The 144,179-nt window shown below is 36.6% G+C and overlaps 14 protein-coding genes across 16 annotated transcripts in view; 8 read left to right on the top strand and 6 right to left on the bottom strand.

Moving 5' to 3' along the window:
- LOC141595989 (cysteine-rich receptor-like protein kinase 10) overlaps positions 1–2,848 on the top strand; it is a 5,398-nt gene extending 2,550 nt beyond the window's left edge. Inside the window, exons 2-7 of the mRNA XM_074415979.1 lie at positions 641–768; positions 883–995; positions 1,085–1,295; positions 1,698–1,935; positions 2,012–2,162; positions 2,425–2,848. Of these exons, the coding sequence (XP_074272080.1) occupies positions 641–768; positions 883–995; positions 1,085–1,295; positions 1,698–1,935; positions 2,012–2,162; positions 2,425–2,754 (1,171 nt within the window). The 3' untranslated portion in view covers positions 2,755–2,848. The remainder of the gene's footprint in view (positions 1–640; positions 769–882; positions 996–1,084; positions 1,296–1,697; positions 1,936–2,011; positions 2,163–2,424) is intronic.
- Positions 2,849–3,502: 654 nt separating this feature from the next.
- On the bottom strand, positions 3,503–3,931 carry LOC141597500 (cysteine protease XCP1-like). The gene has a single exon (XM_074417967.1). It carries the CDS (start codon positions 3,929–3,931, stop codon positions 3,503–3,505), a length of 429 nt encoding a protein of 142 aa, XP_074274068.1.
- A 1,001-nt stretch (positions 3,932–4,932) lies between these two features.
- LOC141597498 (uncharacterized) lies at positions 4,933–5,499 on the top strand. The gene has a single exon (XM_074417966.1). The coding sequence runs from the start codon at positions 4,933–4,935 to the stop codon at positions 5,497–5,499; it is 567 nt and encodes a 188-aa protein (XP_074274067.1).
- Positions 5,500–14,966: 9,467 nt separating this feature from the next.
- On the bottom strand, positions 14,967–16,860 carry LOC141597497 (fruit bromelain-like). The gene is made up of 2 exons (XM_074417965.1): positions 16,524–16,860; positions 14,967–15,520 (listed from the first exon to the last, which is right to left on the bottom strand). The coding sequence occupies exons 1-2, from the start codon at positions 16,858–16,860 to the stop codon at positions 14,967–14,969; spliced, it is 891 nt and encodes a 296-aa protein (XP_074274066.1).
- A 3,559-nt stretch (positions 16,861–20,419) lies between these two features.
- LOC141597496 (KDEL-tailed cysteine endopeptidase CEP2-like) lies at positions 20,420–20,998 on the bottom strand. Its single transcript, XM_074417964.1, has one exon. The coding sequence runs from the start codon at positions 20,996–20,998 to the stop codon at positions 20,420–20,422; it is 579 nt and encodes a 192-aa protein (XP_074274065.1).
- A 2,938-nt stretch (positions 20,999–23,936) lies between these two features.
- On the top strand, positions 23,937–25,202 carry LOC141597495 (F-box/kelch-repeat protein At3g23880-like). Its single transcript, XM_074417963.1, has one exon. It carries the CDS (start codon positions 23,937–23,939, stop codon positions 25,200–25,202), a length of 1,266 nt encoding a protein of 421 aa, XP_074274064.1.
- A 3,829-nt stretch (positions 25,203–29,031) lies between these two features.
- LOC141595990 (fruit bromelain-like) lies at positions 29,032–30,981 on the bottom strand. Its single transcript, XM_074415980.1, has 2 exons — positions 30,519–30,981; positions 29,032–29,754 (listed from the first exon to the last, which is right to left on the bottom strand). Exons 1-2 carry the CDS (start codon positions 30,961–30,963, stop codon positions 29,195–29,197), a joined length of 1,005 nt encoding a protein of 334 aa, XP_074272081.1. The 5' UTR covers positions 30,964–30,981; the 3' UTR covers positions 29,032–29,194.
- A 1,067-nt stretch (positions 30,982–32,048) lies between these two features.
- On the bottom strand, positions 32,049–33,873 carry LOC141597494 (fruit bromelain-like). The gene is made up of 2 exons (XM_074417962.1): positions 33,534–33,873; positions 32,049–32,608 (listed from the first exon to the last, which is right to left on the bottom strand). The coding sequence occupies exons 1-2, from the start codon at positions 33,871–33,873 to the stop codon at positions 32,049–32,051; spliced, it is 900 nt and encodes a 299-aa protein (XP_074274063.1).
- A 2,829-nt stretch (positions 33,874–36,702) lies between these two features.
- On the top strand, positions 36,703–43,176 carry LOC141595988 (cysteine-rich receptor-like protein kinase 19). Of its 3 annotated transcripts, XM_074415978.1 has the most exons (8): positions 36,703–38,179; positions 38,405–38,605; positions 38,704–38,819; positions 39,267–39,477; positions 40,067–40,304; positions 41,325–41,472; positions 42,215–42,364; positions 42,718–43,176. In XM_074415978.1, exons 1-8 carry the CDS (start codon positions 37,345–37,347, stop codon positions 42,781–42,783), a joined length of 1,965 nt encoding a protein of 654 aa, XP_074272079.1. In that variant the 5' UTR covers positions 36,703–37,344; the 3' UTR covers positions 42,784–43,176. The 3 variants fall into 3 exon arrangements, with proteins under 3 accessions (XP_074272079.1, XP_074272078.1, XP_074272077.1); XM_074415977.1 differs by having other exon boundaries at positions 41,325–41,448; positions 42,215–43,176; XM_074415976.1 differs by having other exon boundaries at positions 42,215–43,176.
- Positions 43,177–48,592: 5,416 nt separating this feature from the next.
- LOC141595987 (cysteine-rich receptor-like protein kinase 25) lies at positions 48,593–55,223 on the top strand. The gene is made up of 7 exons (XM_074415975.1): positions 48,593–49,623; positions 50,877–51,077; positions 51,290–51,405; positions 51,577–51,787; positions 53,537–53,774; positions 54,175–54,322; positions 54,599–55,223. Exons 1-7 carry the CDS (start codon positions 48,729–48,731, stop codon positions 54,953–54,955), a joined length of 2,166 nt encoding a protein of 721 aa, XP_074272076.1. The 5' UTR covers positions 48,593–48,728; the 3' UTR covers positions 54,956–55,223.
- A 23,285-nt stretch (positions 55,224–78,508) lies between these two features.
- LOC141595986 (cysteine-rich receptor-like protein kinase 25) lies at positions 78,509–86,345 on the top strand. Its single transcript, XM_074415973.1, has 7 exons — positions 78,509–79,548; positions 82,715–82,915; positions 83,111–83,226; positions 83,425–83,635; positions 84,664–84,901; positions 85,300–85,447; positions 85,729–86,345. Exons 1-7 carry the CDS (start codon positions 78,660–78,662, stop codon positions 86,089–86,091), a joined length of 2,166 nt encoding a protein of 721 aa, XP_074272074.1. The 5' UTR covers positions 78,509–78,659; the 3' UTR covers positions 86,092–86,345.
- A 4,348-nt stretch (positions 86,346–90,693) lies between these two features.
- Positions 90,694–96,511, top strand: LOC141595985 (cysteine-rich receptor-like protein kinase 25). The gene is made up of 7 exons (XM_074415972.1): positions 90,694–91,698; positions 92,948–93,148; positions 93,361–93,476; positions 93,651–93,861; positions 94,859–95,096; positions 95,687–95,834; positions 95,951–96,511. Exons 1-7 carry the CDS (start codon positions 90,804–90,806, stop codon positions 96,308–96,310), a joined length of 2,169 nt encoding a protein of 722 aa, XP_074272073.1. The 5' UTR covers positions 90,694–90,803; the 3' UTR covers positions 96,311–96,511.
- A 651-nt stretch (positions 96,512–97,162) lies between these two features.
- LOC141593986 (NDR1/HIN1-like protein 2) lies at positions 97,163–98,845 on the bottom strand. The gene is made up of 2 exons (XM_074414202.1): positions 98,439–98,845; positions 97,163–97,615 (listed from the first exon to the last, which is right to left on the bottom strand). The coding sequence occupies exons 1-2, from the start codon at positions 98,763–98,765 to the stop codon at positions 97,259–97,261; spliced, it is 684 nt and encodes a 227-aa protein (XP_074270303.1). The 5' UTR covers positions 98,766–98,845; the 3' UTR covers positions 97,163–97,258.
- Positions 98,846–109,006: 10,161 nt separating this feature from the next.
- On the top strand, positions 109,007–109,780 carry LOC141597493 (uncharacterized). The gene is made up of 2 exons (XM_074417961.1): positions 109,007–109,245; positions 109,363–109,780. Exons 1-2 carry the CDS (start codon positions 109,007–109,009, stop codon positions 109,778–109,780), a joined length of 657 nt encoding a protein of 218 aa, XP_074274062.1.
- The last annotated feature ends 34,399 nt before the right edge of the window (positions 109,781–144,179 follow it).

Genomic DNA, 144,179 nt, shown 5'->3' with positions numbered 1-144,179 from the left:
CTGTTTTAAAGTTAGACGGATATATACGTTTTAAGAACGACTGAAGAGTGATATGACGAGTTAGTTAATCTCCCGTTGAAGTTAGACTGAGTTAATAAAGAATGCATCGAAAAGTTTGACAAGCAAAGATGAGCTAGAATGTTGACTGGATAAGCTTCAAGAGTTCAAGAAAGCTAAAAACAATAAACCATATTAAGTTAAGGTTAATCACTATTTAAGAGTCGGGTAGGACCATTAGGGCGATAAATTTCTTCGACATGAGTTTTAATACCGCTGCATTCCCGAGGCTCAAACACGTGACTTTTGGCTAAGTTAGAAGCTTAGAACATGATCTTTGCATGATATTGACTAAACATGATAAATTGTTGGCATCATATAATAAGGAGTGTCCTCAGCGCACACATTAGAAAAACCGTATTCTTATTATTTGGTTGCTAATTTTTAAAATAACGGAAAATTTCTTATTAAAGTGCAATAGTGTAGAATGTGTACTATATCAACGTACTTCCGTCGATACCGTGTACATATATAAGGTGTCACACCCGATGCACTAAAGAATTTCTTGAAATTACGATATTTCAGATTTTAAGCACTCGAAAATCAAATTTTTATTTTATTTGTGAACAGGGCATAAGAAAAGACGTACCGGTTCGATAATTGCCATCGTTGTACCAATAACAACAGCTTTCGTCGCATTCCTTGCAATATTTTGGATGTGCTTCAATAACAACGTGAAGAAGCGAGACGTAGTTGCTTTAGAGACTAATGGTAAAAACTAAAAATCTAGCTCATATAAGATCAGTAATTTAATTAATTAATTACCATTTCGATTAATTTTGATAATTTTCTGTTGTGGATTTTATGGTGGTGTCATAGGCGAAGATTTTTCAGACGTCGAGTCGTTGCAATACAGTTTCACAATCCTTCAACACGCTACAAACGATTTTTCAGACGAGCATAAATTGGGTGAAGGCGGATTTGGTAGTATTTACAAGGTAATCTTCGAAGATGTTATATGACATTCCTAAATGATTGTTATTAATAAATAAAATTAGCGAATTAATTGAGTGTTTTTTTTTCTTAGGGTACATTATTAGACGGAAAAGAAATCGCGGTTAAAAGGCTATCAAGAAGCTCAACACATGGACTCCAAGAATTCAAAAACGAGGTTTTATTGGTTGCGAAGCTTCAACACAAGAATTTAGCAAGGCTTTTGGGATTTTGCGTCGAAGGCGATGAAAAGCTACTAGTTTATGAATATGTTCCAAACAAAAGCTTGGATAATTTCCTTTTCGGTACATTTCTTTTTCGTCCCAAATTAAATCGATTATATCAACATATCTTAGACGTATTTCCTTCATTCAACTTATATGGCAACGAATTGAGAGGTCCCGGGTTCGACTCCCTACACGGGAGTGCTGCGGTATCCGCCTGCCATCAAGGGCAACCTTGATGACTTACCTGGTCCCCGGGGTTTGCAGGGTATCCGGGTGTTCCCTTGGGTAACCAAAAAAAACTTATATACCCATTATATTAACTATGTGACCGATGTTTTTACATAATATAGACTATACGTGACAAATGATAATATTCACATTTTGTTATACTTATCGATCATTATTCCGCTTGTGAGTGGGTTGATGGACAGGACGACCCGTGAAACAACTCTGACATGAATGTATGATTATGGTTTGTAGATTCGGAAAAGAAAGGGAAGTTGGATTGGATAAAGCGATATAAAATAATACAAGGGATTGCGCGAGGAATGCTTTACCTTCACCAAGATTCTCGTCTTACAATTGTGCATCGAGACCTCAAGGCTAGCAACATATTGTTGGATGCAGATATGAACCCTAAAATTTCAGACTTCGGCATGGCAAGAATCTTTGGTGACGATCAAACAGAAGGCAACACAAGCAGAGTTGTCGGAACATAGTAAGCATAATTCATTAATTCGTGTAGTACGAGTAAATTTTCAGTCACTTATATATGCATGTTTTCGTTTGTGTAGTGGCTACATGTCTCCGGAATATGCAATGCACGGACAATTCTCGATAAAATCAGATGTATACAGCTTCGGTGTGCTAATGTTAGAGATCATTAGTGGCAAGAGAAACAATACGTCCTATGAATCGGGCCATGATGACGACCTTCTAAGCCAAGTACGTATCACTTTGTCTTATAATCAGTTGCGGAGCCAGTATTTAAAGGCAGCGGGGGCGAAAATTTTCAACGGGGACGCAGTGGTTATAATGTAAAGCAACCTTGAAAAAATTTCAAAATTTTGGAATGCCAGCGGGGGCGACCGCCTCTGCTAGCCCCCCTCGCTCCACCACTGCTTATAATCACGACTTAACGTGTAAACATAATTCTAGGTCCGCGACTGTTTAATATCATGAATAATTGACATTATTGATATTCCAGGCTTGGCAAAATTGGAGAGAAGGTATACCCTTAGAGTTCATCGATGAAACTATAAAAGAATCGATCTCGAGTCATGAAGTTGTAAGATGCATACACCTTGGATTACTATGCGTCCATGAATCCGTGGATAAGAGGCCGACAATGGCAACGATTGTCCTTACCTTGGATAGTAACTCGGTCACTCTTCCTATGCCTGAAGAGCCAGCATTCTTTACTAAGACCGTGTTTGAGTCGAAACTACCTAAGGAGATGGGCTCAGATCAATCAGTAAGCAAGTCGGTACATTGGTCCGTTAATAGTGCCTCATTTTCGGAAATTGAACCCAGGTAATATGAAAATGGGACAGAGGATACGGACTCGGACGAGGTCGTTGGAATTTAATAGCTCTATATTTTTGTGATTTGTGAAACTTAGAAATCTCTATTTGAAGGTCATTGGTCTAATGAATTGTTACTTAATGGCCGTCTTCAGTTTGTGACGGATAGTGACCGTCTTCAATAAGATAAGCTGATTTTTCAGTTTGGCTGTTCTAATACAATCTATATACATGTGAAAATGCTTCATAAATAAAATCCAATTTTATGTAATTCATGTAGGTAATAATTTTTATTGAATGTAAAATAAATTCCACACAAATTTTGTAGATTCATAATAAACGTTTTAATATGTCAATATATTGTGTAAATGAATATAAAATGACTTTTTTTTATTGTGATTTTTGTAATTTTGGTTGAAAAATAAGAAAATTAGGTTGAATTTCACTTTCGTTTTAACTTAGGGTTACATTGATAGATTAACCATCTAAACCAAAACCTTATGTTTAGTATAAACTCGTGGCTCCGAATCTCCGATATTTAGTATAAAATTTTCAAATATTTACATTCAAATCTATTTTGGAGAAATTATAGTTTCCGTGCATGAATTCGTGTGCTTTTTTAACGAGTAACCAAACAACCGCGCTTAATTAGCATCTTAGACGAGTCTTTTAATTCTCAATTCGTTCGAGCAAATGTCGCAAATGTCGCCATGCCATACAATTTGATGTAAATTTCTCCCTGCATTATCTTATCATAAATCATTACATTATAGGAAAAGAAGCATCAACAGTAATTGGACAAACACTCTCGTCTCTAAGAAGCCTCATAAATCCATTTTCGCCCCATGTTTCGCCCCACGAATTTTTAATAATCCAATAATCCTTCCCAGACGAGTCATCAGTGCCATACCCAATAACCGCTACAGAATGATCAAAATCGCTTCCACACCCTCCGTCATAAATTCCACCAACATAGTTGAGGAATCCCGCCGAGTGGGAATCAATAGCCACCGATACGGGTTGCAAATTCAAAAGTTGTATTAGCGGATCGACGCCTTGTGCAACGGATGAAAAGCCCTGGATTTTAACTAAGTTTTCACGGTATTTGCATAGGCCTGTCTTGCCTACGTAAGGGTACTCTTGTTCAGGGTACATGCCAGTACCTTTCATATAACTAAATGCTTCTCTCATTGTTCCAGGCTGGCAACCGTCGATTTGAACGCAGTCGACAAGCTGTTGTTCGGAGAACGAGACCAGGTTCCCGGTCGTGAGTTTGTATATCCCTTCTAGTGTCGCGACTGATGAGAATGCCCAACATGCACCTAGAATTAACGTAAGCAAAGATAATCAATTGATCGGGACAAAGTCAGAACATTAGAACCGCATATAAAATAAACTTTATAAGATGAATAAAAGATATTGTGTCAGACCTTCTTATAAAGATTGAATTTGTAATTAACATTTTTTAGGAGACATAATTACGATATTGATTTAAAGCTATTATTTGTTGGAAATAGGGGCTTGTTTTGCCTTTGTAGTTTTTCCAATTTGTCCCACATTGGTAGAATGAAGTTGTTGTCATGTGTTTATATATGACCACACTTCTTACCATATCACTAGTGGGTCATGGGAGGCTTTTGTGGAAGCTTTGCGAGGTGCTTAATTCAGCTCGCGCGCGTGCCCGAGCCCGGATCCGGATTCGTGATTCGGGATTTGGCAATCGCCTGCGGCGGGCTGTGCGAGGTGCGAAATGTCCAGGTTCATAGTCAAACACAATTAATGGTGATTAATGCGCTGATTAATTCTCCTTAATTGTGATCTTTGACTGCTGCGTTTTTGGCTCCTCAGCTGACTATTTTCGTGTATAAATAGTCCAGCTATTCTCATTCCAAAATACACATCTCACAGTTCTATCTTCTTCTCTTCTCTTTCTCTTCATATTTTCTGGGTAAAGAAAAATTCCGTCGTTCCAATGCTCTTAGTCTCGAGTGGGCGCGCCTAAGTGCAGTAGTGTAAATCCTTGGGGAACTACCGGTCATTTGCTGATCGCCACCACGGTCGTACCGGAAATATAGTTTTCAAGGCAGTGGCTCTCTTACCACGTCACTACAAAACTGGTTATCTCTTCTCTTTTACATTGTTACTGCAATTTTATTCCAACAATTTGAAAACTATATTTTGTTGCTGTAACAATGTCGATCATGTCTAAGAATGCTCCTGATTTGTCAAAAGTCGAACCCTTAGATGGTCAGAACTATAAACGTTGGTCTCAAAAGTTACTGATGTTTTTTGAGCAATATGAAATTGATTATGTTTTATTTTTCGACCCGCCTACCCCCAGAATCGAAATTGCTGCATCATCTGTTGAAACCACACCTCCTGCAATTTCTGTAGTCAAGTCAAATGAAGAGACTATTAAAAAATATGATAAGGATAATAAAACAGTTAGGTTTCACCTCCTTAGTCTTATGACTAATACCCTATTTGACTTGTTTATGGTTCACAAATCTGCTAAAACCATATGGGAATTACTTGAGAAAAAATATGGGGCTGATGATGCGGGTAAAAAGAAGTATGTCGTTGGGAAATGGCTGGGGTTCCAAATGGTAGATGACAAACCTATAATGGAACAAGTACATGTCTATGAGAATTTCTGTGCTGATGTAGTTAATGAAGGGATGAAACTAGATGAGATTTTTCTAGCAAATGTGTTACTGGAAAAATTCCCCCTTCCTGGTCTGACTATAGGAACCATCTGAAACATAAGAAAAAGGACCTTTCCCTCCAAGAATTAGTGAGTCACATGAGGACCGAGGAGGCAAATCGTCTCAAAGACAAAACCGTTAGTGTGTCTGTAAATGCTTCTAATGCTTCTGTCAAGGCTAATCTGGTTGAGTCGAGTGGTCCGTCCAATCTTTGAAAAATTCAAGGGTAAGGGTAAGGCCAAGGTTGGTCGGGGAAGAGCTGGGTCCTGCTAAGAAAAATGGTCCAGGGAAGCATACCAAACCGGTGGCGAAAATTCGAAACCAAAGGGCCAAATTGTTTGCTATGCCGTGGAAAAGTGGTCACAAAGCCTACCAATGCTCCGAAAAGAAATCTGCTGAAGCCAATGTCAGAATCGATGACATCATTCTTCTTTGTGGTTGTGGAGGCTAATGTGGTGGGTAATGTTCTTTGAATGGGTCTTGGACACCGGCGCTTCTAGACACCTATGTCCGATAAGGGGTTATTTCTTTGAGTTCGAGGAGGTAGCGATGGGGAATGCGTTTTCATGGGTAACTCTTCATCCGCACCGATCAAAGGCAAAGGCAAGATCTTTCTCAAACTCACCTCGGGAAAAACACTTGCTCTAAATAATGTTTTGTATGTACCCTCGTTACGTCGAAACCTTGTGTCCAGTGCCTTATTAAACAAAGCTGGGTTGAAACTTGTTTTTGAGGCTGACAAGGTGGTAATGTCGCGTAATGGGGAATTTGTGGGCAAGGGTTATCTTTCAGGGGGTCTTTTTGTCTTGAACACTGATTCAGTTTCTAATAATATTGCTTCTACTTCTGCTTATATCGCTGAGTCTATTGATGTTTGGCATGGTAGATTAGGTCATGTGAATGTTGACTATATTAAAAAACTTAGAACTATGAGTTTAATTCCAAGTTTGACGAGTCAAGAATTCTCTAAATGTGCTAGCTGTGTTGAGGCTAAATTCACAAAGAAACCTAGTAAACCAGTTACCACTAGGAAAACGAGTCTTCTTGAGTTAATTCACACCGACCTAGCTGACTTCAAAAATGTTGCAAGTAGAGGTGGCAAAAATTATTATGTCACTTTTATAGACGATTGTTCAAGGTACACCCGTGTTTATTTGCTTAAGATAAAAGATGAAGCAGAACATTCGTTTATAAGTTTTAAGAATGAGGTCGAAAACCAACTTGATAGAAAAATCAAAAGGGTAAGGTCTGACAGAGGAGGCGAGTATAAATCAAACTATTTAGCCGAGTTTTGTGAGAAAAACGGTCTAATACATGAGACTAGTCCACCGTACTTACCTCAATCCAATGGAGTAGCTGAACGAAAAAATAGAACTTTGAAAGAAATGATGAATGCTATGCTTTTAAGTTCTGGCCTTTCTGAGGATATGTGGGGGGAAGCAATTCTATCGGCTTGTCACATTCTTAACCGTGTACCTCATAAGAAGTTAGACAAGACACCCTACGAGATATGGAAAGGCTATCCTCCTAACCTGAGCTTCCTAAGGGTATGGGGGTGTTTAGCTAAAGTGGGTTTACCTGACTTTAGAAGACCTACAGTTGGACCTAAAACCTATGATTGTGTTTTTATAGGTTATGCTCAAAATAGTTCTGCATATAGATTCATGTCTTTGAGTGATCGTTCTATATCCGAAGCTAGAGATCTTTGTGTTTTTTGAGCATGTTTTTCCATTACAGAAGAATGTTGATTCATCTCCTAGTTTACCTGTTACATCTATTGATATCTCTTCACATGCTAGTAGTAGCACTTCTATTGATCATGTTGCTGAACCTAGAAGGACTAAGAGACCTAGATGTCCTAAAAACTTTGGACCTGATTTTATTTCAACATTGTTGTCTGAACATGGTTACACTGTTTGTGCTAGTGATGAGTTTGTTTCAGCATTTTTAATAGAAGATGATCCGAAAACATACAATGAGGCTATGAAATCCATTGATGCTAATTTTTGGAAAGATGCTATTAAAAGTGAGCTTGATTCTATTGTGTCTAATCAGACGTGGGAGTTGACTGATTTACCTAAAGGTAGTAAACCCATTACGAGTAAATGGATTTTCAAAAAGAAAATGAGACCTGACGGTACAATAGAAAGATTTAAAGCTAGACTTGTGGTTAGAGGTTTTACACAAAAGAAAGATATTGATTACTTTGATACTTATTCACCCGTGACCAAAATATCGACCATTAGAACTCTTGTCACCTTAGCTGCTATTCATAACCTTTTTATACATCAGATGGATGTCAAAACTGCTTTTTTGAATGGTGAGCTAAGGGAAGAGATTTATATGTCGCAACCTGAAGGGTTTGTGGTAGAGGGTCAAGAGAATAAGGTGTGTAAACTGAATAAATCACTATATGGTCTGAAACAAGCACCTAAACAGTGGTATGAGAAATTTAACAACACTTTGGTAAGTAATGGCTTTATGGTAAACAATTCTGATTCATGTGTTTATTCAAAAGTAATAGAATCTGATTGTGTGCTTATATGCCTTTATGTTGATGACATGTTAATACTTGGTAATAATTTAGAGGTAATAATTAAAACCAAAGATTTTTTGTCATCACAATTTGAGATGAAGGACTTAGGAGAAGCGGATGTGATCCTAGGATTTAAGGTCATTCGAAACTCTAAAGGAATTTCTTTAAGTCAATCTCATTATGTGGAAAAAGTGTTGAAAAAGTTTAACTGCTTTGATGATGTGCCTGCTAGGACACCCTACGATGCTAGTATACACTTATGTAAGAACTTGGGTAAGAGTGTATCCCAAGAAGAGTATGCTAAAATCCTAGGTAGTGTGATGTTTCTTATGAACTGTACTCGACCAGATATTGCCTATGCAGTTAGTAGACTGAGTCGTTACACACATAACCCTAGTAGTGAACATTGGAATGCTCTTCGTCGTTTACTAAAATACCTAAAAGGAACCGTTGACCTTTGCTTGCATTATAGTAATTTTCCTGCTGTGTTAGAAGGATATTGTGATGCAAATTGGGTTTCAGGTAACGATGAGATCTGTTCTACTAGTGGTTATGTCTTCACCATGGGTGGAGGTGCTATATCGTGGAAGTCTTCTAAACAGACTTGTATTGCACGCTCTACCATGGAGTCGGAGTTCATAGCTCTTGAGTTGGCAGGACAAGAGGCTGATTGGTTGAAAAACCTATTGGCGGATGTACCAATGTGGGGGGGACAAAATATTCCGGTCTCCTTACATTGTGATTCAAGCGACTATTGGTCTTTGCTAAGAATAGTGTCTATAATGCTAAGAAACGACACATTCGAATCGGGCATCTTTGCAGTTAGACAACTCCTTGATAATGGAGTTATCGCTTTGGACTATGTGAAGTCCGAAAGCAATCTGGCTGATCCTTTTACTAAAGGATTGACTAGGAGACTAGTCGTTGAAACGTCGAGGGGGATGGGACTTAAGTCCTTAAGTCAAGAGTGACTAGGCCTAAAGTTTCTATTCCTATGGCGTTATATGATTCATAGCCTTAACTGGTGGTGCTTTTGAGACGCACTTGATGAATCATACATAAGGTTGGACTTATGTCCTTAATGGCTCATGCGAGAAGTGCTATTGAGAAGCACTTGAGCCACCTACGTAGGTGTGATGATTATAAAGACTATGAGAAGTCTTCTGAACACATCTATTAGTACCGAGGTAAACGCAATGCTCTAAAAAGAGCACGTTGCACTTTGAAATCGCGGAACGATCATAATTCTGAAGGTATGATATGTGTTGTGGGGGGTATCGACCGAAGCTCAGCTAGGAATTCAAATCGCAAGATATTCTCTCGCTGTAAGTAATTTGTTTCCTCATCTCACTAAAGTGTCAATTCAAATCGAAAGATATTGATACCTAAGTATCCAATCCTTCCTTTACCCAGGAATTTCTTTCTCTTTCTCTGTCGCCCCTAGTGGGGGATTGTTGGAAATAGGGGCTTGTTTTGCCTTTGTAGTTTTTCCAATTTGTCCCACATTGGTAGAATGAAGTTGTTGTCATGTGTTTATATATGACCACACTTCTTACCATATCACTAGTGGGTCATGGGAGGCTTTTGTGGAAGCTTTGCGAGGTGCTTAATTCAGCTCGCACACGCGCGCGCGCGCGTGCCTGGCCCCGGCCCGGCCCGGATTCGTGATTCGGGATTCGGGATTCGGGATTTGGCAATCGCCTGCGGCGGGCTGTGCCTATCTTTTTGGGCCAGAGCTATGCGAGGTGCGAAATGTCCAGGTTCATAGTCAAACACAATTAATGGTGATTAATGCGCTGATTAATTCTCCTTAATTGTGATCTTTGACTGCTGCGTTTTTGGCTCCTCAGCTGACTATTTTCGTGTATAAATAGTCCAGCTATTCTCATTCCAAAATACACATCTCACAGTTCTATCTTCTTCTCTTCTCTTTCTCTTCATATTTTCTGGGTAAAGAAAAATTCCGTCGTTCCAATGCTCTTAGTCTCGAGTGGGCGCGCCTAAGTGCAGTAGTGTAAATCCTTGGGGAACTACCGGTCATTTGCTGATCGCCACCACGGTCGTACCGGAAATATAGTTTTCAAGGCAGTGGCTCTCTTACCACGTCACTACAAAACTGGTTATCTCTTCTCTTTTACATTGTTACTGCAATTTTATTCCAACATTATTCTATTTCGAAACTTTATAAAAAAATTGTTTTTAAAATGAAATAAAAATATTTACATTTCTTTTTTTTTTAGAGAAATGAACAATTCATTAATAGAACGTCATACGACACTTACAAAGAATAATTATAATCGAAAACAAATCTAATGGAACCAAAGAAAAATATTTTTCTTATAAACTAAGGATCTCAAAACATCATCTGACAATTCGGCTCGTCCTATTATCGCTATCCAATGTTGTCGGGATCGAGATTCTACTTTGGATCGATGAGGAGGGTAGGATCGAATCGGTAGAATCGGATCGTAGAATCGCAAGATTCTACAAACTCGCTAAATATAATTTTTTACTTGGTAAAAACATATAATTGAAAATCAAAACACTTATTTATTAATATTTATTCATAAAATATTGGTAATTAATGATTTTAGTATCATTGTATGAACAACTTGCACGAAATTTGGGTTTTACGGTGCCATTATATAAAAATATATATTAATTTTTTTATTATGGAATCGGATCGTAGGATCGTAAAATCGTAGGATCGTATTATGATCCCATCTCTAGAAATTTTCAAATTAATAGGATCGTAAGATTCTACAACTATGATAGAATCGTAGGCTGCAGGATCGGTCAAGCATTTTTGGATCGTAAAATCGTAGAATCGTTGGATCGAATCGCGATTCTGACAACAATGTCGCTATCTTCATATAGCTTTTGAGGAGATCCTTCGTTTGATTTATGAGATAAAATTTACCTCTGACTGTTTCCAAATATCGTTGACCAATTACTTTTACCCTTTGAAAGAACATGTTGGAAACCATCAACGAACTACTCTTGACTATATTACTGATGAAACTAACCCCACGAATAAATGGAAAAACCCCGAAATAAGGGACGGAAAAACGATTCTCACCAAAAGGGAGACTTTTATTGAATAGAAGATAGATATGCATACTATTGATTAAAATTTGAAACAATTTTGGGGCTTACCATCGATCGATTGATAATCGATGGGAGCCCCTGTATAATATGATGGAGGCTAGGGTTTTTTTAGAGAGTTTTTTTTTTGAGAGAGAGAGAACTAAAAAAAAATATTTACATTTCTAAATAGTTGTAATTTATAATCGAACATTATCTGACATAAATATTTGAAAATATGGATATTTTATTGTGACAAAAGACAACTTTAATCGAATAATTATCCGTAAGCATCACATCAAAATAAACTTAACAATCACTTTAGTCCTTATAGACGAGTCCATTTTTGAAATAATGGTCAAAAATAAAATATTTGTCGTTTTGGGTCGGTTTTGAAAATATTTGTCAAAATGGTGTCCACGTAGGCTCGGGATTTCTAGACCTGAAACACGCCACTACTAATGGCGTGTTTTGTGAAGGAAACACGCCATTAGTAGTGGCGTGTCTTTACAACAATTTTTTCCTCAACTGACTGAACTTAAAAAAAAAAAAAAAAAAAAAAAAAAAAAAAAAAAAAAAAAAAAAAAAATTACATAAGACACGCCATTAGGGGTGGCGTGTTTCCCCTCCGAAACCCGCCATTCCCAATGGCGTGTTTGTTTTAGTCCATTTTTAAATGAAGTTTCTTTTCGTACTCATTATAAACACGCCATTGGTAGTGGCGTGTTTTAGGTCTAGAAATCCCGAGCCTACGTGGACACCATTTTGACAAATATTTCCAAAACCGACCCAAAACGACAAATATTTTATTTTTGACCATTATTTCAAAAATGGATTCCTTATAGACTCAACCTATGTTATAAGACATGTCTATATAAAACTCGTTGTAAATTCACTTGTAATAACCGAATATGTGCTTCGAAATGTAAATAAAACAAACAAATAACTTCACAATAAAGACCTAGACGAACGTAAATTTTACTCTATTATTTAGAAAAAAATATGCATGTAATTAGATTTTCGCACGACGAAAAAGCAATCAAAACTATATGGTTCGTGGTTATTTTTTGATGACATATGAATAAAAAACATGTCCTATTAATGATATTAAGTTAAGACCTCAAAACCTCTTTCTATTTAAACATTATTTAAATCAATTTTGAGAACGTCTTAACTTAAGAAAAAACAAGAAGTCGCGTTTTTTTTTTTTTTTTTTTTTTTTTTTTTTTTTTTTTTTTTGGTGACGAGGGGTTGAATCCCCGGGCCCATGCATTCCCGCACCACCACATGGACCATGTAAGCCACCCCTTCGTGGGTGCGGTGGCAAGTGATCATCGCCTTGGTGGTAGTCGAACCCGGGACCTCTCAACTCCTGTATTTCTGCAAGCTTTAAGGTTTAACCCGGCTACCACTGGACTAACACCACTTGGTTGAAGTCGTGATTTCCTTACCGCAATCCCCTTGTCTTTTTACGGGTGTTACTGCGCCCTCTAGTCTCCAATCAACTGATTTTTGCACCGGCACGTCGTTAATATGGACCAAATTAGACGTATTATTTGTGTTAGATAATTTTTTGTAACCCGTATACCTTGCTTGAAACTCTTGAATGGTCAAGTCAGTAAACTCATTTGGTCCTAATTTATAGGATTTATTAGCACCATCACTATTAAATTCCTCTATACGTCTCATATTTTCTTCGAATATGCGAAAACGCATTTCTTTCTCGGTCACACTCTTATACTCGCGCTCATGCTGAGTAATCCATGCTTCGTACTTGTCCCTCATGGTCATGGACGAGGCGGTATTTGAATCAAGGGTACGAGAAATGACATGAGAAAAAAGGAACGAGACGAGGAAAATGATGTGGAAAATTTGGTACGTGGAAACCATGATATCTATATATTTTTAAGAAGCTTGTGTTATATTAGAATTAGAATTGGAATTGAGTTTCACATGCATGTTTTTTATAGGACTAGTTTTACTCCCTTGCAAAAATATAATATTTCTTGTGTTAAAAAATATTTGTGATTTAAGAACTTAATTGTGAGTTTTAATATTTGACCAAGCAATAATTCAAATAGTTTAAATGAGTTATTTACTATATTTATTTTGACGAGTTACAAAGAATAATTTTAAACTTGGTCTATGCTATTTATTTTGGTAGATAAATGCAATTCATTTTAATGGTTTAAAAGGTCGTTTCTATCGTTATTTACATTTAGTATATGGGCAAATGTTTAGCCATTTTATGTTGATTTGCAATGTTTAGCCATTTTGAGCCGTTCGGGAGACTGTACTGGATCATGTTTCTTTTTCTCATAATTTTCCTACCACGTGTCCAGGTTTATTTTAGGAGTTACTCTATTTAATTTCAGCACCAAATAATAAGTATTCGGAAAATTTCAACGATTATCCGAATTTCGTCCCAGATTGGTTACCGCACCCTGACAGCCAAAAATGTCATCCGTGGCTCAGCGAAATTTGTTAGGTTGCTTTGTCTGATGTTAGAAACACTCCGTGTGATTTACGGACATTTTTGTTCCGGGATCCTAAAATCCCGAAAACCGTGTATTATACACTCCATTTTGAGCCATTCGGGAGGCTGTACCGGTCGTGTTTCTATTTCTCCTGATTTTTATACCACGTGTCCATGGTCGATTCTGGAGTTACCCTATTCATTTTCAGCACCAAATAACAAGTATTCAACAAATTTCAACGAGTATCCGATTTTGTCGAGACCCTGAAATCCCGAAAACCGTGTATTATCCACTCCATTTAGAGCCGTTCAGGAGGCTGTACCGGTCGTGTTTCTATTTCTCCTGATTTTATACCACGTGTCAATGGTCGATTCAGGAGCTAGTAACCCTATTCATTTTCAGCACCAAATAACAAGTATTCAACAAATTTTAACGAGTATCTGATTTTTGTCCTAGATTGGTTTATCGCTCACCGACAGTCTTAAATGCCATCCATTGCTCCGCAAAACATGTGAAGTTGCTTTGTCGGATGTTAGAAACCGTCCGTGTGATTTAAGGATAAATTTTTTCCGGGTCCTTGAAATCTCGGAAACGTGTATTATACACTCCATTTTGCGCCGTTCTGGAAGCTGTACCGGGCCATGTTTTTATTTCTCCTAATTTTCCTACCACGTGTCCAGGTTCAATTCAGGAGTTACCCTATTTATTAATTTCAGCATCAAATAACAAGTACGGAGTATTAAACAAATTTCAATTTTCGTCCAAGACTGGTTTATCGCACATCGATAGCCTCAAATATCATCTGTTGCTCTGTAAAATTTGTGAGGTTGCTTTGTCTGAGAATCCTCCATGTGATTACGGACATTTTCATATTCAATGTCTAAATAATGCATATTTTCATTATTTGCGAGGTTGCCTTAATTTGCATGTTCAATGTGCTTGATTAATTAGATCTTGAAACTAAGAAGCTAGTTCATTCACATCTCTAAATAATCCATATTTTCATATTTTTGATTTTTACTACTCTTCATCATCCCGGCCAATTATTGACCTTTGATTTTGGCACAAAGACCAAGGAAAGAAGAATGAGTCAATTACCAAATAACAAGTGGAACAAATTGAGTGTAAATGATCAAATTGTTCATCAAATTCATTCTTAAAATAAAAAGGATGACAACTCACTAAGACACCCGAATATGAAAAAGGACAAAAATGACCGGGACAGAGAAAATATATAAGTTAAGATAGACGAAACATGGTGACATTTATCATTCTTCTATATTATCTATCAAATTTTATTCAATCATATCACATGCAAATATGGTTTGTCACAATACTATCTCATACCACAAGGCTTACAAACTCACTACATATAACAAGATGTGTGTTATGTGCATGAACCTTGGCATGCGGCCCGGGGTGAGTTACATGACAGGATAAACAGAATTGAAAGTAATCGGACAAACACTTTCGTCTCTAAGAATCCTCATATATCCTTTTTCGCCCCATGATCCACCCCACGAATTCTTAATCAACCAATAATTTTTCCCAGACGCGTTATCAGTGCCATACCCAATAGCTGTAACCGCATGATTTATTTTGTAGCCACACCTTCCGGTATAAACTCCACCAGAGTAGTGTTTGAATTCATTCGAACCAGCATCGAGACCCACCGCTATAGGTTGTTGGTTCAAGGCTTGTAATAGATTAATCGAGCCATGTGGTACGACTTTATAGCCCGATATTTTAACTAAATTGGAACCAATACTGCATCTGCCTGGCCTGCCAACGTAAGGGTACGCTTGTTCTGTTTTTATACCGTGGTCTCTAATGTAGTCATATGCGGCTCGCATGTCCCCACCACGACAACCGTGAATGCAGTCAACGAGTTCTTGTTCCGAGAAAGAGACTAATTTTCCGGTTTTGATTTTGTACATCCCTTCTAGTGCACCGATTGCTGCGAACGCCCAACAAACCCCTAGTTCAAGGTTTAAAGAATTCACGTTAGAAATCAATCTTAAATCGACTATATATGTATACCTTACTATTTTGTGTCCTTCGAGAGAACCGTTCTCCTAAAGCAATTCATGGATTATACAACCAGTTGTATATGTTGTACGGTGTAGAATCTGAGTTTTGTGATAAAATATCCGAGCTTTATGTTAAATAATACGAGCTTTATTAAAAAGTACTGAACGAATCAATTTACACATTAAAAACATTAACTTTGAATTAGCTCAGAGCAAATACATATAAGCTCGGATTCTTATACCTTGGTTGTAAAAGTTTATGTTACAACTAGATGTATAATCCTATTTGTGCTCTTAAAGGCTTAAGTGTAAGGGATACGGTGTTTCCGGAGGACATAAGAATTTTGCACCTTACTACATCCATTTCACGCCAACCGTGTCTTTTTGAGTTTTTGACATTCGTTATCAAATACGAGTATTAATTATTTTTATAAATCTTATATAAAAATAGGTAGCTCCTAATTGTTCACATTTCTTTTCATTATATTTCGTTTTGAAAAAAAAAAGTTAGAACTGAAATTAATCAAGAGAATTGAGTACTGAATCGAAGTGTATTTTAATAAAATATTTTTATACCACATAATAAATGATTTTTTTTTTCTCACGGAATAATAATGACGACAGTTTTAGGTCAAGTCATTTTCGAATAATACCATCAATAAAAGATTAGTAATTTATAGTTTTATTTCACTTTTAATTGTTAATTAAAATATTACAGTTTACTTATTTAGTAAATGCACGTAATTAAAATTTAACGAAAATAATATAATTTGATGAAAAGATAAAAAATAAATGAAATGTGCATTTTGGCAAGAATTTTTTTGAGATCATCTATTTTTTTTAGTAGATAAGAGACTTACAAAATCATATATTTTCAATAAACAATAGCATTTACTACTACAAAAAATACGAATATATATGTCTTAAGATAGACTGGTTGTATTTTCTTACCACAACCGCCTTGCGTTTTTACGGGTGTGACCGCGCCTTGTTGTCTCCAATCAACTGATTGTTTCACCAAAATGTTCTTATTTCCCAAAGTTGACGATATTAGTCTAGATGAATTTGTGTATGCGTCGTAACCCATATAAGTAGCTTCAAACTCTTTGGTGGTTAAATCGGTAAATTCATTTGATCCTATTGTGTAGGAATTACTAGCATTATTACTATTAAATTCCTCTATAAGTCTCATATTTTCTTCGAATATGTGAAAACGCTTCTCTTTCTCGGTTACACTTTTATACTCGCGACCATATTGAGCAATCCATGCCTCAAACTTGTCCATCATGGTCATGGACGAGGCGGTATTAGGTTCGAGAGCATGAGAAATGACACAAGAAAAAAGGAATAAAGTAAAGAAAAAGAAGTGCAAGGATTGATGTATGTAAACCATGTTATCTATCTTTGGAATTACACAAGACACTAGGCTTGCCATGAGACTGGGTTTATATAGGGCAAGTCTTATTGTTAGTCATAAGATATTTAATTCTTCTTACAAAAATATTTAATATGAATTAATTTTCTTCTAAATATATGTAAAATCGTAGGGATTTAAAAAGAATCTAATACTATATATATAATTATCCGAAAATCAAGGGATTTCAATGTAATTACATAAATCTATACAAATCCATTATACTATATAATTTATTAGATGTACAAAAATGTTAATTGATTCACATAAACAAATATAATATAAGTAGCTCATGTTTTGAAAACTAGGTGAAAGTAATAAATCAAGATTTGCAAAATATACAATATTTCGTAATTTTTTCGATTTGTACTTTAATTATATTATAATAATGAACGCTTTTAAATAACTAACTAGTTTAAAATTTTAATATTTATTTAAATATATAAGTCAATGGAAGTAATGAAATTAACTGTATTAATGCGACAATTGTGAAAATCACAATAATGACATCGGGAGCAATGATAGTAACAACAATGACGGCGAGAGTAGTGAAAGTAATAGTAGTAAAAGCGAATGTGGTGAAAGTAACAATATTAACAATAGGAGAAAGTATATATTAGCAATTAGTTAACCAATCACTTTACGAAAAATATTTTATTTATAAGTATTGAATTTTGATGAAATTAATTGGAATAATGAATTTAGCCGTAAAATATCTCGACTCTGGAGTAGTTAAAGAAACAAAAGTGAACCTAATAGTATTAACATAGTGATGTCGTGAAAATAATAATATTAACAGCAGCAGCAGTGTGTCTCATAGTTTGTTAATAAATTTATTTCATCATAATTTTAAGATATGTAATAGAAAAGAGTATTAAATGGTAAGAGTACGAGTTAGACAAGTCTATGGTAGATTTATTTCATAGAAAATAAAATACAAATGATAAATAGAGGTAGTCTGGAGGGGTTGGACACCAATATTAGTATTATCACATTTCCAAAAACAAAATAGCAAAAATTACTTATGGATAATCTGTATCCTAAATTTTCTTTTAAAATAGTCCGGAATGATATATGGAAAAATGGGCCTCACTTTTATTATCCTAATTCTATACCTTTCTTGGGCCTAGCATTTAGCCTAACAATAGGGGTGTAAGAAATTCATGGATAATAAAAATGGAAATAATCTCTATAGGATTTTATAGACAAATAAGGAGTATGTTCTAAAATAAATTTCAAAATGCAAGATCCTATACAGATTTCGGCCTACAAATCCACCTTATTTATTTGGATTTATTTGGGTTATTTCATGGAATTAATTCATCCTATGGGTGCCCTGTAAATAACACTCTATCACATCAGTAATTCCAATTAAATCATCCTATACACCATTCTTCTCACATAAAATGATGACCGGTTACTTTAGGTTAATTATAATTATAATTAACAAAATCAAACCATCCTTGAGTTGATCTTCCTTTTATACACCCTCACTCCACCACCCTCTTCTAATTCCCCTTTACTGCCATCACCACTCACCACCCCTAATAAGACCACCACCATAACACGGCTAGAGAGATGTCAGCACCGCCTATCCTACACATATCTTCTCATCATCATCATCATTATGTCAAACCTTAACTTTCCTGAAATCAATTACAAACCAATAACACCTTCAATGACATACCAACTTTGAACAATCTCAAACCTTTCAAAATCCCAACCAAACAAAACCCAGAAAAATCAAATCCCAAACCCTAAAAATTCTTCTGAAATCCCCAATTCTTTCTGTTAGTAATTGAGCACTAAGTACTGAATTATGAGCTTGGTTTGTTACTGTAGACATTTTGCTGACCATCACGATTGAAATTTTGCAACTTACTGCACTTTTATACGAGCCAATATTCATTCGATAATCAGGGATTATGTCAAGGCATAATTGGGAATTTTGATTTCAAGGATTTTTCAAGGTGTTTGGGTATTGATTTCTATGTATGTAATTCAAATCAGATAGTCTTTAAACTTGGAGTATTTTTTTGTGTGTCGTCGGAAAGAGGAGAATTGTGGTGGTCAAAGTGGCTTATTTGGTCGGTCTAGCTGATGAAAGGGTTGCTTGTTGTAATCGGGTGGTGCTGGCTGATTTTTAAGTGGCGGTAGTGAGTGTTGGTGGTGAACTCACAGTGGAAAAGGTGTTGTCGGTGTAGTGCGGTGGTGCAGGTGCTCGTATTGGTGAAGGGTAGAACAATTATGGAGGAAGTTGGAGTTAATGGAGAATGAGGAATGACGAAGTGCTTTTTACCTAAAAATAACAAGGGTGACCTGTTCTTCACGTTGTCCATCTTCTAAGAGTGTTACGGGAAAAATGGTGCATAAGATGGATTTATTTGGAATTACTGATAGGATGAAGTGTTATTTGTAGAGCACCCATAAGATGGATTATTCCCATGAAATAATCCTATTTATTTTATTTTACTACTAAGAGAATAAAAATTTCTCACAAGTTTTCAATCTAAACTCATTTACTTATACTCCATAAGGAAAGAAATGAGATTTTCCTATTAAACTAATATTTTTTTCTTAAAGCATAATTTTTTCATTAATTTTAAATTATAATTATAAAGTTTGATCAAAATAAAATAAAGAAGGTATAAAATTATAAAATACAAAACTGGTAATTATTCTTAAAAAAATGACTTGATCCATACTACACTGTATAAAACAATCAAATAAAATAATATTATTAGTTTCGTTAAAAATATTCATTAGATAATTTTAGAAAGGGTTTTTCTATTGTGTGCCCAAAGACACACATTAATAACCCATATATGGTAAGTTTAACAATATATTCTCATTAAATATGGTAAAAATGAGAATATACTTGAGTATCTTATATGAATTTGTTGTTAAACTTACCATATATGGGTTATTAATGTGTGCCCTTAGAGCACACGTTAGAAAAACCCTTTTAGAAAAGCTATAATATAATATCATTTACTTTGTAAAAAAACGATTTCATGACATACTCAATTTTTTTTATTAGTTTTGCAGTTTAATTTTTTTCTCATATCAAAATCCATGAGGTAAATATAATAATATTAAGGTATAAATTTGGAATTGATAAGTAATAAACTAAAAAGTAAAAACTCTATAAATACTGCGCATTTATTGCGCGGGATATATACTAGTTAATGTAGATTGATTAATGATAAATATACGGACATGATCTGAAAGATACGATAAATATAGTTCTTTAAAGTGCGATTTTGAAGGATATGATTTTAATGAAGCAAAATAAGAAATATGAAAATAATATTTCTACAAAATCAAATTGATTGATGCATGTATATCGTACCAAAGATACACTCCCTAGTCCCTATTTGGATTTTAGAATGATATAATCTTTTCTATCATTTTCCTTGATATGCGAGGTGAGTTACATGACAGGATACGTACAATCGAGAGTAATCGGACAAACACTCTCGTCTCTAAGAAGCCTCATGTATCCTTTTTCGCCCCATTGTTCACCCCACGAATTCTTAATCAACCAATAACCCTTCCCAGACGCGTTATCAGTACCATACCCAATAACCGTAACAGCATGATTTAAATTGGTGCTACACCTTCCATTATAAATTCCACCAGAGTAATAAGTAAATCCTGTCGATTCAGCATCGAGACCCACCGATACAGGTTGATGGTTCAAGGCTTGTATTAAATTGCCCGCGCCTTGTGGTATGGATGCATAGCCCGATATTTTAACTAAGTTGGGACCAATATTGCATTTGCTTGGCGCACCACTATAAGGGTACTGTTGTTCTGTTTTTATACCGTGATCTCTAATGTAGTCATACGCGGGTCGCATGTTTGAGGCCCTACAACCATTGACACAGTCTACGAGCTCTTGTTCCGAGAAAGAGACCAATTTTCCGGTTTTGATTTTGTATATCCCTTCCACTGCTCCGATTGATGCGAACGCCCAACAAGCCCCTAGTTCAAGGTTTAAAGAATCCATGTTAGACGGAATCGAAACTTCATTGGACTATATATAGTAGTATAGTATACCTTACTAATTCAGCCATTTCACGTAAATTATTCGTCTTAAAACTTAAAACGGGTCAAATACCATAGATAAGACAAAAACTAGACCTGTACTAGGGCCGGGCTAGCGGGGGCGAGCCAGGCTCTTATGGTCAGACCCGAGCCAGGTTAGGGGGAGGTGCGGGCTTTGCAGGGCCTGGCCGGGCTGAGACATGCTTGATCTGGGCCTGGGCCCGAGACAGGTTGGGGCCAGACTGGCGAGCCTGGCCTAAATTGTTTTTTTCCTAAAATAGACGGGTCAGGAAGGGGCGGGGCGGGCTGCCTCGTGCTATTGGTCAGCTCTAACAAAAAAACAGAATATCTATGCAAGTGGGATGCTATTTAACATATTTTAATTTTAAGACGGATATATCTATCTGAAAAGAGACTTAATTGTATTTTCTTACCGCAACTGCCTTGTACTTTTACGGGTGTGACTGCGCCTTGTTGTCTCCAATCAACTGATTGTTTCGCCAAAATGTTCTTATTACCCAAACTTGATGATATCGGTCTAGATGAATTCGTGTACGTGTTGTAGCCCATATAAGTTGCTTTAAACTCATCGGTGGTTAAATCGGTAAAATTATTCGGTCCTATGGTGTAGGAATTATTAGCATTATTACTATTAAATTCCGCTATGCGTCTCATATTTTCTTCGAATATGTGAAAACGCTTCTCTTTCTCGGTTACACTTTTATACTCTCGACCATATTGAGCAATCCATTTCTCAAATTCATCGATGATGGTTGTTGTCGAGGTAGTAGTAGGATCGAGAGCACGAGAAATGACCCGAGAAATGAGGAATAAGGCAAAGAAAAAGAAGCGGAAGGATTGTTGTAGGGAAACCATGTTATCAGTCTTTGGAATTACGAGACACTAACTTTGCCATGAGATGAGTTTTATAGGCCAAGTCTTATTGTTTGTCCAAAGATATTCAATTCTTCTTTTACAAATATTTAATTTTAGGAATTAATTTTCTACTAAATTTACTTAAAATCGTATGGATTTAAAAATAATATTATCACATTTCCTAAAATAAAAATAGCGAAAATTCTTTTTCGAAAATCAAAATCCTAAACTTCCTTTTTAATTCGTCCGAAAAGCTATATGGAAAAAAATTGTTCATGTGATTTTCGTAAAACTTGAAATACTCCGTATATTCTTAGTATCGATTGATTAATGATGATTATACGGACATGATCTGAAAGATACGATTAATAGTTCGTTAATGTGCGATTTTGAAGGATATGATTTTATCAAAACAAATTAATTAAGAAATATGAAAAATAATATTTCTACAAAATCAAATTGATTACCAAAGTTGGCTGGTGTGAGTGATAAAGGCTCTCGTTTCTTAAACAAGTGGCCAGAGGTTCGATTCCTGACTCTTACGAATGAAAAGTTAAACTTCGATTCCTGACTCTTGCGAATCTGTCAACAATTTACACCTAGATACAACAATCTATTAACCTTTACCCGCTAATTGTCAAACAATTCAAATTGAAATATACTAGTCAAATCTGTCAGTCTAATCTGTCATTTATAATCTGCTTGACCAATTTGCTTCTACTAATAATAATCTGCTGAGTATCAAATATGGCCCAACTCTGTGTTTTTGTACGTTTTTCTCATGTGTGTCCTAAAAGCACACATTAATAATCCATATATGCTAAAATTAACAACATATTCACATGAGATACTCAAGTATGTACTCATTTTTATCATATTACTTTACTATTTAGCCATACAATTTTAAGAGATTATATATTTATATAAATATATTTTATATATGCATTAAATCAAATCGAAATAATTAAAGTATTATATCTTTTGAAAATCTAGCTTGATTTATTTAGCTTTTAATAGTTTACAAAATAATACGTACTTATATTATATTTGTGTATGTTAAATAATTGTATAATAATATGATGATACTAATAAATAACATAAGCGAGGCATGTTTATTTTAAGAAAAATCACCATATTACGATATTCTCTAAATTTATATTTCAACCTTATGTTGAATATATGTGATGAGTATTTTATTCAAATGGTATGAATTGAAAGAATGGGAGGGAATAATATTTACATTTAAGTCCTTAAGTCGGGTCCATTGCACAGTGCTCTCGCTTAAAAACTATATAGTATAATTAATTATATAGATTTATTGATTGATATATACGGGAGAAAATTTGATTAAGGAAATTTAAATTATTTTTTTTTTGGAGGGTTGATTGAAAATGGAGAAATCTAAGCAACTAATTAAAGAAGAGAAAAAAAAGAAGATCTTGTCTTGGAAAATTAATGTGGGAAAGAGGGTTTCCTACTTATTTACGTAAACTTGTTAATTGTTAAATCCCGTATACAAATTTACTATATCCCACCTTTTATCCCCAAATTCCATAACCATCTCAGAACCTAACTAATTCGTTAATAGTTCGACAATTACTAATCGTAGTAATTTGTAAAGAGACTTTGGAAAGAAGGGAATAACAGAGAGGGGGGAAGAAAGTGTAAATAGTGACGCCATTGATTGAAGGATGAGTCCTGTTAGTATCCTAATATTCTTTTTCAACTACAATGTTGGTTCAATTCCTAATTTGATTAGTTTGGGTTAATCCCGCTTCTTTTCTATTAAAAAAAAATATTATAAATAGAGATATACATACAATGTTGGTTCAATTCCTAATTTGATTAGTTTGGGTTAATCCCGCTTCTTTTCTACTAAAAAAAATATTATAAATAGATATATACATACAATGTTGGTTCAATTCCTAATTTGATTAGTTTGGGTTAATCCCGCTTCTTTTCTATTAAAAAAATATTATAAATAGAGATATACATACATCTTCTCTCTTACAAACTGTAAAACAATGCACCACCTACCTCGAGATATAAAATTTGACATCTTGGCGAGACTCCCGGTCAAGTTACTCCTCCGTTCAAAATCCGTCAGCAAAGAATGGTACGTCCTTATCTCTAACCCTGAGTTTGCCAAACTCCATCTACAATACCAAAACACTAGAAGGGATCTACAACTATTCATCTCTACTGACAACAAACTAGCCACGTTGGAATTCCAACGTGGCGACGTCGATATTATCAACAAGAATTGGTTGTCGTTGTCGGGTTCAAAACTGGAGAAAACACTGGATATATGGGATAGCAAGTTGGACGTTGAAAGTTGCCCAATAGCAGGCTCGTCGAATGGATTGATCTGCTACATTATCGGGACGCAGCTAAAAGACTTGTGTTTGTGTAACCCTGCAACACGACAACAACACTTAATTGCATGCCCCCTCGACCATACGAGTTACAGCACCTTACGATGGGGGTTCGGGTTTGACTCCTCGTCCAACGACTATAAAACAGTACTCATCAGTAAAGTTGGCTATGAGAGTCGGAAAGTTGTAGCACATGTTTTTTCCCTCCAGACCAATCGCTGGAGGGAATTGGATTTGAAAATAAACTTGCCCCTATGCCAAAATGATTATGATGATGACAACGACGATATCAACCCGTGTAAAGATACAAAGAGGTACCCAGTTCCAGTTCATGTGGGTAACACCTTGAACTGGCTGGTGGACCCCAAGGGTCGAATCCCGGGCATATTAGCATTTGACTTGACCGGCGAGCAATTCAACATAATACCACCTATACCCCCTCCTAAGGACCTTGGTACAGGGGCAGATGCTGAAAAACCAACCTATTATTTTCTTTCTGAATACAAACAATGCTTGTGTGTTTGTTTGTATTATGAGGGAGATTTCGCCTTCTCTATTAAAGGTTGGATGCTAGAGAAAGTTGACGATCAAAAAACTTGGAAACCTTTCTTAAACCTTAGAGGTATGAGGAGGTACTTCTCCCGTGGTGCTGACCGTGTGTATCCAAAACTGTTCACGTTGAATGATGGTAGCAACGAGGTGTTTATCTTCGAAACGGCGCTCAATTCAGTCTTAGTCTGCGACCCACAAGGAGGAATCTATTTCCCACCGAGTAATGTTAATCTGCGCATCCGGAACTCATATTTCACAAACTATCTCGTTAGCTATACTGAAAGCCTTGTCTGGCCTTCATTGTGGAGTAGAACAAAAAGAAAGCCAGTTGCATCTAGAAGGAAAAAGGAAAAAATATTATAACAAAATATACTCCCTCTGTCTGTCCTGGTTATTTGTTGTCCTTTGGTTTTGGCAAAGACCAAGAGAAGAAGAGTGGGCAATTACCAAATGACAAGTGGAATAAATTGAATGTGAATGATGAAATTACTCATCAAATTCATTCTTAAAATAAAAAGGACAACAAATTATTGAGACACCCAAAAATGAAAAAAGACAATAAATAATGGGAACATAGGTAGTATTTATATTAAAGAAAGAAAATGTGAAATTTATTCTTGCTCCTTAATGTACTCTTGGTTCCTCATCTATTCATTATTTATTTATTATAGAAATTTATGCTATAGCTTTTGCAGTGAAATTATACAAACGAAATGACATTTTCTAGTAGATTGTAAAAAGTGAATCTGTCAACCATTTACACCTAGGTATAACAATTTATTAACTTTAACCCACTAATTATCAAACATTTCTAACTAAAATATAGTAGTCAAAATGTCAAATATGTCAGTCTAATCTGTCGTTTATAATATGTTTGACCAATTTGCTTCTACTAATAATAATCTGCTGAGTATCAAACATGACTAGGGATGGCAATGGGTAGGGTCTGGGTAGGGTCCACCCAGACCCGGACCCGAGATTTTCCCTTTGGACCCGTACCCGACCCAAACCCGCAAGGGTCTACAATTTGAGAACCCATACCTGCACCCTATGGGTAAGGGTCGGGTCTGGGTCTACCCGCGGGTACGAGTTTCAGCCACTTTAATAATAAGATTAACAACTATGGGGTCTATAATATTAAAAAAAAATTCATACTACTTTAACATTATGAGTTTATTAATCTCTATTGTACACTACCAAATCCAATATACATACCAAAGAGATTAAGAAAGACAAAGAAGACCTAAATTAATTTTACCTCCAAATACACGTGAAAGAATCAAACTCGGAACCCTAAAATCAATACCGTATTTGATAGCCGTCTCCATCTGAGCGTCGCTGGCTGCCGTTAATGGTGGTTCTCGGTCGCCGCCTATTAGAGAGGTGGTTGTCAATCGCGTATCAGTGTTGTGGTGGTGGTTTCCTTGTGTAAATGGTGGAGTGGTGGTATTGTCAAAAGAGTTTGGTCGGGTTTTATCACTTTATGGGATGAGGGAAGAGAAAGAGCCTTTAGTTACTTTGTTTCTACGGTCTGCCAGTATGAATTCTGATTTTGATTTTTTTTTTCTTAATAAAGGGTCGGGTATGGGTCTCATAACTTAGACCCGAACCCGGACCCGAAATATTTTCTTAAGACCCATACCCACCACATACCCATTGGGTCTGAAAAAATGAGACTCATACCCGACCCATTAGGGTCCGACCCTCAGGGTCTGGGTCGGGTCCCCGACCCACTGCCATCCCTAAACATAACCCTAACTCTTTTTTTTTTTTTAAAAACGTTTTTCTCACACGTCTCCCCTAAAAATACACATTCCATATATGCTAAAATTAACAACATATTCACATGAGATATTCAAGTATATTCTCATTTTAATCATATTTAATGAGAATATGACTCCGTATCTATTTTGGATGAATTAGAATTTATCGAAGGTTTAGTTTCATCCCCTTATACTAAGGGGGCGTTTGGTTCAAACATTAGGTATGAAATGAAATGGATTCTAACTCCAAGGGGGTATGGAGTTAGAACCCCATACATGTTTCAAGTTGTTTGGTTCAATCCGGATAAGGGAATAATAATGTGTTGGGTGGAATGGAGTTGGAAACTTGGGGAGATAGATGGGTATGGGATTTCAAGGGGTTGGAATGGAGTTAGAATCCATCAGGTATCTAACTCCATTCCAAACTGCTCCAACCAAACATTGGAATGGCCTGAATCCATTCCAATCCATTCCAAAAGCTCCAACCAAACACCCCCTAAAAGAATAAGAGATCTCCAAATTTTCTCGCCTAAATGAAAATTACTTATAATTGGGCTTCATTATGTAATTATCTATAATTGGGCCATGCTGTTTAATTTCATTTACTCCCCCTCATTCAAAGTTCCAAACCAAAGCTTACATCGTCTTTTCGGAGTCCAACTTCACAAATTTTGACTGTGAATACTATCAAAAGTATAAAAAAATTTTAGCGGAAATTTAAGTATATATAGATTTGTTATGAAAAAATTACATAAAATGTTATTTTTTTTTTGATAAAAAGCGACAAGTATTAAAAGTGTTGAACCTTCTTTTTTCTACCTCTTAAAACTAAACATTATTAATAGTAAATTTTACAATCCCCCCTACTACTAAGAGAATAAAAATTCTCTTAATTTTCCCTCCAAAAGGCATCTAGCTAAATAAGGTAACAAGTAAAAAAAATTCACTACATTATTATCTTTTCAATTAATATATTCTTATAATTAAATTCTAATTTTTTTAATTAAAATTCATATTTATGATTTTTTTCACTGAAATCCATAATTTATTATGCAATCATTTCCATTTACATAAATATTATTTTTCATCAATTACACTCTAAAATTACGCAAACCTGCTTCTTATGCAGTTTAACATAATTATTGTCATTACTTACACCCTAAAATTACGTAAATCTGTTTCTTATATTATCCTTCATCGGTTACACACTAAATATGGTGTATATTTTAAAAGACGTAACAATTTTTATGTTTTTTTAAATTAAAAATAAAAAAATATTAGTCTAATTATTCGTAAATCGTCTTTTTAAGTGCGTGGTATACTGTTTTTAGCTCTTATTGTTATAAGATTTATACGCATTTTAATTAGATTTTACATTTTTACATCATTTAGTTGTAATTTAATGTCATAAATTAGTTTCATGCAATGAAATAGCATTATAGAGTTAAATTTTTATAGTAAAGTAAAAATGGTTTAAGACAAAATTAACTTAACTTAAAGTGTCTTTTGATGGTAATAAACTTTCATTTTCTACCTCTTACTAAGATTATATTAGTACATTATAACATTAAAGGTACAATTAATTTATGCAATTAATATAATGAGAATGTCTTTTTATAAAACAAAACTAAAAAATACCGTGTTGTAGCACAGGAATCTACACTAGTTAAATTTTAATTGAAGTTAATAATATTACTAATTGTTAGTTTCTCTAATATATCTAACTAAAAAACCGCGCATTTGCGCGGGATCTATACTAGTATAATTTATGTCAACAAAGCAAGACACCTCTTTCTTTCTTTCGACCGATTATTAGATTATTTTATTGATGAATTCTCATGCAAAATTTATTGAATATATATGTCGAAATTCACCTGCTGTAAATCAATTAAAATCAAATCAAATAAAATAAATTTTCATTAAAACAAATTAAATAACTCTAGACTTGATTTGCTCCGCTTCTGCTCATCTTCTACTTAAATTCCCATAGATTACGAATCACGTACTTGTAAGCAGCCAATTGAGCCAAACAACTTAATGGGCATTTTGAACGAATCTTTTAATCGTCAATTAAAACAAACGTTGATATGACCTTGAATTCTACAAGTTACAAACTTATAAAAAAACAAATTAATACAATTTATCAAGAACTGAACATGTTTAATTTGTTGTTAGCTAATACTTCCTCCGGTCTACTCTGATCTATAGTTATCTTTTGATTTTCATTTCGCATAAAGATAAAGAAGAAATTGAATTATTTTAAACCACACAAAACAGAATGAATTCACTTGTTCATGGGAAGCGGCCCAAAAAAATCTACCAAAAATAATACTGTTATAAATAACATAATTGTTAAATAGTTTACACTTCCTTTATTTTATGAGGATAAATAAAGCAACGGTAAATTAATTGACTCAAACAGAGGGAGTAGTACGTCTCAAAACGGAAATCAACTACTCGGATTTCTTTAGAGGGATTATAACTTCATTTAAATAAATTTTATACAAATATCTCATAATCTTATCTTATACAACAAGTTTTCTTTTTACGTCAACCTTGCCATGCATTGCCATGCAACCTACGTAAAATCATTTACATGATAGGATAATTAACATCTAGAGTAACTGGACAAATATTCTCGTCTCTAAGAAGCCTCATAAATCCATTTTCACCCCATGTTTCGCCCCAAGAATTCTTAATAATCCAATAACCCTTCCCAGACGCGTCATCAGTGCCATACCCAATAACCGCTACATTATGATGTAAATAAGTTCCACATCCACCGTCATAAATTCCACCAGCATAGTTGCGGAATCCAGGCGAGGTGACATCGATAGCCAACGATACAGGTTGCTGGTTCAAGATTTGTATAAGCGAATCCGGTCCTTGTGGAACGGTTGAATAGCCTTTGATTTTAACCAAGTTTTGACGTTGTTTGCATTGGCCTTTTTGGCCAACGTAAGGGTAATCTTGTTCAGTAAATATACCATGATTTGTGATATACCTATATGCATTTATCATTCTTCCGCCTTTACAACCGTCGATTTCAACACAGTCGACAAGCTCTTGTTCCGAGAATGAGACCAGGTTCCCGGTCTTGAGTTTGTATATCCCTTCTAATGCCGCGATTGATGAGAATGCCCAACACGACCCTAGAGAGTGATCGTAAGCAAAGATAATCAATTGATCGGGACACTACAAAGTCAGAACGATAGCTATAAAAAATACTCGTCATACATACTACTCCCTCCGTTCCAGTCATATGTTTACACTTCCTTTATTTCCCCCTCACAAAATAAAGGAAGTGTAAACATCCCACTGGAACGGAGGGAGTATATGTATAAGACGCGTGTAATATAAAAGGAATCGGGTGAAGAAGATCCAATTCTTAAACATTGGGTTAGACCGTCTCATACAAGACATAATTGACGGTATGTTAATGTTATGCAAAGGGAGTTACAATGGTATATTTTTTTTTATTACATCGTATGTAACTCAATACACTATAAAATAATTTTGTTTTCAAATTGAAGTAAGAATATTTACATTTTATGAAAAAAACAAAATTTGGATAATTAATTCAATTTTGAATATATCTGTTGGCATTAATAGGAATAAATATAATAGTTGGATGTCAACCATAACCTTAGGGTTTTGGTTGAGATGGTTCATTTATCATGGTATCAGAGTCAGTGTTACCAAGAGGTCACGGACTCACGGGTTCAAACAATGTCGTCCCTGTAGACTCGACCTATGTTATAAAATATTTCAATATAAATCATATTGTAATAAGTAAATACGAAGAACTCCGTATAAAACAAATAAAACACACTCGCTTAATTAATTAGTCTAAATATATATGAATGTAAATATAAATTCACCTAGGAAAAACTTGTCACAATTTTTATTTTCTTACCGCAAATCCCTTGGGTTTTTACGGGTGTTACTGCACCCTCTAATCTCCAATCAACTGATTTTTGCACGGGCACGTCGTTAATATGGACGAAATTAGACGTATTATTTGTGCTAGATGATTTTTTGTAACCGGTATAGGTTGCTAGGAACTCTTGTAAGGTCATGTCCGTAAACTCATTTGGTCCTTGTTTGTAGGAATAATTGTTAGCATTATTACTATTAAATTCCTCTATGCTTCTCATATTTTCTTCGAATATGTGAAAACGCTTCTCTTTCTCTATTACACTTTTATACTCGCGACCATGTTGAGCAATCCATTTCTCAAATTGGTCTATCATGGTTGTCGTCGAGGCAGTAGTAGGATCGAGAGTACGAGAAATGACCCGAGAAATAAGGAATAAGGCGAAGAAGAAGAAGAAGCGGAAGGATTGTTGTAGGGAAACCATGTTGTCTATTTTTGGAATTACAAGACACTAAGCTTGCTATGAGATGAGTTTTATAGGCCAAGTCTTATTTATTGTTCGTCATATGATATTTAATTCTTTTTACAAAAATATTTAATAGGAATTAATTTTCTTCATACGTAAAATCGCATGGATTTAAAAAGAATATTATCACATTTATAAAAACAAAAATAGCGAAAATTACTTAATGGACAATCCAAATCCTGAATATTCTTTTAAATTCGTCTGGAAAGATATTTGGAATAAATTTGTTCGTGTGATTTTTGTAAGACTTTAACATTTATCTTTATTATCGATTGATTAATGATGATTATACGGACATGATCTAAAAGATACGATAAATAATAGCTCCTTAGAGCGTGATTTTGAAGGATATGATTTTAATGAAGCAAATTAAGAAATATGAAAAATAATATTTTTACAAAATCAAATTGATTAATGCATATCGTACCTGATATACCCCGTATTTAATTTGTATTTTGGAATGATATTCAAATATTTTAGTACTTCGTATCTCTAACTCTTTTTTATCCATTTTGGAGGAATTAGAATTTATCGGAGGTTTCATTTAATATAATCTTTGTCAACAAAGTAAGGCACCACTTTTTTTTTTCCAGCAAATAGATCACATTTCATTAATAAAAAGTCATACGATATCTACTGAATATGATAATAATCAAATCAAATACATTTTCATTAAAACAAAGATTTCTAAACTTGATTTGTTTTTTTTTTTTTTTTTTTGCACATCATCTGCTTAAATTATTTGGAAGCGGCCAAACAACCACTTAATAGGCGTTTTTAAACTAGTCTTTAATCGTCAAATCAAAAAAAAAATGTTAACCTAGAATTCTACAAATTAAACCTTTATCAAAATTCATACCATATACTACCATTTATTAAGAACTGAACACATGAAGATGGCTCACAAAAGAATACATCTCAAAACGGAAATAGAAGATGATTATTTCTCAATGTTATGGACTATGGAGGGAGTATAAATCACCTAATAAGTTTTTTTAACGTCAACCTTGCCATGCATTGCCATGCAAGGTACGTAACATCAATTACATGATAGGATAACTAACATCGATAGTAATTGGACAAACATTCTCGTCTCTAAGAAGCCTCATAAATCCATTTTCACCCCATGTTTCGCCCCAAGAATTCTTAATAATCCAATAATCCTTCCCAGACGCGTCATCAGTGCCATACCCAATAACCGTAACAGCATGATTTAATTTGGTTCCACACCCACCGTCATAAATTCCGCCAGCATAGTTGAGGAATCCTACCGAGTTATCATCAATAGCCACCGATACAGGTTGTTGGTTCAAGATTTGTATAAGCGGACCCACTCCTCCTGAAACGGATGCATAGCCCTTGATTTTAACTAAGTTTTTACCAGTTTTGCATTGGCCTAGCTTGCCAACGTAAGGGTACTCTTGTTCAGTGAAAATTCCGTTATCTTTGATATAACTATATGCATCTCTCATTCTTCCGGGGTTACAACCATAATTTGGAACGCAATCGACAAGCTCTTGTTCCGAGAAAGAGACCAGTTTTCCGGTTGTGAGTTTGTATATCCCTTCTAGTGCCGCGATTGATGAGAATGCCCAACATGACTCTAGAGTAATTAAAAGCAAAGATAATCAATTGACTGGGACAAAGTCAGAATGACATATATAAAAATACTCGTCATACATAGTTTTATGTATAAGACGTGTAATGTTAAAAGAACTCGATGAAGAAGAATTAATTCTTAGACATTGGGTTAGACCGTCTTATAAATGAATTTGTTATTACCATATTTAAAGACATAATTGACGGTATTGGTTTATTGTATGAGATTCAATCAATCGATTAGGGCTGAGAATCGGTCCAAGATCGGAACAAACCGGATCAGACCGAAGACCGCAAATAAAAATTTAGTGAATCGAAGACCGGACCTAAACCTTTCAGTCTTGGACCGGACCAAACCCGAATATTTGGTCCGGTCCACTCTTGGACCAAAATGGACTTAAAATTAGCTTTTCACCGTTTCATGAAAATCATTAATAACAATACTAATTTATAATGTCTTTTGAAAATAAATTTTTAATTTGATTCATAATATTTTAATATTGCGTCATTAAAAACATGAAATTCGGTTTATTCGGTCAAGACCAAAATTAACCGGGCTTGGACCAGACTGGACCGAAGACCAAACCTTGAAAAAATGAGGGCCGGGGACCGGACCAAAATAACTCCGTCCGGTCCATTTTTCCGGTCCGGATCTAAATTTGCTCACCCTACGATCGATAACTAAATTTGTAATGCAAAAAGAGTTACAATGGTAATTTGAAACTGTAGAAAAATAATTTTGTTTTCAAATAAAAGTATGAATATTTACATTTCGAAATATTTTTTTTTTGGGGATAAATAATTGCAATTTTTATCGAACACTATATATAAAGTACGACAAATGCAAATTTTACTCGCTTATTTAGAAAAAATATGCATGTAATTATAAAATTACCTAGAAAAAACTTGTCACGATTTTTTTTTCTTACCGCAAATCGATTGCCTTTTAACGGGTGTTACTGCGCCCTCTAGTCTCCAATCAACTGATTTTTGCACCGGCCCGTCGTTAATATGGACCAGATTAGACGTATTATTTATGCTAGACGATGATTTTTTGTAACCCGTATAACTTGCTTGGAACTCTTGAATGGTCAAGTCAGTAAACTCATTTGGTCCTTGTTTGTAGGAATAATTGTTAGCATTATTGTTATTAAATTCCTCCATACGCTTCATATTCTCTTCGAATATGTGAAAACGCTTCTCTTTCTCGGTCACACTTTTATACTCGCGACCATGCAGAGCAATCCATGCCTCAAACTTGTCCATCATGGTCGTCGATGAGATGGTATTAGGTTCGAGAGGACGAGAAACGACTCGAGAATTAAAAAACAAGGCAAAGAAAAAGAAAAAGAAGTGAAAGAATTGGTTCGTGGAAACCATGATATCTATATTTTTAATAAGTTTGTGCTATATTAGAATTAGAATTAGAATTAGAATTAGAATTAGAATTAGAATTAGAATTGCATGTCATTATGCTTCACATGCATGACTTTTATAAGACAAGTTTTATTACCATGTAAGAATATTCAGTTTTGTTGTTCAAGGAAATAAATCTTTTTATTTTGTTTAACCCAAATTTGAAATATAATATTGGTAAGAAATCAATCAAATTAATTACAAAGAAATGTTTTAAGACATTTCTTAAGTTGGCTAGATCGGTTATAAGAAATGATATTGCTTCATTTTAAAGGGTTTTTCTATCATGTGCCCAATGGGCACATGTTAATGAGCCATTTTAGGAAAGAATTACAACAATATCTCATGAGATTTTGAATTATGATGAGATTTTAGAGGATTAATGGTGTAATTCTTTCCTTAAATGACTCCTTAACATGTGTCCATTGGGTAAGGTCTCTTTTAAGGGTCTGTTATTTTGGACTTAATTTCAGCTCATTTTATCTTAATTTAACTTAATTCAATTCAACTCATATCTTCACAAATTAACTCTTAAACCCCGTTCTTTTCGACTTAATTTCAACTTTTATTCAGCTCACTTTAGTTTAGTTCTTATTTCAGCTCTATTTATATCAGCAAATTTCTCGTACTTCAGTTTAGTTCAGTTCAACTACATACTACATTAACTTCAATTCAGCTCCGTTAAATTCAGTTCAGTTATTTTCAGCTCCATTAAGTTGGTTTTACAATAAGCCTATTGTAAAATCGTATTTTATTTACCTAACTAATCACGTAAAGGTAATTAATTGATAACCACCATTACATGGTTAATTAGCTAAAATAACAACTGATTTTACTATTAAACTTGTGTAAAACGATTTTACATAAGTATTTGTGATCCTTCTCAAGGTTTTTGTTTATCTTTTGATTGTGTCAATTTAATTACTCCCTACAATAAGAAAGATGTTGAAAATAAGGTCGAATGGATTGGATATTCAAACTTCAAAAAAGTGCTCAATAGCAGGCTAGTCGTATGGGCCGATCTGCTATTCAATTGGGGGCCCAACTATATGTCGATGCACATCCAAGAGCCCACCAACTAAATACTTGTCATATTTTTCTTGTGTTGATCAGGAATATCGACTACAGATAGTTGGGGGTAATCATCCCGAATAAGTAAGACAACTTAATGACTAAATTTCCCAAACCTTGATTCTTTTCATTCGCTAATCCCAATATTATATCTAAAAAGAGCTACCCTCATTAAAAGAAATATCTGAAGATATTACCGAGAGTGTTAACTTAATTTACAAGGAGTATAAAGATTAGACTTAATTCTAAGTTATAGTTCTTTTTTTTTGGCGGAAAAAATTATCAACTCGCTTAATATAGGACATTAATAATTTTAAAAAAAGATAAGAAGTTGGTGGGCTTTACGATACGGCGTAGGTTAGTCTTTTGCTAAAAATGCTCCTATTGAACAATTTGTGTTAATTTATAGTCTCTGCATTTCCTTCCATTTTCTTTTAGACTTTTAGTAATCTACGTTTTATTTTAGAACATCTAACAGTCTAAATATTTCGGCTACTTTTACCAAATAGAAGCTATGCTTATCCTTAAAAAATCTTTTGACAAAAAAATAATTAAACGGAGAAATTATGCGACGACAGACGACGCAGTCCAAACAGGTCCAAATCTCCAATGAATTGTCAAAAGTAGAGTTTAGTGTTAGTCTGCATCCTTGTTTGTGAGTGCGTGACTGAATTCGAGTCAACCATATGCCCTCTACTTGGCTATAAATTAATGAACACTTTTATTATTGAATTGCTAATAATATGTGATTATCAGTAATTATATAAAGAAATAAAAAATGATCACTTTATTACGTGTAATTGTCAGAAGAATAAAAAATGATCACTTTATGATAAATAATGACCATTTTATATGAAGAAATATTCATTTTTAAAAATAGTCATCTTATAATAATATATAGTGATTACTTTTTATCATAAAATTATGGATTTTTTAATAATTGTACTATACGACAATTTTATAGTATAAATTGTTATTTTTCAAACCAATCTTATTGACGACCCTATGTGAGAATGTTCAAAGTTCTAATATGTCATCGACTCATCGTACATTTGGACAAATCTGCATCATATGTCATCGATCTATCGTAATATCCACTACGTCAAGTCGTCAATATGAAATTATTATGAGATATGGCTTGTAATTTTTTCAATAATGTAGTATTATGAGATGCAATTTATGATAGGCCATGTTTAATACTTTAATACTTATCATATTATTATTAGTAAAAGCATATTAGTGCATCAGATTGCAAAAGACATATTAAATTGACAAATTTGACTAGTATATTTCAACTAGCAGATTTAGTAGATGTGTTTGGTAATCAAGAAGTTTAGGTTAACAGATTGATTGTTGTATCTATATATAAATGTGACAAATTTAAACAACATATTATAAAATAGTAGATCGTATCTCAATCTGCTACCATTTCAATAAGCTATTTACCAAACACCTCAAAAGTATATTATTAGATATATTGAAATCATGGTTGTTAGTAATTGGTTAGAGTTAGTTACATACCTAACTAAGTTTGTTAGAACTAACTAAACCATAGTTAAGTCAGGGAAGGTCGGTGTAACAGTTGCTATAAATACAAGAGCAACTGATGTATTGATGTTCAGATGATTATAATATAAAATTCTGTTCTCATATACAAGTTAATTCTCTCTACAAATCTTTACAATAATAATTCATAGTTATACAATCATAAACTCTAATCTTCTTCGTCTTCTTCATATATTCATCATCATCTTCATATCTGAAGTATATCAAGCTTCAATATATATTGACAAGTCAAACAGGCTAAATGTCATTATTATGCTAAAAATTCATCAATCCTTTGTTTACCAAACATCTCATAGTCTTTTACAAGATAACCTGAATAAAATTAAATAATCGAGTCTTATTTTTTGCATATGTTACTCTCATTTTCTCATTGGTTAGAGTATATGTTGACGTGATATAGCTGGTGCCCGTGATTTTGGAGTTTCTCTCCTTTTAAGATAATAGTCTACTCGCTCCGTTCTGGTCATTTGTTGTCCTATTCCATTTTGAGGTGTCTCAGTCAATTGTTGTCTTTTCTATTTTAGGATTGCATTTGATGAACAATTTAATCGATCTTTCACATTCAATTTGGTCCACTTGTCAACTTATAATTGGCCCCTCCTCTTTTCTTAGTCTTTGTACCAAAATCAAAGGACAATAATACCAAACACTCAAATTATTACATGGTGCATTCATTTTGAACTAATCATGATAAAGATTGTCCCTTCAATATTGCTCCTCCTTGCACTTTCTTCACTAATTCTCAACGTTAGTCATGACATTTTCCCGGATGCTAAAGTTGTTAGGCATCTTTGCTCAAATACAAGTTTTGATCACAAATCCTCATATGAAGACAATCTTATCACCCTTCTTTCGACCCTATCGTCGAATTCTAAGCAAAGCACGAGTAATGGTTACTACGCTACTAACACTTCTTCCTTAGGCGGGAGCCCAATCAATCCCGAGATCATCTATGGTGCTTATATATGTAGAGGAGACGTTCTTTCTAAGGAATGCAGTGATTGTGTTTCGCTTGCCACCAAAAACCTGCCTCCCAGTCAGTGCCCGACTGATAAGGGAGCAGTTATTTGGTATAACAAATGTATGGTTCGATATTCAAACATCTCTTTTCTTGGAATTGTAGATGAAACTTTTCAGTTGCCTTTTAAAAACCCAGAGAATGTCACGAGTGATGCACATGCATACATGGTCCAAGCAGGTGACGACTTACAAAGCTTAGCGAAACAGATGAGTAACCCAAATTCAACCATGACCGGAGATAAGAGATACTTTGGAACTCAAGTCCATCAACTTAAGGAGGATAGTATCGTCTCTCTGTACACTATGGTGCAATGCACCCCTGATCTTGCTCCAGGTGATTGTGTAAGGTGTCTCCAAATAATTATCAATGAAATTCAAACTTCGTGTGGCATAAGTAAGGGTTGTCGGATGTTGAATCCTAGTTGTTATGCAAGGTATGAGGGGTATAGTTTCTCCGAGCTACCTCCGACCTCCTTTGGCAATTCCAGCACTCTCTCAACAGGTAAATGCCAACTTATATTGCGTTCGATGTTTTCTTATTTCATGTTTAATTTAGACGTTTGGATAATGTTATTGTGTTGAGATTTTACTAGTGACAAAATTTGAAGCCAATAGCTCATGTCTATTAAAAACTTGACACTATATACGATTATCATCTCAACCAGAAGCCTAAACTGATGGTTGATGCTTTAACTAATAGTTTTATAGCGTAATTAATTATGTGTAGGTAACAGAGGCACAAGCCATGAATCACTTATGTTAAAGATAGCTCTTGGAGGCGTAGTGCTAGTTCTAGTGATTTTGGTGGTTGTCTTCATTGTTCGACACATAATGAAAGAACGAAGGAGCAGCAGGAGCAATGATGCTGGGAGAGGAAACATCGATGTGCTTGGCATGAACGCAAGCCAACATCCCAATTTTGACAACGGTATAATGCCAAAATAGAAAATACAGTATGATCTATGCTCAGCATTTTTAACTTACAACTTTTTTATTGTAAATTTGAGTCATTTATCCTTGCTTTAGGTTATGTTACCTCTATTCAATCTTTGCAATATGACTTGGCGACACTCGAAGTTGCAACTAATAGTTTCTCAGACGACAACAAGATCGGTGAAGGTGGATTCGGTGGTGTTTATAAGGTACCAACAATACTGCGACAAGTCGTTGTGCAATGTAAACTATTTTGACCGGTAAAGTCATTAGTTGATTATACTTAGAGCTGACCATCAGCACGAGCCAGGACCCGCCTTGGCCCGTTATTTCATGTAACTTGGCTCGACCTGGCCCGACCTTGACCCATTGTTGGCCCGGGCCCTTAAATTCCAGTCGTCCCGCCATTTTAGCAAAAAAAAAGAATAAAAAAAGGTAAGTCCCGCCTCAGGTCCTGGCCTTGCCCGGGTCTAACCAGAAGAGCACGGCCCGGCCCCCGGCCAGCCCGGCCCGAGTATAGGTCGAATTATACTCATGACTTGAATTTGAAACCTGACAATATATCATATCGTTTTGTTTTCTTCTTTTTAAGTAAAAATAATATGCGTACATGATTATGAAATTGTAAATTCGTAATTAAGTATCTTATGTTTCAGGGTACGCTGCAAAATGGTGTAGAAATAGCGGTCAAAAGATTGTCTAAGGGATCTAATCAAGGTTTAGAGCAATTCAAGAACGAGGTTTTGTTAGTTGCTAAGCATCAACACCGAAATCTAGTCAAGTTACTCGGCTTTTGCTTAACATCAAATGAGATGTTACTTGTTTATGAATTCGCTTGTAACAAGAGCCTTGATTTGATTTTATTTGGTAAGTGACTCGATCAACATTTACGTGCCTCTAATATGTCGCCAAATAGGGCTGGCCACCGGTCCAAAACCGGACCGGAACCGAAATCGTCAAAAATCTCTGACCGGATTAAAAAAAATTCGGACCGGGACCGGACCTGAAAAATTCCGGTCCAAGACCGGACCGGACCGGTTGGACCGGAATTAATTTTACATAGCCACTTTTTCAAATTCCGGTCCATAAATCCGGACCGGTTGGACCAGATTAAGTAGACTGTATACCTTTAATTTATTTTTAATTAATATTTTAAAGGAAAAAAAATAAAATAAAAATAATTTCGGTTTTTCTGGTCCGGACCGGAAAATTTTGGTCCAAGACCGGACGGAACCGGAAACCGGAATCTTAAAAAAGTGTGGACCGGGGACCGGACCGGACTTTTTAGTTCCGGTCCCAGACCGGTCCATTTTTCTGGTCCGGACCGGATGTTGCCCACCCCTATCGCCAAATGTTACTATGGTGGTACAGAGTTCGATAGCTAGAGAGGGCACAAACATAGAATCTCTAATTCATTTTTTCATAGCTAATTTTTCATCATACAAAAAATGCACAGATAGTAATAGAAGGCGGCGTCTTGACTGGCCTGCTCGTTACAAGATTATAAACGGCATTGCTCGAGGATTGTCTTACCTCCACGAAGATTCTAGGCGTAGGATCATACATTGTGATCTTAAAGCTAGCAATATATTGTTGGATGCTAATATGGATCCTAAAATCTCGGACTTTGGTCTTGCAAGGAACTTTAGTGAGAACCAAGACCAGGCACACACAGCAAGACTTGCTGGGACTATGTAAGTACTGGCGTATTACCTTCGTACCAATCTTTTGTTTATCTTTTATTTTGAGAAGTATTTTAAATTTTTAATCATATGTATGTACACGGATAAAAGGAGTATTAAATTACAACCAACAACGTTATCCTAGTTTTGTAAAGAGGGTCCAGTAAATTATGTGATGGGGGAATCAGATGTACGTAAAACGATGATTGCGTAGAAACCTGCAATATAGTAGATTTTGATTTTTACAATGGAGAAAACCGACTATTTAATGACGGCCGGCTTGGCTCGTGATCGTGTCAGGTGCGTGGTAGGGCTACTTTTTTGCTCCGGGTCCAAACTATTTCCTCGGATTCTAACTGTTGGGATTCTAGTCGTTGATAGTATTACACAATAATATTGAGTCTTAATTTCCGATTTTATTACCATTTATTACTGGTTTTATGGCCATTAATATGCCGATCTTTGGTATCTCTATGTGATGTTGGAACCTATGTTTTACCTATAAAATCCTCCAAAATGGATCCTCTCCATTTCTTTCTCTCCATTTCCTCTCTTAAACTCATTTAATAATATTTTTCCCACCAAATCCCATTATCCCTTTATTTTTGCCCATTAATTTTGAGCCGTTCGATTATGCTAGAATACGATCTGGACCACCGAAAGAAAATGGCCTCTCCATTTCTTTTTAGGAAATGGAGTGAAACCCTCCTCAAAATCCTCTAATCTCCCACATACAGTTTGTATTATTAGAAAATCACATAAACATACACCTTTTCCTTCTATATATTCTATTCTATTGATAAGAACGGTTCCCAGTTCCGTCTTTGGAGTCTGATAAAGTGCGGAAAGAGGCCTTGACCTTGGAGTTGGTGACCAAGGAACCCCATGAGCACCTATGTAGGGGTCTAAATGACTAGGGCAGTTTTCTTACAAAACGTCTCAATTTGGTTATTATCAGACAGATAAGTTCACATTTTCTACAAAACTATTTTTTATGTCTAATGAAATTGGTATTCTTGTGTTGTTCTGCAGAGGTTACATGGCACCGGAGTACATTGATTATGGTGAGATCTCGACCAAATCAGATGTGTATAGTTTTGGTGTTTTGGTTTTAGAGATTATAAGCGGAAAGAAGATTGGCAATCGTCACGCAGGGGTAATAAAAAACCTTTTAACATATGTGAGTACCAATATTAAGTTTTTTTCCAATGCTTACTACCATGTTTCAAATGTTGTCACTACAGATACTCAGCTCTATTATCTCACCTTTCCAAGCGTAATACTTGGATTATAAAATTTTTACGTTATAGGTCTTACGTAGAACTCTTTCTTTTCAACTGTAAAAAAAAATGTTGTCTGAGATAGTCTCGTTTTTCCAATAAAATAGTCTAATATATGAAACACGGTGTGGATACTTTACGAGTAAAATATGATTTATTGATTTTAGGGAACATGCACGCGCTGCCCTTGAAGTTTCGATTTTTGCCCGAAATACCTAATTTTTTGTTTCGGAAAATTTTAAGAGGCTATAAGTCGTGTCTACGAGTTCAGAAAGTGATAATTTTTTTTCAAATCGATTATATTTCTGAGAACTACGATTTGAAAAAAAAAAATTGTCGTATTTGGATCCCGTGGCTGTGAGTTTTTGTACGTCAAAGGTTTTTTTACAGAACAAACTTTGAGTGACCATATCTCTTGGTCACGAATTCCAAACTTGACAAAAAAAAAATTTCAAGTCGTAGTTCTCGAAAGGATAAACAATTTGAAAAATAAATCGTCACTTTCTGAGCTCATAAACACGAATTATAGCCTCTTAAATTTTTCCGGATCAAAAAATTGGATATTTCGAGCAAAACATCAAAGTTGAAGGGCACCGCCTACATTTTCAGCTGATTTTATTCATTTGGGTCATAAATTATCAGGCATGGAAGCATTGGAATGAAGACACAATAGAAAGATTTGTAGATGAATACATGGAAGATGCTTATAATAGTGAAGAAGTTAAGAGATGCATTTATTTGGGATTGTTATGTGTACAAAGTGAAACAGAGCAAAGGCCTTCCATGATAAAGGTAGTATCTTACCTCAATAGTAATGTGGATCTTCCAGCTCCTCAACAACCTACGTTTGTCTCGTCTATTGTCGGATTTAGCCCGGGAGCAAGTGAGCTCCAGTCGGACTGGTCGCATAAATCTAAAGCTAGCACAAGAAGTATGTCGCAAACTAACCTATGCACGGAAAGATCGTCTCAATCTTTTCCGGGTTTAGAAGAAACCTAATGTGTTTATATTTATGGCGCAAGTGTCTTTATTACTGTAGCATACAGGTCGATCACAGAGAGATCGAAGACTGAGTACTGTTCAAAATATGAGTCGAGTTATATACATGCATGTATTAATTTTTTTTTTTTTTTGGTGTTGACCAGGAGTATCCCCCTACCGACAGCTGGGGCAATCTCCTTCGGGGTACTGAAGGCAATTTAATGGGTTGACCCCTCCCAAGTTTGGCTTTTTCATTCGCAAGAGTTAGGAATCGAACCCCTGACCACTTGTTTAAGAGATGAGAGCCATTACCACTCACACCAGCCAACTTTGGTTGCATGTATTAATTAGTACCGAGGAATGACAATTAAAATACAAAAATAATGGACCTTTATATAGAGAATATTTCAGCCTTCCTAATTAACTTCACATATCTTTGTAATATATGTCGTAGATATTGTTTTACTTCCTTGTATTATTTCCGCATCTTAGCATATTCTTTGTATATTGTAGTCTTGATAAATAAGTCATTAGCTAACCCTAGATCACGTCTCTTGTACACAACTATATATATTGTACTCATCCTTCATGAATATGATCATGCAATTATTAACTTGATAAAACGTCTTCCGTAATTCTATAAACTCTATCATGGTATCAGAGTCTCGTGTTCTTGATAGAGGTTAACCCCTCGAATTAGATCCTATTTCTGCACCCAAAACCCGACCCACTTCCGCTGCTTTCACTCGTGAATTGCATCGAGTCTTCCCTGCATCACACGACAATCGGCGCCTTGTTTACGCCACCACGAGTTTTCCCTGCATCACACGCATAAACGGAATCGAAACAAACCCTAGCAACTTCACCTAGGCTCCCAACAACAAACCACGACCACCATAGCTCGATATAAATCCAATTCAGAGCCCGCCTGCTGCTCCTACACTCCCTTCTGTTCCGGAATCGACACACACCATACTTCGCACATCCACTGAACTCTCGACCTCGTCATCAATCGTCGCCATTCACAACCACCATGGTACCATCATTCGACCATCGTGCTACAACCCACATCGACTTTTTTTTTTTTTTGGCACATCTTCTACTTAAATTCCCAAATCACGTATTTGTAAGCTACCAAATTAAACAACCACTTAATAGGCGTTTTAAACTAGTCTTTAATCGTCAATGTTAACCTAGAATTTTACAAGTTAAACCTTTATAAAAAAGTTATACCATATAATTTATTAAGAACTGAACATGTTTGTTCCTAGCTAATACTTCCTCTATTCCGATCAATAGTTATCTATTGATTTTTTTTTTTTTGATTAAAATGGGATTAACCCGTGACCTACAGCGAGTAGGGCCACAAAACGAAGTTCACAACAAAAGAAAACGAAAGCAAAGAAAGCAGTAGTAAACTATCTAATCATCATCCGCTTCCCTTTCCAAGCACGAATTGCATTCCAATTGCTCACCCATTCTTCCAAGCAATACGGTAAGTTTTCTTTCCACGCTTTAGACCACACAGCCACTAATAAGATCACTTTATCGCGTATACCAGACCAGTTGGGCACCTTACCCTCAAACACCATACCATTTCTTAACTCCCAGATAACAGCCACCACAGCCATGAAACACGCATGCCAAAGACTCCTTTCAAAGCCCACGAAATGGGCACCCGTCCAAGCCAAGAAGGCTTCGTCTACTTCATTCGGGCAGACCCAGGCCACCCCCCACAAATCACACAGTTCGCACCAAATGCGCCATGAAAATCTACAATGCAGAACAAGATGGTTCACCGTCTCCCGCTCGACACCACAAAAAACACAATTCATCTCATCTCCAACCATCGGTTTCCATCTCATTACCCTATCCTTAGTGTTCACCCGTTTTCATAGGATTGCCCACAAGATAAGTTCATACCTCGGGGGCGCTAAGCCTTGCCAAACCAACCTGAACCAAGGTTTTTGCTCAACATCACCATATTTCAGATTGTAAAAAGCCTCCATGAAAGACCTTAAATTAAAAACGCCCTCCAAACCAAAAGACCATATGTGTCGATCCTCTACTTTAGCATAAACACAAAGAAGAAATTGAATGATTTTAAACTACACAAAAAACGGTATTAACTTGCACATAGAAAATGGCCCAAAACGTCTACCAAGTTTACCTCCATTAAATTCAATTTAGTTGTTTTCAGCTCCACAAAGTGGATTTTACAATAAGCCTAAGGAACCACATTTTATTTACCTAAATAATCGCACAAAGGTCATTAATTGATAACAACCTTTGATCCTGATCAAGGTTAAAAATTAATTTTAAAAAGGTTTTTGTTTATCGTTAAATTGTGTCAATTTAATTTCCAGTCCGTCTTGCTTCAGACCGTAAGTTCCGTCTGAAACAATAAGACTTCTCACAAGTGTGAAGCACATGGGTGGTGGGACATCCCCATGTGCTTTTCCACTCACTCTCCAAATGGGTTTTTTGTAAGAGAAAATGGTATCCGTCTTACATTTTAGACGGATCTTGCGGTCTGAAATAAGAATTTGTGTTTAATTTCTCCTACTATAAGAAAGATGTTGAACATTAAGGTCGAATTGGATTGGTTGTTCAAACTTCAAAAGTGTTCAATAGCAGGCTAGTCTAATGGGCTGATCTGCTATTCTATTGGCAGCCCAACAACACGTCTACGCACATCCTAGAGCCCACCAACATTGACTCGATTAACAGTTAGTCGATTACTCCCTCCGTTGTAATCATTGGTTTACATCTGATCAAAAATTCCTTATAAAATAAATAAATAATTATATGATTGAGATGTAAGGAATACCATTTAATAAGACAATTTTGAAATACAAAACCAAGTATAAAACATAAATAAATGTTTCTTATTCAATTGTTATCTATTTGTATTTTTGTTAATTTATAGAATTGAGCAAGTGTACATGTGATATTGGCAAGTGGCGTGTGAGAGAGGTTTTCAATTTATCATTATTTTTCTATTCTTTTTGTCATTTCTTGTTTCTTTGTTTAAAAAAGAATATATAACAAATGATCATGATATAGGGAGTATGAATAAGGTCATGCTCTTTTAGATTTAATTTCAGCTCATTTCAGTTAATTTCAGCTTTATTCACTTCAGTTCAGTTTCATTTATTTTAGGTTAGTTCAGTTCAGCTCATCTCTTCACAAATTTACTCTTAAGCTTTGTTTTTCTAATCTTAATTTCAACTCATTTCAGCTCCATTCAATTCAGTTCAACTCTTTTCAGCCAAAAAAAACAACATCTTACATCTGTTTAGTTCATCTCAACTTTATTCAATTTAATTCGGTTTAATTTAATTCCATTAATTTAGTTCAATACAATTTAATCAACTCTTTTCAGATGATAAAAAAAAAAAAAAAAAAAAAAAAATAGCGAAGTTGACGTGAAGTTTGGTTTCAGAAACACAAGTCTTTTAGCTAGGGCCCATAGTATAGTAAATCAGCCATTTTATGAACCTGCTATCGAATTCCTTTGAACGTCCAACTCCTTATCTATCCTTTCTAAAAAAAGTAATTAACCCGTATTTTAAATGGAGTCTTTTAATAATTACTTTTACTCACTAATTTTTTATATTCATTTTATGATTATATTTAGTTAAAACTGTCTTATACACGACTAACTTTCTTTTTAATATATGTCACCTACTATTTCTAGGTAAAGAAAACCACAAAAAAACAAATTTATTGTTGATGAAATAAGAACTCCTTGTAAGTCGTAATTTATCAACTAATTGAGTTAGTTAACATCGACATTATTAATAAGAGATTAAAAGTTTCCAACTTCCGAAAAGTTTAATCTAGCATGCAATTCATTCATTAGCTATACACTTAAAGTATTGAGAATGAGTAGATTTAACTTCCGAAAAGTTACCTCAATCCTTATTTAATTTGTAAATATTTTGTTTTTATCTTATTTTTTCGATCTAACTTGTTTTAAGTAAACAAGTTTTACTTGTTTTAAGTAAACAAGTTTTACTTAAAACGAGATAAAAAAATCTGTGGGGAAAAACAGCTAATAATGACGTGAAATACGTCTGAGTGAAATTTCAAGCTGTCAAAAATGACACGATCAGCAGCAGTTCAAAAGAGGTCCAATTCTCCAATCAATAATACAATTGCTAAAAGTAAAGTAAACTCAAGTCAAGTCAAGTCAAGTATAGTGTAGTCGAGTCTTCGTCCTTGTACGTTATTGACTTTGAGTCAACGATATGCCTTTTACATGGCAAGAAATTTACCAACATTTTGGTATTTATTGCATGGCTAGTAATTTATAAAAAAAATTGAATAGGATTATTAAACTATTAGGCTATGATTAAAGATAAAAGGACGAAAAACATATACAGAGTATAAAATAAGGTATCGGAATTTATGTTTATTATAACTAAACATATTTACTAAATATACTAAAAAGTATATTTCACATTAGCATTAGCAATTAGGATCGTCCTCTTTACTGCCTGGGAGAAATGGAGAGTTCTAGTATTTTTTAACGACTCAAAATTTGTATTATGCTAGAGGGTCATGTTCTTTTGGACCAAATGTAGCAGAACTGCGCTGAATTAAAAGGAAATGAGCCGAGCTAGTTGAAAAGAGTTTAACTAAATTGAATAGAGCTGAAATATAAAGAAACGTTGAGTAAAGATGAGATATAGTGAATTAAAATAAATTTAATAGAGCTAAACTAAATTGAATATAAACTGAAAAGAACCATACGAACCTCGACAGCATTACTTTCAAGCTAAAAAGTAAAGAAGATGAAGAATGAAAAATACTCAGAAATAATCTAGTTAGAGAAATTAAATAAGTAAATAAATCAAAATTTCCCAAATATACAATATTTCATAATCCTTTCAATTTGTACTTTAATTAAATTATAATAATAAAAGGGATTTTCTATCATTGTGCCCTATTTTCTATCACTGATCTTAGAGTTTGTTAAGAATATATCATGATAAATTAGAGTTAAAACCCATATTTATCATAATTAGTGAAATAATGTTGAAAATATTTTCCTACTTCTTATCATGTAACCTTGGGGCACATGTTAACCCCTGATAAAAGTTTGTAATTGACATTCGAATTTAATATTTACTATTTAGATATATAAGTCTAATGCAATTAGATAACTAATTGATGCAAAAATTAAATTTGATAAAAATAAATAACATAATGATCTAATGCATATATGTAATATATTTACATAAATATATAAGCCTAACAAAATTTTATAATAATTTCACGATATGTGTCATAAATAAATACGGAGTATATAATTTGTAAATATATGACTTAGCAAGTCTAAGGTATATATTACTCGTATATTTCATAGAAAATAAAATTTAAATGATAATTAGATGCAGCTCGAGAAAAAAGATTACGCATTTGAGGTAGTGCCTCAGACTTTGTAATTTATGAGCATATACACATTTTTTTTCTGAGCATATTACCATTTATAAATATAGTTTTTGAGTAATATTATATTTTTTTAGTGTAATGTTTTAGTAAATGTGCTCAAAAACTTTATACTAAAGCAGAACTCAAAAACTTTAAAATAAAACTCAGAAAATAAACAATAAAAGATATTATCTCAGATGTATAGTCTATGAACTGAGGCAGCTCAGGCAGCGCAATTCATGGACTATACAACCAGTTGTATATGTTATACGGTGTAGAATCTGAGCTTGGTGATAAAGTATCCGAGCTTTATGTTAAAGAATATGAGCTTTAGTAGAAAATATTGAGCTCATCCATTTACCCATTAAAAACACTAACTTTGAATTAACTCAGAAAGAATACACATAAGCTCGGATTCTTATACTTGGTTGTACAATGCTTATGATACAACTGGATGTATAATCCTATTTGTGCAGGCAGCGCCGGACGCTAATAATAGTTTTTGTTTTAAAGTTGAAACCATCCATACAAAAAACTAGAAAAGTCAAGCGAAAAGTTTACTCCAGGATAATAGTCTAACAGAAGTAGAGTCGTATATTATGACATTGAATTCTTAAGACTACCAAACTCTCAAATTATTATTACATACATTTACATAGTGCAATTCTTAAGACTACCAAACTCTCAAATTATTATTACATACATTTACATAGTGCATTCCCTTTGTACTAAAACCATGATCAAGATTGTCCCTTCAATATTGTTTCTCCTTTCTCTTACTTCACTAATTCTCAACGTAAGTCTTGTTATTTGCACTTTGGATACAGTTGTTGTCATGCAACTTTGCTCAGAGACGGTTTTTCATCTTAACTCGTCATATGAGGACAATCTTAATACCCTTCTTTCAACCCTTTCTTTGAATTCTAACCAAAGCAACAATAATGGGTACTACGCCACTAACACATCTTCCTTAGGCGGTCGCTCAATCAATCCCGAGATAATCTATGGTCTTTACATATGTAGAGGAGACATTCCTTCTAAAGAATGCAATGAATGTGTTTCGGTTGCCACCCAAAACATATCTAAGGTCGACTGCCCGTCTGACAAGAGTGCGGTAGTTTGGTATAACAAATGCATGGTTCGATATTCAAACAACTCTTTCCTTGGAACCGTAGATGAATCTGTTTCTGTGCCTTCCAGAAACAAGGAGGATGTCTCGACTGACGCACAAGCTTACATGGATAAAGCAGGTGAAGTCTTACAGAGTTTGGCGGATCAGATGAGTAACCCAACGTCAGCCATGACCGGAGACAAGAGATACTTTGGGACTCAAGTCGCTCGACTTGACGATAGTATCATCTCCGTGTACACAATGGTGCAATGCACCCCGGATCTTGCTCCGCTTGATTGTCAAAGGTGTCTCCAAATAATCACTAATGATAGTCCAACAAAGTGTGGCAGAAGCAAGGGTTGTCGGATATTGAATCCTAGTTGTAATCTAAGGTATGAGCAATATAGTTTCTCTGAACTACCTATGGCTCCGCCACCTTCAGTGTCACCATCGTCATTGGCTCCTCTCAAAGCACCTGCTATTCCGAGTTCGATTGGCAATTTTAGCACTCTCCCAACAGGTAAATGCCAGTTTAGGTGTGGTGTTAGTTTATCACTCTTAACTTTAGCTTATTGTTCTAACTTAATCAGAAGTCTTATAGGTTTGTATTCAAGTCCTGAGAATATAACTGTGTCAAAATTTATGAAGGAGAATTTTACCGCCCTAGTAATCTTACCCAACTCGAATTTGATTTGGATCAAACCAGATGGTATACACACATACACATGTTAAATTGTTAATGATTGGGGGGAGTAGATCCTTTTTTTTTTATAAAGTAGACAATACCCTCCTTATTTTGTCACAAACCACATAATAGGAGTTCGTAACAAAAACATTTCAAAAAAGTCTTAACGTAATGATTAACAATTAATGCGGCCCTTCCTGGCCAGAAAAGGTCTTTGAAACTTAAGAGAAGATAATGTAAAAATCCATTTATACATAGAGTTAAATTTCACTTGTGAAAAGAGGACCAATATTTGATGTTGAGAGTTCAAGATCATTAAAGCTCAGTGATAGATGAACCATCTCAACCAAAATTTTAAAGTGATGGTTGATGCCCAACTATTATAATTATTCCTATTACGCTCCCTCACTCAAATGCCCGTTTGGCTTGAAGAGTGGTTAGTTGTGCACCGGCTCCCCCGTACCGTGTGCTGGGTTTCCACTTCGAGTTTTTTGAGGAGTTTCGAGGTTGCCAGGATTTGAACACGTGACCTTCGGTCACACTGGCTCTGATACCATGATAGATGAACCATCTCAACCAAAACCTTAAGGTGATGGTTGAGGCCCAACTAGAGGTGGACAACATAGCGGGCCAGCCCGGCCCGACACGGCCTAGCACTGTCACACGGGCCAGAATATAGAAGCCCGATCAGCACATAGCCCAGCCCGGTCAGCACTACGGGCCATGCTAGTGTTGGGTTTTTTCAGACCAGCCGGTTTTTCAGCCCGTTTTTTTATAAAAAAAAAATTGTAACCAGCCCGCCCCTATAGTGCCGTGCCCGGGCCTGACCAAAACCAGCCCAGCCCGGCCCGCCACAGCCCGGTCCTATGTTAGTGTCGTGCCTGTGCCACTCTACCCCAGCCCAGCCCGCCCTTGGCCCGCACCAGCCCAGCCCAATGTACATCTCTAGGCCCAACTATTATAATTATTCCTATTACTCAGTCACTCACACAGTCACACACAATTTATAAGTATCATTTTAACCAAAAGATTAAGTTAATGGTCGCAATCTACTCAATAGTTTTATATCCTAATTATATTTTATATAGGTAAAAGAGGCACGGGCACGAGTCGCGAATCACTTGTGCTAAAGATAGCCCTTGGATGCCTAGTGCTAGTTTTGGTGATTTTGGTGGTTGTCTTCATTGTTCTACTCATTATGAAAGGAAGGAGAAGCACTAATGCCGCAAGCAGTGGAAACATCACTATGCTTGGCATGAACGCAAGTCAACGTCCCAATTTTGACAACGGTATAACACTAAATTGAAATACAAAAAAACAAAAAAAAAATTAATATTCACTCTGTTTCAATTATTTATTTAATTTTAATTAAAATACCCGTTACAATGAATATAAAAGGTAAACAAACAGAAATAGTATATATGCAGATATGCTCAACATTTTTTAATTTACAATTTTTATTTTTATTTTTGTAAAATTGAGTCATTTCTCCTTGTATTAGGTTATGTTACGTCTGTTGACTCGTTGGAATATGACTTGGCTACACTCGAAGTCGCAACTAACAGTTTTTCGGACGACAACAAGATCGGTGAAGGCGGATTTGGTGGTGTTTATAAGGTACATACCAAAAATACTCCAATAAGTTATACAATGTAAAAAGTCAATAGCTCATGATACTCATGACTTGAGTTTAAAACCTATCAAAACCGCTTTTTTGCCTTCCTTTATGTCAAAAAAAAAATATGCGTATATGATTAGAATTTCATAATTAAGTATCTTATGTTTCAGGGTACCCTGCAAAATGGTGTAGAAATAGCGGTCAAAAGATTGTCTAAGGGATCTAATCAAGGTTTAGAGCAATTCAAGAACGAGGTGTTGTTAGTTGCTAAGCATCAACACCGAAATCTAGTCAAGTTACTCGGCTTTTGCTTAACATCAAATGAGATGTTACTTGTTTATGAATTCGCTTGTAACAAGAGCCTTGATTTGATTTTGTTTGGTAAGTGATTCAACATTTACTTTCATACTTCCTGCGTTGCCGGTAAATTGTTATCTATTTTTATTTTAAGGTATATTATTTATAATTCCTTTGTTGTCATATTTTATTTTACGCAAGGGGGAAAGTAGCAAATTGCCCCCAAACGTTTGGGGCTATGTGCAAATTAACCCCAAACGTTTTTAAGTGTGCAATTTACCCCCAAACGTTTGGGACTATGTGCAAATCAACCCAATTTTATATTTCCGACAACTTTTCATCTACTACCACCCATCCCACCACCATCAAACACAATCTCCCACCCTATGTCCCATCCTAACCCTCCTCTTCCATTCAAAAACCCGTACCATAACCCACCTATGACTTGATTCGAAAATGCAAAAGACTTGATTCGAAACTCAAATGTGACTGATGAATATAAGTATAGCTGCAATACAATACACCAATATATTTTTTCTCGGATTGAATCAAACTGAGATGCACGTCCAGAAAGAACTCAGCTCAATATTATTTGTGTCAGTATTTCTGTAGTGTTAAGCATTATGTTCTTGAGTAGAAGTCAAAAGCTGATCAAAACAAAAACTAGACTTCATTTTTTCACTCAATACCTGCTACTTTTTGTTTTAATGTACCTTTTAGAATATATTGTCATTAGTTGATTACAAATACCATTTACCTTTGACGAAATGCTAGAGTATGTAAGGTTATAGTAGGGGTTTGAATGGGAGAGGAGAATTAGATTGGGATATAGGGTGGGAGATTTTGTTTGATGGTGGTGGGATGGGTGGTAGTAGATGAAAAGTTGTCGGAAATATAAAATTGGGTTGATTTGCACATAGTTCCAAACGTTTGGAGGTAAATTGCACACTTAAAAACGTTTGGGGGCAATTTGCACATAGTCCCAAACGTTTGGGGGTAATTTGCTACTTTCCCCTTTAGGCAAGGGGGAAAGTAGCAAATTGCCCCCAAACGTTTGGGGCTATGTGCAAATTAACCCCAAACGTTTTTAAGTGTGCAATTTACCCCCAAACGTTTGGGACTATGTGCAAATCAACCCAATTTTATATTTCCGACAACTTTTCATCTACTACCACCCATCCCACCACCATCAAACACAATCTCCCACCCTATGTCCCATCCTAACCCTCCTCTTCCATTCAAAAACCCGTACCATAACCCACCTATGACTTGATTCGAAAATGCAAGTGAGTCATAGTAATTTTTTTTAGTCTTTGTTTAAAATGAAATAGATAATAATTCATCCGGATGGAGGGACTGAGGGAGGGAGTATAGTGTTAGAAACTTTTTGCTCAAATGGCACAACCATTATTTTTTTATTTTTATTTTTTTTTTGCGGTCGTAAATAAATGTATACTTAACTAGTCATAGTCTCAGCTTTAGGAAAAAAGTGATATAGCATAACTGAATGGTACCATATTTCAGTATTATCATTCTCACATACTCCCTCTTGTTTACCAAATTCTTTACATTTGCTTTTGATGTAGATGTTTAGGACCTTACATTCATTTGACTTTTGAAGAGCACTTTTGTTGTTTTAACCATTCATTTAAACCAAAAAAGGAAATGTAAAGAAACTTGGTGAATATGAGGGAGTAGGATACTAAGCTAAAGTCATAACCAAATATTACGTATTATGGTGGGTACTGAGTTCGATTCCTAGAGAGGGGTGCAAGCTCGGAAATCTCTAGTTCATTTGCATAGCTAATCTTTCATAATACTAAAAATGCACAGATAGTAATAGAAGACGACGTCTTGGCTGGCCTGCTCGTTACAAGATTATAAATGGCATTGCTCGAGGATTATCTTACCTCCACGAAGATTCTAGGCGTAGAATCATACATCGTGATCTTAAAGCTAGCAATATACTGTTGGATGCGAATATGAATCCCAAAATCTCAGACTTTGGTCTTGCAAGGTTCTTTAGCGAGAACCAAGACCAGGAACACACGGCAAGGCTTGCTGGGACTATGTAAGTGCCAGCATACTGTCTTTGTTCCAATCATTTATTTACCTTTTTTTTGTGAGAAATATTTTAATCACAGGTATGTACACAACAAAAGGAGAATTAAGTTACCATCAACAACGTTATCTCAGTTTTTTAAAGAGGGTCAGTAAATTATGTGATGGGAATTAGATGTACGTAAAATGATGATTGCGTAGAAAACTGCAATGGTAGATTTTGATTTTCATAATAGAGAAAACCGACTATTTTAATGCCGACTCAGTTTATTTAGTCTTTTATTTTATCATAATCAAACGCAAAGAATCGAGAGTCTTGTGTATGTATGAAATTCATTTACTGAATGCATACTAAAACTATTTTACATGTATAATGAAATTGGTAGTTCTTGTGTTGATTTAATTTGCAGAGGTTACATGGCCCCGGAATACATTGATTACGGTGAAATCTCGACCAAATCAGATGTGTATAGCTTCGGTGTTTTGGTTTTAGAGATTATAAGCGGAAAGAAGATTGGCAATCGTCAAGCCGGGGTAGTAAAAAACCTTTTGACATATGTAAGTACCAATAGTAAGTTGTTTTCAAATGTTGTCATTGCTGATACTCAGCACTATTATCTCACTTTTCCAAGCATAATACTTGGATTATAAAAATTTTATATTATACATTTTACATAGAACTCTTTCTATCCAATTGAAAAAAAAAAAAAAAAAAAAAAAGTTGTCTCAGATATTCCCGTTTTTCCAATAAGATAGTCTAATACTCATATGAAACACGGTCCGTACTTTTCGAGTTATTAAAGATTTTATTAATTTGTTGTCCTAAATTATTAGGCATGGAAGCATTGGAATGAAGACACAATTGGAAGATTTGTAGATGAATGCATGGAAGATGCTTATAATAGTGAAGAAGTTAAGAGATGCATTCATTTGGGATTGTTATGTGTACAAAGTGAAACGGAGCAAAGGCCTTCCATGATAAAGGTAGTGACTTATCTCAATAGTAATGTGGATCTTCCAGCCCCTCAACAGCCTACGCTCATCTCGTCTGTTATTGTTGGATCTAGCTCGGGAACAAGTGACCGCCAATCGGGTCAGTCGCATAAATCTAGATCCAGCACCAGAAGTATCTCGCAAAGTAATCTATCCGCGGGGAGATCGTCTCAATCTTTTACCGGTGAAGAATCCTGATGAATTTAAATTTATACTGTGAGTGTTGGATTATTTTAGCATATGGGTCGATCACAGGGAGATCGAAGACTAAGTATTGTTCAAACTTTTATTACAAGTTATCTACATGGATTAATAATTTGGTTTGTCTAACAAATCGTCACAATTATTTGTTACCCTTTTTTTATTTTGGGTGTCTCAGTCAATTATTGTCCTTTCTATTTTAGGATTGCATTTGATGAACAATTTGGTCATTCACATGTAATTTAATCCACATGTCATTTAGTAATTGGTCATCTCTTCTTTCCTTGGTCTTTGTGCCAAAACCAAAATACAACAAATGACCGGGCCGGAGAAGTACATACTTGGATATAAGATTTGAACTTAAGTCATAAATATTAATTCTCTTGATTTTACCATTGAGCTTAAAGCTGACCATCAGCACGGGCTGACCCGGTCCAGCCTGGACCCGACTTGCTTTGACCCGTTATTTTATGCAACTTGGCCTGACTCGGCCCGACCCGACCTTAGTTTGTCGTTAACCGGGTCCTGAAATTTCAGCACGGTCCGGGCTTGACCCGCCATTTTAGCAAAAATAAAAAATAAAAAAATAAAATGATAAGGCCCGCTAGCCCGACCCGCCATTGGCCCGCGGCCTGCGTCGGATCCTAGCTCGGGTCAAGCATATCCCAGCCCAGCCCAACCAAGCCCGCGTCCTTCCCATTGGCCTGGCATGGGTCTGACACTCTGACTTGGAGAGCCCGGCCCGGCCCGAGTACAGGTCTAGGCAATTCAAGAACGATGTGGCGTTAGTTGCTAAGCATCAACACCGAAATCTAGTCAAGTTAATGGGATTTTGCTTAACATCAAATGAGATGTTACTTGTGTATGAATTTGCTTGTAACAAAGCCTTGATTTCATTTTATTTGGTAACTATCTCCTCTTTTCTTTTTCACACAAGTTTGATTATCTTCTCTCTTTCCTTTTTTAGTAAGTTTCATTCATTTTTATTAATTTCTCTCTCCTAAAAAATCAACAATTCTCATTACTTTATCTATTCTTTATTCATTATTCATTATTCATTATTCATTCTTTATTATTTCTCTCCCCTATAAACTTCACAACTTACAATACTTTATTTTACTTTATTCTTTCTTTCTTCCTCTTTCTTAAATTTTGTGTTCAAAAAAAAGGGGAAGATAATAGGAAAGGAAATTGGAGGGAGTATTTGTTTTCCTAATGTTATACTCCGTATTTTTTAATACTTGAAACTTGGAAGGGGTCTCCCAGAAAAGGTGAGCGACTTTAATACGAACCTAGACTCGAAGCTTAAGTGATCCTATTTTTGATAATAAATTTTATCATAACCTTATTTTGATTAAAAAAAAAAAAATTAGACGTTATTTTAGAAAAAAAAAGTTCGTTTTAGCCTCTCTTAACTTTAAATGATACCCAAGATGTGTGAGTCTAGTGGAATTCCAGGGTAACCTCAAAGCCTCCTAAGGAGGAATTGCGAGGTCCTGGGTTCGATTCCCTAGATGAACACTTTCCTGGGGACCTGACGCCCGGAGAGGGAATAATAATCATGGGAAAGAACTCACACAGACAGTGCGCGCAGCAGGGTGGGGTCTCAGATGGGGGAGGATCCAACCTCCTCGTCATCAAAAAAAAAAAAAAAAAAAAAAAAAAAAAAAAAAAACTTTAAATGATATGTTAACCAAGTACTTTAGTTACCATTAGATCTCCAATCAGGTTAATCGAGTGTCGTGTTAGCTTTTTATGATGCTCAGATTTTCTCGAGTCAAGTTGACCTTGCGGCCGACTTTAGAATTTTTTGTGTTTCTCGAGTTTTCCTTCTGTATTATACTTATATTGTTAGTAAACCTTGCAAACGGATTAATTGGGTTGGGTTAATTTTGAGTTTGTAGATTTTGGGTTGGGTTCGGGTCTTTTATTTTCCTTTTGAGTTTGAACAACTATTATCAATTTATTTATAAATAATAATCAGTGTGGCAATAAACAGCCGGTGGGATTATATTGGGTCAAGTCAATTCGAGTTTGAGTCAAGCTCGAGTCTTAAGTTCTTGTGTTTTGTTTGCATCGTTTGTAGCGCATTTTTTTGTATCTTGATTAATTTTATGTAGGTAAAAGAGGCCGTAGTCAAGAATCACTTGTGTTAAAGATGGGTCTTGGATGCCTAGTGCTTGTTCTAGTGATTTTAGTGGTTGTCTTCATTGTTTTACTCCTTCTGAAAAAAAGGAGCAATAATGCCGGGGGAGGAAACGCCGCTATACTTGGCATAAGCGCAAATCAACGTCTCAATTTTGACAACGGTATAATGCCAAAATACAAAATAGAGCAATACGGAGTATATATTTTCTGTCTCAATTATTTGTTTACTTTTTTTTTTTTTAAATATATCTCTCAAAATGAATATAAAAAGTAAATAAAACACCGAGACAGAAAGACTATATATGCTCCAACATACATTTTAAATTTACTACTTGTTTTTTATTTTAAAACTGAGTCATTTATCCTTGCATTCGGTTATGTTACCTCTATTCAATCTTTGCAATATGACTTGACGACACTTGAAGTCGCAACTAATAGTTTCTCGGACAACAACAAGATCGGTGAAGGTGGATTCGGTGGTGTTTATAAGGTACCAACAATACTGCGACAAGTCGTTGTGCAATGTAAACTATTTTGACCGGTAAAGTCATTAGTTGATTATTATACTTAGAGCTAACCATCAGCACGGGTTATATATGCAACTTGGCTCGACCCGCTCTGGCCCGACTTTTACCCACTATTGGGCCGGGTCCTTAAAATTCTAGCCCGGCTAGCCATTTTAGCAAAAATAAAAAATAAAAAAAGGTAAGGCCCGCTCTTGGCCTGCCTCGGGTCCTGGCATGGCCCGGATCTAACCAAAAGAGCACGGCCCGGCCCGAGTACAGGTCTAATTATACTCATGACTTGAGTTTGAAACCTGTCAATATATCATATCTCTTTGTTGTCTTCTTTTTAAGTAATAAATTGTAAATTCGTAATTAAGTATCTTATGTTTCAGGGTACCCTGCAAAATGGTGTAGAAATAGCAGTCAAAAGATTGTCTAAGGGATCTAATCAAGGTTTAGAGCAATTCAAGAACGAGGTGTGGTTAGTTGCTAAGCATCAACAGCGAAATCTAGTCAAGTTACTCGGCTTTTGCTTAACATCAAATGAGATGTTACTTGTTTATGAATTCGCTTGTAACAAGAGCCTTGATTTGATTTTATTTGGTAAGTGACTCAATCAACATTTACGTGCCTCTAAGGCTCTAATATGTCGCCAAATAAGGCTGGCCACCGGTCCAAAACCGGACCGGAACCGAAATCGTCAAAAATCTCGGACCGGATTAAAAAAATTTCGGATCGGGACTGGACCTGAAAAATTCCGGTCCAAGACCGGACCGGACCGGTTGGACCGGAATTAATTTTACATACCCACTTTTTCAAATTCCGGTCCATAAATCCGGACCGGTTGGACCGGATTAAGTAGACTATAGACCTTTAATTTATTTTTAATTAATATTTTAAAGGAAAAAATAAATAAATAAAATAATTTCGGTTTTTCTGGTCCGGACCGGAAAATTCTGGTCGAAAATCGGACGGAACCGGAAACCGGAATCTTAAAAAAGTGTGGACCGAGGACCGGACCGGACTTTTTAAATCCGGTCCTAGACCGGTCCATTTTTCTGGTCCGGACCGGATATTGCCCACCCCTATCGCCAAATGTTACTATGGTGGTACAGAGTTCGATAGCTAGAGAGGGCACAAACATAGAATCTCTAAGGTCTTGTTCTTTTGGATTGAAACTTCAGATCCTATAAGTTCAGTTCAGTTCAGTTCAGATCCTATAAGTTCAGTTCAGTTCAGATCAGATAAGTTTCAATCTAAAAGAACAGGGCCTAATTCATTTTTTCATAGCTAATTTTTCATCATACAAAAAATGCACAGATAGTAATAGAAGGCGGCGTCTTGACTGGCCTGCTCGTTACAAGATTATAAACGGCATTGCTCGAGGATTGTCTTACCTCCACGGAGATTCTAGGCGTAGGATCATACATTGTGATCTTAAAGCTAGCAATATATTGTTGGATGCTAATATGGATCCTAAAATCTCGGACTTTGGTCTTGCAAGGAACTTTAGTGAGAACCAAGACCAGGCACACACAGCAAGGCTTGCTGGGACTATGTAAGTACCGGCGTACTACCTTCGTCCTAATCTTTTGTTTATCTTTTATTTTTTTGTGAGAAGTATTTTAATAACATGTATGTACACGGATAAAAGGAGTATTAAATTACAACCAACAACATTATCCCAGTTTTGTAAAGAGGGCCCAGTAAATTATGTGATGGGGGAATCAGATGTACGTAAAACGATGATTGCGTAGAAACCTGCAATATGGTAGATTTTGATTTTTACAATGGAGAAAACCGACTATTTAGTGACGGCCGGCTTGGCTTGTGATCGTGTCAGGTGAGTGATAGGGCTACTTTTTTGCTCCGAGTTCAAACTATTTCCTCGGATTCTAACTGTTGGAATTCTAGTCATTGATAGTATTACACAATAATATAGTCTTAATTTCCGATTTTATTACCATTTATTATTGGTTTTATGGTCATTAATCTGCAGATCTTTGGTATCTCTATGTGACTGTTGGAACCTTTCTTTTACCTATATAATCCTCTAATCTCCCAGAGTTTGTATTATCATAAAATCACATAAACGTACACCTTTTGCTTCTATATTCGATTCTATTGATGAGAACAGTTCCCAGTTCCGTCTTTAGAGTCCGATAAAGTGCGGAAAGAGGCCTTGACCTTGGAGTTGGTGACCAAGGAACCTGAGGATCACCTATGTAGGGGTCTAAATGACTAGGGGCAGTTTTCTTACACAACGTCTCAATTTGGTTATTATCAGACAGATAAGTTCACATTTCCTACAAAACTGTTTTACATGTCTAATGAAATTGGTATTCTTGTGTTGTTCTGCAGAGGTTACATGGCACCGGAGTACATTGATTATGGTGAGATCTCGACCAAATCAGATGTGTATAGTTTCGGTGTTTTGGTTTTAGAGATTATAAGCGGAAAGAAGATTGGCAATCGCCATGCCGGAGTAATAAAAAACCTTTTGACATATGTGAGTACCAATATTAAGTTGTTTTCCAATGCTTACTACCATGTTTCAAATGTTGTCATTTCTGGTACTCAGCACTATTATCTCACCTTTCCAAGCGTAATACTAAAATTATATAATTTTTATGTTTTATGTTGTAATTTGTATATATGGTTTAGAAAACCATGCATGGCATTATTATGTAGCTTAGGACTTTTCGAGTTATTAATGATTTTGTTCATGTCGTGTCGTAATTATTAGGCATGGAAGCATTGGAACGAAGACACAATAGAAAGATTTGTAGATGAATACATGGAAGATGCTTATAATAGTGAAGAAGTTAAGAGATGCATTTATTTGGGATTGTTGTGTGTACAAAGTGAAACAGAGCAAAGGCCTTCCATGATAAAGGTAGTATCTTACCTCAACAGTAATGTGGATCTTCCAGCTCCTCAACAACCTACGTTTGACTCGTCTATTGTCGGATTTAGCCCGGGAGCAAGTGAGCTCCAGTCGGACTGGTCGCATAAATCTAAAGCTAGCACAAGAAGTATGTCGCAAACTAATCTATCCACGGGAATATCGTCTCAATCTTTTCCGGGTTTAGAAGAAACCTAATGTTGTGTTTATATTTATAGCGCGTCTTGATTACTGTAGCATACAGGTCGATCACAGGGAGATAGAAGACTACGTACTGATCAAAATTTGAGTACGAGTCTTTAATCGTCAATGTTAACCTACAATTTTACAAGTTAAATCTTTATAAAATTTATACCATATAATTTATTAAGAACTGAACATGTTTGTTCCTAGCTAATACTTCCTCCATTCCGATCAATAGTTATCTGAGTAAATTAAAAATTACTACCTTTTAAAATCCTGTTTTCTAAAATTACTCCCATATATAATTTTTTCCTAAAATTACTCCCTTAATATGTACTTTTATCAAAAATTGCTTCAAAACTCCAATTTAGACGACTTATTACCTCTGTTTTTGAATTTATTCTCCATTGTTATACGTTTCAAAGCATAAATTGGCTAAGACACAAACGAAATAAGTTCATAAAATGACGGAATAAGTAACTTAAATTTGTATTTTTAAGCAATTTTTGATAAAAGTGCATTTTAAGGGAGTAATTTTTAATTTACTCTAGTTATCTATTGATTTTCACTTTAGCATAAACACAAAGAAGAAATTGAATGATTTTAAACTACACAAAAGACGGTATTAACTTGCACATAAAAAATAGCCCAAAAACGTCTACCAAGTTTAGCTCCATTAAATTCAATTCACTTGTTTTTAGCTCCACAAAGTTGATTTTACAATAAGCCTAAGGAACCCCATTTTATTTACCTAAATAATCGCACAAAGGTCATTAATTGATAACAACCTTTGATCCTGATCAAGTTAAAAAATTAACAGTTAGTCTTGCTGAAGACGGGTCGGAGCAAGTGACGGATAATGCCACTCACAAAACGGATAGGGGGGACAAGGTGGGGGCACCCCCATGTGCTTCCCACTCTCCTCTATTTGGGTCATTTGTGAGAGGAAATGGTATCCGTCACTCTGGAGTGACGAATATGTGCCGTCTTCAATAAGATTTTGTGAAAAATTAATTTTAAAAAGGTTTTTGTTTATCTTTAAATTGCGTCAATTTAATTTCTCCTACTATAAGAAAGATGTTGAACATTAAGGTCGAATTGGATTGGTTGTTCAAACTTCAAAAGTGTTCAATAGCAGGCTAGTCTAATGGGCTGATCTGCTATTATTGAGAGCCCAACAATACGTCTACGCACATCCTAGAGCCCACCAACATTGACTCGATTAACAGTTAGTCGATTACTCTCTCCGTTGTAATCATTGGTTTACATCTGATCAAAAATTCCATATAAAATAAATAAATAATTATATGATTGAGATGTAAGGAATACGATTTAATAAGACAATTTTGAAATACAAAACAAAGTATAAAACATAAATAAATGTTGCTTATTCAATTGTTGTCTATTTGTATTTTTCTTAATTTATACAATTGGGCAAGTGTACATGTGATAATGGCAAGTGGCGTGTGAGAGAGTTATTCAATTTATCATTATTTTTCTATTCTTTTTGTCATTTCTTGTTTCTCTGTGTAAAAAAGAATATATAACAAATGATCGGGATATAGAGAGTATGAATAATGTCATACTCTTTTAGATTCAATTTCAGCTCATTTCAGTTAATTTCAGCTTTATTCACTTCAGTTCAGTTTCATTTATTTTAGGTTAGTTCAGTTTAGCTCATTTCTTCACAAATTTACTCTTAAGCTTTGTTTTTCTAATCTTAATTTCAGCTCATTTCAGCTCCATTCAATTCAGTTCAACTCTTTTCAGCCAAAAAAAACATCTTACATCTGTTTAGTTCATCTCAACTTTATTCAATTTAATTCGGTTCAATTTAATTCCATTAATTTAGTTCAATACTGTAACACCCCCATACTCCAAGTGCCTTACCAGGACCACTTAAGGCATGGAAATGCTACCATCTCGGTTACCCGAGGCAATGGTTATCATAAGACAATAAAGAAACAAATTTAAATAATAATTAACGTTTAAAGTGATTACATGCCAAAAACCAAAACTGATAAAAGGAAATACAAGTTCTCAAAACTATCTGCTATCGAAATACTATCAAGCGTCGACACGGCGGAAGACTTCTAAACCGCAACGTGGTGACTCATCCCAGCTATCCCATACGCATCGTCTCATACCGCTCAATAATCGCTCACCACCCCGAATGGATCACCACGATTTTTAAAACATTTAACGGGTCAAGATACTAATCACACAATTCAATATATCAACAATAAGATAAACAGACAATTTGAATCGTCACACACACACACACACACACACCCATCATCTCAATATCGATCGTCCACCGGACTGGACCGCCAGCGATGGGGGACGCGCCTGTTCCCACCTAAGCCCCGCTCATCGTACGAGCGATAACCCCGTCCCATTAATGTGCACATCCCCTTCCGTGGCGGGTTCCACGAAGGGCGAAACTAGGGCGTGAAGCCACTCCCGCAAGTGACTCCACTCAGCCGAGAACGCATCTCGAGAACCAGAGACAACAATCACAATCACAACCGTCACAACACAATTACGATATTAATCAATAATCACAATCAACCACCGTCACAACACAATTACGATATTAAACAATCAATCTCAACACATCAACAATCATCCCATTATGGGACTAATACTGAGTAGGAAATCCTACCTGGAAAGCACAACACGCAGACGGTATCTACAGCTGTCTCAAAACGCCTCTTCTATGAACTCTCCTCCTACCATACAACACATAGATACTACTATTCAATTACTATTCATAAAAACCCCCAACTCCTAAATTAGGGTTTCACTATTCTTAACAAAACAAGATATAAATTATATTAGAAGCTTACCCTCGACGCAAGGAATCCAACGACACGAATTACGATACGATCCGACCGTCCGAACTCCGGAATTGTCAAGAACGCGATTAGGAAGAAGACAAGTTGCTTTCTCTCTTAAACGGGTTTTAGGTTTTGTAAAAAGTGATTTAGAACAAAGACGAATTGGTTTAAATACCTTAATCGCGTAATTAACAAAACCCGAGAAAACTCCCCGTAAAAATAGGACACTCGATCGAGTACCCAAGGTACTCGATCGAGTTACCCTACTCGATCGAGTGCCCCAGACTACTCGATCGAGTGCCCAACAGTCGAAACTATTTATCTTCGCAACTTGCCCTTACTCGACAGAGTAAGGGCCTGTTCTTTTGATTTGAAATTGTCTGAATCGAATGAATCGAATCGAATCGAACTTAATAGAGTGAATCGAATCGAATCAACGAACAACTTAATTGAATGAATCGAATCGAATCGAATCGAATCAATCAATCAATCGATCAATCAATCGAATCAATCGAAATGAAATAATAATAAAAATATTATATTAATAATAATAATACTAATAATAAATATTATAATAAAAACAATAGCAATAATAATAATAATAAATATTATTATAATATTATTCATTAATAATAATAATAATAATATATTAATATAATCTAATAATAATAATATAATAAGATATATAAAAAATAAAATAGTAATATAATAATAAATATAATAATAATAATAGTAATAGTAATATAAATGATAAAATTATTAATAATAATATAATATATTAATAATAATAACTAAAAAATAAATAATAATAATATAATAATAATAATAGGTCTAATATAATAACTTATTAATATAATTATAATAAATATAATAATAATAGTAAATATGTGATTAATAATATTAATAATAATGAGTATATTAATAAAATAATAAATATAATATAATAAATATTAATATAATAATATTAAATATAATAATAATAATAATAAATATTTTATGAATAATATTAATAATAATTAATATATTAATAAAATAAAAAATATAATATAATTATAATAATAATAATAATAATAATAATAATAATAATAATAAATATAACAAATATAATAATATAAACAATACGAATTATTTATTAATAAATATAATAGTAATATAATAAATAAAAAAATAATATAATAATAACTATAGTAAATACATTAATATAAAAATAATAATAATGATATCAATAAGAATAATAATAGTAATGTTGAAATAAACTAATATGAATGAATTTGAATCGAATCGAATCGATTCAATCGAATCGAATCGAAATGAATGGAGTGAATCGAATCGAATCGAATCGAATGGAGCTGAATGAATCGAATGAACTTATTAGAACTGAAATTAAGTCCAAAAGAACAGAGCCTAAGGGCTACTCGATAGAGTACCCCCAAGACATATAAATACGGAGTATTACAGTCTTCCCTCCTTAAAAAGAACTTCGTCCCCGAAGTTCAACCCATACATAAAAACAAACATGCTAACTCGATCAAGACACAACAACGTAACTAAGAACTCGAAACAAAACTCCAACCCAAACATGAACTCGTAACACCAACTCCACTAACTATTCCTACCTCCACAGCATGGCTCACGATATCGTATCAACTCCATTATATCTCTCTCAACACTAACTCCATACGCTACCAACTACCATCCTTTAACGCTGCTAGCTCCGTAATATATCATCCCCTACCAAATCCCATATCAAGACACTCATAGACATCAAACGGAATGTTACATTCTACCACCCTTAAAAGGAACTTCGTCCTCGAAGTTTACTCAGGCTCATAACATCATCCTCCAACTGTCAACACTATATAAAATATCCTCACACTCTGAAGCATCGCACTTACTACAAGCACGGCCATGGCCTTTTATCACTATCAACCACAACATATACAAATCCATATCTTATGCTACACCAACACTCTACTTTCAAATATACTACCATATGCACACCCATCAAAATCTCTTTTATCACATCCTACTCCTCTTAAGATAAATGTTACGTCCTCGTAACTCACTAATACTAAATACTAAATACATCTCATTACTCTCTTTACCACCACATGTGTAAGATAACCGCTTATAATCTAAACACTCGCCATGCATATATCCAAGGCTCTCTTACTTAAACATTCCTCATACCTCAACTCATTCGTCACACCATCTAACCTATACCTCAAAACTCGTAGTAAAATCACCATACTAACTCTCCATTATTTCTGCAAAACAACATACCTCTCTATGTAAGGCACTTATCTCCTAGAAGCATAACTCACGATCCACACTCGTTATGTACACGCACACTAGATCATCAAGTTCTTTCTTCCATTACCGCAAAACTCATACACAACTTAACATGACACTAATTCCCAATACCCTACACTCACTTTCTCAACAAAAGATTATGAACCACCTGCATCTTTCGGGTCATTACCACACATGTTCTACGACTCACTTGCCATTACCATGTCTCTCTGAAACCTTAACTAGAACAAGATCATAATTATTGTAACGACCTCTCCCCACCATATCCCATCAATAGAACATCACTATACCATGACAACAACGAAAACATATTCAACTCTATTTCCTATCATACTCTACCTCATTCTTAACTTAACCTGGTAAAGAGAACATCAATAAGCAAGACAACTGTCTCTACATGCGTAAACCGAAACTCGCAGGAACAATATCAACCAAAACAACAATCTATGTATAATGGTATGTACTTTCGAAACTCGAATCATAATCATCCCGCCTAATCCACCACAACCGGTGACGGCATCACAACACCGCCACCAACAACCACACCGTAGTGCGAAAATACCCGCATCACAACACTAAATATCGTGCCCGGATCACCACCCGAGGCACCACACCCACATCGATAGACATCACAATCGCATACAACTCCCATAAACACCGACTCGGGATAACTTTTTAGTCACGAAAAACTTACTCAAATCCACTTTACTAAATCATAGCACAACATATTTTATGAATTAAACAGATACTAACCTCGTGAATATCATCCCCTTACCATATCACATATTGACATGTATCATGAATACAGACAAGCATAACTAGTCATGCCAAATCAGTCAAATTATTACCTTTTTGGATATCATTCCAACGTTCTCGTATCCAACATGTATTACAGAAAATTCAGATAACAACTTATAATTATCACACCATACCATTTCTTGTGAGGTCACAACCTCACACGAACATTTATATATATGACATAGACCCATAATCACATCCAACCAGTCAATCCTGATCACGTAAGTTACCCCTCGATAAAGGTTACCTGTCGCCCGAGTTTAACTCATATGCCCCTCATAACATATTCCCCATTCGCACAACCATCACTTCCTGCCAAATATAACCATACCTTTACTATTCAACTATTAGCATCCGCCTCATCTAACCACATCTTATACCCTCTTACAATCATACACAACAATCAGGTCCCTACCAAATCAACCTTTTTAGAATTGCTACCTTTCTAATATACCATCACTCTTAACCACTAGTGACAACACCACAAACGATAACACTACCCTTTGTCCGAACATCAAACCTCTTACACTTATCTCTAAACATCACGATTTCTTTCCTATCTTTGGTTGACATCCCAAATAATGGACATCGAATCCATCAACAAAATTACCTCAATATTCTTCCCAATACTATCCTTAATTGTATCATCATCTAACTCTCCGCCAAGAATCTCGTATCGTGCAAATATTCTACCAACTTCTTACTTTCCTTAATTCCTCGAAACTCATTACTAATCATGTTGTCCCAAAACTCCTCTATAACCATTAACTAACATCCTCGTGACATTATCACACATTTCAATGATTCCTTACCTTTTTATCACATGACTCCGGTGAATGTTTTCCTCAACTTACTTTTATCCTTCTTTTCTCTTTACACTCAATAATACCAATTAATAGTTCAACTCCTTATTCCTTCTAGCTAACTCTTTTGAAATCCGATTCGTTCTCACCGCTCCAAAACTCACATCTAATTATTTCATATCGATATCATCTCACTCTTTCTTACCACAAATATTCTCTTATTATGTCATCAATCACCCTTGCCACTAATCCATCCATAAAATTAACGTTCTTGTTCAACAATTGCATCTCCTTCTTACATCTCTAGAAATCAAAATTCCTTTCATACCGCTAATTGCCCAAGGAGAACCCACAATAGTTTCATCTCTTAAAAAGCCAAATCTCCACCCCGTGACATGTCTCCACAAAGTTCACTATATACCACTCTTCTCAACCCCTTTAAAACGAACTTTCTTTATGTATATTCTTAACCCACACGGCTCTTAACGACCTCCTTCCATAATTCTTTACACATCTCAGGTTGTCACTATCCATATCCTTACTCCCAATCCTTTCATTCTCACGTTCCTTAGACTCACATCATCCTTTGCCCACATTCACCTACTTTTACGTTACTCAACATACAAACATATCACTCATCTCATCTCACAAAACATGCTCTATGTCTCTATACACCATACCAATCTTCCTTTTCTTTTTCCACAATCTATCACAACACATATAACTCATGTCCTCCCACCGAACTCATACTCACCACAGTGCCACTCACTACACCACAAGATTGGGTAACTTACGCGTCAAGACCAATATACATGTAAAACAATGCATAAAAGAGCCAAATAATAACTTTGAATTAAACATAATATGCAACGAATTCAAAAGATAAGCATATGACCCAAAATAGGGGTCACTAGATCGAGTCTAGCCACTCGATCGAGTAAGGGACTTACTCGATCGAGTAGGTCAAGATCAGAAGCACGTAAAACAAATCACCAGGGCTACTCGATCGAGTAATCGAGGTACTCGATCGAGTGCCCCTTACTCGATCGAGTACCAAGGATACTCGATCGAGTACCCTAATTCTCAACACTGTCCAGTTTTCGTAAAACAGTCATAACTCACTCATTACTTGGTCAATTTGGGCGTGTGACCTATCGTTAGAATCGTAAAAGGACAAGCTATCATCTCCAATTGGAATCACATCAAAATCATTTATGCATCTCAAGTTATAACAGTTTAAAGACAACCTCTTTATAAACGAAAAACACAACTATTGATTTTTACTTCCCAAACGACTTAAACAACAACCAAGCAAACAAAACCAGTCCAAAGCTCATAAAACCAGTATTCGTAATCATACGTTACTATTTTCAAAAATCAAGCAACAACATTCATCATGCACATAGGTTATTTAACTTGTCAATCACGATTTACCCACATAAACATGCTCCACCCATGAATTTCATATTCTTATGCAATTACTTACTTAATCTCTTCCAACTAATCCATCAATTACAGCTACACACTTCTTACAACATATACCCATGAACAATCGTGGACAAGTACATAAACTTATCATACAACTCTATGCAGACAAAATATACGTATACCACACAACATTTCTATTCGCATGTTATTATTATGTCACATCATGAATCATCCATCATGTTTCTCATTCCAACCACAGTTCTATATATCTCATCAACAAGTTTCCTCATATCACCATTTTCTTTCACATGCTCAACTTTCTACTTCAACATCCAACAATTAACACATTCCATCACATTCATAAACCAGTTAACCAAACACATATACGACTCGACAAACACTTTCCCACGTGACCGGTTCAAAGTTGTAGGGCGACCCCTTGCGGCTTTAGGACGTCTCCCAAGCCTTTGCACTAGCTCCTACAACTTTTACCCCGGGTTCATTTTAATTGACTCCCTATGTTCATTAAGTTCATTGGTTACAGGTTTCAGGATCGTCTCTCTGATACCATTTGTAACACCCCCATACTCCAAGTGCCTTACCAGGACCACTTAAGGCATGGAAATGCTACCATCTCGGTTACCCGAGGCAATGGTTATCATAAGACAATAAAGAAACAAATTTAAATAATAATTAACGTTTAAAGTGATTACATGCCAAAAACCAAAACTGATAAAAGGAAATACAAGTTCTCAAAACTATCTGCTATCGAAATACTATCAAGCGTCAGACACAGCGGAAGACTTCTAAAGCGCAACGTGGTGACTCATCCCACTATCCCATACGCATCGTCTCATACCGCTCAATAATCGCTCACCACCCCGAATGGATCACCACGTTTTTAAAACATTTAACGGGGTCGAGACTAATCACACAATTCAATATATCAACAATAAGATAAACAGACAATTTGAATCACACACACACACACACACACACACACACCCATCATCTCAATACCGATCGTCCACTTTGGACAGCCCGCCGATGGGGGACCGCGGCCGTTCCCACCTAAGCCCCGCTCATCGTACGAGCGATAACCCTGTCCCATTAATGTGCACATCCCCTTCCGTGGCGGGTTCCACGAAGGGCGAAACTAGGGCGTGAAGCCACTCCCGCAAGTGACTCCACTCAGCCGAGAACGCATCTCGAGAACCAGAGACAACAATCACAATCACAACCGTCACAACACAATTACGATATTAATCAATAATCACAATCAACCACCGTCACAACACAATTACGATATTAAACAATCAATCTCAACACATCAACAATCATCCCATTATGGGACTAATACTGAGTAGGAAATCCTACCTGGAAAGCACAACACGCAGACGGTATCTACAAATTTGTCTCAAAACGCCTCTTCTATGAACTTTCCTCCTACCATACAACACATAGATACTACTATTCAATTACTATTCATAAAAACCCCCAACTCCTAAATTAGGGTTTCACTATTCTTAACAAAACAGTATATAAATTATATTAGAAGCTTACCCTCGACGCAAGGAATCCAACGACACGAATTACGATACGATCCGACCGTCTGAACTCCGGGAATTGTCAAGAACGCGATTAGGAAGAAGACAAGTTGCTTTCTCTCTTAAACAGGTTTTAGGTTTTGTAAAAAGTGATTTAGAACAAAGACGAATTGGTTTAAATACCTTAATCGCGTAATTAACAAAACCCGAGAAAACTCCCCAAAACCTAGGACACTCGATCGAGTACCCAAGGTACTCGATCGAGTACCCTACTCGATCGAGTGCCCTGACTACTCGATCGAGTGCCCAACAGGTCAGAAACTATTTATCTTCGCAACTTGCCCTTACTCGACAGAGTAAGGGCTACTCGATAGAGTACCCCCAAGACATATAAATACGGAGTATTACAAATACAATTTAATTAACTCTTTTCAGATGATAAAAAAAAAAAAAAAAAAAAAAAAATAGCGAAGTTGACGTGAAGTTTGGTTTCAGAAACACAAGTCTTTTAGCTAGGGCCCATAGTATAGTAAATCAGCCCATTTGATGAACTGCTATCGAATTCCTTTGAACGTCCAACTCCTTATCTATCATTTCCAAGAATAATCCCACCTTTCAATAATCCGAAAATACTCCCATCTTTTGACCTCATCTTCTCTAAACAATTCCTCCATAAAAATGACTTGTTATAGTAGGTAATGTGATGTTAACAATAATATTCCGAAGATTACGTGATCTTCGTGATCTCCGTAATATTCGTAAATAGCATGATATTATTGTATATTCTTCTTTTTATCTTCTTCTTATTTAGGATTATTGTGTAAATTATTCTTAGCATCTTTTTTGTATCGTTTAGCTAATTTACCTAGTTTAGAATATCCTCTTGTAATTGCTATATAAACCATGTATGTCGTTCTGCATAATCATCAATACATAATCATATTTCTCCTAAACTTTACATGGTATCAGGTTTTTTAACGATCCTCACCTTCTTGTTTCTTGTTACCACCCTCCTCGGCTCACCCATGGCTTCATCCAACATCCTCATCCCCAACTCTGATGAACCAACCAAACCCCTCGTCTCATAAGCTTTCCCAACTGCATCAAACTAATCCCAACCAATTACCAAACTTGGCAATTCCAGATCACTCGTCTCCTCCTTGGCTTCGGCCTATTCTCGTTCCTCGATGGAACCAACACACCACCACCCCAAACAATAACCACCACCACATCTGCTTCCGATGCCAAAGACACCACCAAAACTGCCACCCTTCCCAACCCCGCCTATAACTCTTGGTACCGTCAAGACCAACTCATCCTTGGTGCCCTAGCCGGCACCCTGGACCCTTCCATCTCACCCATTCTCTTAGGCACCACCACATCTCATGATGCGTGGACGAAACTGGCCACCACATATGCCAAACCCTCCCGTGGCCATATACTACAACTCAAATCCCGACTCAAGAGTATCACCCTAGGTGACAAACCTGTTTCCGAGTACATGCTTGCTATCAAAGCATGTACCGATCAACTAGCCCACTTAGGAAAACCGATGGACCATGAGGATATCACCTCTCAAATCATTCATGGCCTTCCACAAACCCTTTACAAACCCGTCATTGATGCCGTTCGCGCACGTGACACCCCAATCACCTTTGACGACCTCCATGAAAAACTAATCCAACAAGAATTAATTGCCAAAACCGAACCTCCTTCCGACCCCACCCCTCCTGCCTTTACCCCGTCTGCCCACGCTGCCACGTCTCGCCCATACTATCCCCACAACAACAACAACAACAACAACTCCAACCGCCAATACCAAAACCAATATTCCAAACAACCCCAACAAACTCGTCCTTACACTCCCTCGAATGACAGCCGTGGCATTCTCCCTACACCCAATCAAGCCAACCCTTTCAAAGGCAAATGTCAATTTTGCCGTGAACAAGGGCATGTCATTCGTGATTGCCCCGACTTCAAACGCCAATATCCTACTGTCTACTTCCCTCCACCACGCTACACCTCTCCTCGTCCCTCTGCCCACACCGCTACCACCCAACACCACCACCCTAACTCCTATCTTATTGACAGTGGAGCATCGCACCATATCGTCAATGACCTCTCCACCCTCTCGCTGCATGAACCATACACCGGGCCTGATGACTTGGTCATTGGGGATGGCACATCGTTACCCATCACTCACATAGGTTCCTTCTCTATTTCTACTCCTTCTCATACTCTTCTTTTTTCCAATGTTTTAGTTGTACCCACAATTTCACGCAAACTTTTATCCGTCTCTCAATTTTGTAGAGATAATAATGCAACTGCTAATTTTTCATCTTCTTATTTCTGTTTTAAGGACACCACGACGGGCAAACCCCTTCTCCACGGGTCCTTCCTTGATGGCGTTTATGAATGGCGCCCTCCACCACCACCGCAAGCCTACGCATCCACCCTATCTCCCGACGTTTGGCACCACTGCCTTGGCCACCCGTCAACCGCAACTCTTCAACATATTAATCGTACCCTTAATCTTAATATTCCTAAATTATCCCATTGTACGGCTTGCCTAATGAATAAAAGTCATAAGTTACCTTTTTCCGTCTCGTCTCTTAAATCTCAAACTTCTCTTGATATTATTTTTTCTGATGTCTGGCAATCTCCAATTTTATCTGTTGATGCCTTTAGGTATTATGTGATATTTGTTGATCATTACTCTCACTATGTATGGCTATATCCACTTAAAAATAAATCTGACACCTTCTCTACATTCACTCGATTTAAAAATATCGTCGAAAAATATTTTCAAAAACCTATTCGTCAATTCTATTCTGACAACGGTGGCGAATACACTAAATTAACTCCATTCCTTCTTGACAATGGCATCTCTCATCTCACCTCTCCACCACACACACCCGAACATAACGGGTTCGCGGAACGTCGTCATCGTCATCTTGTAGAAACCGGTCTCTCCCTTCTCACCCACGCTCAAATGCCCCAAAGTTACTGGCCCTATGCCTTCTCCACTGCGGCCCACCTCATCAATCGACTTCCCACCTCCACCCTTGCCAACGACACCCCTTATCAACGCCTCCATCATCAATCTCCGAACTACAATAAACTACATCCTTTCGGATGCCTTTGCTTCCCTTGGCTCCGACCGTACTCCGCCAACAAACTCGACCCACGATCCAAACCTTGCATCTTTGTTGGATATTCCACTACTCAAAGTGCCTACCTTTGCCTCGACCCAAGCACTAACCGAGTTTACACTTTCCGACATGTTCGTTTTGTAGACTCCGAGTTTCCTTACCGATCACTTGCCTCCTCCCCGCCCACTGACCCTCTCCCTCTTGAGACATGGTGCACTCTCTCCCTTCCCATTCTTTCCCAACCACCCAACCCAGTCGTTGCTCCCACCCATTCCACTCCTACCTCCCCACGTTCTCCATCACCATCCCCCACTGCCTCCTCTCCCTTGTCCAACTCAACCACGACAACCACCACTCCTCTTTCCACCACCTCCCCTCTATCCTCGGCAACACCCACGACAAATACACCTCCACTGTCCACGCCTCCTTCACCACCCCCACCACCACCTCCTCGTCCTCTCCACAATACCCGCCTATCAAACAACATTATTAAACCCAACCCTCGTTATGCCAAAACTGCCCAGACCGCCACCCTCCCTACCTCTTATCTTACTCCCACCACCACCAAACAAGCCCTCGTCGATCCTCGCTGGCGCAATGCGATGCTCGATGAACACATTGCCCTCCTCACTAACCAAACCTGGAAACTCGTTCCCCGCTCCCTTGCTCAAAACGTGATTGGATGCAAGTGGGTGTTTCGAGTCAAATATAATCTTGATGGTAGCATCAAACAACACAAGGCCCGTCTCATTGCCAAAGGCTTTCATCAACGTCCGGGCATCGACTATTCCGAAACTTTCAGTCCGGTTATAAAACCAACAACCATCCGTCTTGTCCTTACTTTAGCCGTGACCAATACCTGGCATCTCCATCAAATTGACATAAATAATGCTTTTCTTCAAGGCTCCTTAACCGATACTGTTTTTATGGATCAACCACCCGGGTTTGTTGACCCGGAAAAACCCGACTACGTTTGTCAACTCAACAAGGCCATTTACGGTCTCAAACAAGCACCGCGTGCTTGGTATACTGAGCTTCGAAATTTTCTCCTCTCTTATGGTTTTCGAAACTCAGTCTCGGATCCGTCCCTTTTTATTCTTCACAATTCCACCACCCAACTATATGTCTTAGTCTACGTCGATGATATCATCGTTACTGGTCCGAACTCTCTTACCATCACACGGTTCATTTCTGACATTTCAACCAAAGTCTCTCTTAAAGACCTTGGCTCCTTATCCTACTTCTTGGGTATCGAAGTCACCCCGACCAAAAATGGCCTCCACCTCAATCAAACGAAATATCTCTCTGATCTCCTCCATAAATACAACCTTCACGATAGCAACCCGACCCCTACTCCAATGCTTCCTTATCCACCTCTCACTAAACTTCCCGATCAACCCATTCTCAATGAAACTGACTACCGTGCAATACTTGGTAGTCTCCAATATTTATCGCTTACACGACCTGACATCTCCTTCCCCGTAAATCGTCTTGCTCAATTTCTTAATCATCCTACTGCCGAGCACTGGTCAGCTCTCAAACGACTTCTTCGCTACTTAAACGGCACGTTACATTACGGCATTCACAACAAACACTCTCCTCTCCGTCTGCATGCATTTTGTGATGCCGATTGGGGCGGTGATCATGACAACTATGTTTCTACGAGCGGCTATTTGGTTTATCTTGGTAACAATCTTATTTCATGGCGGTCTCGAAAACAACGTGCCCTTTCTCAATCCTCCACTGAGGCGGAATTCCGGGCAATAGCTGAAACTACAACTGAACTCCTATGGCTCAAATCTCTTCTCACTGAACTCGGTATCACTCCCCCCTTGTCCCCCACCATTTACTGTGACAACCTCAGTGCCACGCATTATTCCGCCAACCCCGTCTTCCATTCTCGCATGAAGCACCTAGCATTGTCTTTCTACTTTGTCAAGGAACAGGTGCAACTCGGAACCATTCGTGTTCAACATATAAATGGCTCGGACCAGCTCGCTGACACTCTTACGAAGCCTCTTCATAAGCCCCGGTTTGTCGAACTTACATCCAAGATTGGACTTCGTCACCGACCGTCCATCTTGCGCGGGAATGTTAACAATAATATTCCGAAGATTACGTGATCTTCGTGATCTTCGTGATCTCCGTAATATTCGTAAATAGCATGATATTATTGTATATTCTTCTTTTTATCTTCTTCTTATTTAGGATTATTGTGTAAATTATTCTTAGCATCTTTTTTGTATCGTTTAGCTAATTTACCTAGTTTAGAATATCCTCTTGTAATTGCTATATAAACCATGTATGTCGTTCTGCATAATCATCAATACATAATCATATTTCTCCTAAACTTTACATGTGAGTGTCTTCAAATTGTTATTTAGTTATTTTATTTCAAATATTCATGATAAACAAATATTATAAGATAAAATATCTACAACTTAACATGTTCATTGTCTAATGTACCGAAGCAAGTAATTTATGAACAATGAATATACGGTAGTGATGATAAAATCTAAACATATGCAAAATTGAATGTAATTGCTGCACGTAGGTAGCATAGTATTGACCGAATACACCCAATTTAGATAAGAAATGGAGTGAACAAAGGACGCAATAACTAGTTTCTATGGTTAGCAAAATTTCCCCCCGCTTTTGCATTAATTCAAGTGTGAGATCAACACTTTTTGAGTACTTTTTCCTGTGAATGAAGGAGTATGGTGAAATAGGATTTTAATGGCAACATGTACAACTTATTTAACAATGAAGGAGTATGGTGAAATAAGATTTTAATTGATCGGAAGTTTTTGCTTATGTTAACAATTGAAGAGTATGGTGATTTAATTCACCTATGTACTGCTTTTGATTGAAATTTTTTTATTACTTGATTTTGGCCGATGAAATGAGTTCTTTTATCGTTCATCTTTTCTGAAGTTTGTTTAGATTAATTTATGTGGGTTTAGAGTGTGGGAGATGAAGGGATGAAATAATTATAAAAATAAGTAAGAGACTTGAAACCTTTTAATCAGGTAATAGGTAAAAGAGAGTGTTTAGAGAAGACGCGGTTAAAAGGTGAGATTATTTTCGGATTATTGAAAGGTCGGATTGTTCTTGGAAGATGACACAAAGCTCGGATTATTCCCAGCAATTCTTCCTATTTTAAATGGAGCCTTTTAATAATTACTTTTACTCGCTAATTTTTTTTATTCATTTTACGATTATATTTAGTTAAAACTGTCTAATACACGACTTACTTTCTTTTTAATATATGTCACCTACTAATTTTCAAGATCTACCTTTGTTAGTTACCGTATTTCTCAAGGTCTACTTAATTAATAGGACTATTTCTAGGTAAAGAAAACCACAAAAACAAATTTATTGTTGATGAAATAGGAACTCTTCATAAGTTAGTTAACATCGACATTATTAATAAGAGATTAATAGAATCCAACTTCCGAAAAGTTTAATCTAGCATGCTGAGTTAATTCATTAGCTATACATCCAAAGTATTGAGAATGAGTAGATTAAACTTCCGAAAAGTTAGCTCTACACTTATTTAGTTTGTCGATATTTTGTTTTTACGTATCTTATTTATCGATCTAACTTGCTTTAAGTTTAAAACGAGACCAAAACATTTGTGGAGAAAAACAGCTAATAATGACGTGAAAAAAAAAAAAAAAAAAATTTCAAGCTGTCAAAAATGACACGATCAGCAGCAGTCCAAAAGAGGTCCAATTCTCCAATCAATAATACAATTGCTAAAAGTCAAGTATAGTGTAGTCTAGTCTTCGTCCTTGTACGTTATTGACTTTGAGTCAACGATATGCCTTTTGCATGGCTAGAAATTTATCAACATTTTGGTATTTATTGCATGGCTAGTAATTTATAAAAAAAATTGAATAGGATTTATCAAACTATTAGGCTATGATTAAAGATAAAAGGACGAAAAACATATACAGAGTATAAAATAAGGTATTGGAATTTGTGTCTATTATAACTAAACATATTTACTAAATATACTAAAAAATAACGACTCAAAATTTGAATTATGCTAGAGGGTCATGTTCTTTTGGACCAAATGTAGCAGAACTGAATTAAAAGGAAATGAGCTGAGCTGATTGAAAAGAGTTTAACTAAATTGAATAGAGCTGAAATATAAAGAAAAGTTGAGTAGAGATGAGATATAGTGAATTAAAATAAATTTAATAGAGCTAAACTAAATTGAATATATAAGCTGAAAAAAACCATAGGAACCTTGACAGCATTACTTTCAAGCTAAAAAGTAAAGAAGATGGAGAATGAAAAATACTCAGAAATAATCGCGTTAGAGAAATTAAATAAGTAAATAAATCAAGATTTTCCAAATATACAATATTTCATAATCCCTTCGATTTGTACTTTAATTAGATTATAATAATAAAAGGGATTTTCTCTCATTGTGCCCTATTTTCTATCATTGCTCTTAGAGTTTGTTGAGAATAAATTATGATAAATTAGAGTTGAAACTCATATTTAGCATAATTAGTGAAACAATGTTGAAAATCTTTTCCCACTTAACTTCTTATCATGCGCGCTTAGGGCACATGTTAGAAAAACCCTGATAAAAGTTTTTAATTGACATTCGAATTTAATATTTACTATTTAGATATACAAGTCTGATGCAATTAGATAACTAATTGATATTAAAATTAAATTTGATAAAATTAAATAACATGATTATATTTATATAAATATATAAGCCTAATAAAATTTTATAATAATTTCAAGATATGTGTCATAAATAAATATATAATTTGTAAATATATGACTTAGCAAGTCTAAAGTATTATATTTTATAGAAAATAAAATTTAAATGATAATTAAATGTAGCCCAGGCAGCATGGACACTAATAATAGTTTTTGTTTTAAAGTTGAAACCATCCATAAAGAAAACTAGAAAAGTCAAGCGAAAAGTTTGCTCAGGATATAAGTCTAACAGAAGTAGAGTCATACATTATGACATTGAATTCTTAAGACTACCAAACTCTCAAATTATTATTACATACATTTACATAGAACATTCCCTTTGTACTAAAACCATGATCAAGATTGTCCCTTCAATATTGTTTCTCCTTTCTCTTACTTCACTAATTCTCAACGTAAGTCTTGTTACTTCGGATACAGTTGATATCATGCAACTTTGCTCAGCGAAGTTTTTTGATCTTAACTCGTCATATAAGGACAATCTTAATACCCTTCTTTCAACCCTTTCTTTGAATTCTAACCAAAGCAACAATAATGGGTACTACGCCACTAACACATCTTCCTTGGGCAGTCGCTCAATCAATTCCGAGATAATCTATGGTCTTTACATATGTGAAGGAGACATTTCTTCTAAAGAATGCAATGAATGTGTTTCGGTTGCCACCCAAAACATATCTAAGGTCGACTGCCCGTTTGACAAGAGTGCAGTAATTTGGTATAACAAATGCATGGTTCGATATTCAAACGTCTCTTTCCTTGGAATTGTAGATGAATCTGTTTCTTTGCCTTATAGAAACCTAGAGGATGTTTCGACTGATGCACAAGCTTACATGGAGAAAGCAGGTGAAGTCTTACAGAGTTTGGCGGCTCAGGTGAGTAACCCAACGTCAGCCATGACCGGAGATAAGAGATACTTTGGGACTCAAGTCGCTCAAGTTAAGGATAGTATCATCTCTGTGTACACAATGGTGCAATGCACCCCAGATCTTGCTCCACTTGATTGTCAAAAGTGTCTCCAAATAATCACTAATGATAGTCCAACAAAGTGTGGCAGAAGCAAGGGTTGTCGGATGTTGAATCCTAGTTGTAATCTAAGGTATGAGCAATATGGTTTCTCTGAGCTACCTATGGCTCCGCCACCTTCCGCGTCACCATCGTCATTGGCTCCTCTCAAAGCACCTGCTATTCCGAGTTCCATTGGCAATTTCAGCACTCTTCCAACAGGCAAGTGCCAGTTTTAGAGCTGATCAAATGGCCCAAGCCCATCGGCCTTACCCGGCCCGGCCCGCTTTTTAGAAGGGCTTAGGCCTTTTGTTTTGGCCCATAAAAGCCCATGTGCTAGCCCAAAAGGCCCGAAATATTTTTGGGCCGGGCTTGGGCCAAGCATTCGGCCCAAATTTTGGCCTGGCCCGGCCCATATTTAATAATAAATGAATATTTTTTTATAAAACCTATTAAACTAGTGTTAAAGTTATAAACAACTTTTTAAAAACTCAAGTATATTTTTTTAGATTTATAAAACAATGTGTATAAAACATAAATTATATCACGAATGCATGATTAAGCATTTTAAAGTGGGGGTGTTTGTCTTTATTTTATTTTGGAGAGCAACTCATAAGCATTTCATCATATTTTGTACAATTTTATAAACTACGTATGATTTTAAAGTAGTAATTGAAGGTATTGTGTTAATTATTTTTTAATGTAAGTCGTAAATTTTAGGGCCCAAAAACCCGAATTAGCCTATAAGGGCCAGGTTTGGGCTTGCCAAATAAGCCCATACATTTGGCCCGGCCCAGCCCGACCCACACAAATGGACCATTTTTGTTAGAAAGGCTCGGCCCAAGCCCCGCACTGGCCCGGCCCATGATCACCTGTAGCCAGTTTATCATGCTTTTGATTTTTTCTTTTTCGAGTTTAGTGTGTTGCTAGTTTACGACTCTTAACTTTAACTCATTGTTCTAACTTAATTAGAGGATTTGTAGATCTTGTTAAGACTTTAAACGGACGAAACGGTTAAAACCGTAAAAGTATAGGTAACTTTACCTAGCTCATGGGTAGAGATGGGAGTGGGCCGGGTTGGGAAGCCCACCATGTCTTAAGAGGATAGTTGGCACTAGGGCTGAGCAAAAAATCCGATTATCCAAACTGATCCAATATCCGATCCAAATCCGATCCGAATTTTTGGATATTTGATCCGAAAGTTAAGTTTGGTTTGGATATCAGATATCTGATCTGAAATCTTTGGTTTTGGTTTGGATATGGATATTAGAATTAAAACATTGGTATATCCGATCTGATCCGAAACTATATTTTTCTAGTATAATTTCGAGAAAATAAAATTTTATTTGATACAACAACTTAATTAATGTTTAAAATATTAGAGAAATAACTAAGTGATACTTAAATTTTATGTCGAGAACATTGAAGTAAGAATACTAAAGAAAATCATCATGTAAGACTATGATAAAATCGTGTTTCAAACTTAATTTTAAAGTAAATTCAAAACTATGGATATTCGGTGGATATCCGCATTCGATCCGATTATTTTAGATACCCGAACATTGGATATCCGAAACATTTAGTTTGGATATTGGATATCTAATTTCAGGAATTTTAATATAAATATTCGATCCGAACTAACACTTTGGATCGGAAATCTGATCCGTACTCTGTCATAATTGGCACGGCACTAGAACTAGTATAGTAGTTTGGTGTATGGGTTGTGTTGTGAGTTGTGACGTGCTTTATGGGTGAATACGTGGCCATTTCATAAACTTAAGAAGATTTCATTTTAAAACATGTTAATAGTTGGAGGGGAGTAGATTGCTTTTTTATAAAGTAGAAAATTCCCTCCTTATTTTGTCACAAACCACATAATAGAAGCTCCTAACAGAAACATTTCAAAAAAAGTCGAACATAATGATATAAATCATAACTAGTGTAGATCCCCGTGTTATAACACAGTATTTTTTAATTTTGTTTTATAAAGAGCAATGTTGTCAGGATCGAGATCCTACTTTGGATCGAAGAGGGGTGGTAGGATCGGATCGCAGGATCGAATCGTAGGATCGTAAGATCCTACAAATAGCTTGGATAAACAAGTTTATGTAAACTATTTGGTATAATTTGTGATGTATAATGTTAAAAAGTTTATTTAATGACATGAAAGTCTTAATAATCATATCAATATTTTACAAATATCTTTAATTTAGAGTTGTAAGTATAGAAGAACAACCAACTCACAAATTTGTTGCACAAATAAGCATTTTACGATCCTGAACGATCCTACCATCGATCCTACACGATCCTGTACGATCCTATCCGATCCTACCCGATCCTGACCGATCCTATACCGATCCTACCACCAAAACGATCCTACGACGATTTGAATCGTTTTCCACTTTTTGGATCGTAGGATCGTACGATCCTACGATCCGGGTCGCGATTTTTGTCTTAAACCATATTTAGAGTGTAACTCACAAATCTGTTTCTTGTTAAATTAATTGCATAAATTAACTGTACCTTTAATGTTATAATGTACTAATATAATTTTAGTAAGAGGTAGAAAATGAAAGTTTATTACCATCAAAGACACTCTAAGTTAAGTTATTTTTGTCTTAAACCATTATTACTTTACTATAAAAACTAACTTTATAGTGCTATATCATTGCATGAAACTAATTTATGACATTAAATTATAATTAAGTGATGTACAAATGTAAAATCTAATTAAAACGCATATAAACCTTATAACAAAAACAGGTAAAAACAGTATTACCACGCACTTAAAAAGACGATTTATGAATTATTAAAGTAGTATTTTTTTTATTTTTTAATAAAAATATGCATAAAATTGTTACGTCTTTTAAACTATACACCATATTTAGAGTGTAACTGCGAAAGATAATATAAGAAACTGATTTACGTAATTTTAGGGTGTTAGTGATGACAATAATTATGTTAAAGACTGTATAAGAAGTAGGTTTGTGTAATTTTAAAGTGTAATGATGAAAAATAATATTTATGGAAATGGAAATGACTGCATAATAAATCATGAATTTTAATGAAAAAGTCATAAATATGAATTTTAATTGAAAGATTAGAGTTTCATTATAAGAATATATTCATTGAAAAGATAATAATGTAATGAATTTTTTTTACTTGTTACCTTATTTAGCTAGATGTCTTCTAGAGGAAAAAATAAGAGATTTTTTATTCTCTTAGTAGTAAGAGGGATTTTACTTGTATGCTATAATGTGCCCTTCATGGCCAGAAAAAGTCTTTAAAACTTAAGAGATGAATGACAATAATGTAAAAGTGAACCAAAAAATTAAGTTGATGGTCGCCATTACTCAATAGTTTTATATCCTAATTATATTTTATATAGGTAAACGAGGCACGGGCACGAGTCGCGAATCACTTGTGCTAAAGATAGCCCTTGGACACCTAGTGCTCGTTTTGGTGATTTTGGTGGTTGTCTTCATTGTTCTACTCATTATGAAAGGAAGGAGAAGCACTAATGCCGCAAGCAGTGGAAACATCATTATGCTTGGCATGAACGCAAGTCAACGTCCCAATTTTGACAACGGTATAACACTAAATTCAAATATTCAATCCGTTTCAATTATTTGTTTACCTTTGATTAAAATATCCATTACAATCAATACAAAAGGTAAACAAATCACCGAGACAGAAATAGTATATATGCTCAACATTTTTTTAATTTACAATTTTTTTATTTTTTTATTTTGTAAAATTGAGTCGTTTCTCCTTGTATTATTAGGTTATGTTACGTCTGTTGACTCATTGGAGTATGACTTGGCTACACTCGAAGTCGCAACTAACAATTTTTCGGACGACAACAAGATCGGTGAAGGCGGATTTGGTAGTGTTTATAAGGTACATCATACATGCCTAAAACACTCCATTAAGTTGTGCAATGTAAACTATTATGACCGTTGACCCGTGAAATCAGTAGCTGATGATACTCATAACTTGAGTTTAAAACCTATCAAAACCGCTTTTTTGCCTTCCTTAACGTCAAAAAAAATATGCGTATATGATTAGAATGTCGTAATTAAGTATCGTATGTTTCAGGGCACCCTGCAAAATGGTGTAGAAATAGCAGTCAAAAGGTTGTCCAAGGGATCTAAACAAGGTTTAGAGCAATTCAAGAACGAGGTGTTGTTAGTTGCTAAGCATCAACACCGAAATCTAGTCAAGTTAATGGGATTTTGCTTAACATCAAATGAGATGTTACTTGTTTATGAATTCGCTTGTAACAAGAGCCTTGATTTGATTTTGTTTGGTAAGTGATTCAACATTTACTTTCATATAGTTCCTGCTGCGTTCCAGTATATTTTAATCTATTTCATTTTAAGGTATATTATTCATAATTCATTTGTTGTCATATTTTATTTTAGGCAAGTATTGAGCAAGCTAGTGTCTAGCAGTTAGAGCTGGCCATTAGCACGGGTCGACTCGACCTGACCCGAACCCGATCCGTCTTGGCCCGTTATTTAATGCAACTTGGCATAGTTCGGCCCGACCCGCCTTGGCTCGCCGTTTGCCCGGCTTGGCCCGGGTCCTAAAATTTCAGCCCGGCCCGCCATTTTAGCAAAAATAAAAAATAAAATAAATAAATTGGTAACTCGGTTCCTAGCACGGATCAAGCATATCTCAGCCCGCCCAAGCCCGCCCATCTCCCTAGCCTAGCCCGAGTATAACCAGGAGAGCCCGGCCCGACTTGTGGCCAACCCGGCCCGGCACTAGCTTGGCCCGAGTACAGGTCTACTAGCAGTGCAAGTGAGCCATAGTAATTTCTTTAGTCTTTGTCTAAAATGAAATTGATAATAATTCATCGGGACGGAGGGAGAGAGTATATTGTTAGAAACGTTTTGCTCAAGAATGGCGCAACCATTATTTTTTGTATGTCGGCTTTAGGAAAAAAGTGATATAGCATAACTGAATGGTATCGTATTTCAGTACTATCATTCTCACATACTCCCTCTTATTTATCAAATTCTTTACATTTACTTTCGATGCAGATTTTTACGACCTTACATTCATTTGACTTTTGAAGAGCACTTTTGTTGTTTTAACCATTCATTTAAACCAAAAAAGGAAATGTAAAGAAACTATTGAACATGCCAAAAAAAAAAAATAAAGAACTTGGTGAATATGAGGGAGTAGGATACTAAGCTAAAGTCATAACCAAATATTACGGAGTACTATGGTGGTACTGAGTTCGATTCCTAGAGAGGGGTGCAAGCTCGGAAATCTCTAGTTCAATTTATATTTGCATAGCTAATCTTTCATAATACTAAAAATGCACAGATAGTAATAGAAGACGACGTCTTGGCTGGCCTGCTCGAAACAAGATTATAAACGGCATTGCTCGAGGATTATCTTACCTCCACGAAGATTCTAGGCGTAGAATCATACATCGTGATCTTAAAGCTAGCAATACATTGTTGGATGCGAATATGAATCCCAAAATCTCAGACTTTGGTCTTGCAAGGTTCTTTAGCGAGAACCAAGACCAGGAACACACGGAAAGGCTTGCTGGGACTATGTAAGTGCCAACATACTGTCTTTGTTCCAATCATTTATTTACTTTTTTTTTGTGAGAAGCATTTTAATTACAGGTATGTACACAACAAAAGGAGAATTAAGTTACCATCAACAACGTTATCTCAGTTTTTTAAAGAGGGCCAGTAATTATGTGATGGGAATTAGATGTACGTAAAATGATGATTGCGTAGAAAACTGCAATGGTAGATTTTGATTTTCATAATAGAAAAAACCGACTATTTTAATGCCGACTCATTTTATTTAGTCTTTTATTTTATCATAATCAAACGCAAAGATTCGAGAGTCTTGTGTATGTATGAAAATCATTTACTGAATGCAGACTAAAACTATTTTACATGTATACTGAATTGGTAGTTCTTGTGTTGATTTAATTTGCAGAGGTTACATGGCCCCGGAATACATTGATTACGGTGAAATCTCGACCAAATCAGATGTGTATAGCTTCAGTATTTTGGTTTTAGAGATTATAAGCGGAAAGAAGATTGGCAATCGTCATGCCGGGGTTGTAAAAAACCTTTTGACATTTGTAAGTACCAATAGTAAGTTGTTTTCAAATGTTGTCATTGCTGATACTCAGCACTATTATCTCACCTTTTCAAGCGTAATACTTGAATTATAAAAATTTTATATTATACATTTTACATAGAACTCTTTCTATCCAATTGTAAAAAAAAAAAAAAAAAAAAAAAAAAAAAAAAATTGTCTCAATAGTCCCGTTTTTCCAATAAGATAGTCTAATATATGAAACACGGTCCGTACTTTTCGAGTTATTAATGATTTTATTAATTTGTTGTCCTAAATTATTAGGCATGGAAGCATTGGAATGAAGACACAATTGGAAGATTTGTAGATGAATGCATGGAAGATGCTTATAATAGTGAAGAAGTTAAGAGATGCATTCATTTGGGATTGTTATGTGTACAAAGTGAAACGGAGAAAAGGCCTTCCATGATAAAGGTAGTGACTTATCTCAATAGTAATGTGGATCTTCCAGCTCCTCAACAACCTACGTTTGTCTCGTCTATTGTCGGATTTAGCCCGGGAGCAAGTGAGCTCCAGTCGGATCCGGACTGGTCGCATAAATCTAAAGCTAGCACAAGAAGTATGTCGCAAACTAATCTATCCACGGGAATATCGTCTCAATCTTTTCCGGGTTTAGAAGAAACCTAATGTGTTTATATTTATAGCGCAAGTGTCTTGATTACTGTAGCATACAGGTCGATCACAGGGAGATCGAAGACTACGTACTGATCAAAATTTGAGTACGAGTTATATACATGCATGTATTAATTAGTACCGAGGAATGACAATTAAAATACGAAGATAATGGACCTTTATATTGAGAATGTTTCAGTGTTCCTAATTAACTTCACATATCTTTGTAATATACTGTATGTCGTAGATATTGTTTTCCTTGTATTATTTACGTATCTTAGCATATTTTTTGTATATCATAGTCTTGATAAATAAGTCATTAGCTAAACCTAGATCACGTCTCTTGTACACAACTATATATATTGTACTCATCCTTCATGAATATGATCATGCAATTCTTAACTTGACAAAACGTCTTCCGTAATTCTATAAACTCTATCATGGTATCAGAGTCTCGTGCTCTTGATAGAGGTTAACCCCTCGAATTAGATCCTATTTCTGCACCTAAAACTCGACCCACTTCCGCTGCCTTCACTCGCGAATTGCATCAAACATACATCGTCGCTTTCAAAACTCAGTGAATACCTTCCAGGACATCACAACAATAATTCACCACCGTGACCACCAAAATCGACCATCTCACCACCACCATCGACACTCGAATACTCGACCTCAGACACGCATAAACGGAATCTAAACAAACCCCATGCTGTTTTTTTTTTGCACATCTTCTACTTAAATTCCCAAATCACGTATTTGTAAGCTGCCAAATTAAACAACCACTTAATAGGCGTTTTAAACTAGTCTTTAATATCCATTTACAATAGGTGAGTAGCAATGTGGCATTACAATTTACAACTCAAAAGCATTTGATCATGACTTTCTTAAACTAGTCTTTAATCGTCAATGTTAAACTACAATTTTACAAGTTAAACCTTTATAAAATTTATACCATATAATTTATTAAGAACTGAACATGTTTGTTCCTAGCTAATACTTCCTCCATTCCGATCAATAGTTATCTATTGATTTTCACTTAAGCATAAACACAAAGAAGAAATTGAATGATTTTAAACTACACAAAAGACGGTATTTACTTGCACATAGAAAATAGCCCAAAAACGTCTACCAAGTTTAGCTCCATTATATTCAATTCAGTTGTTTTCAGCTCCACAAAGTTGATTTTACAATAAGCCTAAGGAACCACATTTTATTTACCTAAATAATCGCACAAAGTTCATTAATTGATAACAACCTTTGATCCTGATCAAGGTAAAAAATTAACTTTAAAAAGGTTTTTGTTTATCTTTAAATTGTGTCAATTTAATTTCTCCTACTATAAGAAAGATGTTGAACATTAAGGTCGAATTGGATTGGTTGTTCAAACTTCAAAAGTGTTCAATAGCAGGCTAGTCTAATGGGCTGATCTGCTATTATTGGGAGCCCAACACTACGTCTACGCCCACCAACATTGACTCGATTAATAGTTAGTCGATTACTCCCTCCGTTGTAATCATTGGTTTACATCTGATCAAAAATTCCATATAAAATAAATAAATAAATAATTATATGATTGAGATGTAAGGAATACCATTTAATAAGACAATTTTGAAATACGAAACAAAGTACTCACTCCACTTTTTTATATATGACGTTTTGCATTTACGAGGTAAGCCTTTGACTTTAATATTTACAAAAATATATTTGTTCAAAAAATATAAAAATGGTACCATTAAATTCCTTACGAAAAACTTTTTCATATAAGTATACATATCATAATATTTAGTCTTATATTTTAAGAGATATTGAAGAGAGAAGGTAGTGTCTCAAAATGTGAGAAAGTCATATATAAAAAAATAGAGGGAGTATAAAACATAAATAAATGTTGCTTATTCAATTGTTGTCTATTTGTATTTTTGTTAATTTATACAATTGAGCAAGTGTACATGTGATATTGGCAAGTGGCGTGTGAGAGAGGTTTTCAATTTATCATTATTTTTCTATTCTTTTTGTCATTTCTTGTTTCTTTGTGTAAAAAAGAATATATAACAAATGATCAGGATATTGGGAGTATAAATAAGGTCATGCTCTTTTAGATTCAATTTTAGCTCATTTCAGTTAATTTCAGCTTTATTCACTTCAGTTCAGTTTCATTTATTTTAGATCAGTTTAGTTCAGCTCATCTTTTCACAAATTTACTCTTAAGCTTTGTTTTTCTAATCTTAATTTCAACTCATTTCAGCTCCATTTAATTCAGTTCAACTCTTTTCAGCCAAAAAAAGCAAAATCTTACATCTGTTTAGTTCGTCTCAACTTTATTCAATTTAATTCGGTTCAATTTAATTCCATTAATTTAGTTCAATACAATTTAATTAACTCTTTTCAGTTGAAAAAAAATAAAACATGGCGAAGTTGACGTGAAGTTTGGTTTCAGAAACACAAGTCTTTTAGCTAGGGCCCATAGTATAGTAAATCAGCCATTTTATGAACCTGCTATCGAATTCCTTTGAACGTCCAACTCCTTATCTATCCTTTCTAAAAAAAGTAATTAACCCGTATTTTAAATGGAGCCTTTTAATAATTACTTTTACTCACTAATTTTTTATATTCATTTTATGATTATATTTAGTTAAAACTGTCTTATACACGACTAACTTTCTTTTTAATATATGTCACCTACTATTTCTAGGTAAAGAAAACCACAAAAAAACAAATTTATTGTTGATGAAATAAGAACTCCTTGTAAGTCGTAATTTATCAACTAATTGAGTTAGTTAACATCGACATTATTAATAAGAGATTAAAAGTTTCCAACTTCCGAAAAGTTTAATCTAGCATGCAATTCATTCATTAGCTATACACTTAAAGTATTGAGAATGAGTAGATTTAACTTCCGAAAAGTTACCTCAATCCTTATTTAATTTGTAGATATTTTGTTTTTATCTTATTTTTTCGATCTAACTTGTTTTAAGTAAACAAGTTTTACTTGTTTTAAGTAAACAAGTTTTACTTAAAACGAGACAAAAAAATCTGTGGGGAAAAACAGCTAATATACGTCTGAGTGAAATTTCAAGCTGTCAAAAATGACACGATCAGCAGCAGTTCAAAAGAGGTCCAATTCTCCAATCAATAATACAATTGCTAAAAGTAAAGTTAAGTCAAGTCAAGTATAGTGTAGTCGAGTCTTCGTCCTTGTACGTTATTGACTTTGAGTCAACGATATGCCTTTTACATGGCAAGAAATTTACCAACATTTTGGTATTTATTGCATGGCTAGTAATTTATAAAAAAAATTGAATAGGATTATTAAACTATTAGGCTATGATTAAAGATAAAAGGACGAAAAACATATACAGAGTATAAAATAAGGTATCGGAATTTGTACTGCCTGGGAGAAATGGAGAGTTCTAGTATTTTTTAACGACTCAAAATTTGTATTATGCTAGAGGGTCATGTTCTTTTGGACCAAATGTAGCAGAATTGCGCTGAATTAAAAGGAAATGAGCCGAGCTAGTTGAAAAGAGTTTAACTAAATTGAATAGAGCTGAAATATAAAGAAACGTTGAGTAGAGATGAGATATAGTGAATTAAAATAAATTTAATAGAGTTAAACTAAATTGAATACAAGCTGAAAAGAACCATACGAACCTTGACAGCATTACTTTCAAGCTAAAAAGTAAAGAAGATGGAGAATGAAAAATACTCAGGAATAATCTAGTTAGAGAAATTAAATAAGTAAATAAATCAAAATTTCCCAAATATACAATATTTCATAATCCTTCAATTTGTACTTTAATTAGATTATAATAATAAAAGGGATTTTCTATCATTGGGCCCTATTTTCTATCACTGATCTTAGAGTTTGTTGAGAATATATCATGATAAATTAGAGTTAAAACTCATATTTATCATAATTAGTGAAATAATGTTGAAAATATTTCCCTACTCCTTATCATGTAACCTTGGGGCACATGTTAACCCCTGATAAAAGTTTGTAATTGACATTCGAATTTAATATTTACTATTTAGATATATAAGTCTAATGCAATTAGATAACTAATTGATGTAAAAATTAAATTTGATAAAAATAAATAACATAATGATCTAATGCATATATGTAATATATTTACATAAATATATAAGCCTAATAAAATTTTATAATAAGTTCACGATATGTGTCATAAATAAATATATAATTTGTAAATATATGACTTAGCAAGTTTAAGGTATATATTATTTCATAGAAAATAAAATTTAAATGATAATTAGATGCAGCTCGAGAAAAAAGGATTATGCATTTGAGGTAGTGCCTCACACTTTGAAATTTATGAGCATATACAAATTTTTTTTTTATAAATATAGTTTTTGAGTAATATTATATTTTTTTAGTGTAATATTTTAGTAAATGTGCTCAAAAACTTTATACTAAATTAGAACTCAAAAACTTTAAAATAAAATTCAGTAAATAAATAATAAAAGGTATTATCTCAGATGTATAGTCTATGAACTGAGGCAGCTCAGGCAGCACCTGACGCTAATAATAGTTTTTGTTTTAAAGTTGAAACCATGCATACAACAAACTAGAAAAGTCAAGCGAAAAGTTTACTCCAGGATAATAGTCTAACAGAAGTAGAGTCATATATTATGACATTGAATTCTTAAGACTACCAAACTCTCAAATTATTATTACATACATTTACATAGTGCATTCACTTTGTACTAAAACCATGATCAAGATTGTCCCTTCAATATTGTTTCTCCTTTCTCTTACTTCACTAATTCTCAACGTAAGTCTTGTTATTTGTACTATGGATACAGTTGTTGTCATGCAACTTTGCTCAGAGACGGTTTTTCATCTTAACTCGTCATATGAGGACAATCTTAATACCCTTCTTTCAACCCTTTCTTTGAATTCTAACCAAAGCAACAATAATGGGTACTACGCCACTAACACATCTTCCTTAGGCGGTCGCTCAATCAATCCCGAGATAATCTATGGTCTTTACATATGTAGAGGAGACATTCCTTCTAAAGAATGCAATGAATGTGTTTCGGTTGCCACCCAAAACATATCTAAGGTCGACTGCCCGTCTGACAAGAGTGCGGTAGTTTGGTATAACAAATGCATGGTTCGATATTCAAACGTCTCTTTCCTTGGAACTGTAGATGAATCTGTTTCTTTGCCTTATAGAAACCAAGAGGATGTGTCGACTGATGCACAAGCTTACATGGATAAAGCAGGTGAAGTCTTACAGAGTTTGGCGGATCAGATGAGTAACCCAACGTCAGCCATGACCGGAGACAAGAGATACTTTGGGACTCAAGTCGCTCGACTTGAGGATAGTATCATCTCCGTGTACACAATGGTGCAATGCACCCCGGATCTTGCTCCGCTTGATTGTCAAAGGTGTCTCCAAATAATCACTAATGATAGTCCAACAAAGTGTGGCAGAAGCAAGGGTTGTCGGATATTGAATCCTAGTTGTAATCTAAGGTATGAGCAATATAGTTTCTCTGAACTACCTATGGCTCCGCCACCTTCAGTGTCACCATCGTCATTGGCTCCTCTCAAAGCACCTGCTATTCCGAGTTCCATTGGCAATTTTAGCACTCTCCCAACAGGTAAATGCCAGTTTATCATGTGTTGTTAGTTTATCACTCTTAACTTTAGCTTATTGTTCTAACTTAATCAGAAGTCTTATAGGTTTGTATCCAAGTCCTGAGAATGTAACTGTGTCAAAACTCATGAGGGAGAATTTTACCGCCCTAGTAATCTTACCCAACTCGAATTTGATTTGGATCAAACCAGATGGTGTACACAGACATGTTAAATTGTTAATGATTGGGGGGAGTAGATCCTTTTTTTTATAAAGTAGACAATACCCTCCTTATTTTGTCACAAACCACATAATAGGAGTTCGTAACAAAAACATTTCAAAAAAGTCTTAAAGTAATGATGAACAATTAATGCGCCCCTTCCTGGCTGAAAAAGGTCTTTGAAACTTAAGAGAAGATAATGCAAAAATCCATCTCTACATAGAGTTAAATTTCACTTGTGAAAAGAGGACCAATATTTGATGTTGAGAGTTCAAGATCATTAAAGCTTAGTGATAGATGAACCATCTCAACCAAAATCTTAAGGTGATGGTTGATGCCCAACTATTATAATTATTCCTATTACGCTCCCTCACTTAAATGCCCGTTGGGCTTGAAGAGTGGTTAGTTGTGCACCGGCTCCCCCGTACCATGTGCTGGGTTTCCACTTCGAGTTTTTTGAGGAGTTTCGAGGTTGTCAGGATTTGAACACGTGACCTTCGGTCACACTGGCTCTGATACCATGATAGATGAACCATCTCAACCAAAACCTTAAGGTGATGGTTGAGGCCCAACTAGAGGTGGACAACATAGCGGGCCAGCCCGGCCCGACACGGCCTAGCACTGTCACACGGGCCAGAATATAGAAGCCCGGTCAGCACATAGCCCAGCCCGGTCAGCACTACGGGCCATGCTAGTGTTGGGTTTTTTCAGCCCAGCCCGATTTTCAGCCCGTTTTTTTTATAAAAAAAAAATTGTAACCAGCCCGCCCCTATAGTGCCGTGCCCGGGCCTGACCAAAACCAGCCCAGCCCGGCCCGCCACAGCCCGGTCCTATGTTAGTGTCGTGCCAGTGCCACTCTACCCCAGCCCAGCCCGCCCTTGGCCCGCACCAGCCCAGCCCAATGTACATCTCTAGGCCCAACTATTATAATTATTCCTATTACTCAGTCACTCACACAGTCACACACAATTTATAAGTATCATTTTAACCAAAAGATTAAGTTAATGGTCGCAATCTACTCAATAGTTTTATATCCTAATTATATTTTATATAGGTAAAAGAGGCACGGGCACGAGTCGCGAATCACTTGTGCTAAAGATAGCCCTTGGATGCCTAGTGCTAGTTTTGGTGATTTTGGTGGTTGTCTTCATTGTTCTACTCATTATGAAAGGAAGGAGAAGCACTAATGGCGCAAGCAGTGGAAACATCACTATGCTTGGCATGAACGCAAGTCAACGTCCCAATTTTGACAACGGTATAACACTAAATTGAAATACAAAAAAACAAAAAAAAAATTAATATTCACTCTGTTTCAATTATTTGTTTAATTTTAATTAAAATACCCGTTACAATGAATATAAAAGGTAAACAAACAGAAATAGTATATATGCAGATATGCTCAACATTTTTTAATTTACATTTTTTATTTTTATTTTTGTAAAATTGAGTCATTTCTACTTGTATTAGGTTATGTTACGTCTGTTGACTCGTTGGAATATGACTTGGCTACACTCGAAGTCGCAACTAACAGTTTTTCGGACGACAACAAAATCGGTGAAGGCGGATTTGGTGGTGTTTATAAGGTACATACCAAAAATACTCCAATAAGTTATACAATGTAAAAAGTCAATAGCTCATGATACTCATGACTTGAGTTTAAAACCTATCAAAACCGCTTTTTTGCCTTCCTTTATGTCAAAAAAAAAAAAATATGCGTATATGATTAGAATTTCATAATTAAGTATCTTATGTTTCAGGGTACCCTGCAAAATGGTGTAGAAATAGCGGTCAAAAGATTGTCCAAGGGATCTAATCAAGGTTTAGAGCAATTCAAGAACGAGGTGTTGTTAGTTGCTAAGCATCAACACAGAAATCTAGTCAAGTTAATGGGATTTTGCTTAACATCAAATGAGATGTTACTTGTTTATGAATTCGCTTGTAACAAGAGCCTTGATTTGATTTTGTTTGGTAAGTGATTCAACATTTACTTTCATACTTCCTAGTAAATTGTTATCTATTTTCATTTTAAGGTATATTATTTATAATTCATTTGTTGTCATATTTTATTTTAGGCAAGTATTGAGCAAATGTTTAGCAGTGCAAGTGAGACTTAGGGGTGGTTAACAGTGCGGGTCGGCCGGGGCGGGGGCGGGCCGGGTCAGGTTTTGGGAGACCCGGAACCGGCCCGGGTAAGGGGTGGGACGGGCCGGGTCGGAAGTGACTCGTGAGGCGGGTCAAGGGCGGGTCCGGGGCGGGTCTGGGTTTGGGCGGGCCGGATTTGACATTTGGGGACCCATAACCGGCCCGGATATAGGGCGGGTTCGGTCCGGGGTTGGGTCATGCGGGCCGGGTTCATCAGCGGGTCACAGGCGGGCCGGGTTAGGATTAGCAAGGCCGACCCGCACTGTTGACCACTAGTGAGTCATAGTAATTTTTTTTAGTCTTTGTTTAAAATGAAATAGATAATAATTCATCCGGATAGAGGGACTAGGGAGGGAGTATAGTGTTAGAAACTTTTTGCTCAAGAATGGCGCAACCATTATTTTATTTTTTTTTAATTTTTTTTGCGGTCGTAAATAAATGTCTACTTAACTAGTCATAGCCTCAGCTTTAGGAAAAAAGTGATATAGCATAACTGAATGGTACCATATTTCAGTACTATCATTCTCACATACTCCCTCTTGTTTACCAAATTCTTTACATTTGCTTTCGATGTAGATGTTTAGGACCTTACATTCATTTGACTTTTGAAGAGCACTTTTGTTGTTTTAACCATTCATTTAAACCAAAAAAGGAAATGTAAAGAAACTTGGTGAATATGAGGGAGTAGGATACTAAGCTAAAGTCATAACCAAATATTACGTACTATGGTGGGTACTGAGTTCGATTCCTAGAGAGGGGTGCAAGCTCGGAAATCTCTAGTTCATTTGCATAGCTAATCTTTCATAATACTAAAAATGCACAGATAGTAATAGAAGACGACGTCTTGGCTGGCCTGCTCGTTACAAGATTATAAACGGCATTGCTCGAGGATTATCTTACCTCCACGAAGATTCTAGGCGTAGAATCATACATCGTGATCTTAAAGCTAGCAATATACTGTTGGATGCGAATATGAATCCCAAAATCTCAGACTTTGGTCTTGCAAGGTTCTTTAGCGAGAACCAATACCAGGAACACACGGCAAGGCTTGCTGGGACTATGTAAGTGCCAGCATACTGTCTTTGTTCAGTGAGGATCCTCTGTCCCACTTTGGTGTCCCATTCTGTGTGCCACACCACTTACATTTCGACACGTCACTTGTGACAAAATAAAATATTACAATATATATATTAATTTGTTGAGGTGTTGGAAGCTAAGTGGTGTGGCACACAGAATGGGACACCAAATGGGACAGAGGATCCTCACTGTTCTTTGTTCCAATCATTTATTTACCTTTTTTTTGTGAGAAGTATTTTAATCACATGTATGTACGCAACAAAAGGAGAATTAAGTTACCATCAACAACGTTATCTCAGTTTTTTAAAGAGGGCCAGTAAATTATGTGATGGGAATTAGATGTACGTAAAATGATGATTGCGTAGAAAACTGCAATGGTAGATTTTGATTTTCATAATAGAGAAATCCGACTATTTTAATGCGGACTCATTTTATTTAGTCTTTTATTTTATCATAATCAAACGCAAAGAATCGAGAGTCTTGTGTATGTATGAAATTCATTTACTGAATGCATACTAAAACTATTTTACATGTATAATGAAATTGGTAGTTCTTGTGTTGATTTAATTTGCAGAGGTTACATGGCCCCGGAATACATTGATTACGGTGAAATCTCGACCAAATCAGATGTGTATAGCTTCGGTGTTTTGGTTTTAGAGATTATAAGCGGAAAGAAGATTGGCAATCGTCATGCCGGGGTTGTAAAAAACCTTTTGACATATGTAAGTACCAATAGTCCCGTTTTTCCAATAAGATAGTCTAATATATGAAACACAGTCTGGATACGTACTTTTCGAGTTATTAATGATTTTATTAATTTGTTGTCCTAAATTATTAGGCATGGAAGCATTGGAATGAAGACACAATTGGAAGATTTGTAGATGAATGCATGGAAGATGCTTATAATAGTGAAGAAGTTAAGAGATGCATTCATTTGGGATTGTTATGTGTACAAAATGAAACGGAGCAAAGGCCTTCCATGATAAAGGTAGTGACTTATCTCAATAGTAATGTGGATCTTCCAGCCCCTCAACAGCCTACGCTCATCTCGTCTGTTATTGTTGGATCTGGCTCGGGAACAAGTGACCGCCAATCGGGTCAGTCGCATAAATCTAGATCCAGCACCAGAAGTATCTCGCAAAGTAATCTATCCGCGGGGAGATCGTCTCGATCTTTTCCCGGTGAAGAATCCTGCTGAATTTAAATTTATACCGCGAGTGTTGGATTATTTTAGCATATGGGTCGATCACAGGGAGATAGAAGACTAAGTACTGTTCAAACTTTTATTACAAGTTATCTACATGGATTAATAATTTGGTTTGTCTAACAAATCGTCACGATTATTTGTTGCCCTTTTTCATTTTGGGTGTCTTAGTTAATTGTTGTCCTTTCTATTTTAGGATTGCATTTGATGAACAATTTTGTCATTCACATGTAATTTAATCCACATGTCATTTAGTAATTGGTCATCTCTTCTTTCCTTGATCTTTGTGCCAAAATCAAAAGACAACAAATGACCGGGACGGAGGGAGTACATACTTGGATATAAGATTTGAACTTAGGTCATAAATATTAATTCTCTTGATTTTACCATTGAGCTTAGAGCTGACCATCAGCACGGGTTGACCCGGTCCAGCCCGGACCCGACTTGCTTTGACCCGTTATTTTATGCAACCTGGCATGAGTCGGCCCGACCCGACCTTAGCCCGCCGTTAACCGGGTCCTGAAATTCCAGCACGGTCCGGGCATGACCCGTCATTTTAGCAAAAATAAAAAATAAAAAAATAAAATGATAAGGCCCGCTAGCCCGACCCGCCATTGGCCCGCGGCCAACGTTGGGTCCTAGCTCGGGTCAATCATATCCCAGCCCAGTCCAACCAAGCCCGCGTCCTTCCCATTGGCCTGGCGTGGGTCTGACACTCTGACTTGGAGAGCCCGGTCCGGTCCGAGTACAGGTCTAGGCCCGATAAGTACTCTCTAATTGACATCTGCTATAAGCAATCAATGCGAAATTCATTTTCTTCTCGATCCCAATCATATTCCTTAGAGATTTACAAATTAAAATGTATAACATCTTCAACAAATATACAAAATAACAAAAGAATTAAATCCCCAAAATTACAATTACCACCCGAAAAACGAAATTTCACGTAAAATAAACCGGACACTTCTTGTCCCTATAATTATCCAATAATACACCATTAGGGCCTAATATAACATTACAATTAGCATGCAATTTATGTCTTTTTGTGTCCCATTTTGAAAAAATCTCAAATTTAAGCACTGAATTTAATTGAAGTCGTAAAGTTACGGTGCCAATCGTACGATCTTGTTGCATACTGGTCCAAAGTTGATTACTAATTGTAAAACCAACAAAATCTTTAAGAATAATAGTTGAGTTCTTGAATCCTTGATCAAATGCTTCGGTTTGTATGGGTGCACCTCCAATTTGTTGGTTTTTGTAGTAAAGACTGCATGAAATTGAATCATAGTGTACCTCAACCTGCGAAAAAAATTTAATCAATAAAAAAACCGTCTCACAAGTGACACCGAAAGACTTTCTTGTTGTATAATTGGTGAGGAAGTTAGTCTTATGTAGGGGCGTAGCCGAGACAATATGAGCTTGAGGTTGAGTGGGGCTCGTAATCAGCTCGTATCTCTCCGAGCTTAAAAAGTTAAAGCTCATAATAGGCTCAAGCTCGATTAAATTATTGATTATTTCCTTTATTTTTTTCGTTTTTAAAATTAAATTAAAAATAAATATATTTTAAGATAAGTAGCAATTATAAGTTACTTAACAAATATAAGAAAAATATAATCATAAATACTAAAATAATGGATTAGGAACAATATAGTTGCAAAATACTAAAATTGAATAATATAAAGAATAAAATGAGCCTAAACAAGCTTTTGATCCGAGCTTTGCGAAGCTCGGAATCGACTTAGATTTGGCCAAGCAAGGCTCCAGATCAGCTCGGAATCAGTTTTAACCGATTTTGAGTTGAACTTTGACTGAACTGATTCTAGCTTTACGAAGCTTGGAATCGACTTAGATTTGGCCAAGCAAGGCTCCAAATCAGCTCGGAATCAGTTTTAATCGATTTCGAGTTGAACTTTGACCTAACTGATTTCGAGGGATCTACGAGCCGACTCTGGTCATTCACAACCGTGGTCTTATATAAGACGGTTTACACTAATATAGTTTTAAACAGATGCAAATCAAAACCCTACTAATAATAGGAAAAAGTTATTACCAAAAAATATCAATTTACGATAAATTTACATAAAACTACCTTACACAAGTATTTAAAATGTTGTCAAAATACCTTTTGATTAGGATTACGGATGGTGACATTAAAATGAACTTGAGCATTTTGAGGCGAAACATTGGGCTGGGCCAACGTCAACATCGTAAAATCTTCAATAAAAAACCTGGGCTTATGTGGGCGAAGGCTAAGCCATAAAATAAAAGCAATCAAGCCCACAAGACAAAAGATGAACAAAAAAATTGTGCATATGAACTTTGATATTCTTGTGCTTAGGCTCTCCCTAACCCGGTGCGCGTAGTAACGCGCCGTGTGTGGCCGACTTAAGTACGGTTTCAGGTTATTTTCGGGCCCATGTATCGGAAGACCATGGCTTTGGTGGTGCATTTTTTGAGTTTTTTTTTTTTGGTGTTTTTTGTGTTTTTGTACATGTAAATTAAACAGTGTTGAGACAAGGTTTTATGTAGTGAAATTTGCATGTGATAAAGTTTGATGAAGTATAGATTGTATGGTTGTATATTGCATGGAGAAAGAAAAGAATATATGAATGAGTGTGGAAACTAAAAGCTAAAGGTAAAAGGTGAGGTTTCCTAAGGTATGTGTGCAAGCATATTATTAATATTTTCTCTGTTTCGGTCATTTGTTTACGTTTGATTTTGACACGAAAACCAACAAAGGAGAAGGGGTCTGTTATTGAATGATAAATGGACCAAATTGAATATGTAGGATTAAATTGTTCATCAAAAGCATTCCCAAAATAGAAAGGTAAACAATTGACTGAAACCCCTAAAATGGAATAGGTAAACAAATAATCGTGACGGAAGGAATAATGTTTTAAGCATGTATGTGCCACAATACGATACTTGCGAGTATGAGTATCGAAGAAGATTTAGCCTAGTAATTCAGATGGAAGATTGTCACGGGTTTAAATATCTCTCTCCCATATTAGCATATATATTGTACCGAGTACTGACCTTGTGCTTCATTTGTCGAAAGAAAAAAAAATTACGAGTATGATTCCGAGTCTAATTACTAAAGTTATTATCAAATTATTAATAATAATACTCGACTTAAATGTCTAGATTGGAACGGTCGTTTAATGTCTAAGGTTCGAGTCATTATCACTTCAACTTGTTATAATAACACTTGTACGAAATATGTAGATGTAATAAGAAAAAATATACGGAGTAATAAAATAGATATCTAAAAGATTATTTGCATAATAAAGCGAATGAAAATCGCATTATAATTCAATAATAATAACTACGATGAATAACAACAACGACAATTTTTAGCACCGGGAGGGTGAAGCGCCGGAGGCTCGCAATAATAAGTGGATGTATCAGGAAATCCCCTTTCTTCACACATTGCTCGGCATGATTCTATATCGTTGCATCGAGACACATACAAACATCCCCATTCTTTAACATGACCAAAGAAAAAGAAATTCAGTTTTAGTATTTTATAACACGGGTTTAAACAAAAGTTTATGTAAAACGAATTTATTCATCATGATCTAGATAAAAATGTAGAAGTAGTCCTTAACAAAACCCGTTTTACAGTTTTTTATATAAGCCCGCCTAACACAAATATTTATGAAATAAATTCATTTAATTCATTAAATCCACAAAACAAAAATTGTTGTATGTGTATTGAAATTAAATATCATGTATTCATACAGAAACACATAAATCGTCGGTTTGGACAATTTCGAGATAATTCCTATCGTAATTCGTAAATTGTGATAAAACATGATGAACTCGTACAAATTTTGAGTAAACTTTTTAACTTTCGCCGGACCTTACGATAAATAGAGAATTTTTTTTGCTAATCGGAAATATACTCAATCGATAGTTAGGGCAATCTCCTTTGTAGTACTGAAAAACTTTGTTAGACTTAAAAGGGTATAATTGGTCCAAGTAATAATCTTGATATCTTAGATTATGTACTTAATTAAAATACTATTCATATGAAATAAAAAAAATCAAAATAAATGAATGAGACAAACGGAGTAATGAAATATGTACCTTTGCATTGAGCAATGAGGAAAAGAGAGACAAAAAGAATGTACAAGAGTTGAAGCCTTGAAGATGCCATTATTGTGCACTTATGCGTTGTTTGGTGAATGCTTTGTGTTTACACTTTCTACATTTTTAATTTGGATATAATCAATTTATATTAATAAGATGAATATTTGAGGATCAAGGGGATTATTTTTTTATTATTATTACCGTTACGTAATCCTCTACGAGTTATAGAAAATTAATGTAGACAGGAAGGATAATTTTTATAATATGAAGGGATATTTACTACTACATTAATGCAATAAAGCTCAAAATGGGATAATATTACAAGGTGATATTGTCTGATTTTTCGGTTTATTTGGAAATCGTAGTAGTCTTTTTGTGGATATTTTTCTGATCGTGAATGTGGCTTGAGTTTACGATAATTAAAAACGACATTTGATCTTGTTATCCTAAACATTGAAAAATTATAATTTATTAGCTAATAATATTTCGGTTTTTCTAATGTGTACCCATAGGGCAAACGGGTATATATCTCTCTTTAGAGTCTTCTTATCACAAAGTTTATTGATTGCCTCAGCGAGTACTATTCAGGCTCGTATGTCAAAAATTGGCTCGTATGTCAAAAATTAGCATTCTGCTGTATACCTCTGAATCATCGAAAATTAGCATTATGCTATACCTTTTAATCCGTTGGTTCAAACGCGTTATTTCTACAAAATTAACAAGTTTAACTTGATCACATACAGTATTTGTAGCTAACCGGAATAAAATAGCACAAAAGCATAATCATACATACGCACTTCTTTACATAGATTTTAGCGAAAATTTCAAATCAATTCATCTGCTGAATCAACTACTACAAATTCACGATGAATACATAATGACATACACGTTCCCGGCAGATAAAATAAAAGATCAAAACAGAAACAATAAGCATACAAAAACCATGACCCAAAACATTCTGAACAAATAGGAATGACAAACAGGAAATACAGTTTTGCGGCTGATCGAATATGAAAGTTTATTAGGAGGCTTATGTTACGGAAATATAATATTGTATGTAATATTATGGTAGTCGTGTTTTAGGTAATTGTGTTTCGGTAAATATTCGGTTTCCTAAAACCGGTGTTAGGGTTGTAACGTTTGTACTAATATATATATGTATTGTCTTCCATCGTAATAACATATCAGAAAATTCCCAAACTTTGTCTTGTCAATTACGTTTAACTTGGTAATCAGAGCAAGGTTGTATTTCTTAAAAATCGTCGCCCGTCAGTATGTCAGGCGACAATTCAGGCAGTGACACCAAGGAGGGAAGAGTTGCCCTCAGTCCATATTTCCTCTCTACTTCCGACAAGCCCGGGGACAAAATCATTCATGTTATGTTAAACGGTGAAAACTACGATGAGTGGTCAGTTAAGCTTGATCATGGTGCTCTCCGTTCTAGAAAGAAGACGGGATTTGTTGATGGCTCGATTAAGAAGCCAGATGAAAAGTCGGACGATATTGAAGATTGGTACATGGTAAACGCAATGGTGGTTGCGTGGATTTTTAATGTCATTGAACCCAAGTTGGGTTCAACAATTACATATCTGTAAGAAGCCAAGATCCTGTGGGACGATATTGAGCAAAGGTTCAGCGATGGAAACAGGCCAAAGCTTCATCGAGTCAAAGGCGCAATTGATGCGTGCAAGCAAGGAGAAACAGAGTCTGTGTCCGAGTATTATGGTCGATTGAAGAAATTGTGGGATGAACTCGATAAATATGCTCGAAATCCCACCTGTGAATGTCGTGGATGTAAGTGTCGTATCAACCAGAAGTTAGATAAGAAACGTGACGAAGGAAAGTTGCACGATTTTATTTTGGGACTCGACAAACACTATGCTACGATATGTTCTAGTTTGTTGTTACAAGAACCATTACCTTCGCTTAATAGGGCTTATGCCACCATAATTCAAAAAAAAGGAGTGCGAGGGAATGGTGAAGTCAGTGTACCTAGTGGTCGTGGTGAAGGTCAGATCCATTGGATTTGCATCAAAAACAGCCCATAATGCCAATGATATACCTCGGATAGAAGGAGGAATTCATCTTGCGGGAGACATGGATAGAGAGTAGTCATGGCCAAAGTGCTCAAAGTGTAACCGTTGGGATCATGTTAGAGAAAAGTGTTTTGACATTATTGGGTATCGTAAAGGCTGGAGAGAAAGGGGTAAGCAGGACAACAACTACTACAACAGTGGGGGCCGTGGTGGAGGTCGTGGGCGAGGTGGAAGCTATGGGCGAGGAGCGAATTAAGCTCGTTCCAGTGAAGAGACGTCAGAGACCAAAGAACAACATGTGAGTGTACCAAAAGAACAGTGGGATGCGTATGTCAACGATGCTAGAGGGCCGTGTTCTTCAGGTGCCAGTAATCGCATGTCTGGTAAGATAAATAAAGCAAATCTCTGGTCATTAGATTCGGGTGCTACGCGTCATATGACAGGTAGTTGTGAATTGTTGACCGATGTGCATGAAATTGCGCTATGTATGGTGACATTACCAAATGCAAAAACATCCAAGGCAACCAAGGAAGGCAGAGTTGTATTAGGAGGAAGTCTTGTTTTGAATAAAGTTTTGTTCGTGCCCGAATTTCATTGTAACCGGGTGTCCGTGTTTCAGTTAAGAATCGATCTTGATTGTACAATTCAGTTCAATAATTCATCTTGTGTTTTACAGGACCGCGTGTCGAAGACGACGATTGGTACGAATGAACAACATGGTCGGCTATATCTTCTTAAGGGACAGACGAGCAATAAAGGGTGTGAGGCGCAGAAGAAGGACGATGAGGCTAGTATGTGGCATCGGAGGTTGGGTCATCCTTCAAGAAGAATAGCAAAGTATTTACCGTTTATTAGTAGTAATAAGAGCATTAATCATAATTCTGAACTTTGTGATATTTGTTTTTGTGCTAAACAAACAAGAGAAAAATTCATTATTAGCGATAATAAAGCAGTCAAGATTTTTGAATTAATACACTGCGATTTGTGGGGTGATTATCGTACGCCTTCATTCTGTGGTAGCCGTTATTTTTTGACAATTGTTGATGATTACTCTCGCGCTGTTTTGTTGTATTTAGTTAAAACTAAAGATGAAGTGTCACAACTACTAAAAAATTTTGTTGCAATGGTGAAGCGACAATTTGATGTCGATGTCAAAATTATCCGTACTCGATAATTGAACGGAATTCACATGTCTAAAGTCTTATTTTGCTGAGAATAGTATTATCCATCAAACAACTTGTGTGGGTACTTTTCAACAAAATGGTAGAGTGGAGAGAAAACACCGGCATAACTCAATGTCGCGAGAGCCCTTCGTTTTCAGTCAGGTTTGCCTATTAAATTTTGGGGTGAATGTGTCTGAACTGCCGGTTATTTAATTAATAGGACACTTTCCGTTTTATTACAAGGTAAAGCCCCATTTGAGATGTTGTTCGGCAAAGGTCTTGTTTATGATAATATTCGGGTATTTGGTCGTCTTTGTTTTGTAAAGCATCCTCGTCGTGATGGGGATAAATTTGCCTCTCGAAGTCGTTGATGTGTCTTTGTTGGTTATCCATACGGAAATAAAGGTTAGGAGGTTTATGATGTCGAGTCAAACGAATTTTTGATATCGAGGGGCGTAAGCTTTGATGAGAATGCGTTTCCATTCCAACGTAATGCCGAAGTGGTGCTGGTCAGCCTAGTCGAATAGATGGATTGGGCAGTAGTAATGACGATGTGGTGTTAGGTGATGTTCTTTATATGATGGTAAATGATACGGTGAAAGAGGAGCAGCGTGTCTCGAGGGGTGAGTCAGAGCACCGAGAGAAGCATGGCGAGTTTCAAGGTGGTGTAGATGGTGTAGATGCTGGCAATGGTATCGACGCTGGCTCTGAGAACGCTGAGGTCAATGAATTTGGTCGAGGGAAGCGACCTCACGTCCCTTGGTCTCGCTATGATAAAAATGAATATGTTACAAGTACAGTGATGATTGTCCTTTTTAGCGAAGATAATAGGCGTCCGTCTATTTCGTCTGTTCCATTGTCGTCAGGTACACCTTATCCTTTAGCACATTATGTTAATTATGAACAATTTACAGTCAAACATCGTTGTTTTTTTAGCACTCTAGAAACTAATGTCGAGCCCAAGACTTTCCGTGAGGCCGTGCAGGATACAAGGTGGCGAGAGGCTATGCAAACCGAGGTTGATGCTCTTGTCCGCAATGGCACTTGGGAAATAGTTGATTTTCCGAGTGATAAAAAGGTCATTGGTAACAAGTGGGTGTATAAGGTGAAATTGAAAGTTGATAGTTCTGTCGAGCGATACAAGGCTATGCTCGTAGTGCTTGGCAATAAACAAGAAGCAGGTATTGATTATTATGAAACTTTTGCTCCCACGGCTAAGAATCTAAGATGGTAACAGTTCGTGTTTTTCTAGCTCTAGCCGCTGCTCGTAAATGGGAATTACACCAGATGGATGTGCATAATGTCTTCTTACATGGAGATTTGGGGGCGGAGGTATATATGCGTCTTCCACTTAGTTATTCAGTTGACACTCCGAGTAAGGTTTGTAAATTGATGAAGTCGTTGTACGGGCTTCGTCAGGCGTCTCGTTTTTGGTTTGCGAAATTATCCGCTGCTCTTACTGCTTATGGTTTTGTTCAATGTCTTAATGATTACTCTTTATTTCGGTATTCCAAGGGTGTGTTGAAGTCTATATTTTGGTCTATGTTGATGATCTCGTTCTTGGCGGCAATAATAGTGCGGTTATTGATCATGTTATGTCCTATTTGAGTACCTGTTTTCATATGAAAGATCTCGGGTCACTAAAATATTTTCTGGGTATAGAAGTTGCTCGGAACTCTTCTGGTATATTCATTTATCAATGGATGTATACTTTAGATATATTGTCTGAGAAAGGTATTAGTGGTGGCAAATCAACGAATGTGCCGATAGAACAAAATCATCGTTTAGCCTTGTCTAAAGACGAGTTGTTGACTGATCCAGTGAAGTATTGTCGGTTGATTGGCCGTCTTATTTATCTTACCATCACCAGGCCAGATTTATCTTATACTTTTCACATTTTGTCTAAGTTTCTGCAGCAACCGCGCTTGGCTCATTGGCATGCGGCTTTACGCGTGCTTCGTTATTTAAAGAATAATCTTGGTCAAGGTTTATTATTTTCTGCCAAAAGCATTTTGGAGGGTTCCATTTATTGTGATGCCGATTATGCAAGTTATCCTCTGACTCGTCGTTCGTTGACAGCTTATTTTGCTTTCTTGGGGGTTGTCCGATATCCTACAAAACAAAAAAACATCCAACAGTGTCGCGCTCATCTACTGAAGCTAAATATCGTGATATGGCCGCCGCGACATGTGAAGTTAAGTGGTTATGCTTATTACATTTTATTCATGTTTTTGTTAAACGTCCTGTTGTTCTTCATTGTGATAGTCAGTCGGCGTTGTCTCTTGCTCGCAATCCCGTCTTCAATGAACGTACGAAGCATATCGAGATAGATTGTCATTTTGTTCGGGATGCCATTCATGATGGCGTTATTTGTCCTTCGTACGTACATACGTTCCCAGCAGATAAAATAAAAGATAAAAAGATAAACAACACAAAACAGAAACAATAAGCATACAAAGACCATGATCCAAAACATTCTGAACAAATAGGAATGACAAAGAGGAAATACAGTTTTACGGCTCATCGAATATGAAAGTTTATTAGGAGGCTTACTTGTGGCATTGGTGGATTCGGGGTTCCGGAATCGACTATGTACATTTCATTGAACCTCAAATCAGAAGTCATGAGAATAGTTTTGACATTGCCCAAAACCTTAGTATCAAGCCCATTTTCTTGTTTTGCCATTAAAACTAATCTACGGAGCTTAATCGACCAATTACTCTGTATCCCCTTGATTACCGGAATATTATCTTGAATAAACTCGTCAGCATACGTAAATTCTTCCAGATTTTGAACCCAGATCTTTAAAGAAACAACCGAGAAACACTTGATTATACTTAGACTCTTCATGCTAGTTGATTCAAGTGTACATTACTCAAGCCCTCACAATCCTCCAACATCAGTGTCTTCAAAAGCTTACTCAACTCCACTACTGCATCCAAATCAAAGTCCAACAATACAACTTTCTTTATTTCAATTAAAACCAATACATTGAATTGAGGCCAAATCACTATTCCCCAATTCATATGTATACCCCCATCAAACCTAAACTTCACCAAATTCCTACAAGCCGAAAAATCTAAGACGAAATCGGATGGGTAATAAACTCATCCGGCTTCAAAATCAAAAACACACAATTTCTCGGTAAAACTCAATAGACCCAGAATTCGGATGATTCTTAGTACGAGTTCCTTCAGAAATCACAATCGATTATCACAAGATAACCCCCGATTTCTCGCAACACTCACATTGAATGATTCCATATCCCCATGAAGTGATATATATTAAATAAATAGAAAATATATATTAAATAAATACATGAAGTGAATATAAACTATTATAGGTATTATTATAGCTTTTATAGCCATTTTACAACCATATATTCCAATATTTAAATTTTATTTTTAATTTATTTTGTGGTATTATTGAATAAGATAATTGAATGCCGAGGAACTCAAGAGATAGATTAAATAAGAAAAACTTTTAATGAAAATGGTGAGGGTTAAGTAATATGAAGAGTTTTAATCAATTTAATAACATACTTGATTACAAAAATTAATAAAATAGGAAAACAATATTAATTAATTTGGTGGGTGTTAAGTATTATGAAGAGTTTTAATCAATTTATTAACATCTTTTATTACAAAAATGAATTAAATAGGAAAAAAATGTTAATAAAAATGATGGGTATTAAATAATATGAAGATTTTAATTATAAATTATGAAACTTTGATGTAAATTAGTAAGGGTTACATAAATTTTGTTACCAATGTACTTAAACTAATGCCTTGTAATAATAAGTTGATAATTCATGTCACATTAAAATTTGTCATGTCATGTGTAGTATGTGACGTGACTTTTGGTTAATGTTATGTGGTATTTAGCCGATAAAATGTCAAGATTAATTATAAATTATGAAACTTTGATATAAATTTGTAAGGGTTACATAAATTTTGGAAAACAATATATTTAAATTAATGTCATGTAGTAATAAGTTGATAATTCATGTCAAATTCAAATTTGTCATGTCATGTGTAAGTGACGTGGCTTTTTATTATTTTTATGTGGCATTTAGCCGATGTCTACGTGGCATTTTTATGTGACGAGTAATGAAATATGTACCTTTGCATTGAGCAATGAGGAAAAGAGAGACAAAAAGAATGTACAAGAGTTGAAGCCTTGAAGATGCCATTATTGTGCACTTATGCGTTGTTTGGTGAATGCTTTGTGTTTACACTTTCTACATTTTTAATTTGGATATAATCAATTTATATTAATAAGATGAATATTTGAGGATCAAGGGGATTATTTTTTTATTATTATTACCGTTACGTAATCCTCTACGAGTTATAGAAAATTAATGTAGACAGGAAGGATAATTTTTATAATATGAAGGGATATTTACTACTACATTAATGCAATAAAGCTCAAAATGGGATAATATTACAAGGTGATATTGTCTGATTTTTCGGTTTATTTGGAAATCGTAGTAGTCTTTTTGTGGATATTTTTCTGATCGTGAATGTGGCTTGAGTTTACGATAATTAAAAACGACATTTGATCTTGTTATCCTAAACATTGAAAAATTATAATTTATTAGCTAATAATATTTCGGTTTTTCTATTGTGTACCCATAGGGCAAACGGGTATATATCTCTCTTTAGAGTCTTCTTATCACAAAGTTTATTGATTGCCTCAGCGAGTACTATTCAGGCTCGTATGTCAAAAATTGGCTCATATGTCAAAAATTAGCATTCTGCTGTATACCTCTGAATCATCGAAAATTAGCATTATGCAATACCTTTTAATCCGTTGGTTCAAACGCGTTATTTCTACAAAATTAACAAGTTTAACTTGATCACATACAGTATTTGTAGCTAACCGGAATAAAATAGCACAAAAGCATAATCATACATACGCACTTCTTTACATAGATTTTAGCGAAAATTTCAAATCAATTCACCTGCTGAATCAACTACTACAAATTCACGATGAATACATAATGACATACACGTTCCCGGCAGATAAAATAAAAGATCAAAACAGAAACAATAAGCATACAAAAACCATGACCCAAAACATTCTGAACAAATAGGAATGACAAACAGGAAATACAGTTTTGCGGCTGATCGAATATGAAAGTTTATTAGGAGGCTTATGTTACGGAAATATAATATTGTATGTAATATTATGGTAGTCGTGTTTTAGGTAATTGTGTTTCGGTAAATATTCGGTTTCCTAAAACCGGTGTTAGGGTTGTAACGTTTGTACTAATATATATATGTATTGTCTTCCATCGTAATAACATATCAGAAAATTCCCAAACTTTGTCTTGTCAATTACGTTTAACTTGGTAATCAGAGCAAGGTTGTATTTCTTAAAAATCGTCGCCCGTCAGTATGTCAGGCGACAATTCAGGCAGTGACACCAAGGAGGGAAGAGTTGCCCTCAGTCCATATTTCCTCTCTACTTCCGACAAGCCCGGGGACAAAATCATTCATGTTATGTTAAACGGTGAAAACTACGATGAGTGGTCAGTTAAGCTTGATCATGGTGCTCTCCGTTCTAGAAAGAAGACGGGATTTGTTGATGGCTCGATTAAGAAGCCAGATGAAAAGTCGGACGATATTGAAGATTGGTACATGGTAAACGCAATGGTGGTTGCGTGGATTTTTAATGTCATTGAACCCAAGTTGGGTTCAACAATTACATATCTGTAAGAAGCCAAGATCCTGTGGGACGATATTGAGCAAAGGTTCAGCGATGGAAACAGGCCAAAGCTTCATCGAGTCAAAGGCGCAATTGATGCGTGCAAGCAAGGAGAAACAGAGTCTGTGTCCGAGTATTATGGTCGATTGAAGAAATTGTGGGATGAACTCGATAAATATGCTCGAAATCCCACCTGTGAATGTCGTGGATGTAAGTGTCGTATCAACCAGAAGTTAGATAAGAAACGTGACGAAGGAAAGTTGCACGATTTTATTTTGGGACTCGACAAACACTATGCTACGATATGTTCTAGTTTGTTGTTACAAGAACCATTACCTTCGCTTAATAGGGCTTATGCCACCATAATTCAAAAAAAAGGAGTGCGAGGGAATGGTGAAGTCAGTGTACCTAGTGGTCGTGGTGAAGGTCAGATCCATTGGATTTGCATCAAAAACAGCCCATAATGCCAATGATATACCTCGGATAGAAGGAGGAATTCATCTTGCGGGAGACATGGATAGAGAGTAGTCATGGCCAAAGTGCTCAAAGTGTAACCGTTGGGATCATGTTAGAGAAAAGTGTTTTGACATTATTGGGTATCGTAAAGGCTGGAGAGAAAGGGGTAAGCAGGACAACAACTACTACAACAGTGGGGGCCGTGGTGGAGGTCGTGGGCGAGGTGGAAGCTATGGGCGAGGAGCGAATTAAGCTCGTTCCAGTGAAGAGACGTCAGAGACCAAAGAACAACATGTGAGTGTACCAAAAGAACAGTGGGATGCGTATGTCAACGATGCTAGAGGGCCGTGTTCTTCAGGTGCCAGTAATCGCATGTCTGGTAAGATAAATAAAGCAAATCTCTGGTCATTAGATTCGGGTGCTACGCGTCATATGACAGGTAGTTGTGAATTGTTGACCGATGTGCATGAAATTGCGCTATGTATGGTGACATTACCAAATGCAAAAACATCCAAGGCAACCAAGGAAGGCAGAGTTGTATTAGGAGGAAGTCTTGTTTTGAATAAAGTTTTGTTCGTGCCCGAATTTCATTGTAACCGGGTGTCCGTGTTTCAGGTTAAGAATCGATCTTGATTGTACAATTCAGTTCAATAATTCATCTTGTGTTTTACAGGACCGCGTGTCGAAGACGACGATTGGTACGAATGAACAACATGGTCGGCTATATCTTCTTAAGGGACAGACGAGCAATAAAGGGTGTGAGGCGCAGAAGAAGGACGATGAGGCTAGTATGTGGCATCGGAGGTTGGGTCATCCTTCAAGAAGAATAACAAAGTATTTACCGTTTATTAGTAGTAATAAGAGCATTAATCATAATTCTGAACTTTGTGATATTTGTTTTTGTGCTAAACAAACAAGAGAAAAATTCATTATTAGCGATAATAAAGCAGTCAAGATTTTTGAATTAATACACTGCGATTTGTGGGGTGATTATCGTACGCCTTCATTCTGTGGTAGCCGTTATTTTTTGACAATTGTTGATGATTACTCTCGCGCTGTTTTGTTGTATTTAGTTAAAACTAAAGATGAAGTGTCACAACTACTAAAAAATTTTGTTGCAATGGTGAAGCGACAATTTGATGTCGATGTCAAAATTATCCGTACTCGATAATTGAACGGAATTCACATGTCTAAAGTCTTATTTTGCTGAGAATAGTATTATCCATCAAACAACTTGTGTGGGTACTTTTCAACAAAATGGTAGAGTGGAGAGAAAACACCGTCATAACTCAATGTCGCGAGAGCCCTTCGTTTTCAGTCAGGTTTGCCTATTAAATTTTGGGGTGAATGTGTCTTAACTGCCGGTTATTTAATTAATAGGACACTTTCCGTTTTATTACAAGGTAAAGCCCCATTTGAGATGTTGTTTGGCAAAGGTCTTGTTTATGATAATATTCGGGTATTTGGTCGTCTTTGTTTTGTAAAGCATCCTCGTCGTGATGGGGATAAATTTGCCTCTTGAAGTCGTTGATGTGTCTTTGTTGGTTATCCATACGGAAAGAAAGGTTAGGAGGTTTATGATGTCGAGTCAAACGAATTTTTGATATCGAGGGGCGTAAGCTTTGATGAGAATGCGTTTCCATTCCAACGTAATGCCGAAGTGGTGCTGGTCAGCCTAGTCGAATAGATGGATTGGGCAGTAGTAATGACGATGTGGTGTTAGGTGATGTTCTTTATATGATGGTAAATGATACGGTGAAAGAGGAGCAGCGTGTCTCGAGGGGTGAGTCAGAGCACCGAGAGAAGCATGGCGAGTTTCAAGGTGGTGTAGATGGTGTAGATGCTGGCAATGGTATCGACGCTGGCTCTGAGAACGCTGAGGTCAATGAATTTGGTCGAGGGAAGCGACCTCACGTCCCTTGGTCTCGCTATGATAAAAATGAATATGTTACAAGTACAGTGAAGATTGTCCTTTTTAGCGAAGATAATAGGCGTCCGTCTATTTCGTCTGTTCCATTGTCGTCAGGTACACCTTATCCTTTAGCACATTATGTTAATTATGAACAATTTACAGTCAAACTGTAGACACCTCGTTTCTGCACCCCTCGCAAACCACCCGGTGATGATTGGGCCGCATGTTTGATTCGCGGAACGATTAGTGACAGTTCGTAAGATTATCGTCAAGTGATTGCTCAAATATAAATGTCAACCTCTTAGTTGTCATCTACGTGCCGATACGGTCGTTTTGGCAGTAATTAGAGTACATTCGGAGTCCGGGTCAAAAACCGTCTCCATTTTTCGATGAATTTGTTAAATCCCGAGTCGGAATGTTCGGAATGTTCCGGATATTTTGTTCCATATTCATCAAATTTTATCTTTTGGCAAATAATATCCCGTAATATTCAAAAGATAATCAAATTAAATCCGTCCTACCATAACTAAAACGCGGAAATCTTTCTTAGCGGGAGGAAACCTCACGGGAACAGACGCACAGCAGTCTTTGCGCCTCTTCCAAGAGACGCAGTGGGTCGCTGCGCCTCTTCCCAGGCCCTTCTTTGCATGATTTACGTATCTTTTTTATATGTTTCCGAGATTCACTTCCAAAGAGTCTCCGAAACCCTATTCCTTCACGTGATTAGTATAAATAGGAGCTTTCGTTCCTCATATTTCGCACGCGAGTGTCCGCCCTTCTCTTCTCCCTTTGCATTCTAGACTTCGTTCTTACTAATTGGCGCCTACGTGCTTGGACTTCCGACCACGTAAGCTCGGATCTTCCGGGTACCAGCCTCTCCGTTGCATGACCGACCAATTTGACCACTACACTCAATCAATCTAATTAATTAAACTGTTTTAATCGTCTTCCTCTTACGAGGGCACTCTTTCCTTGCATTCGCGTCGAGCATTCACTAATCGATCTTCTTAGTTCTTCTCGTTCCGTCAACATGTAAGTCTGAGGGTGTATAATTCCTTTTGTTTATTGTATTTTATTTATCGTATCATCATTGTAAGGTTTATGTCGAAAGTATCTCATTAAAACCGATTTCTAAAAACCGTCTTTAAAACCTGTTTTGCGGATTTCGTGAGAGATGACGATCGAGAAAAAAAGACGCAGCAATCTGCTGCGCCTCTTCAAAGGAGCGCAGCACTGCTGCGCCTCTTTGTGAGGCTGCCGCGGTTCTCGCTTCTTTTCTTCTTCCTCCAAATCTCTGCAATTCGTATCAAATTTATTTGTTTTGTTTGTTCGTCTGTTAGTTCTCCGTCATAAAATCATAATAATTAGCATGTATATTGTATCATATATTTCATCATTCATTCACATGTTTAATTCATCTAATCCGACTTAAATCCCTAGTAATTCATATTTGCGGGTTTTCGTCAATAATATTCAATTCAAGTTCTAGGGATTCAATTCGTTCATGTTGAGTTTCTGGGATTCATTGTTGATATATTTTTCATCATGTTCATTGTTAATCCGCCATCAATTCATCATGTTTAGTTAATTATTCGCTTGATTGATTCGTTCATTAACATCGACCCTTCACATGTTTAATCTGTCTTTAATTCCGTCTTCATCCATGTTTTGCTGTTTTATGACCTCAATCACATGTAAATAATCTGTGAATCACTTTCATCCGAGTATATAATCTAAATCAATCCCTTAAATTCACCAATTAACGTTAACAATTGCAGTTTTGGCTTCACAGCCAGAGTTCGTCCTTGGAACAGACGCAGCAACTGCTGCGCCTCTTCCAAAGGGCGCGATGTCTCTTCTGCTGTTCGGGACGACTTCTGTCCCTGAACTCCTTTTCTGCCTTGACCTATACTAATTAGTTTACGTATCAATTAACTAATATTCGTAATATCGCTAATTCCTGTTCGTTAATTTGTTGTTTTATTCCTTTATTCCTTTTTTATCAAATCATCCGTTTTAGCGGTACTTTCGACATAGATCGCCTAATCCGTTGTAATTAATGTAATTCTTTTTATCCTAGTTATTATTTATTGTATTCCTTTCATTGTTTTGTATGCTTCACTTGTAAACGAGCATTAAAATCCTACTTTGACCCAGTTGTTTGCCTAATTAATTGTTCACCGACTTAGCTAATTTCACATGTTAGGATTAATCTATTGGATGTTGCATTGCATGCATATAGCCGACGATATATCGAGTACGAATAACTTCCCTAATCATTAGTAGAGGCCGCTATCGAGGCGGGCGGGATTAGGTGTTCGATCAAAAGAGCTTCCTAATACGTACCCTCACCCCTTACTCCAGATCTCCGTGAGCACCCGTGTTCATTGGCATCCACGAGAGTCATTCTAGACATAGAATGCTAAGGGTAACGATTGCTTAGTGTTCATGTCTCTACTTTGTGTCTTGACATGACACGAGGTATTCGAACGGTTCCAATTTCCCACAAAAATTGGTGGCGACTCCTTACAAAATGCAAACGCTTGTTTTCGAGCCCCTTCACTCCCAGCGCCCCGTGGGCGGCCCGTGTCCACAGTTTGGCGACTCACTGGGATTATACACTTACGTGTAGCTAGGGTGAAACTTGAACAAGGTTAGGGAATAAGTTTGTGCAAGACAATTGTCGGTTTTCATAACTCGGTCTTCCTAGACCGTTCAATTCGGCCTTCCTAGGCCCAACCCAACCTATTCGACCAATCGTCCCGTCTAAACGGTCCTAATTCTTATTTGGGCCTAAGGATGGATAGCGGTTGACGTCATCCATACCATGATGCTTACTCTTGTTTGTATCAAGGGCCTTCACTACTTGAGGAAATGGACTAGGAATCGGCCTTACTCTTGTTTGGCACGAGCCTCTCCACAGACTTCGGGTTTGATGGTTCGGTATGGCAACCCACCCTTTAAACCAAAACCCTTCTAAAAGCACTCAAAGATCCCGTTATAATGCTTGTATAAATGTGTAAAACTTTACATGATCACCATTTCTAGACAAAACTATGACAAATTTTCAAAAATCAAAACCCAATTTCAAATCAAGAATTTCGAAATAAAGGCCTTCAATTAGCGCAAAATCCGGTCAAAACTATGTCCGTTTGTCGTGTCAAAATTCGGGTCACAAGCCCATTTCAAAACCTCACTTCGAGTCCACTCCTACAACTACACTACAGTTGGCTAGGACACACATTTTCAAAGACCTTGTCTTTCTTCAAAACTCACTCAACACAAGTGGCACACACCCACTTCACGAGTCAAAACTTTTCCTCTTTTAGCAAGTGTGATAGAATGGTCGATTGTGTTTTGATTCGTCGCCGATCTCTTACTCAGTTTTCAAGATGCCTGGGTCAAGTGATGATACGAACCTCCAGCAAATTCAAGAAAGTAATGATCGAATCCTAGCCGCGCTAGCCCAAATGCAAGTTACCCAAAACCAAACCTATGACCGCCTCGAGCTCATCGAAGGCCGTATCTTTGACGTAGAGGGAAGGTTGCCTCCCATTAAAGGTGAAGTACTACAATTTTCCGATGACGAGTCTAAGGATGAGAATCCTCTCATGGGGACAACCGCTTGGTGAGAAAAGGCTCCAATACCTAGAGGAGCAATTGATGTACCTTAAAGGAGATGACATTTACAGGGAAAACAATCGTAAGTATGAAGCCGTCAATTCCAAATTGCCCACTAACTTTAGCATGACGGATATCCCTAAGTTCAAGGGACATGAGAACCCTTTGAACCATATCCGTGCCTTCAAGGATTACATGTCTATCAAAGGCATCAAACCCGAGATGTTCTTAAGGATCTTTCCTTCATCTCTCGACACCATCCCAAAGCAGTGGTTCTACACTTTAGACCACAAAAAGGTCGCTACTTGGGAGGACGCCGCGATCGAATTCTCAAAACAATACGCGGATAATGCCGAGATCCAAGTCAATATGCGCACTCTAGAGGTTCTTACCCAGAATGACAAAGAAGGATTCACCGACTTTCTAAGTAGGTGGAGGAAGACTAGTACTCAACTAGTAGAACGCCCGGATGAGGCCACTCTTGTGGAGAAATTCGTGGACAATCTCAAGCCCATATATGCCAACCATTTGAGATATCAAAACATCAAGACTTTCAAAGACTTAACCGTGTTAGGGACACGAATTGAAGATGACATCCGCAAAGGACTCTTGTCCAAAACGGTAGGTCGAGGATATCAAGGGTCCACGAGTCGTTCATACGGCTCTACTAGCAAGACCGACGAAGTTAACCTTCTCGAACCATCCAAGAAAACTAGCCCACCAAGGAAGTTCACAAACCTTGGGGATACATACTCCAATGCTCTAAAAAGGCTAGTGAAGCAAGGCAAACTCCAACCCATTGGACCTACTCCCGAGCCCGAAAGGAAGTCCAAATTCTGGGACGAAAATTCCTACTGTGAATACCATAGGGGTAAGGGGCACGACACCGAGAAATGCTACAAGTTGAAACACGTGCTTCAAGATATGATCGAAGATGGTCGACTCCCAATTCCACCAGGAGGTAAGCCTAATAACACTCAGAATCCTCTTGGAGTTCTAGTGATTACAAGTGATGAATCTACCTTAGATTGCTCACATCTCATTTCTCCCGCCGAGGATGAAATTCAGGCAATTGAGAAAGAAAGACTCTACTCTACCATCTCCCCTACCATTTCCGACTTCATCGCCTGGGCAAGGAGTGTAGATAGACAAGTGTGGGAATTAGAAAGCATGGTAATGATCTTGCGCGATCCCAATGCAACACCTAAAGAACGCGTACCATTGATCTTCTCTCAAAATACTACTATGCAAGAAGTCATCACCGTGGTCGATAAACTAGTCGATCAAATCATACAACTAGAAAGTGACATCATGAGGATGAGGGAACTAGCCGCAATCAATGGAGTTTGGGCCGATGACGATGAAGACGAATATCTCATTGAAAACTCTTTAGTCAAAGAAATAGTCCAAAATGGCGAAGACCAAGATGTGGATCACCTAACTCGCTCGGGTCGTCCATACCAAAGCACTACTCAAAACGGTCCCACCAATGTCATCACACCAAATGACAACGAAGACGACCCCACGGATCATTTGCTCAAGCAATTACAAAAAACCAAGGCTGATCTTTCGGTCTGGCAACTAGTGGCAAGCTCATTTCCACACCGCCAAGCTTTACTGCAAGCTTTGGCCAAATTGAATGTGGCACATAACTCTACTCCTGAAGATGTAGTTAACTTGGTCTTCCAAGAATCCCCGAAACTAAGTAACCCTGTTACTTTCTCGGATGAAGACTTGCCACCTTTTGGCGCCAGTCACAACCTTGCTCTATACATCACCGTCATCTGTCTAAAGAAGAATGTGCCAATGACCTTGGTAGATGATGGCTCCGCGGTCAACGTCGTACCCCTCAAAACGGCACACAAACTAGGCATGAGAGAGTCGGACTGGACTCCTACAAATCAAGGTGTACGTGCATATGACGGTACACGACGAAAAGTGGTAGGACTTGCTAACCTAACCATAGCAACGGGACCAATCGAACGAAAGGTTAACTTCCAAATAGTGGACATCGAAGCTTCATTCAACATATACTGGGAAGGCCTTGGATTCATGCTTCTAAAGCAAGAACATCCACCCTTCATCAAAAGATCAAGATCCCACTAAATGGCAAAGTTGTGACAATCACTTCGTCACCCATTAAGGCCATAATCGAGAAGCAATCAAATAATCAAGTCCTTGCGGATCCTATATACGAACTTGGAGGCTTCCAAAGTGTAAATGTCATAGAAAGTGAGTTGGCACCCTTATACTATAATCCCTACTCCAACTTGGTGGTCAACCACATTCTCAAAAACCAAGGATACTTCCCTGGAATGCCTTTGAACCCAGTTCGGAAAAACACCTTCGCGCCATACAAGAAAGGCAACTCATCGAGAATACCACTTGGACTAGGGTACAAACCCACAATAGAAGAAGTTCTCGAAATGCTTGCCCAAGTCCAAAACCGCAAGTATGTAGGAGTCCAAATGAGGCCATATCTCCCTACCTTGAATGGATACTTCGTTCAAGAAGGAAGTTCGGAACTCTTTCATGGATTTCCCGAACCTTGGCATTACCTCGAGAAGAAGTTAGCCGGAATCGAGATCTTTCACGATTGCTACTTCATCCCTCCAGAAACGGTTCCTACCGTCAAAACCCGTCAAGCACCTTGCTTAGACGAACAAGTCGTTAGCCTCCCTGTTTGGAGAGGATCGATTTGTTAGGGCGCGCAGATGAGATCATTACTACGATACTTCAAGACGATCGCTTCAACCCCACCGCTTTGATCACAGAAATTGACACCAAGCAGCAGAAAGGGTGGAGAAAATCAATCAAATGGACCAACAGTCAAAGAAGACTCTTCAAGCTCACCACTGGAGAAGGAGAGATGTTCAAAGAAGAACCAGAAGACGACGAATTTGAATCAGAGTCGGAGTCGGAGTCAGAGTCAGAGTCTAGAGGAGTCATTAGAGAGTCTACTCCTGTCGTCATCCCCACTCCCCTCGTTTCTCCTAGCTTATTTTCGAGTAGTCACGGTAGTTCGGGAAATGCCCCACCATCGTCTTTGTCCCTTTGCCGCCACTATCCTTAGATCGGTTGGCTTCTTTGTTTCAACTTTACTCAAATCTTAATATGAATAAATCAGGTTCTGCTTACTCTTTGCGTTATCTTGAGTGCAATTCTGTTTATGATGATACTGAGGATGACCAAGACCCAGACTTGACCGAAATACCTCCCTACGTAGCCAAAGAAATACTACAGGAAGGGGAAGGGGGACCTGTAATTGAGGACACCGAACCCATCAACGTGGGAACTGAACTAGAACCCAAAGAACTTAGGATAGGGACTACCTTGAGCTCAACCGAAAGAACCGATTTCATAGACCTCCTAAATGAATTCAAAGACGTTTTCGCTTGGTCCTACAAAGACATGCCAGGGATCGACGGGGATATCGCCGAACATAGAATCCCGATTAAGCCGGGTTTCAAACCGTGAAACGAAGCTTCGACGAATGAGAACAGAGTGGGCTCTAAAGATTAAGGAAGAAGTTGACAAAAAATTCAAAGCCGGGTTCATCAAGGTTTCCGAGTATTTCGATTTGGGTAGCTAACATAGTACCCGTGCCCAAAAAGGATGGGAGAATCCGAGTTTGTGTTGACTTTAGGGATTTGAACAAAGCAAGCCCAAAAGACCACTTCCCTCTACCTCACATCGACATATTGGTAGACAATACTGCAGACCATGCATTACTATCCTTCATGGATGGATATGCGGGTTACAACCAAATCAAAATGGCCATGGAAGACATGCATAAGACTGCGTTCGTCACCCAATGGGGAACCTATTGCTATACAGTAATGCCGTTCGGATTGATCAACGCCGGAGCTACATACCAACGCACCGCGACTACACTTCTACATGACATGATGCATAAGGAAGTCGAGGTATATGTAGACGACATGATTGTCAAATCCAAGGAAAGAGAGGGACATATTGCGAACCTTCGCAAGTTCTTCGCAAGGCTACGGAAGTACAATATGAGACTCAACCCTCAAAAATGCACATTCGGGGTGACATCTGGCAAACTCCTAGGGTACGTCGTTAACCAACGAGGCATAGAAATAGATCCTTCCAAAATCAAAGCTCTGATCGAAATGCCACAACCTCAAACAGAAAAAGAAGTCAGAGGATTCCTGGGAAAAGTGCAATACATAAGTCGATTCATATCGAAACTTACGATGATTTGCGAGCCTATCTTCAAGAAGCTCAAGAAAACAGACCACACCATGTGGGACGACGATTGTCAAAAGGCATTCGATAGAATCAAGGAGATATTGGCTAAACCACCAGTGCTCATGCCACCACAACGAGATCAACCTCTTGGTTTATATCTCACAGTAACTGAAACTGCCATGGGTGCTATGCTAGCTCAAACTGTAGGAAGTGAAGAAAGAGCTATTTACTATCTAAGTAAGAAGTTCTTGGAATATGAATGCAAATATTCACAACTCGAAAAGACATGCCTCGCTCTTGTGTGGGCAACAAAGAAGCTACGCCATTACATGCTTAGCTACTCTGTCAAGATATTCTCCAAAATGGATCCAGTCAAATACCTCTTCGAGAAACCCGTTCTCAACGGACGTCTGGCGAGATGGACCATGATGCTCTCCGAATTTGACCTCAAATATGTGCCACTGAAAGTAATAAAGGGTCGCGCCGTCGCCGAATTCTTCGCAGAAAATCCCATCAACGACGCACAAACCATAGATACTTGGTCATTTCCGACGAGGATATACTTGATCGATGTAGAATCTTGGGATCTATACTTTGATGGAGCATCAAACCTAAGAGGATTTGGGATAGGAGTGTTGCTCATTTCTCCTGAAGGTGAGCATACACCGATTGCCGTCAAACTCGACTTCGAGGTGACAAACAACGCTGCGGAGTATGAAGCTTGTCTCATTGGACTACAAGCGGCAGTTAGCTTAGGTATCAAAAACCTACGAGTGCATGGGGATTCGTCACTAATCATCAACCAAATTACGGGATCCTGGAAAATCCGAAGTGAAAGCCTTGCACCCTATCAGGCCAGGATAGACCAAGTGGCTCAATTCTTTGATCATGTAACCTACTTACACCTACCTCGAGAGGAAAATCAATTTGCAGACGCTCTTGCGAAACTTGCATCTTTGATAAACATGCCAGATTACATGATGGAAATGCCTTTGTGTATTGAACGACGGTCGGAGCCAGCGTATGTCCATCAAATTACCGATGAAGAAGAAATCGCACAAGAACCCTGGTTCCAAGCAATCCTAAATTTCAAGCTTAACGGTACCTATCCGCCAGAAATGGACAAAAGGGGACAACGAGCTATACGCCTGCTAGCTTCCCAATACGTCCTGATGCAAGGAGAATTGTACAAAAGAACACCTCTTGGTGTAGTCCTACGTTGCCTTGATCATTCACAGGCACGGAAAGTAATGGAAGAAGTCCACGACGGAGAATGCGGTCCTCACATGAGCGGGCCTATGATGGCAAAGAAAATCACACGTCTAGGGTACTATTGGACCACAATGGAATCCGATTGCATCAAATATGTGAGGCATTGCCACAACTGTCAAATCTTCGGGAACGTACAACACGTCCCTCCTTCGTTGCTCTATACAATGACATCTCCTTGGCCATTTTCCGCATGGGGAATTGATATAATTGGGAAAATAACCCCGGTAGGAACAGGGAGGTCACTGTTTCATCCTAGTAGCGATTGACTACTTCACCAAGTGGGTAGAAGCGGCTTCCTACACCGCTCTTACAGCTAAAAATGTGGCAAAGTTCATACAAAACAACATCATCTGTCGATATGGTTGCCCGCATGAGATCATTAGCGATAATGGGTCCCACTTCCAAGCCGAAACCGAACAATTGCTAGCCAAGTACAAGATCAAGCATCATCACTCCTCGCCCTATCGACCACAGACTAACGGCGCGGTAGAGGCGGCTAACAAAAATGTCGTCACGATCCTCAAGAAGATGACTGACAATTATAGAGATTGGCCAAGCAAAATACCCTTCGCTTTGTGGGGGTATCGTACATCGTCGGGACGCCCACCGGGGCTACTCCTTTCTATTTGACCTACGGCATGGAAGCCGTACAACCGGTTGAGCTAGAGATACCATCCTTGCGTATTCTACTAGAAAGTCAAATCCGGAGGCCGATTGGAAGAGGGATAGATACGAAGAACTCATCCTCTTGGATGAACGTAGGCTACGTGCCTTACATAATGTCCAAACATATCAAGCACGTATCAAACGAGCTTTCAACAAGAGGGTTAGGCCAAGAAACATCAAAGAAGGAGATTTAGTTCTCAAATCGGTTAGAGCTCTTTTACCTGTCGACCCAAGAGGGAAATTCAAACCTAATTGGGCCGGACCATATCTAGTCAAATCCATACTCCCAGGGGGTGCGGTTAGAATCACAGACCTGGATGGAAATGAGTTTTCAAACCCCACAAATCTCGACCAACTGAAACGGTACTATGCCTAGGATAGAACAGAAACGCGCCTCGCGTAAACCTAAGTGTCGCTCTTATGGCACTAAATAAGCGGCCCCTAGCCCATTTGAATGTCACTATGCTCTTGCATCTTGGCAAACTTGTCATCCTCATATCATCAAACAAACTAAAATTCGCACCTCCAGAGTAAGTAAAGCTCATGCTTATTTTCTATGTTCATTACAAGCTCTTGCTTCGAACAATTATTCTTTTACATTTACTCGAACTACGCGCAAGGGTTTGATTTCGCTTTCTTTAAGTGAATACGTAGGCAATCCTTCACGGGATTCAACCCGCCATTATATACAAAATAAATGTAAATAGAAGGACATTTGCATCGCATCTGAAATTCGACAAGAATAATTAAAGAAAATGCCAACAGTTTCATAACCATTTAACCTCTTTTATTTCATTCAATTTCTAATAATAATAGTACGACAAATAATAAAATAGATAGGCTAGGATTCTAAAAATCCCTCCTTTTTATTACAACAATAATAATAATAATCAAATAAAACTAACTAAGACTTGGGCTATTCCTCCATCTTTCCCTTGCCCTTGTCGTTCTTGTCATATTTCTTGTCACGACCTCGAGCCGGGCGCTCTTGCACCACTTCAGACCTAATCACCAACGGTCTTTCTCGAGGCCTGACTCTCCCGTTCTTGTCAACCACCATCTCTGCGGCAGGAGTAGTCTTTGATTTCTTCGAAGGATGAATGACTTGAAAGCCGGCTTCTTCTTCTCCTTCGGTCAGATGCTTCTCTTTCTCTTTCTCTCCCTCGCGCACCTTGTAATCAACGGGCTCGCGCTTCCTCAGTCTTTCGCGCTCTTCCGAAGTTGCAGCCTTCCTCCACCTCAGATAAGAGTCCGACACCCACAAGGCATTGGAGGAGAAGCTCAGGAACCACATGTTTCTCTGGGCCCATTTCATAGCCCACTCTCTTCGGCTCTCGGTAGTCAACGCCATAGCAGTCTGCGGGACGGTGTCAAGCCTAGGGATCATCTGCTTCAACCCAACTTGCCTCATCAACCTCTCAGGAAAGATGCACACCATAAACTCCAATCCAGGGATGCGCACGGACCTAGTGGGATCTAAAGAAGACACCCGGTGTGAGACTTGAGGTGCCACCACGGTACAACCCACCCGATCAAAGGGTCGTCATCGGTTTTCACTTGTTCTTCCAATAGTCACAGACCGGGTGAAGTCCACCATGTACGGTAGCGTCCTCATCGAAATCATACGGGCATGATAGGAAAGTGCATGGCGGGGCTCAAGCAATCGGAGCGTTCCATGAGCCAAACCTACCAAGACAGTATTAGACACCAAAAAAAAAAAAAAAAAAAAAAAAAAAAAAAAAAAAAACAAACAAAAAAAAAAAAAAAAAAAAAAAAAAAAAAAAAAAAAAAAAAAAAAAAAAAAAAAAAAAACGAAAAAAAGAGAAAAAGAAGGTGTCTTTTACCTGTAGGATAACGGGACTTCCCAAGAACGGCAGATCGCGGTTGGATTTCCTATTATCCAAACCCAAAATGATCTCCCTAAGCACGAGACAAAGCCGGGCTCTGCGCACTCCATTTGCTCAATAAGGCTCAAAAGGCGAGGATCACCTCTCAAGTCCTCATCAACATGTCCCTGAAAGACATACACATGCAACAAACAGAAGCCAAATGCTCTCCTCCTAGCAACATAAGAGACAGTAGGGTCGGCCCTGTTGACGAATCGGTCTATAAAATCCAACATCCGCACGCCTTTCGGGGTAACAAGACGATCTACCTCGAGTCTAGTCAGTCCAAGCAAATCTCGAACTTACTCTTATACCCTTGAGCGAGCAGAGAAGGGATGGCGGGTAAGTGTTCGGGGTCCCAACCGCCAATAGCGAGCAATTTCCTCGGAAAAGGACAAATATCACCTCCTGGAAAGGCGAATACATGATAATTTGGATCCCAATAATCAAGGCAAGCATCTAAGAACGGTTTCACTACCTTGATGAGTTTCAAACTCAATAAAGACCCAAGATTATAAGCACCCATGTCATGCTTTTCCGTGTTCGAAAACTCATTAGTCCATTCCTTCAAGCGAACCTCTAAAGTATTCATGATGATAATTTTCTCTTGAAAATTTATTTTAGGAGTTTTAGGAGAAGCGACGAAGAAAAGACGGAAGAATTATATGATTCAAAGCTTCGGCGGCGCTTTCTATTTATACTAATTTCTTTGTTTCCAAAATCCGTCGAACAAACCCCTCTGGGAACAGGCGCGGCACCTGCTGCGCCTCTTCCAAGGGACGCAGCTGGCGCTGCGCCTCTTCCCCAAGCTCACTCCTGTGATTTCCGCGTTTGGATCTTTCCTAATTCTATAACACGGGTGATTTCCTATTCCTATGGGATTTTATTTTGGTAAACTACGGAAGTTTACCATGTTTTGGGATTTCCTAATTTCGCGGGCACGCATTTCGAGGCGACATTGACATTTTCGCCATTTTATCACATTTGTGTATTTAATTATCCATTTAATTCTTTTTATTATTCAAACTTTCATATATTTATTTCATTTTCTTAATTTCTTTTGCTACATTTTCTAACTTATGAATTTCTATTTTTCTTTTTTTTTTCGGGGATAACCCTCCCTACCGTCCGGTCATTCGTCATTTCCGGTCATTTCCGGCAAAATTTTTGCATTTTTGCGTTTCTTTCGAGTCTCATTGCGCGCTAATTAAAGGCCTTATATGTATATAAAATGTGTGAATCGCGTGATTTTCCATGTAAATTTCGGCAGCGTAACGGCGTAAACCGTTATCTACCAAACCTGTTCAAGAACTAACCTGCAGGTACAAACAAACAACCCAGCAGCAAAGACACTCAGGCCATCATATATACAGCAAAAAGCAAATATACAAGCAAACTGGGGGCTTGCGCCCCGAACAAGTCCAAATGTACAAGCAAACTGGGGGCTTGCGCCCCGACCAAATCAAAAATCCAAGAAAACTGGGGGCTTGCGCCCCAAACCATGTCCAAAAATGTTTCAAAATCCAAATGTACAACTCTACAAAACTACACAAGCTACTGCTGGGTACCCTCCAACTCAGCAACTCTCGCCATCAGAGCGGCGATCTCGGCATCCCGAAACTCGAGCTCCCTCGACAAGCGAGCCGTCTCCTCCCGAGCCTGGGCCAACTCTCGTCCCGACTCGCGGTCACCCTGCAAACAGCAACGAATTGGCTCACGTCAATCAACTCAATTGGAAAACCAAAACTCAAAAAAAAGAAGATCGAAAAATGGGCACAAAGGTTCATACCTGACGACCTCGACCACCGACGAGTGCCTCAATGGCCGTAGCTCGTAGCCGGTTGGCCACCCTCCATAGTGCCACGAACCGAGATGGCGCGACCTGCATTTCAAAAGGAAACTCTCAACAAATTAAACAAATTCAGTCAAACGTGTTCTTACACGAAAACTATGCAAAATGGGAACTCACCCTCCGAATCAGATGCTGCCAGTCATCTAGGCCAGCATCCGTCACAGCTACGTCAAAGTCACGTAACTCAGAGATCGTCGTCCTCCCAGTAGCGTCAGTGTACTCGAGGGTCTCGGGGTACTCTGGGGGCTCGATGCCCGCCGCCTCAACCTCCTACAAGGACAAAACAACTCTCGTTAATCGATGATCCTTCGTCGTAATTTTCGAAATCAAATCAACAAGAAAACAAAGGATACTCACCACTACCGGCCAATACGCCAACCTCCCGTAAAGGAACGCCGAGTAATCCTCGTCAGGGAGAAGAAGGTCGTCGCCACTGGCACCGGCCAGGTCCGCCTCCCTCTCGGCCTCGAAGGCTCCTAAACATCGTCCTAGGAGGATCGACGGGAACCGTCAACGCGCCCGAAAGCACCGACGAGCTAACCGCTCGCCCGGATACCATACGGGACCCATCGACGTCCACTGACGCAGCCGACTCGAACTCCTAGGACGAAGGGTCTCAAAGAACAAAGGGAGGCGCTCAGCGTACTCCGCCCAAGGTCCGGGCACCCTTTGTCACAATATGAAGGCAAAGGTCATTCCTATGATCAATTGAAAGCAAAATATGAGAAGATGTGAATGAATACAAATGGGATACTCACGCTCGGTGAAGGGCGTTCACATCCCGCCGGTAGACGTTGTGAGAAGAACGCTTGCTCTTCGTCCGACACATGACCCAATCCCTCACCACGGGATAGGCCCTCTCCAACGGCTCCGTCCTCTTGGGCGCGAGGTCTGGAAAGTAAGAGTACACCCACTTTGTGAAACAGAATAGTCAATGACGATCTTTCGATCTTTGATAAAAGAAAGGAATTTACGTTGATCTAAAGGAAGGTTCATACCTCCCAACGGCCGGGTCCGACGGCGCCGGGAGAAGTCCCCTTCTCCATCGGCTCTGGGCGAACCATGGCCCTCATAAAGCGGATGAGGACCGCAAAACCAGTGATGACCGGCCCCAACGCCCTAAGGAACTCGGGTCGAAAGAAAGGGGAGGAGCTTCGTCGTGACCTCTCACCCTTGTCTCCGAGGTAAATCGAAGACAAGAACCACCAAAGCCACGAGACAGAGCCCTCGCTCGCTCTTTGTACAAGGAGGAGGAGCCGTCTCCCTCCCATCGATCACCACCGATGCCGGGGTCTTCTTCGCAAAGTAATCTCGAACATAGGTGCGGGTACCAAACCCGGCACCGCAACAGCGGCCTTCGGCGACAAGTTCCAGCCGATCAACCTCCTAGCCTCGGCCGAGTCCCCTCATGCCGAGCCTCGGCCACACCATCTCCTCGATCCCCACGGGGACGAGAAATCATGCCGTAGTCCTCCAGGTGACTCCCACCTCACCAAAAGGCAGGTGGAATGTGGAAGTCGTATCCCAGAATCGATCCAAGAAAGCGCGAACCAAGCTAAGGTTGGCCCGCAACTTCCTCTTCACGATATCCCTCCAAACCTGAACCAGAGGACCAAACGCTCCGCGCTCGATCATGGCCCTCTCCTCCTCCGACAGCCGCTCGTAGTGCTCCATCGCCGTCGTATACCCCGAGAACGACCGGATGTTCCCAACCTCCTATTAAAATTTGAAACAAAGCTATCTTTAGTTTTGGAATAAATTTGAAAGAGATTTGAACAAAAACGGAAAAGGATAGGTAATGAGTTAGGGAATTCCTATTTACCAAGCTCTTCACCGTCCTGTAGGACAAGTGACCCTCTGCAGCCCACACAAGGTGCCTACTCTCCCAGGTCTCGGCCCACGCAGAGCACCTCTCGGTGGCGACCCCCTCGTCCGAGGTGGGCCCGTCTCGGAATCTCCTCCTCGTCGTGACCTCCTCTCGGGGACCTCCTCTGCGGCAGACCATCACCGCGGCGGTGAAGGCCTGCTCTAAAGCCTCCTCAACAACAGCGGCGTCTATGTCCATGGGATCTCTCCCAGAAGAAGAAGCATCGTCACCTGCAGCGATTAAAGCGAATCCAGGCCGCGTCACATGACGACAAGCCCTTGTTAAGTAGTTTTCGAGCCTTCAAGGCCCAGAAATCGCCCCTTTCCAGCCATCCTTGGCCATATTCCCGCCAAACCCAATCACCCATGTGATGAATAGGGCCGAGTCAAGTCAAAGTCAAAGCCTAGTTCCGAGTTCGAGTCGAAAATTCGGCAGCATTTCGCTATAATGGCGATTATGCCCTAAAAAGTGTCCTGCAAAAGTTGTCACAAACCAAACTTCCGAGATGACAGGAAGTTTACCCATCATCCAAGGGTCCCTACTATCAAATTTCATCACAAATGGGCAATCCTAAGGCCATTTTCGAAGCAATTTTCGATCTCGTGAAACCTTAGTCTCAAAATTCGCTCAAGGGCTCAAAACTTGATGAAAATTCGAAGTAAATACATGGTTATGTTCCTAACATTGCCTACTACTCGTTTCTAGTATCAATTTGGCATGGAAAATTCATTTGGGGGAAAAGCCCCAAATTTTCGATCATTTGGGTCGAAAACCCTAATGTTCGCGGCTCAAAATTCGACAAATATGGAAGATTAATGCAAGATTAAAGCACATACCTCGATTAGTCATATTTTAAGCAAGCTTTTGAATCCAACCTTGATAGAAATGGTGAAGATTTGAGAGAGAAATTGAAGGATTTGTGTTTCGAAATAATGAAATAAAACCTTTCTGATTTCGCGTTTTTACGGAATTCTTGAATTGGGAGCAGACGCGCGTGGGCTGCGCCTCTTCCAAGAGACGCAGCTCTTGCTGCGCCTCTTCCTTTGTTTCCCTCCCGATAGATTTTCGAAATCCGTTATGAGTTCGTTACTCGTGGGCCCATCTTTGGTGCGCCTCTTCCTCGATGACATTTTATCACTTTGGTCCGTTTCGACGATTTCCTTTCGTTCCGACCCGCATTTTATCCGGTGCGACAATATTTCGTGAGTATTGTCCGAATTCATTTTATCCCGCATGCCAGATGATTTGCAGATATTGCTCAACCATTTTGCGGGCGCAGTAGTATTTGCAAAGATCGCTCACTCGAGACTTTCTTCCATGACGATTCAGATGTTCCTAGTCGTCAAATCATTTTATCCGGCGCAGTAGTATTTTGCAGTACTGCTCATTCGAAGTTTCTCCCACGACGATCAAGATGTTCCTCGTCGTCGATAGGTCCCCAACAAGAGTTCGCTTGAGACCGACGCAAGCAGATTCGACTTCCAAATTTCGCCAGAATTCGCTCGAGACTGACGCAAGCGGATCCCAGCAGTTTTCTACCGACGTCTGCTGTTTTCAATATCTCTTATTCCCGCGAAGTTCGATTAAGTCTCGGTATGGTCTTTTCTTATGGTGGCGAGCCTCCTTACGTAGTCTAATGGACTTTAAACGACCCTCCCGATAGTCGACGGACTCTAAAATGTTCCCGACGACGGGTCCTTGGCTCGGACCCCTTGAGCGCCTCGCGTCGCCATAGTCGTCAGGTTGTAATCTTCGATTGACTGATGGCTATACTTTGACTTTCGCCTTGTCCAAGCCTCAGTCAAAGTGGGGGCTCTGTAGACACCTCGTTTCTGCACCCCTCGCAAACCACCCGGTGATGATTGGGCCGCATGTTTGATTCGCGGAACGATTAGTGACAGTTCGTAAGATTATCGTCAAGTGATTGCTCAAATATAAATGTCAACCTCTTAGTTGTCATCTACGTGCCGATACGGTCGTTTTGGCAATAATTAGAGTACATTTGGAGTCCGGGTCAAAAACCGTCTCCATTTTCTCGATATTTGTTAAATCCCGAGTCGGAATGTTCGGAATGTTCCGGATATTTTTGTTCCATATTCATCAAATTTTATCTTTTGGCAAATAATATCCCGTAATATTCAAAAGATAATCAAATTAAATCCGTCCTACCATAACTAAAACGCGGAAATCTTTCTTAGCGGGAGGAAACCTCTCGGGGAACAGACGTGACAGTCTTTGCGCCTCTTCCAAGAGACGCGTGGGCTCGCTGCGCCTCTTCCCAGGCCCTTCTTTGCATGATTTACGTATCTTTTTTATATCTTTCCGAGATTCACTTCCAAAGAGTCTCTGAAACCCTATTCCTTCACGTGATTAGTATAAATAGGAGCTTTCGTTCCTCATATTTCTGACGCGAGTGTCCGCCCTTCTCTTCTCCCTTTGCATTCTAGACTTCGTTCTTACTAATTGGCGCCTACGTGCTTGGACTTCCGACCACGTAAGCTCGGATCTTTCCGGGTACCAGCCTCTCCGTTGCATGACCGACCAATTTGACCCACTACACTCAATCAATCTAATTAATTAATCTGTTTTAATCGTTTTCCTCTTACGAGGGCACTCTTTCCTTGCATTCGCGTCGAGCATTCACTAATCGATCTTCTTAGTTCTTCTCGTTCCGTCAACATGTAAGTCTGAGGGTGTATAATTCCTTTTGTTTATTGTATTTTATTTATCGTATCATCATTGTAAGGTTTATGTCGAAAGTATCTCATTAAAACCGATTTCTAAAAACCGTCTTTAAAACCTGTTTTGCGGATTTCCGAGAGAGACGATCGAGAAAAGACGCGCAAGAATCGCTGCGCCTCTTCAAAGGAGCGCAGCACCTGCTGCGCCTCTTTGTGAGGCTGCCGCGGTTCCTGCTTCTTTTCTTCTTCCTCCGTCCTCTGCAATTCGTATCAAATTTATTTGTTTTGTTTGTTCGTCTGTTAGTTCTCCGTCATAAAATCATAATAATTAGCATGTATATTGTATCATATATTTCATCATTCATTCACATGTTTAATTCATCTAATCCGACTTAAATCCCTAGTAATTCATATTTGCGGGTTTTCGTCAATAATATTCAATTCAAGTTCTAGGGATTCAATTCGTTCATGTTGAGTTTCTGGGATTCATTGTTGATATATTTTTCATCATGTTCATTGTTAATCCGCCATCAATTCATCATGTTTAGTTAATTATTCGCTTGATTGATTCGTTCATTAACATCGACCCTTCACATGTTTAATCTGTCTTTAATTCCGTCTTCATCCATGTTTTCTTTGTTTTATGACCTCAATCACATGTAAATAATCGTGAATCACTTTCATCCGAGTATATAATCTAAATCAATCCCTTAAATTCACCAATTAACGTTAACAATTGCGTTTTGGCTTCACGACAGAGTTCGTCCTTGGAACAGACGCAAAGAATCGCCTGCGCCTCTTCCAAAGGGCGCGATGTCTCTTCGCTGTTCGGGGACGACTTCGTCCCCGAACTCCTTTTCGCCTTGACCTATACTAATTAGTTTACGTATCAATTAACTAATATTCGTAATATCGCTAATTCCCGTTCGTTAATTTGTTGTTTTATTCCTTTATTCCTTTTTTATCAAATCATCCGTTTTAGCGGTACTTTCGACATAGATCGCCTAATCCGTTGTAATTAATGTAATTCTTTTTATCCTAGTTATTATTTATTGTATTCCTTTCATTGTTTTGTATGCTTCACTTGTAAACGAGCATTAAAATCCTACTTTGACCCAGTTGTTTGCCTAATTAATTGTTCACCGACTTAGCTAATTTCACATGTTAGGATTAATCTATTGGATGTTGCATTGCATGCATATAGCCGACGATATATCGAGTACGAATAACTTCCCTAATCATTAGTAGAGGCCGCTATCGAGGCGGGCGGGATTAGGTGTTCGATCAAAAGAGCTTCCTAATACGTACCCTCACCCCTTACTCCCGGATCTCGTGAGCACCCGTGTTCATTGGCATCCACGAGAGTCATTCTAGACATAGAATGCTAAGGGTAACGATTGCTTAGTGTTCATGTCTCTACTTTGTGTCTTGACATGACACGAGGTATTCGAACGGTTCCAATTTCCCACAAAAATTGGTGGCGACTCCTTACAAAATGCAAACGCTTGTTTTCGAGCCCCTTCACTCCCAAGCGCCCCCGTGGGCGGCCCGCTGTCCACACAAACATCGTTGTTTTTTTAGCACTCTAGAAACTAATGTCGAGCCCAAGACTTTCCGTGAGGCCGTGCAGGATACAAGGTGGCGAGAGGCTATGCAAACCGAGGTTGATGCTCTTGTCCGCAATGGCACTTGGGAAATAGTTGATTTTCCGAGTGATAAAAAGGTCATTGGTAACAAGTGGGTGTATAAGGTGAAATTGAAAGTTGATAGTTCTGTCGAGCGATACAAGGCTATGCTCGTAGTGCTTGGCAATAAACAAGAAGCAGGTATTGATTATTATGAAACTTTTGCTCCCACGGTTAAGAATCTAAGATGGTAACAGTTCGTGTTTTTCTAGCTCTAGCCGCTGCTCGTAAATGGGAATTACACCAGATGGATGTGCATAATGTCTTCTTACATGGAGATTTGGGGGCGGAGGTATATATGCGTCTTCCACTTAGTTATTCAGTTGACACTCCGGGTAAGGTTTGTAAATTGATGAAGTCGTTGTACGGGCTTCGTCAGGCGTCTCGTTTTTGGTTTGCGAAATTATCCGCTGCTCTTACTGCTTATGGTTTTGTTCAATGTCTTAATGATTACTCTTTATTTCGGTATTCCAAGGGTGTGTTGAAGTCTATATTTTGGTCTATGTTGATGATCTCGTTCTTGGCGCCAATAATAGTGCGGTTATTGATCATGTTATGTCCTATTTGAGTACCTGTTTTCATATGAAAGATCTCGGGTCACTAAAATATTTTCTGGGTATAGAAGTTGCTCGGAACTCTTCTGGTATATTCATTTATCAACGGATGTATACTTTAGATATATTGTCTGAGAAAGGTATTAGTGGTGGCAAATCAACGAATGTGCCGATAGAACAAAATCATCGTTTAGCCTTGTCTAAAGACGAGTTGTTGACTGATCCAGTGAAGTATTGTCGGTTGATTGGTCGTCTTATTTATCTTACCATCACCAGGCCAGATTTATCTTATACTTTTCACATTTTGTCTAAGTTTCTGCAGCAACCGCGCTTGGCTCATTGGCATGCGGCTTTACGCGTGCTTCGTTATTTAAAGAATAATCTTGGTCAAGGTTTATTATTTTCTGCCAAAAGCAATTTGGAGGGTTCCGTTTATTGTGATGCCGATTATGCAAGTTATCCTCTGACTCGTCGTTCGTTGACAGCTTATTTTGCTTTCTTGGGGGTTGTCCGATATCTTACAAAACAAAAAAACATCCAACAGTGTCGCGCTCATCTACTGAAGCTAAATATCGTGATATGGCCGCCGCGACATGTGAAGTTAAGTGGTTATGCTTATTACATTTTATTCATGTTTTTGTTAAACGTCCTGTTGTTCTTCATTGTGATAGTCAGTCGGCGTTGTCTCTTGCTCGCAATCCCGTCTTCAATGAACGTACGAAGCATATCGAGATAGATTGTCATTTTGTTCGGGATGCCATTCATGATGGCGTTATTTGTCCTTCGTACGTACATACGTTCTCAGCAGATAAAATAAAAGATAAAAAGATAAACAACACAAAACAGAAACAATAAGCATACAAAGACCATGATCCAAAACATTCTGAACAAATAGGAATGACAAAGAGGAAATACAGTTTTACGGCTCATCGAATATGAAAGTTTATTAGGAGGCTTACTTGTGGCATTGGTGGATTCGGGGTTCCGGAATCGACTATGTACATTTCATTGAACCTCAAATCAGAAGTCATGAGAATAGTTTTGACATTGCCCAAAACCTTAGTATCAAGCCCATTTTCTTGTTTTGCCATTAAAACTAATCTACGGAGCTTAATCGACCAATTACTCTGTATCCCCTTGATTACCGGAATATTATCTTGAATAAACTCGTCAGCATACGTAAATTCTTCCAGATTTTGAACCCAGATCTTTAAAGAAACAACCGAGAAACACTTGATTATACTTAGACTCTTCATGCTAGTTGATTCAAGTGTACATTACTCAAGCCCTCACAATCCTCCAACATCAGTGTCTTCAAAAGCTTACTCAACTCCACTACTGCATCCAAATCAAAGTCCAACAATACAACTTTCTTTATTTCAATTAAAACCAATACATTGAATTGAGGCCAAATCACTATTCCCCAATTCATATGTATACCCCCATCAAACCTAAACTTCACCAAATTCCTACAAGCCGAAAAATCTAAGACGAAATCGGATGGGTAATAAACTCATCCGGCTTCAAAATCAAAAACACACAATTTCTCGGTAAAACTCAATAGACCCAGAATTCGGATGATTCTTAGTACGAGTTCCTTCAGAAATCACAATCGATTATCACAAGATAACCCCCGATTTCTCGCAACACTCACATTGAATGATTCCATATCCCCATGAAATGATATATATTAAATAAATAGAAAATATATATTAAATAAATACATGAAGTGAATATAAACTATTATAAGTATTATTATAGCTTTTATAGCCATTTTACAACCATATATTCCAATATTTAAATTTTATTTTTAATTTATTTTGTGGTATTATTGAATAAGATAATTGAATGCCGAGGAACTCAAGAGATAGATTAAATAAGAAAAACTTTTAATGAAAATGGTGAGGGTTAAGTAATATGAAGAGTTTTAATCAATTTAATAACATACTTGATTACAAAAATTAATAAAATAGGAAAACAATATTAATTAATTTGGTGGGTGTTAAGTATTATGAAGAGTTTTAATCAATTTATTAACATCTTTTATTACAAAAATGAATTAAATAGGAAAAAAATGTTAATAAAAATGATGGGTATTAAATAATATGAAGATTTTAATTATAAATTATGAAACTTTGATGTAAATTAGTAAGGGTTACATAAATTTTGTTACCAATGTACTTAAACTAATGCCTTGTAATAATAAGTTGATAATTAATGTCACATTAAAATTTGTCATGTCATGTGTAGTATGTGACGTGACTTTTGGTTAATGTTATGTGGTATTTAGCCGATAAAATGTCAATATTAATTATAAATTATGAAACTTTGATATAAATTTGTAAGGGTTACATAAATTTTGGAAAACAATATATTTAAATTAATGTCATGTAGTAATAAGTTGATAATTCATGTCAAATTCAAATTTGTCATGTCATGTGTAAGTGACGTGGATTTTTATTATTTTTATGTGGCATTTAGCCGATGTCTACGTGGCATTTTTATGCATGAAATTGAAACTAACCCAATAGTAGAAGCCAAATAAACAAGTTAACATACTCGTAAAAGAGTAGTTTATTCTTATAACATAATATTTTATTTTAATAATTTGAATATTTAAATATGTCGGTATTTATCGTAAGATATCAGGTTATCAAAATAAAATTTAAATATTAATAAAATTAAATGTTAATTATTCTGATTTTCTCTTTTTAGATCAGTCATATGTCATAAGACGGTTTTATAAGAAAGTTGTTGTATTTTTTACAAAATGAAGATACTTATTATTCCAAATTAAAAAGTAGGACATGATTGTAAGTATTTGTTATCCTTTTCTAATCTAAATCAACTTTATAGAGTTTTTTCGAGCTAGCTGATAAGTAGTAATTTAGCGTTATTTTACCCATACTTTCATCTTATTTTCGACTCGATTTTTGTGTGCTTATATGTTTAATTAGCTCATTTAATTACTAATTTATAATAATTAGTCGTATTAGTTATATTTAATAATTAGTCGGTTTTATATAATATTAGTATTATTAACATTATTTTATTATTATATTAATTTAATGTGTAGGGAAGGCGGAATAATAAAGAGGGGGTTCGAGTCAAGTGCAATTTGAGACGGAAGCACGAGCCAAGTTGAGTTGAAACGGGATTGAGACGGGTCAAAGAGCAAGCATGTGAATCAAATGAAAACCAAAGAAATGGTCAAAGCTGACCATTTAACAAAGTCAAACCCAACACCCTGCTCTTGTGCTCTTCGTTTGATCATCACCAGACCATCATTTTCTTCAAGGCATCATTATAAATTTAGCCCATTTCATTAACCACCTGCTCCGCCATACCCGCATCCCCGCTGCTCAACATCATCTCCCACCATCAAACCCGAGTATTGCATCACCCTCCATTACAAGTACCAGTGTACCACCGTGGTACCCTACCATCATCAATCAACCCCGACACCACCGCGGAAAAACAACAGCAAATGCAGCACAGGTGTCTCCCAGACGGCCCACTGACTGCCGCCCTCACCACCGGCTGGGAATACGCAAAGAATTGACTACATTTTCCAGAGAACTCCCAGACGGTTCCTCACCGACCGCCGGCAGCCCGGCTCCCAACTCGCACAAATCTCAAATGTGCACTCAGCCGGGTCACCGACCGTCGACACCCCTACCGGCTGGGAAAACCATCAAATTTTCACCAAGTTTCCAGGAAGTTCCCAGCCGGTGCCATCACCGACGGACGAAGGGCCGGCGGAAGAGCCTCGTTGCTTTGTCTTCATCCGTCATTGTCCTTTTTACCTTTTTGCTTTTGATTTGTTTTATAATTTGTGAAATGATGGAGTGTCGTATGTCCCTTTTTTTTTGGTGAGGATTAGTATTGTTTTTATTATTATTATTACGGATTTTCTAACATGATAATAAGCTAAATAGGGAAATTTTGTTGAGAATATTTCATGATAAACTAGAGTTGAAACTCATATTTACCATAATTAGTGTAATAATCTTGAAAATCTTCCCCTATTTAGTTTATTATCATGTGTCCTTAGGGCACATGTTAGAAAAACCCTTATTATTATTATTATAAGACCTTAGAGATTAGTATAAAAAGAGAGAACACATTACCCCGTCAATTACACTATCTTAGAAATTAGACTAGAAATTAGATTAGAAATTAGACTAGTTCATCTTATTCTCTCAATATTGTAAGACAAAAACATCTCCAATTAATTTTCCCTTTAATCAAATTTGTAATCTTTACTAAATATTAGTGTAATTGTTCTCTAGCTTATCCAAGTTCTTCTCTTTTCATTAGTTTACAATTAGTAATTTTGGGTTGTATTTGGAGAATTGAAGAATCCTTCCATATTTCGATCCAAGTTTTCATCTTTATGTTTGTTGGTATAATTCTTCCTTTTATTTATCTCTTTAATTTCATTTGTTTACATTTACTTTTTATCTTCCTTGTTCATGTTTCCAATTGTTGTTCCTCACCCAAAGATTGAATCTTTGAGTTGTTGTGTCAAAGTTTATGCCTTTTTATTTTAATTTCATCTTAATTAGTTTCCTCTCATATTTTGTGTTGGATTATTGCATGATTAGTAGTAGAACTAGTTTGAATGCCCGTGCGTTGCAACGGGGTAATAAACTTATTTATAATGCAAAAAAAAAAATGTTATAAGGGTTTAATGTTTACATTCTATGTCTAATGATTGGTTTACATGTTATTAAAATATCTCTTTCAAAAAAAATAAAAGATTAATATATACGCGGGTTAACTCTTATTTATAATCACCTTACCTTATATTAATCTTTCGATGTGGGACAATTATACTATTTATAAGTAATATTCACCAAACTTAGATTATTTTTCTGATGTGGGACAATTCTACTATTTATACGTAGTATATATTCATTAAACCTGCATTGTTTTTCAATATGGGACAAATAACATACTCATAATTACACCACCTTTTTTTGCAGTTAGTTCGACATCCAACCAGATCCCGAATAACGAATACAGACAATTGCTACTCATTATATCTAATAGTTATATTTAAATTTAATAATATGATCAAGTACTCTTCATTAATAATGTTCCGACATTAACTTAGTAAGAATGACCGTGCGTTGCAACGGGGTAATTAACTTATTTATAATGCAAAAAAACGTTATACGGGTTTAATATTTACATTCTATGTCTAATGATTTGTTTACATATTAATAAAATATCTCTTTCAAAAAAAAATAAAGGATAATATATACGTGGGTCAAAATATTTATAATCATATAATCACTCCGTCTTATACTAATCTTTTGGTGTGGTACAATTCTACTATTTATAAGTAATATATTCACTAAACTTGGATTATTTTTCTGATGTGGGACAATTCTACTATTTATACGTAGTATATATACATCAAACCTGCATTTTTTTTCAATGTGGGACAAATATCATACTCAGAATTACACCATTTTTTTGGGACTTAGTTCGACATCCAACCAGATCCCGAATACCGAATACGGACAATTGCTACTCATTATATCTAATAGTTATATTTAAATTTAACAATATGATCAAGTACTCTCCACTAATATTTGTATTTTGTTTTTCTTCAATTTTTTTTATCATAATTGAGATACGGAAATTTCTCGTGGTACCTCTTAATTTTGTCAAATTTTTCATGTTACCCCTACTTTTAAGAATCTGCCTATGGTACCCTTGAGGTTCCATTTTTTTTGCCCATGGTACCTCCTAATGTAAAGGCTCTTAAATGGACGTTAAGTTTGATAGCGTGACAATAAAATAAAAATTAAAAAATAATACCCCTTTATTGTTTTATTGGTACAAATTTCTCTCTCTTTTAAATGAAAATTTAATTAACTATATCATTATAATATTGGAAATTTCCCATGGTAACCTTGAACTTTGATAGATTACATATGGTACCCCTAATTTTAAGTTTCTACAAATGGTATTCATGTGTTCACCATCTTTAATATGCAAATAGATTTTTTATATCATATAGTAGATAATGATTGAAAATCTTAAGAGCTCTTTAAAACAATATTTATGAGACTCAAATTTTTTTGGGTGGATCATAAGTTCCAAATATGCCTCCTATTTATAATCATAGGATCACATCACCTTGTACTAATCTTTCGATATGGGACAATTCTACTATTTATATGTAGCATATTAATCGCACCTACGTTATTTTCCAATGTGGGACAAAACATACTAAAAAGTACACAATCTATATATCTATATATATATATAAAAGAGAGTTTTTTCGAGCGATCTGAGAGCGTCCACATCATCAAAAATCAATTTAGGAAAGTATAATTTTTGATGTAAAAAATAAAGTGGAAAATCTTTTAATTATTATAATATGTATATTTCCTAAATTATATTCAAGTGATATTTCCAATTTTTATATCAAAATTTTACATTTCATTTGGTAAAAAAATATCGTTGAAAAAATTATGAAAATAATATAATTAGCTTTGTGTTAAAAAATGCTATCATTAGAGTATAAATTTCATATTATTTGCACATGTTAAAGATGGTGTACTTCTTAATACGTAAAATTGTATAATTTTTAGTATGTTTTGTCCCACATTGAAAAATAAGTAGGTGTGGTGAATATACTACATATAAATAGTAGAATTGTCCCACATCGAAAGATTAGTATAAGGTGATGTGATCCTATGATTATAAATATGATGCATATTTGGAACTTATGTATCCACCAAAATTTGTTGAGTCTCATAAATATTGTTTTAAAGAGCTCTTAAGATTTTCTATCGTTATCTACGATATGATATAAAAATAAAGTGGAAATCGTTAGGAATTACTCGGGAAAGAGTTAAGAATATGAACAAGAAAATCAAAAAATAACTAAAGTTGAACAAGAAAATCAAAAAATAAAAGGTTTTACTAATGGTAGTCTCCTGACACAATACAAAACTAAAGATTTTACTAATGGTTGTCTTCTGAATGCAGTAATAGAGCTTTAATGAGTCGTTATATGTACGATGTAGAGATCCATATCTAATGATCGAGACTAAGTGGTTTTTACCTTCAAAGAAAAATAATATGTATACAATAGTGGTTTTTTAAGAAGAGACATGTATTTCTTGGTATGTTATGTCTTTCACATTGAAAAATAATGTAGGCATTATGAACATACTACGTCTAAATAATTAAATTATGTATCTCACATTGAAATAATAGTATACGGTAGGGTGATTCTATAAATATAAATAGGAGGCATCCTTGAAACTTAGGTATTAATCCAAAATTTTTTTGATATAAAAGATATATATAGACTTTTTAGTATGTTATATGTCTCACATTGAAAAATAATGTAGGTGTTGTGAATATATTATGTATAAATAATAAAAATGTCCCATATATATACATTTTCTATATTATATTAAAGTGATGTTTATTATTTTGATATAAAAACTTTATATTTCATTTGAAAAAAAATATCGTATGAAAATTATATAATTAGATTGTGACAAAAAAATGCTATCATTAGAGTGTATATTGTATTGTATTGTATTTTCTCATTATTAAATCGGGTTGATCTCAAAGTAGGTACAAAAAAAATGGTGTACTTAGTAGTTAGTATGTTATTTGTCCTACATTGAAAAGTAACGTAAGTGTGGTGAATATACTATGTATAAATATTAAAATTGTCCCACATCGGAAGATTACCGTAAGGCATGGTGATCTTATGATTATAAATAGAAGTCATAACCCAAAATCTTTTGATTCCCTTAAGTATTGTCAAATATAACTCTTAAAAGAGTTTATATTACTGTTTCTACAATAATGATTTCTAACCTAAGTTAATGTTTGGAAAATCTTTTAGTTATTATAATATATACTATGTATTTCTTATTTTATATTCAAGTGATGTTTCTAATTTTCATATAAAAACTTTTAAATTTCATTTGACAAAATAATGTCGGTAAATTATTAGATTCATGGTAAGAAATGCTATCATTATAGTATATATAGATTTCATATAATTTGCACATATTAAAGATGATGTATTTCATAGTATGTTATATCTCCCACATTGAAAAATAATATAGGTGTGATAAATATACTACATATAAAAAATAGAATTTTCCCACATCAAAATATAGCATAAGGTGGGTGATTCTATGAGCATCCTTGGAACTTAGGCATCAACCCAAAATCTTTTGAGTCGCTTAAGTATTGTCTTGGAGAGCTCTTAAAAGTTTATATCATTATATTTTCTACCTATAGAATTTATATGTCCCATATTGAAAAATAATGTAGGTGTGGTAAATCCGTAAATATACAATGTTTAAATAATATAATTAGAATTGTGTTAAAAAATATTCTATCATTAGAGTATAGGTTCTTATCATTTGCACATATTTTAATTATGATAAAAAAATAGAAAACAAACGTCAATGGTAGAATGTGTAATCTATCAAAGTTCAAGGTTACCATGAGAAATTTCCAATATTATAATGATATAGTTAATTAAATTTGCATTTAAAAAAGAGATATCCGTACCAATAAAACAATAAAGGGGGTATTATTTTTTAATTGTTATTTTATTGCCACGCCATCAAACTTAACGTCCATTTAACAACCTTTATATTAGAGGGTACCATGGGCAAAAAAATGGAACCTCAAGGGTACCATGGGCAGATTTTTAAAAGTAGGGGTAACATGGAAAATCTAACAAAACTAAGGGGTACTACGGGAAATTTCCGTATCTCAATTATTTTAATTTTTTTTTTTTGAAGAAAAACAACGTACAAATATTAATGGAGAGTACTTGATCATATTATTAAATTTAAATATAACTATTAGATATAATGAGTAGCAATTGTCTGTATTCGGTATTCGAGATCTGGTTGGATGTCGAACTAAGTGCAAAAAAGATGGTGTAATTCTGAGTATGTTATTTGTCCCACATTGAAAAATAATGCAGGTTTGATAAATATATATTACGTATAAATATTAGAATTGTCCCACATCAGAAAAAAATCCAATTTTTGTGAATATATTACTTATAAATAGTAGAATTGTCCCACATCGAAAGATTAATATAAGGTAGGGTGATTATATAATTATAAATAACAGTTAACCCACGTATATATTAATCTTTTTTTTTGAAAGAGATATTTTAATAATATGTAAACAAATCATTAGACATATAATGTAAACATTAAACGCTTATAACGTTTTTTTTTTGCATTATAAATAAGTTAATTACCCCGTTGCAACGCACGGGCATTCAAACTAGTTTTACATATTACGAAGTACACCATCTTTAATATGTGCAAATAATATGAAAACTATACTCTAATGATAGCATTTTTTACCACAAATCTAATTATATTATTTTCATAATTTTTTTTTGCCAAATGAAATGTAAAAGGTTGATATAAAAATTGGAAATATCACTTGAATATAATTTAGGAAATATACATATTATAATAATTAAAAGATTCTCCACTTTATTTTTTACATTAAAAATTATACTTTCCTAAATTGATTTTTGATGATGTGGACGCTCTCAGATCGCTCGAAAAAACTCTCTTTTATATATATATAGATTTATTCTTCCACCATGTTTATGCTTAAAGACCCCATCTTTGTTGTTTCTCTTGCTTTTAGAAACATGATTAGTGAGTAGTCTTCCACTAGGACTCGGTTTGACCCGACATGAGTAACTTCACTAATTGAATCTCATAAAGGCTAATTATTTGGGGAAATTGGTGAGGGTAGTTTAGAGGAATGATTTGGTTTATGGATTGGTTTTGGGTAGTGTCGATTTGTGACCCTTGTCCACCAACGAGAGTTGGTTAGGTTGTAAATTGGATACCCGGAAATTGGTCCTATTGCTAACCTAGGTTGAGACCGAAAGGGAGAATCGAGGGAGGGTACCTCTAGACTAGCGTTTGAAATCGACCTCCGAGAGGAGGAGTGGGATGACCCGGATTACGATGAGTACTTAATGACCTTGACCAAGTTCTTGACCTCCTTGGAAATATGCACGTTTTTGGGGTTGTTGGGTGTTGAGTTAGGGATTCCGACCTTCGAACCCGAGAGGGGGGTTGGTGGGTAGTGCTAGTGTAATATTTCGAACCCGAGAGGGGGGTCTTAGGCGAATTAGAGTCATCTCCTCCTCACCTTGTTACCCTTATGATTGGTCTAGGGATTTAATTGTGTGAAGTTATGAATTGTTGTGGGAGGACCGAGTTCTAGGCCTTTTAATCATTCGATTTACAACTTATTTATCCATCTCTTACTCATTTATCATCTTTTGTTAATTTGCATTTTATTTTATTCTAGGTAGCATTAGTATAACAACCTCATCCTTTATTGTCGACTTAGCTAAACAAAAGAGTTAAAACGATTAGTAGTCTTCCTAGCTCCTCGTGGGATCGACCCTCTATTTTGCACAACGATAAATCGTGCACTTGCGAGGTATAATTTGATAACCATCAAGTTTTTGGCGCCGTTGCCGGGGAGCAAAGGCTAGATATTAATCGTTTTGTTCTAGTTTAGACTAAGTCATTGTTGTTTTTGCACACCTTGGTGTGCCGTTTGTCTTTTTAACTCTCTCCTTTAAGTGTATAAGCTTTTTGCATGAGAAGATTGAGTTTGAAATCAACAAGTCCATGAAGTTTTCCTCTATGAGTGACTCTTATTATAGAGTGGATGTGTTGGAGGTTGATATGAAAGAAGATTTGAATGAAGATGGTTTGAGGGAAAGTGAGTTTGAACCTCAAATTATGAAGGAAATTGAATTGTATTTGAACTTCCCAAAATCATTACCTGATGTTGGGTCTTGGTTAGATGACTCTTCAAATGATTCTTGGGAAGCTCAAGTTGATGTCTTAGAGATGGCTTTTACTTTTGTCTTTTCTAGCCAAGTGAGTGATACTTGACCCGTCACAAGTTTGTGACGGATATATCTGTCACAAGGGAGACTTATTAGATTGCATTACTCTTTAATTAATCACCTCCACCACTTCATTTTAAGGAACTTTCTTCAATTAAGGTCATACAAACCTCATCTTTTTGTTTCCGACCTTTGACCTTTCAATTAAGTAGTGTATGTACTTTGAAGATTCTAAAAATCACGTAATTTTGGAACATTCTCATACTTGTTCTCAATTTTCGCAATACGCATGCTTTTGATTACGGACCGTAAGGCCCATAAGCCCATAAGAATGTACACAAAAGTCTATTTTTTAAATGGGACCAAACTATATATTTAAATTGACATTTTAAATATGAGACCAATACGAATCGACATATATTCATCATTTTTTTTAAGGTAAATGAGGCGATTTTTAGAGAGGTCTTGGCATATTAGTTAATAAAAGTTGATGGTTTTGTATGATATATTGTGTAGTTGTATTCACATTTCCGTCGTAATTGAATTGACCCTTTGCCAATTATTATGAAAAAACGGGTTTCCTCAATTTTTTGATTTATATGTGAAATGAGTTTATGTGAGAAAATACAATTCACACAAATTGAATTCCTTTATAAAATTATGGTTATCATCTAAGCTTGTGAAAAGTTAGAACTACCGAGGAGTAATTTTCCGCATCATGTGTGTTTAATTATGGAAACTCAAATAGTTAAATTCCTCCATTTTGTGCAACAAAACAAGTTCACAAAATGACGATTTATGGGATGTTTTATTTCCCATGAATTGACGAAGAAACCAATCAAATTAGAAACATTGTATTTTCGTGTAAAGTCATTTTATATAAGAGGTTGTCTCACACGCAAGATATCTTAAATGATATTTTTAAGATGTTTTTGGGTAGATTTCATGTTCAAAACATCACCCTTCATAATCACTTCACCCAAAAATGACACTCCATTTATCCAGTTATTTGTTTACTTATTTTATTTTAGTTTGTCTTAATCAACTGTTTGCCTTTTTATTTTGAGACTGCCTTTAATGGACAATATGATCCACTTGTCATTCAATAATTACCCCCTCAACTTTTCTTGGTTTTGTGCCAAGACGAAAGGTAATCAAATGACCAAGTCGAAGAGAGTATTTCCTGATGCAATACAATTGTAATACCATTTACCAAAGACACTGATGCCCTTATCAAGGAAAACTTATGTAAACTATCGCTTGATTTTACAATAACACTGATAC

This window comes from Silene latifolia, chromosome 8 (genome assembly GCF_048544455.1).
Source record: "Silene latifolia isolate original U9 population chromosome 8, ASM4854445v1, whole genome shotgun sequence".
NCBI lineage: Eukaryota > Viridiplantae > Streptophyta > Magnoliopsida > Caryophyllales > Caryophyllaceae > Silene > Silene latifolia.
Note: the sequence above shows the minus strand (reverse complement) of the source record. Positions and strands in the feature narration are given on the sequence as shown.

Coding starts and splice junctions, on each gene's coding strand:
- LOC141597500 (XM_074417967.1), bottom strand. CDS start 3,931: ATGAGAGAAGCATTTAGTTATATGAAAGGTACTGGCATGTACCCTGAA.
- LOC141597498 (XM_074417966.1), top strand. CDS start 4,933: ATGTCGATCATGTCTAAGAATGCTCCTGATTTGTCAAAAGTCGAACCC.
- LOC141597497 (XM_074417965.1), bottom strand. CDS start 16,860: ATGATGGACAAGTTTGAGGCATGGATTGCTCAATATGGTCGCGAGTAT. Junction 15,521..16,523: donor AAAAACGCAAGGCGGTTGTG/GTAAGAAAATAC, acceptor ACCTTGAACTAG/GGGTTTGTTGGGCGTTCGCA.
- LOC141597496 (XM_074417964.1), bottom strand. CDS start 20,998: ATGGATTCTTTAAACCTTGAACTAGGGGCTTGTTGGGCGTTCGCATCA.
- LOC141597495 (XM_074417963.1), top strand. CDS start 23,937: ATGCACCACCTACCTCGAGATATAAAATTTGACATCTTGGCGAGACTC.
- LOC141595990 (XM_074415980.1), bottom strand. CDS start 30,963: ATGGTTTCCCTACAACAATCCTTCCGCTTCTTCTTCTTCTTCGCCTTA. Junction 29,755..30,518: donor AAAAACCCAAGGGATTTGCG/GTAAGAAAATAA, acceptor ATCACTCTCTAG/GGTCGTGTTGGGCATTCTCA.
- LOC141597494 (XM_074417962.1), bottom strand. CDS start 33,873: ATGATGGACAAGTTTGAGGCATGGATTGCTCTGCATGGTCGCGAGTAT. Junction 32,609..33,533: donor TAAAAGGCAATCGATTTGCG/GTAAGAAAAAAA, acceptor TAATTACTCTAG/AGTCATGTTGGGCATTCTCA.
- LOC141595988 (XM_074415976.1), top strand. CDS start 37,345: ATGATAAAGATTGTCCCTTCAATATTGCTCCTCCTTGCACTTTCTTCA. Junction 38,180..38,404: donor TTCCAGCACTCTCTCAACAG/GTAAATGCCAAC, acceptor AATTATGTGTAG/GTAACAGAGGCACAAGCCAT. Junction 41,473..42,214: donor TAAAAAACCTTTTAACATAT/GTGAGTACCAAT, acceptor ATAAATTATCAG/GCATGGAAGCATTGGAATGA.
- LOC141595987 (XM_074415975.1), top strand. CDS start 48,729: ATGATCAAGATTGTCCCTTCAATATTGTTTCTCCTTTCTCTTACTTCA. Junction 51,406..51,576: donor GATTTGGTGGTGTTTATAAG/GTACATACCAAA, acceptor CTTATGTTTCAG/GGTACCCTGCAAAATGGTGT. Junction 54,323..54,598: donor TAAAAAACCTTTTGACATAT/GTAAGTACCAAT, acceptor CTAAATTATTAG/GCATGGAAGCATTGGAATGA.
- LOC141595986 (XM_074415973.1), top strand. CDS start 78,660: ATGATCAAGATTGTCCCTTCAATATTGTTTCTCCTTTCTCTTACTTCA. Junction 83,636..84,663: donor CCTTGATTTGATTTTGTTTG/GTAAGTGATTCA, acceptor AAAAATGCACAG/ATAGTAATAGAAGACGACGT. Junction 84,902..85,299: donor GAAAGGCTTGCTGGGACTAT/GTAAGTGCCAAC, acceptor TTTAATTTGCAG/AGGTTACATGGCCCCGGAAT.
- LOC141595985 (XM_074415972.1), top strand. CDS start 90,804: ATGATCAAGATTGTCCCTTCAATATTGTTTCTCCTTTCTCTTACTTCA. Junction 91,699..92,947: donor TTTTAGCACTCTCCCAACAG/GTAAATGCCAGT, acceptor TATTTTATATAG/GTAAAAGAGGCACGGGCACG. Junction 93,477..93,650: donor GATTTGGTGGTGTTTATAAG/GTACATACCAAA, acceptor CTTATGTTTCAG/GGTACCCTGCAAAATGGTGT.
- LOC141593986 (XM_074414202.1), bottom strand. CDS start 98,765: ATGCACCACCAAAGCCATGGTCTTCCGATACATGGGCCCGAAAATAAC. Junction 97,616..98,438: donor TCCGTAATCCTAATCAAAAG/GTATTTTGACAA, acceptor TTTTTTTCGCAG/GTTGAGGTACACTATGATTC.
- LOC141597493 (XM_074417961.1), top strand. CDS start 109,007: ATGTCAGGCGACAATTCAGGCAGTGACACCAAGGAGGGAAGAGTTGCC. Junction 109,246..109,362: donor TCGGACGATATTGAAGATTG/GTACATGGTAAA, acceptor TATTGAGCAAAG/GTTCAGCGATGGAAACAGGC.